A 126,225-nucleotide genomic window follows, 5' to 3' on the forward strand; every position below is an offset into this window, starting at 1 on the left:
CTGCTCAGGTGCTGCTTCCCCTGGAGTTCCAGGTGTGATCCTCTCCCCTGGGAGAGGGGAGCTCTTCCTGCTACCATTCTCCCAGATGTGCTCCAAGAGCTGGCAGCTGGAAGCTGGTTGTAAAACACATGTGCAATGTCTGTGACATGATCCTGATGCCGTGTAAGGCTGCACTGTAAGGCTTTGGCCAGCTGACCACCATGTAGACTGTAGTCTCTCCACAGCTCTGTTAAATGATGTGTTGGGCACAGTTGTGCTGAGCATCAGAGAGTGCTCTTAAAGCAGGTGTCATTCCGGATGAGCAACTTGTCCTTATCCCTCATCTGTCCCGAGGGGAGTCTCTCGGGATTGGAGGATCCTGGTTGCATTTGGTGATGGCCAAATGGGGAGGGGGTCTGCACCACCAAGAGGCATGTCCACTGTGGTTTTACTTGTACTGAGGGCTACCAGCTTGTACCAAGCACTGCCTGCTTTTCTCAGGACCTTGAGCACATGGTGCTCAGCACTTGCTGTCAGTACTGGCACTGGAGGCCACATGGTGCACCTGTACAACTTGGCCTTCATCTCCTGATGTCTGATCCTGCCTCTGTACAACTCTAGATATTGGTCAGAGTCTACCCGAGCAGCTCAAGGTAGGAAGAAATAGCCTGGAGATTCTGAAACCTACGAGCTTTCAAAAATGTGTGCAAGGACCATTCTGATCATTTCACACCTCAAAGCCCTTGAAAAGGCAAGAGAAGATATGTCAAAGGAGGGTTGAAAGATGGGAGCTACCACGGGGGCTGACTACCATCTCCCCTCCACCTCCTTGACCACTACAGCAGTCCTTGGTTCAGGCACCTGTCACTTCTTCCTCCCTTCTCTGCTTTGCATCCTCTTACTTACATGCCTCACCTTCTCTCTTCAGGAAGAGGCTTGCCTGCCCATGCCAGTTTTCTCTCCTCCTTAGCCCTGCTTTGCACCTATCAGCCCCGAATTGCTGGACAGACGTGCCTGTTGTGGGGCCAGGGGGTGGCCAGAGCAGGCAGTCTGGCAGGGAGGGGAGGGGCAGGCTCTGCACAGAGGCTGGGGCACTGGGCCCTTTCCTGCTCACGCAGTCACCCCTGTGCAGCTCCATGGCTCCTTCCTTCACCAGAGCTTCTCACTGTCTCTGCTGTCAGCGCTCCTTCCTGGCATGGGAATCCAGTGCTGTTTTATGGACATCTAACAGGGATGTCAGAGATTTTACCCCACCCGACTGACAGCCCTCCACAAATTCACAGGAGGCGAGTAACAAGGTACCAAGGGCACTGTGAAGGCAAAAGCCACAGTGCTGCACACTCCAAGCATTTTAAGATCTTTCCTCCACTTTCTATGTCTTTAATAGTATGTTAAAGTGGTGTTTCTCATCAGAGGTACAGGCAGGCGTTGAACCTGCTCAGAGCTGCATGGCGGCAGTGATGTTGCCACCCTGGGCCTTGGGGTTTGTTCTCCCCATCAGGAGCAACCCCCAGGACTGGTGTCCCCTCCTCCAGCGCATCAAGTGCCCTACCCAGCGTGTGTCCCTCTGTGTCCCCTCTTGTGCCCCAGGGGTGTGTGTCAGGAGGGCTTCCTGGGGGACTGTGTGGTGTTTCCCCTGGCTTTAGTGCTTGCCCTGGCACATCCCATGGGACTGAGACCCACGTGCAGCTGTTAACCACTGGATAAAGGGGTTTGAGCCACAGCACAATGCCCATGGGGGCGACCCAGGAGGTGGTCCTGGAGAGACCCTGGCAAGTGGCAGGGGGATGGGATGGCATCCCAGTGTCCCTATTGCAGCCCTGGCTGAGGCAGCACTGCCAAGGGCAGTGTGGGGCTCCTGCCAAGCTTGTGTCCATCATTCCTGTGATGCTGTCAGCTGGGAAGTGTCCGTGTCTGGAGATGCTCAGGAGAGGTTAGTGCTCGCCACGCCAATACCTGACAGCCGTGACACTGATGGAGATGCCTCCTGACAGCCTGGCATGATGCCGCTGTGCTGCCAAGAAAACAGCACCAGCATTCACTGGGATCTCAGAGACCAACCACGGGCTCTCATGGGGTTCCATGTGTCTCTAGCACAGCTCCTGGGAACCGGCGGCCCTCACCCCCACAGCTGCAGCTCTGTGAGGAGTGGCCATGGAGGGATTTATCCTGACCATACTCCTGACAGCACCACAGCTTTCTCCATGGGATGCTGGAGGGTTGAGGTTTCTGCTTCCAGATAAGAAAACCCAACTTATCAGGAAGGGACTTGTCTGAGTCACAGGTGTAATGATATGGGGAGGGGGCTGGCCTCAGAGAGTCCCAAAGCCAGAGCACAGGGGCAGGTAAATTGCTGAGTGGGCACTCCTGCTTGATCACTGCATCTCCCTCAAGTCCGGGGGGCCACAGGCAGAGCAGGGCATGGTGGCACAACTGAGTGTTTTTCTCCCTTTGAAAGCTACGTGGCTCAGAGGAGACTTTTGGCCAGTTTGCGTTACATTGTGCTGTTTGGGAAAATACAAATATCCCAGCAGTGAATCCCAGCAGTGACCCCATAAAGAAAAGCACCTCTCAGTTTTGTGCTGACGCTGCTGACCCAGATCAAGACAAAACCTCCCCAGATCTATCCAGATGTGAGGTTCAACAGTGTAAACTCATACCCTGACATCAGCCCAAAGAGCACTCCCTGCTGTTTGCTCAATGGCTCCAGGTCCCCTTACACAGCCTTGGAGGTACATCAGCCCCTGGGCTGGCCCCGCGGAGAGAGGCATGCATGTCTCAGCACACAGGCAGCGCTGGCTCCCGGCCCTGCTCTCTCCCTGTCCCCAAGGAGCCCACGTGCCTCTTGGTCACAGCTTTCTCCTGTCTGTGTGGCTGAGCCCAGCCTGCCACCCTCTTGCCTGTGCATCCCCCTCCAGCACATACCAGAGCTGACTGACGTGTCTTTAAAAATATCTCCTGTATGGGGAGAAGGACAAGAGATGGAGAGGGATGACTGCCCTTAGTTGGAGGGGGACAACATCCTCCTCCGCCTCTCCCTGCCTTCGTGATGCTGCTACCACGTCCTGGCCATACAGCCTCTCCGGGTCACAGCCTGCCCAGCCCTTGGCACAAATGCTCTGATGTGTTTTTGAAGCGCATTTGGTCCTGCAGGAGGAAGAGAGACGGTATCTCTGTCCCCTCTCTGCATTTACTGCAAATGAAGGGATTAGGAATTACAATCCAAGATTCTTATTTTAAAGCGGCTTTTCAGCTCTGTGAGGGGAACTTCAGCGTGATGCTCCTGTGGGAGGTGGTGACAGGGCAGCTGTCACAGGCCCACTCAGGGTGCTTGGGCAGTGGCAGACAAGGCTCAGTGGTGCTCTCCGGGCTCTGGGAGTGACTGCATGGAGTGACACTTCCACAGGGAGCGGGTGTGTGTATCCAGCAGGCTCTGCAAGCCCAGGGTAGAGGGAGTATCCCACAGCTGGGCACCTGCCTTGGCACCACAGAGTGCACTGGGCAGGTGCCATCATCAGGATGCACCGATGGATATTGAGGGGTTTCCAAATGTTTTGAGCTTTGAAAAGGAAGAGTGGGCTCTTCCTTTGGGGATGTAGGGTGAGTCTGTATTAGCCAGAACTGTTTAAATGGGAGATTTGAGGGGTGGGCAGCACAGCCACAGTGAACTATGTGTGGCAGCCCAGTCCCTATGACAGCATCCCAGCTACTGCCTCATGGGATGCCACGTGCACCCAACCCCATGGGGGCTGCCTTCATCCCTGGCAGCACCATGGACCCCAGGATGACCCTCCAGCTGTGGGGACTCCTCTGCAGGGCAGAACCTTGGGATCTGAGCATGATCAGATGCTGCCAATCCCTCGTGGCAGCATCTGCTTCTGGGATGCTGAGTGCCAAATTGCATCAGCCCAAAGCATCCTGCAGCCCTTGGGCTGTTCCACACCGCTGGCAGTGTCTGCCCCAGAGAAGCACCGTGACCTTTTCCTCTTTTGCATTTTTCTCCTCCTGCTCCTCCCCACTGCATTCATGGCAGACCTGTGAAAAACGTTAGCAAATTACTGTTGTTTTCACTGGCCTCTCTACCGCCTTTCCCTCTGCTAATTATTATAGCAGTGCCTCTTCTACGGCAAGTCGACAGATGGCCAGTTTTTTCATCTTCAAACAAGCTATTTAATAAGGGCTCCTGCTCTTCCCTTGCACATTTCTTTCCTGGCTGCATGTCCTGAGCTGCTGGATGGGTTGTCCTTTTCATTGGGGATGCCAGAAGTTGTGAGCTGAGGCTGAAGGCTGAGGTCAGATCCCAGGGGAGGTTTTTTCCTTTCCTTTCAGAAGGGCAGGATAATTCTGCCCAGGGTCATGCCGCCTTACAGAGCAACGCTCTCCCTGCTTACAAAAAGATATGATGGGGAAGCAGTCCTCACAAGGAGGTGAGAAGGGCTGTGTCAAATGCTGGGTCCTGTGGGGCAGATCCTAAGTACACAGAAAGCCAATGTAGATGCTGAAACCAGCACAGTCCCTGCTCACACCAGGTGAAATCCATCTCACAGGGGCTGCCCCGTGCTCTGGCTTACGCTGTCATCGTCTGCATGGCTTTGCTGTGGCCCACTGGGTGCAGAGGAGGTAATCCTTTCTGTAGGCAGAGGGTCACAGGATGTGACCGGGAACACAGGGAGAGCTAATGGTGCCTTGAATGCACCACAGAGCCATGAGTGGCATTTGCTGATGAATGTCTGCCTGGGACATTGTGCTTGAAAGCCACATGGTTGAAGTCTGAAATCTCAGAAGGCAATAATGTGTGCATTCTTGTGGACAGAGGCAGCTCCCAAGTGCTGGAATGCTGAGTGGGACAAGCAGCTTGTGCAATTGGCATGTGGATACAGGGAGGGCTCACTGCACCCTCCTGCCCTGGTGTGCCTGGTGGATGCAGCAGGTGTTTTTTAGAAGCTAAAGCTGACATTTCCCCAACTTGCTGTCTCCCTGATTCTAAAGGGGGTGTACAAGGAGCCAAACCCTTCTGGAACTGCTCCAGAAGAAAAGGGAAAGCTTCCCTTTGCATGAGGGAAACAGGAGGTGGCTTTGGGCACCAGCTGCTTTGTGGCAATGCCTCAGCAGAGACACCAGCACCAGGTCCTGCTTCAGCTGGGCTCACTTCAGTGACTAATTTCCCTGGCTTTTGCAAGCTTGCTCTGTGCCTGGTTTCTCTAAAGAGTTTTCAAAGCCAAGTGGCCTGAGGACCTGGTTACAGCATCAGGCTGTTGGGTGACACCTGCCCTAGTGAGAGGGTTACACAGATCTGGGCTCCCCATATGGCAGAGCTGTGGCACCGTTTGCTGCTTTGTTTTCCCCTACCTTTATTTCCCCCTTCCTGGGAAGCTCAAGACAGTTTTGGTGACTTCTCTTGCCTTTCACTTGGGGAGCTAGAGCATTTGTAACATCACCTGTCCCGGATCACTCCTGTTCCTGAAAGGGCTGCTTGTAATGGTGGGGAAAAGGCCCTGCTCCTAACATCCCAGGAGGACTGATGTCCAACTAGCTGTTGTCAAAGCCCTGCTAGCAGCTATCCATACTGTGCCTTGCCTGTCTGCACCAGGCTTAGCTGTTTCTGGCCTAGCTGGTGCCAGCACAGAGATGTCTGCTCAGAATATGTGGATTTGTGTTGTCCTCCTTCTCCTATGCTGCCCAAAACATAGGATCCCAGAATCATAGAACAGTTTGGGCTGGAAGGAACTTTAAATATCACCTAGTTCCAACTCCCCTGCCATGGGCAGGGACACCTTCCACTAGACCAGGTTGTTCAGAGCCCCATCCAACCTCGCCTTGAATGCTTGAACACAGGGATGGAGTATCCACAGCTTCTCTGAGCAATCTCTTCCAGTGTCTCACCACCCTCACAGTATAGCATTTCTTCATAATATCTAATCTAAACCTGCCCTCTTTCCATTTAAAGCCATCACCCCTTGTCCTGTCAGTCTCCGTCTGTCCTGTAGCCCCTTTAGGTACTGGAAGGTGCAATAAGGACTCCCTGCAACCTTCTCTTCCCCAGGCTGAACAATCCCAACTCAGTCAGCCTTTCCTCACAGCAAAGGTGCTCCAGTCCTCTGATGATCTTTGTGGCCTTCCCTGGACTTGGTCCAGCAGGTCCACGTCCTTCTTGTGATGGGAACCCCAGAGCTGGACACAGTGCTCCGGGGGGGGTGTGTGTGTTATGAAAATACTTTGCTCCAGGTTTTTTATTCAGTATACTTAATAGCCTGTTTCAAAAAAGTGGTGAGGGGAGGAAATGGGAAGCACTTTCCCTGTCACAGGCAGTGGTGGGAGGCAGGATGGTGCCGAGGCAGCTGCGGTGGGGCTGTTCCAGCAGTGAGACGATGGCTGTGGGAGCAGGGAGCATCCCCTGACCATACTAGTGCCTCATGCAGAGGAGCATCAGGGTACCCACGGCTGCTGCCATCAAGGAGACCTGCAAAGCTGTCAGCTTTCAGCATGTATAGCCCTGGACTGACCCAGCTCTGTCCCATCCAGCACACGGTGGCAATTTGAGGACACGGGTGGCTTTAGTGCCCTGTGGGTGGACACCAGTTTGCAGCAGGGTGTGGGAGGAGACTTGTCCCATTGTCTCTGATTTAGTATTAGGAAATTCATGAAAGCAGCAAAGAGGGGCCACCAGCTCAGGGGAATCCTGCATATGCAGCTGGGCAAGTGCAGGAGAGGGGCAATTTCTCCTGTTGCTGGCACTGTGTGGGTCCTGTTTGATCAACTAGTCAGCATGAGGCTTCTGAACATTTGACATATGTCCTGGTTTTGGCTGGGATGGAGTTCATTTTCTTCCTAGTAGCTGGCACAGTGCTGTGTTTTGGATTTAGGATGAGAATAATGTTGATAACACACTGATGTTTTAGTTGTTGCTGAGTAGTGTTCACCCTAAATCGAGGACTTTTCAGTGTCCCCTGCTCTGCCAGTGAGGAGAAGCACAAGAGGCTGGGAGGAAGCATGGCCAGGACAGCTGATCTGAACTGGCCAAATTTATATTCCATACCACAGAACATCAAACTCAATATATAAACTGGAGGGAGTTTGGCTGGGGGCTGCTGATCACTACTGGGGGACAGGTTGGGCATCGGTAAGTGGGTGGTGAACAATTGCACTGTGCATCACTTGTCAGTCTTGAGGTTTATTCCTCTCTCTCACTTTTGTCTTATTATTATCTTACTTCATTTCAATTATTTCAAAACTGTTTTTATCTCAGCTCACAAGTTTTACCTTTTTCTGATCTCATCCCCTTTCCACTGGGGTGCGGGAAGAGAGTGAGCAGCTGCGAGGTATTTAGTTGCTGGCTGGGATTAATCCACAAGATAAAGAGCTGAAATTCACTGAAAAGTCAAGCCTTTCATAACGGGAGGGAATAGGAAGGTATTCCTATGGAATAAGGTATTCCACATGGAACGTTGGGATGGGCATATATCACGTAAAGTGTTTTAACTGCTACAGTCTTAGTCCTACAGTCCTGTGGAAGAAGATATTTCCCTCTCCTCTTCCACTCCCTGTGTTCTGGGTTTTTTTTATGAACTCAGTATTGTTTTGAACACCCTTCCCTTCATGAGGAGGAAGGATTAGAAAGACAGGACTCTTGTATTCAAAAAAGTAACCGATGACTGTGCCACACTGTCAGAACCCAAGACTGGAGCATGGGTGCTGTGTAAAGTAAGATCTTGCCCTACATGCCTGAAAACATTCCCAGCTTGTGGATTTTATGGCTTAAGACAGAAAACAGAGCTCCTCAGCCAGCTTTTAACCTCAGTTGCATGCACTCATTAGCTGCAAGAAAGTTGCTTCAAGACCTACCAAGTGTGACAGAGCTCCTAAGCTGGTTAAATTCCACAGTGCTGCTAACTACGCATCATCATCCTTGAGGCACCTGCTTATTTCCAGACACCTTTCCTAGGTCAGGCAGGTGTATGTTCATGGCTCTAGGTTGTTGTATTCAGGATCTGGGCAGTGACTTTACAGAGGGGCACCTCTTCCCCAGCAGCTGGTGATGACAGGAAACCTGAATCTGTGGGGAATGGTGGAGCCTGATTCTGTGATCAGCTGTGCCAAGGCACCCCAGAGGCACCAGCACAATATTTCCAGAGTACCCCAGATGAAGTGGAAGGGGACTGATTGCAACCTGTACACAACAGTGACCCTGCAGGCACATGGCAGCTTTGGGTTTGTGGTGACCTTCCACTGCTCCAGGAGGACTCCACTCTTCGCGTTGGCTTTGGGGCATCTGACCCAAGGGGCAGCACCTTCAAAGCAGGAGGTAGCAGGCTGTGAAGTGCTGAGTTCAGTAGCAAGTCTGCATTTTGCTTGACAGGAGGTGGGTAGAAACCAGTTACAGCAAAGCATTTGAGGGATATGCTTAACTTAAAGTCCATCTGAAAAGTTCCAGAGAAAAACTGCATCTCAAAATTCTCTGTGGAAAAGAGCGATGTATTTTGATCAACTCCAACCACACTGTGTGTAAGTTATTGCCCATAATGGATGCTGTATAGATATAACAGGTTACAAATGCAACGTGACAGTGGTGGTATATGCTTTTTGGGTTGTAATCCTTTGTACCAGCACTACCTGTATGTGTCTACAAAGAATCCACCCCGAAGAGACTTGCCATCTTCTGATTAATAATAGTATCTGTACATTGGAGCAAGTTAGGAGTATTTCACATATAGACAATCTGGTTTTATTGCTTTCATCTTTACAGCCAGGTGTGTGACCTAAACATCAGGCAGAAACTTCAATAATCTTCTGTTTCAAAACATCTTAGAAAATGACTGTTTGGAGTGGGCTGATTTATAATATATCCGTGGCACACAAAAACATAAATGGAAGCCTCTGAATCCCTGGGAAATTCCCTGTCTGTTTCTTAGAGAGATTTCTGTCCTCCCAAGTGTTTCACGGTGGGCCGGGGGATCTAAGGGATTCTTTGAAGCCAGCAAAGAATTTGCAACCTACAGACAAGAGTTTTTTAGCAGGAGCAATCTGAATCCAGCATCTATTCGACTCAGCTGCAAAGATGTATCTTGCCTTCCCCCACCCATTGCAGAGGAGAGCTTGCTTTGGGTGCACGTGTTTGATTCTCCCTCAAAGGTCAGTTTCATTAACCTTGGGGTTATGCTTTGTGTAAATATGCACGTCACTGGGATTTGCATGGGAAATGTCATTTTCCTTACGTGTCTCCCATCCAAATGTTAACCAAGCCTGAGCCTACGTAGCCTGTGAGATGTGCTGCAATGGTAACTGCAGCCAGCACAGCTGTCCTGCTCAGGCAGTACATGGCTGCACATGCCCAAAATTTTTGCACAGCAGACTCTGCTCCGTGGACAGCAGAGATGCCTACACGTTATCTGCCGTAGAGTCCTACGTGTTGGCAGATGGTGTGTGCATTAACACACAGTGTGTGCTGCTGTCTCTTGGTGCACAGGTTGCTGTGTGGCCAGCTGGCACATGTGAAGCTGCTCTCCTGCCACAGCAGCGTGAGCCCTGCAAGGGTGTGTGGGCCTCCTCCCCAGAGGTGCAGAGTGCACAGCCATGAGCATCCAGCAAGATGGGAAGGAAGGAGCTGCAGCACAGGAGGACTCTGCCTCCCTCCCCCCCACACTGTTTTCCTCTCTGCCTCACTGCAGGGGTGAATTTCACATTAAGTTGCTGTCTCTTGAACAAGTTTATTTCTTCCTGGTTTCCTCTGGATCTGATCCTCAGAGGGTCTGAGCACTGAGCTGGCTCCTGCTGCTTTCGATGAAAAATCAGCAGTAGCCACAGCAGGCTGCCCCCGAGGCCAGCAGGAGGCCAGGATGCCCAGCACTCCACGGGAGCACACCCTTGGTGTGTGTGGCCGTGCGCCAGCGCAGGCCGCTGGAGCCCAGGGACACCGGAGGGGGGCTGAGGCAAAGAAGACATTAGCGCACAAGTGACATATCTCAATATAATTTCTAAAACTCTATTAGTTGAACAGATAAAATACCTCTGATCTATTTTTGTTGTTTTGTTACAAAATGTTAGCCATTTGGACTCTTTGCTAGGTGTGACCACACCACTTTTCCCAAAGGAAGCTTTTCTTGGTGGTATTTACAGCAGGAGACAGGTACAGACAGACAGGTGCTTTCAAAAGCCTACGCACAGGTAACACTTCTGTTGTTAGATTTTAAAAAGACACATTCAGATGGGGCTGTGACTAGTGTTGAAGAGCTGGGTGACTTCAAAGCTGCTGTCCAAGGCATGGCTGCAAAAGAGAGGGCAGAACAAGGACAGCTCTAGCTCACAAAACACTGCCGGCAATCCCTGGAGCCTGCACTAGCACAGTGAGGCAGCTGGTGGAGTGGGAGATGGGGGAGCTTGCTCAGCAACTTGCATTTCAAAGCAGAGACTCCGCCAAGCAGCAGCGTCCTTGATTTAGGGCTCAGATTTGTTTTGGAAACCTCACAAACATGTGCAGATAGTTGCAGGTTGAGCCTCCTGAAAAACGTAACAAAACTCAAACCCTTACAGCTCAGGGGCCCTCAAATACCTCCAAATCTGGTGGTACCTTTTGTGAGGAAGTATGAATATTGACAAAATTCTGGTTGTGGACCATACTCACACCTTTTATCTACAGGAAAGAGAGAAAACGTGAACAGTGGGATGCTTTGAAAGCCTCGTGAAAGCACTAAGTGTTGCTACCCCAGTGGGCCAGACTATGGCGTAAAAAAGTACCACAGCAGACGACAAACACTGCATTAAACCCAAATTGTTTGCAAAGCTTGATTCTCCTGTTGCGTTTTTCCATCTCTTTGCTACTGGTGCAAACAGATGAATTTCACTGGGCCTGCACCAGCATGAGAAAGCATGAGGACGGAGCCTGACAGATTGTGTAACACAGCTCTGCAAACCTCAGTAACACCTTGTTCTCTCCTACTGTCCGGCAAAGCCACCTTCTCATTTGGCCACTGACTATCCAACAGTCACTGCAGAGTACTTTTCACTGGGTTTCTCTTTTCTCTCTCCTCCCTGTCTCCTTTTTTAATATAAAAGGACATGAATTTGGCAGCAAAAAGACATTCATTTGGGTTGAGCTAATCTCTGCAGCAGCTTCCTGCCTGACCCTTCCACCTGAAAGATTGTGCTAGGTTCATGATCAGAATCACTGCTGTCAATAGCTGGTGATTTTTCTTCGGGCTGATCCCTCTGGGTGAGCTGTGTTACACATTTTGTCCTTCATTAGGTTGTCACTGACACGCTCCTTCTAGCCTGCACTCCATCAGTCTGTGTGCAAGGGTGTCTACTCACAGCACTACAGCTACACTGAGTCTGTGTCTCGCTGGCGTGTGGGAGGGCTGTGGGAGCAGACAATACAATAGATCAGATGAGGTGCAGATATGTTTTAAAGTGCTTGTCATCCTTCGAGACCAACCTCCAAAGGAAAAAAAAAAAATCTGTATTTTGAAGTGAAGTCCGAAGGGCTCAGCTACACAGTAGAATTTAGATCAACCTGCTCCATGACAACCTGGAATAGAGTAGTTTTGTGTCTCTCCAGCCAAACACAACAGAAGATGTGGTAGCCAGCAGGCTAGAAGACAGCAAGGTTTATCTCCATTTTCTTCTCTATCCAAGGCTTAAGGCCAGCAGTAGCCTTTGTAAGGTCAGGGAAACGGAGCCAACTTGCCCTGAGAGAATACTGTGCCTCAGGTACCTCGGCACTTCAGTTAACTCACTTCCACCCTTCATCCAGCATGAAGAAGGGAGTCTCATGGAAGCTTCCTTATTCCTTCTTTAAATTCTTGTAGCTCTCCCAATCAATTATTAAAGCAGCAAACATCTCTTGTAGGAACTTCACAGACATTGTTATAAATATTTTATCTAAAAAAAATTATTTCCTCAAGTACCTTAAGGTTTTTTGCTGTTGTCACTTTGTGTTAAATGTCAAGTAAAATCTAATTTATTTATTTTAACACACACAGAGCTTTGTTGGCTCACTGCACTCTGGGAAAAAAACTGAACAAGTACTGCCATTCCTCTCAGACAGCAAAGTAACTGCTGGGAAGGGAGGGCAGTGCCACTGCCTCCTGGATGCCACCATTTCTGTTGCAGCAGTGAGTAAAAATTAACCAGCAGCCACACACTGACTTACACTGGCTGGACAATGGCAGAAGCCACACATCTTTCTCAGGAAGCTACAGGCATCTCCGATGAGATCCTGGCTGCAGTGAGGTGTCAGGGTGTCACCCTGGAGGGAGTAAGCAGCAGATCAGACCAGCTATGCCTCACAGCTGGCTGGAGGGTGAGGGGCAGAGCCCTGGCTGGGGGTGAGGACCTCTCCCTGTGTCTGGCTTTGCAATGTGGAGCATCCAAACTGCCCCGAGGGGCTGGCTAGAAGAAACCTTCTCTGGTCTGGAGGGAGACTTGGCTTCTGTTCAGTTTTCTTACAGTCTTCTCTGTCATCTGCTTCTGCAGCCCTCCCTGAGGCTTGCTTGTCAGCTCCTGGTCAGTACATTTGTTACTGGGTATAAAAGCAGCAGCCTAGTGCTCTGCTCCAGACAGCCAAGCAAACAACCCAGACCTCTTGGCACACCTGAGTCCAGGAGTCGCCTCAGACATAAGGGGATCTGGAAGTGAGCAGGCTCCTGCCCTGGAGGGCTGGCCAAGCACAGGAGACCCTTCACTCCAGCCCTTGTCCGCTTCCCTAACCCCAGATGGGCTTAAGCCCAGGTCACATGTGAACATTTCAGCACAGGCAGCACCACCACACAGGCATCCAGAGAGCACCGAGGGGAGCCAAGCCAGTCCCTGATGCACTGTGGTTTTTGTCACTGGCAATAACCCCAAATATGAGCATTCTGGCACAATCCCTAAGGAAATTTCCATGTGGCTTTTACCCCACAAGGTAAAAAAGAGTTTCCTGCATCTGCCTTCGCCGTCCCTCTTTCCCTGATACTTTGCACATCCCCACCACTGCTGACAACTCCTGCTATTCCTCACCCAACTGTTGCATCATCAGCACCCAGTGCTCATGTCTCAGCCTTGCATGGGAAGGAAGAGCATTTCTGTCTTTCCCTCATAAAATAAAATAAAAATAAAGGCCCTAAAAGGCATTCTGTCCTATTTTAAAATCCTAAAGTTGATCTTCTTAAGCCTCGAAGGGAGATAGAATGAGTGAGCGAGAGCAAAGCCTTTAAGCTAATTAATACCTTCCCCTCCCTACTGCTCAAAGAGATTTTTTTTTTCTAAAAATACATCCATAGCCCATTTTTAATGCCGTCTTCCTTCACATCAATGTCCCTGATAAAGCAGAGGAGCTGAGCTGTCATCTCTATCTCGAGATCTGCCCCTCCCCTCACTTTGAAGCTGGGACAGAGAGGGAGAGAGGAGAAGAGGCCTTGGAGTTTGGTATCTGGGCAGCTTTCCTATAGGAAGGGCTGATGGATGCAAGAGTACAGCCAGGCAAGAGATACAGATGGAACCTCACATGAGTGGTCTGCAAAAAGCCCCTTCCCTCTAACACAGGTGGAAGAGCCCAAGTGAAGGGAAGAACATCCACCCCAGAAGGTGAATGTAACACTTGGCTTTGCTTTCAGAATATAAAAATGCAGGTGGGCAGGAAACACAAAATCAGCTAGAAGGAGGAAAGCAGAGGTGGGTCTGTTTTAGAGAAGACAATCGTGTGTGTGTGTGTGTGTGTGTGTGTGTGTGTGTGTGTTGAGGTGGGAGGGCACCTCGTGGTGCCATCTCTTTGGAAAAGTACACATCCATTCCAGGAAAATCCCTGGACTGAATCCCTCCCTTCTGCTCCCTCAGAACTGCTTGGTGTTTCCTTTAGTAAGCATGCGCCATACATACGCTACCATACAGGTGTATTTACATGTGGTGAGGTCTGCTAGGTCTCAGCAGAGGTCTCTGGTACAATGATCCAACATAACAACAGAAACAGTTCTGGTGTTCAGTGAGGCCATCTTTGCGTTGTACTGCAGCTCAGGACAGTCTCTCCTCCTCTCAAACTCTCTTTCCCTCGCGCACTCCTTCGCTTGGAGCCGGCTGCTGCAAGGAGATAATACTTGAAGGGTGATGAGGAGAAAGCATGGCAAGTGGTACAAGTTCTCAGCTCCAGCTTTGCAGGCGGCAGCAGTGGTGGCAGGGAGAACTCTACCCCCGGGAGTGCCCCAAGGTTGGTCCTTGGCATGGGTGAGTCCATTTCTCTCCAAGGCTGGCAAAATTTTAGGATGGGTACAAATCTGTGGCCAGGTAAATGCAAGGCAGGAAAGGAAGTCGAGGAGTAGGAAACGGAAGACACAGTGCCTAGAAAGCAGCAGGTCATCAAGCCTCTCAGGAACAGGGCAGCAAAGTGCTACATGGGGACGGCACGAGCACAGAGGCCAGCCAGGCTGGCAGGGTGTGAGGATGTGTGAGCATGTAGGTTGGCAGGTTCTACAGATGGCTCCTCACAATTAGCATCATCTTGAGGGGAGACAGGGTAAGAGTTAGGTCAATTGGCTTTTTTTTTTCTTTTTTTTCTTCTTTTACTAAAAAATACATCACAAACTAGATCTCTGTAGGCAGAAAGGGTCCGTGGGAGGCGGTGGGGAGGGGAAGCGGGGTAGTCTGTGCTGTTTTGGTGCTGGTGGTGTGGCTACACGAGGCTGCGTGAGCCACTGGAGTACCTGCGCCTCTGAAGCAGGGAGCTGGGGGGGCAATACTGGTGGGGGTGGTTGTAGGGAGGTGGTGGAGGGGGCAGGGGAGGCTGATGGACCAGCTTCATGGGGGTCCCAGGGAGCCCACTGCCCATACCACGCCAGGGGGTGGAGGTGCAGGAGTCGGAGGTGACATAGCGTGTCAGAGTCTGGTTGAGGGCCGGCTCCATCCGAGCGAGGCACGGCTTGTCCAAGACAATGACTTTTACAATCTGCTGGCACTGTACAAGTGTCCCCGCCGAGGCGGGGTGCGCGGGCACCAGTGCTGTCTCCAGCCGCTCCCGTGGCATGTTAAGACGCATGCTGGGCTGCATTCCACTCTCGGGCCCCAGGGCGGAGTTGTGCTGGTACGTTTGAAGCCTGTTGTGAATTGACACCTAGTTTAGAAACAGCCAAAGAAGCATTAAATGTTACAAGACTTTTCCCATCTGCTGCTACTGGCTGCCCTGAATCCCCACCACCGGTCGGGCCTCACATGCATTCAGCCCTCCCCTCCCTCAAAAAACCAGAATAGGTACAACCCCCGGCTGCACAGCCCCTCGATAGCCCCATCGCCCCCATCTAGGCCTAAGTGCCCCTGTCCTTTCCATCACATCAAAGGCAGCAGAGCCGGCGTTCCCAAATGCCGTGCAACTTTGATTAATCCAAACGGCACAGGGAACACAAATCGACTCTAGGAGTGGAGGCGTCCGTGAATTCTCATGGTAATGAACAGACCTTTGTCCCCACCCACAAAAAGGAGAGGGGAACCAGACCGAGAGGTTACAGACAATCGAGGTTTGTACGTTTCAGCGAAATGACGGCAGCTGAATCTGAGATAGAGAGCGACAGAGAAACTCAAGCCTTTCCCAGCTCCCTGCCTTTCTGAGTAGGTAGGTACACCACATGACTGGCTAATCTGTTTACAAAGGAAAAAGCAGAAATCTGACATAGTCTAGCAAAAGGCAGCTCCCTCTGATCCATTTGATGGTTTGTCAGCGAAAGGAAATGATTTTCAAAAAAAAAAAAGAAAAAAGAAAGAAAAATGCCCATCTAGCTCATACAATGATAAAAGAAATTCATGATGAAATGGCAGCAGATTAGATAATCTCAGAGAAATGGAAATGCTCCTCTGCTGGCAGAGTATTACTTGATCAGCTGAAAGGGGGTAGGGAAGCAGGAGGTCATCAGGGTCTCCACAGCGAGATGCTGATAATAGAGTCAAATAAGGGAGCTCACTGAAACCAGTTTGAAAAGGAGGAGCTGGTCTGGACTGGAGGTCCCTAGCAGGGAAAGTGCAGCAGGAAAATGATGCTTCCCACACGATGGATGAAGTTATAGTTCCTCCTGACAAGGACATGGGCTGATGGAGACTCCAAACCAGAACAAAGTTGTTGGCTCAAAACAGAATGCCAGTCAAGTGACAAACCCTGGGTAGGAAACAAGTGCTTGCAGGTTGGCATGGCACTTCCAGCTAGGCAGGGATACAGATAGGCAGACGGGACAGTGGGGGTGCCCTGATGTCTGGCATGGTGGGCAGCAGCGCCAGCAACTGGGACAGAGAAGCTGTGGAGTGACCAAGCTTCCCACCATGCTGGAACAAGGATGAGCTGTCTGTCCCTAGCCAAGCGTGGAGGTTTCTCTGACCCACTGCACAGCAGGACTTGATATTGTGTCTATATTTATTCAGGTGGAACATCCCACAGGAAAAATTGGTTGCTGGGCCATGAAGTGCCAATGACATTAGCACATTCTCCACAAGGAAATACTCCTCCCAACAGAAATAGGAAATAGGAAACCGGCTGGCAGAGGCACCCTCCCCAGGAAGGGGGTATCTGCAGGGAAATACGGTGTTCTTCAGGGAAAAGAAGCAGCACCCACTCCCCACAGAGAAGCTGAATTCTTCAATTAAATATACTTTGACAAGAGAGGAAAGAACTACTCTGGAAAAGGGCAAGTTCAGGATAATGGAGATATTCCAGACAGGGAGAAAGTAGGAAGTAGTAGATAAGATTTTCAGTGGGAAGATTGCATTTTCCTGTTTCCTCACAGGCAGTGGGAGTATGGGTGTCTGTGAAGAAACAGGCAACCCACTGGATGTTATATCCCTGCAAAGATAGATGTACACAGTACAGCCAAGCTCCCTACTTAGGGAGGTAAAGCTCTAGGGAAAGTCTGATATACAAAGGCCATGCTTAATCCCATCCAAGGGGGGATGGAGAGACAGAGCTGCAGAGACTGTGCAGGAAAGCTGGGCTGCAGGGAATTTGCATGTGATGCTGCATGGAGTTAGCATGTCAGGGAAGTCTATAGTGGGGTTCTCAGTCTCCCCATAAGCAGTGGGGTGGGTTAGTCTACAGCGTTTGGGAGCTTGGTCCATGAAGGATGTTACAGTTATAAAAACGGATTGAAAATGCTTTGAAGTTTAGTTTGGATTTGAAAGTTGTATTACCCGTCCTAGCAGTAACTTTTAATTGTATCTCTGGAAATTGGTAAAATTGTCAGTCTGGCTGGGGAGGCATTGATTAAAACCTGAGAAAAGAAACAACAGAGAATGTGAGAAGAGCTGAAGTGAGAGGGAATTACTTACCTCAGCTACTCTGCACTCTACTTACCTCCACTGTGCTGTCCGAGACCTTCTCCCCCAAATCCTTCTTGCCTTTGAAATAAAACAAAATATCTCACTCATGAGGTCTGTGCCTCTAGTCAAGAGCTGGCCCTCATACTGTGGACTGGAAAGTTAAAGGGAGAGGTGCAGGGCCAAACAAAAACAAATCCAGACCCTCTTGCAACCTGATAGTTGCTTAGTGGGGTAAGAGGAGACCTCTTTGGGGTCCTGTCCTTAGGTCCTGATCTCAGTGCCATTCTAGTGAGTTGGTAGCAACTCACCTCTGCACTTGATGTTTGCTGGCATACAAGCCTAGGCACGGACAGACACAAAGCCTTTGATACAAAGAGGCTGGTCCAAAGTGTTAGTGAAGATGCTGGAGGAAGTTAATTGTACTGAGACTGTGTTTCACCAGTTCAGGGAAGAATTCAGAAGTCACCCATGCTCCATCAGTAACACCTCTTTACTAGATGTTACAGCTACAGACTGGGTAATGAGACTTCAGCATTTTTTCTAGGACATTTGAAGAATCCATATGCTCTCATATTTCCACTATTTGCCCAAGGCTAAAGGATACAAAACTGAATGCTTCTTTTTGCAGTTATGCTCACAGGAACCAATGATAACACACTTGCAAAGGCAGCACTGCTTGACCAAGAAAAGTTGGGTGTCCGCTTACCTGTTGGAGAGCCTTGCTTAGACTGCAATTCCATCTGGGCTCCATTGGTCCTTAATGAGAGGGTCTTTGTCCCTTGCTGTTTCTCCAGTTCCCCTAAAAGACAGACATGTGGAAATCAATGAGGAGAGGGATAGAGGGAAGGACACCAGCATATTGAAGGAGCAAAAGGAGAAGTAATGCAAGAAAATCACAAGAGAGTGTCAAGAAGGGAGAGAGGAACAGACAAGAGAAAAACAGAACCTGGAGAGGACTTGACATGGGGAGGAATTATATATCTCCACATGACCTTCTATGTATGACCTGCATTTATACAGAATAGGTTAGTGCTGCACAGGAGGGGACCACTGATATTGAGCTGCTTTGGCTCATCAGTTTATGCACAGAAGAGCCTTTAAAGGCTATATGGACATCTCATCTGTATAAGACAGGCCATGGAGTGACACAGACTGCTTGCCCACTAGACATTCCTGAAGTGAAAGGGTACCAACCTGTCCCAGCTATCTACAAATCATATTTACATAGTCAAAGGAGTATTAGAGAAAGAAGAGTCTTCTGAGTCTGACAGTCTAAGCTTCACTATTCCAGGCCACTGTATCATACACCCTGTTCCATAAGCATTGTAAGTAGTTAAGTTCTTCCATTTCTCCTGCTGGCCAGTGGTCAGGGTGTCTGACTGCTTTTTCATCTTTTCAGTGAACCCAAGAACAATCCTGTGCAGACTTGTGCTACTCATCCTCTTTCCTGCTGTTCCTGAAGAACTCATTTCCTTTACCCTTTTTCCCTTGTAGTCACATGCAGTGTGATGGCATTGGATTGTGAATTGTATTAGAGACCCTTACACTCAATTCGTATCTGTTCCAGTTCTGTCACTTCTGCTATTGATTCTTTCAGATCTTCTACAAACTTCTGCATTTCTTCAGCACCCAGAGCACAGAAGTGTAGTACCTGTTTCTTCTCTGAGCCTGAAACTGGAGTCACCAGTGTAATGCCATGGGGGTAATCTGTAAAGAAGATATAAATAAAGAGACGTTAGACATTCTTGCTGGAGTAGTTGCCTGCTTTGGTATCTCTCAAGAACAAAGAGTTTTCAGCATGAGTCCAAAGGAATGGCACACCCAGAATTTGTCACACTGCAAACTGTGGAAATCTGCAGCATTCCAGCCCTATAAGAGAACAGAATGGCCAAGCTGCAGCAGCAAAGCAAGTGCCATCAGCACCACAGTGCTACCAAACCCAGAAAATTCTAGCTCCTAGTTACACTTAGTGCGATGCTGGGAACCTGAGCAGACAGGTAGGACTGTAAAGCCCTTCTGAATCCATGAAAGAGTAAACAGCGTATATGAGGCCAACACCACTCTCTCCTGTGGGAGATGCATCAGGAGAGGTTATCTGCTGGTGTCAAAGCCAGAACAGCCACTAACATGCACAGTGGCAGGACTTCTCCCCAGTCTATACTTTGATCTTCAGAGAACATGGCAGGGGTGTTGGCACAGCATTGGTGGGGGCGCTCAGTGTGCTGTGTGGGGAGAATGGCAAAGAGAAAGGTGTGGGTTTGTAGGTCTCTGTTTAGTACTCTCCACAGGCAAAACACACAGGAACGTAAATGAAGGGACATGCCCAAAGAGTGAAAATATCGCAGCAAAATTCCTTATGTTTTAAAGATCAGATTGGGTGCAGGTGGTGACTGGAAATTCAGCCAACACAAGCAAAAGAATGAGAGTGTACAAAGAACTTAACACACTTTTGACTGGACTTCCTCTACCTTTTGCTCAATGGCCAGTGGTTTCATTCCCTTTTCTCCTTCCTTTCACATTTCTCTAAATTTAATTTTTCTGTTCCCTTCTCCTACTTTCACTTCTCCTCCACTGTTCCTACATCTGCCCGCCTTCCACTGGCAGCCTTATATATGAGCCTTCCCATATCAGTCTTTACCAAACAAGCCAAAGAACTAACTTTTTATTTGCTGCCAGCCCTCAGCTCCCCCTGTTTGTGTGCCAGGCCCCTTTCCCCACCCTGTGTCTCTCTCATCTGTTCAGATCACAAGCTCTTTAGGACATCTGCTTTTCTGTCTCTGCAGGGAATACACAATAGGATGCCCTTGCCAGAAGATCTCTGGGCCCTACCAGGATAGTCACGCCAACCCTGAAAGCTGATTCCAGCTCTGATGGTGCCTCCTGGGGATGCTCAGTTATGAATGACCCTTTTGTTCATACAGGGATGTGAGAGCTTCTGCATGTTGCAGAGGGTAGAGTGTTGAGGGAGTGACTCATGCTGCCAATAGAGTAGAGAAGGGATGTAAAAAACTTAATATAGCCACAGCCTGCCTTTCTTGCAGCATGTTCTGCACGTGCTCATGAAACCCCAGTGGGCATCAGCCATGCTTGCCTGGGATTGCTGTGCTGCCCCTCTGCCTGTGCCAGCAGGAAGCCTGCCTGTGTCTGGAACTCCTCCACTGCACAACCAGCCTCAATCATGACACATCATGGCTCTATTCCCAGACCATCAAGGTCAGGCTGACTAGGGCTGGCCCCTCGCCATGCTTTGGTGGGTGCTGTTCCAAGGGCTCTGCTTCTGTCTTGGGAAGCTTTCAGCACAGCACAGCATGGCACTGTGCAGGGAGGCGGCGGCAGCACCTGAGCCTCTGCCAATGTCAAAGGCAGTGGTGGGAGCTGTGACTTTGGGCATGAGGGGACAGGGGCTAAAGCTGGCAGCAGCAGTTTCATCAACAGGATTCTTCACCTACAGTTGGCTCCTGAGAGCTCAGTAGGATGTATATGAGGACTGATTCCCTCTTTCCTCACCACCAGTGTTCTCCCTGACACCATGACAAGACAGAGCCCTCAGTGAGTCCCCTCTGCAGGTGCTCAGACCTAGGAGAGGTACCAGGAGCTTCTCATCACACTGTCCCTAAACAGTGATCTCCTCAGCACCAAGCCTCAGTTTTCTCCCCTCCGCTTTTAACTCTGATAGACCCTCTCTCCTGATGCAAACTCACACTGGGTGACACAGTCCCCTCCCTCCTTCTCCTTTTCCCTGGCGAACCCCTCCAGGCAACCAAGGAGCAATAGACTTACATTCATTCTCAAAGAGATGGAACTGCATCCCTAGCAGGCCGACTGACTTGCAAAATGTGTACGTTGAGGAGCTTTTCTTCTTCGGGCAAAGCTTGAGGATCTGTTGGAGGGAGAGATGCATCACTGGGCAGGGTCTTGGGAAACAGTGAGGCAAGAACAATGAAAACTGCTCAAAGTAAAAAGCTTTTAGCAAGCTCTGTTAAGTGTAGATGGGAGCAGAGCTTGGTGACTGACAGGCTCTTTGCCCAGAAAGCTGCCTGGCATGCTGCACTTGTAACAACACTTCTGAAATTCTGTAGGCATCACCCTGGGGGTCACTCAGCTCTCTGTCTCCCAGGGGTCCTGGCTTTTCGATTACCACATTTCTGACTTTGCAAGGGTAATTCTCTTCACCAAGGGTCAGATAAAAAGGCAAAGGGAAGCCTGTCATAAATACCTTAGAGCTGGGGAAAAGAGCATAACTGAATGCTGTGCTGCCTTCGTTCCTCAGCAGTAGTTCTTATGGATCCTTGGAGTAGAGGGATAGCAAAGAGCAGACCCTCTCCCCAGATTCACAGCTGTACAAATGGATGCAGAGGAATAGTGGTACAGGTCTCTTATCCTCTGCTTCTACAAAAGGGTTTGGTTTTAGCCTTACATTTGCAAAAAACACAGTTTCACTTTGCCATTAAATTCAGCAGGGCTTCCATTCTGTTCATCCTCCTCTCAGTCCCAGTGTACCTGTGCTCTCCTGTACCTGCCCGAATTCATTTCAAGGTTGCTGGGGCAGGACACTTTCAAAAGTACTATACACATTTGGGGGTCTGGCAAGTACTATATAGTCTGCTACAACCTTTTCCATGTTAGAAGGCAGTGGTTTTAATGTGTCTGGCAGGAAAGATTTAAAGTGCATGAGAGGGCTCTGTCTACTACAGTACAAACAGACAAAGAAACGAACCTCTCTTTCATGAAATGAACCTCCCTGCTGGCAAAGGCATGAGAGAGAGCAATGACATTGCTTGGATGGCTCTGGGATGTGACAGTTTGTTTTTCCAAGGGTTAGTAGAGTTTTAGATTTAGTAGGTTTTTAACAGTGAAGGATTCAGAACGACATCTTACAATGGTGATGAACCAAGAGATGGTCTGTCCTTAGGAGACAGGGGGAAAATGCATATTGTGGACTGGTTTTAGATTTCTGTTCAGAAATAAGGGCGAGTTTTATTACTGCAGTGCCTAATTGTTAGAGCACACTCACCACCAGCAGGTCATTGAAGAGGAAAACTTCCCTTTGGTGAGCTGCCTGCTTCTGCACTTTGTTCACGTCGGTCACCTCGTACAGGCGGCTGCAGCAGACCAGCCGGCGATGGGGAACGGACAGAACCTGCAGGGAACCCACAAAGGATGCAGAGGCTGAGGGAGGTGCCACTGGTGTCTCTCCCACCCTCGGCCTGTACAACCCTCCCCAGTGACAATAGCTCAAGCCAATTCTGCCCATTTTGCCCACTCAAATCATCTCCTCACCACCACTCCTCGCCGTCACTTTTCCTGCTGGTGCAATAGCAGAGAAAGCTGTGCCTTTGTGATCCAGATAAATCAGGGGGCAGGCTATAGGCAACCCTCTTGTTTACACCCCCTGCCTTTATGTACCTCTCTCTTCCAATCCCTGGGTGACTGCTCATCCTCTCTCACCCTGCTGGACACCTGCAGGTTTCCTGGGCTTTGAGAAATTATTCTGCTCCTTTTGGGTAAACAGTACATGTGGTCTTGCATTACAGATTGGTTACTGCTAAAGAAGCTGTCTATACATTTGGGGATCTCTTAACCCCAGCAATCTTTAGGGAACTCATTAGAGACAGATGGCTAAAATTGTTTTCTATCACTTTGCCTTCCAATTCCTACACCCTTAGGAGGCCTGAAAGTTTGAAACACTGCAGAGCTATCAGTGGAGCCCTGGCAGGCAGGATCTGCAGCAAAATTCTTGGGCAAATAATTACTGCCCTAGATACTGCAAATTCTGGCCAAGGAGATCCACCAAAATTAGAAGAGAATGAGATAGCAGGGAGAAAAGTGTTTGGAGAAAAAGGAGTAAATTCATCAAGACAAATAAAGTATTACATAGGAGGAGGAAGGGCATAGAGGAAAAACACAGAAAAGAGGGCACCGAGGGAGGTAGGGGGCAGAGGGTTGTGAGCCAGCAGGGTTATGGGTGCTCACCGTTTTCATTCCAACTATGGACTTCTCCACTTTGGTGACATAAGTCACATGGTCCTCATTGGACTTTAGCTCTTTCTGCTGGATCCTCTCATAGATTCCCACCACCAGGTCCCGTGGGATGTCAGCACCGTCGTCCACCCCTGCCAAACACAGATAATGTATCATCCCTGGCAAGCCACTACTGCCTCTGCACTGTGCAGTGCTGGGAAGGCTGAAGGGGAATAGCAATACTTCACTTTAAGCTGTCTTATTTCTTGCTGTAACACATCTAATGCACCAGCAGGAGAGACTGACAACTCTAAGGCCAATGCAGAAAATTTCATTATTCCACTGCTCTGCATGGTGGCTCCTTTCCATGTGTTCCCTAAGGTTTTATAGCCACAATTTCACATTGATATATCTTGGGCCATTCAGCAGCAACCCCTGCATTGATTTCATATCATCAGAAGTGCTAGATGGGGAGAAGACCTATGATGGGATTCAGCAGCTCTTGCTGCCAATGCAAGCATCAGCTCTCCTTGTCTGCTTGGTGACCTCCACCATTTTCCTTCTGTGTTGTCTCCTAGGAGTAATTTCCTGCTATTCAGTCTGTGATATCTCTGTCTTGATCCTGCCCCTTTCCTCTTTTACATCTCCTCGGGTAATTCTCCAAATTTTGCTGTCTGACCCTTCAGAACCTGGTAGAAAAGTTTTCTTTTACCCTTCCCTGAGGCAAACAGTGCAAATCAAACTACCAGTTCTTTCTCCAAACTGAATTCCTTCAGTCATTCTATATTGATTTTCTCTGCTTTCCCTCCAGCAACCTGGTCTGAGATGTACTACCCTGAGTGAAGCAGGTGAGCAACTGCTGAGGAATGGAGAGGCATTGTCATCTCCTGGCTCCCTCCTCCATGTCCTTGCAAATTCATCCTGAACACCTTGTCTTTTTTCAAACACAGGCTGGTGAAGATACTGACCTGAGCATTGGCCTGCAGGTGAGTCTGCTATGAGCTGTCTCCCCTTGTCTGTAATGGGGTGACATTCACTCTCTCGAGCGAGTGAGCTGTGGTGTGTTACACACTGGAGGTGAGGGACCCTCATGTTGGCTTAATTCATTGTGATGTTAACTGGCAGATTTTCAAGCAACTCTATAAAGAGTAAGTTAACAATTGAAAAAAAAAAAACACCTTTTGAGTTAGTGCTTTCAGCTGTAATACTAAGGGGGATGATGGCAGGTAGCATTCCCATTCAGTATCTCTAGAATTAACTTGAAAAGGGACCTCAGTGTCATATTATGCCAGTCTGAAGCAGATGACAAATTGTGGAAGGTGTGGGAGGCTCAGACGACAGTTTCTGAACAGCAATCAGGACAAAGAAACAAGTCAAAGGAACCCACAGAAATACAAAATCTTCAAAAAAATACCTGAGTTTACACTGGAAAAACTTTGAGGGAGCGTCATCTGAATTGCAGATGTGCAGTAAGAGAAACTTGGAAGATGGCTGAGCTAAGATGACCTAGGACTGAATATGGCTGGGAAATTAGACAAGAATTTGCCTAGACATGGTGTCAAAAAGGCCAAATAATACTAAGCTGCATTAGCAGATCTGAAAATAAGGACGAGGCAGTGGCTCTATATATATGAGTATGTTGTGACCACATCTGAAAAAGTGCTTTTAGCAACCTATTACCAAGATGGGAAGGACTGACCTTGAAAATAGAAGAAAATTGATTTGGGGAACTGATGTATCAGAAATTGCAAAGAGGTAATATATGCATGAACTCTGTCACGCCTACAGTTACTATAAGTAATTGCAGGCAATTAAGAAGGGGAAGATTTAGTCTGAATAGAAGGAAAATGTGTTCATATATTCAAACCAGCAAGCAGGGGAAGGGCTTGTTTAGCACAATCCAGCAGGGTCTAAGAAGGATAGAGCTGAACAATAGGAAAATTTAATACAATGAACTGCTTCCAAGCAATGAGATCTATTAAAAGATAAAACCATCTCTCAAGGAAAATGGCTGGTTTCAGAGAAGGCTGGACAGCTTTCTGCAGAAGAAAAAGCTAATTAGATTTTTCCCTTCCCCAGCACCCTAGAAGGGACCTCAAAGGGCTTCCCATGTCTGGCTCATAGGGAGCAGCAGCAGCCCTGGAGAAAGACAGTTCCCCTAGATTTTTGCTGCCTTCACCTAGGCAGAATTGAGAGCAGCAAGATGGCAAAAAAAAAAAATCAAAGCAGGACCCTCACCTCTGAGATTGCGAATGAAGTCCTCCAGCATCATCTTCCTGTCAGGCTTGATGTTGGGGCTGTACATGTCCGTGTTGAGTAGGATAATTGCAAAGGCCAAGATGAAGATGGTGTCCGGGTTGTGAAACTGCTGGACCACATCTGGGTTACACATGCAGTACCTCTGGCTGCAGCAGGAGGGATGCACACACTTAACATGGAACATGGGAGCCCTCTGCTCCAGGTTGGCAATGGCTTTATCACATGTAGTATAAATTGCTCCTTTCAATCCACCTCTCATACAAACGAGAAGGAACTGACTGCTCTCTGAAGGCAAATTTCCCCACCAATGGCTGAAGTAGGCCACTGAAACTTCAGCCTTCTTGTCCTCAGGAACCAAAAAAGCAAGTGAGAGGTGTCACTGTATAAGGGTAATACAGCAGGTGACTGCTCCAGCCTGCCTTGCTAGAGACAAAGCACTCCTCTGGATGCACCAAGGGAGCAACCCAGCATCCCTGCAAGCCCCACTGCTGCTCTTCCTTTGAACACACCAATGAACAGGGAACCCCTTGCTGGCAGACACGTCAGCACTGGCCTCCCTCTGGCCCTTTGTGTCCTTCATGCCACTGTACATCTGACAAGGACATGGCTCATATGCAGCAGTGGCACAGAGGACTCCACAGAGGACTCCACACTTCAGTGGCACAGAGGGCCCCTCCATGGCCACCCTCCTTGGAAGGGAAATCCTCAGTCATTCTCTCCATGACTGTTTTTTTGCCTTGGGTGCGTTCTCTGCTTCCACCTGGTTGCAGCAGTGGGACTGCAGGGCTCATTCTCTTACCTGAAAGCCTCAATTAGCCGCTCCACCTTTTGTGCCTCCCCCTGCACGCGGATGTGGGCCTGGAATTTCCGCAGGGCTTCATCCAGCTCCATGCCTGAGAAGTCCATCTCGTCCACCACGCAGCTGTGAGAGGGGGACAGCCTTCATCAGAACATCCTCCCGTGGATAACACCAGGCAGGCTCCTTCACTGCAGTGCCAAGGCTCAGTCCCCCAGGGAAATACCATAGGAAATGTCCTGAGACATAATACAGCTGCCCAGGTCATGCTTACAGTAGGCAGTAATTTCAGAGAAGTGATTTCTGTATTCTACAGCTGGTGAGCAATTCTTGTGCCTAAATACATATATATATATATATATATGTTTGTGTGTGTATGTGCACATACACCATGATATATACAAACCATACCACATACAATTTACACATGCATATACAGAGAAAGTATATATATATATGAATTGATATTTACCTGCATCTATATAGATATCTAGACATCTATATTGACACAGATATTTAGACACCTATATCAAGACCAATATCAATACAGAGGTAGATCCATCTATTTCTGACTTTCCTATCATCTGGTAATCCTTCACACATCGTTCATTCCTCCGTCCCTGTCAGCACATGCACTTGTTCACTACCTGCTTATCCATCCTTCTGTTATCTCAGTTCACTGGCCTGTTCTCACCCTCCATTCTGCCCAGTATCCATCCCCATTTCCAACCCATATCTTCTTCACCACTCTTCACTCCCTTCTCAACCACTGCAGCAACAGCATTCATTAGGTCTTCTAAGACCAGAGCCAGCTCAGGGAAAATAGGAAATGGAAGCTGTTGTACAGAAGTAACATTGCAACACCACCTTCTCGTCTGGTATCACTTTTCATTTCAAAGTGATGCACTGCCCACTTGTAATTCATGGCCAACTTAGATACTCCAAGAAGGGGATGCTACCTCTTGTACTTCCCAGTAAAGCACTGTCATCTTATAAAGGTCCTGCTGTTAGTCTCCAAAACCTACTAGTACAGTTCTTGATGTCTGTATTAGTCAAATAATCTACTTGTTCTTATTCTTACAGCATGATATTTCAGTCACTTGTAAAGACAACATCTTCCCCATGTGGCTTCAGCACATTCTGTTAGCTATTCCTACCTCTTGTGCTCAGGTCATTACTGCAAGCATTAATCAAAAGACTAGACTCAGAAAAGTCTGTTCATAACCTCCCTTAGGCCCAACTTCCCATTTCAGCAGAGCATGTAGGCACTAATATCTGCATCAGCCAATTCTCTCCCCTCTTTATGATTCCTCTGCTAATTTCTCTCTCTTCAACTCTCCACTAAATATTTCTCATGTCTAATGCTTTGCTGAAGTCTAGAATTACCTTCTATATGTCCTTTGTCTAGAAAACTAGTTATTTTAACAAAGACAGATATCGTATACTGTCTATTGGCTTTTGTATGTTGCATTTACCTTCCTCTCTCTCATTATTCTTTCCTACAAATAAATTTTCAAAGCTGACATTCTGTCTGACAGACCAAGAAATTCACAGCTGCCAAAATCCTATTTTCTTTAAGCCTTCCTTAAATACAAAGTTACTAATTTGCTAATGGCATCAACTTGACATAAGAAATGTATTAAAAATTCGAGAACTTCATATTTTCTGCATCTATAGACCTTGGATACTAGTTCTATCTACCTCTCTCCACCCTTTTTTTTCATTCTTTGTATTGTGTTTGGATTGCTTTCTCATGTTGTAAAGGATAAATTAACCCCAACTTTAAGGTTAGGAGGAAATTTTCCCCAAGACAGGTTGTCTGGGACTCTATGAGGAGCGGTACAGGGAAAATAGAGGAGGAAGGGATTAGCTGTCTTCTAGATCCTTCCATTTCCTAGGAGTACTGGAAATTATGCCAAACAGACCTCTTCCAATAAAGGGATGTGCTGTTACCAGTTTTTTCTTCTTCTTCCTTTCTGTGATAAACTGGAGATGTGTCTGTTGGTCTTTTCTACAGTGCTGCAGTTTGCTGTGGGCTTGTTGGGAAGTGGTTTGTGAAATAGGCTGTTGAGTGCCATGTGCAGCCTTACCAGAATAAAAATCTGTTGTACAATGCCTCAAATGCGTGAGGGACAGGGTTCAAATGCTCAGAGACATCTCTCCATTCTTCCATTGCCTTATTGATTCAAAGCTGAGATATCATCATTTAACTGGGGTGACACCCACAGAATAACTTACCAAGAGCTCTGAATGAGCATAAAGTGCTTTGTATCTTCTAAAGCTGGAGTTGTTACAGTCTCAGCTAGGAAATGTGGGCTCTTTCCCTGCACAAACTCCATACAATCGAAATTTAGGAACAATTGATGAGGAGCAAGGGAAGAGAATCAAAGTGACTGCTCTCCCAGAAAACCTTCCATGAAACATTTTTTTCTCTCTCCAAGAGGTGGACTGCAGAAATACTCACAAATGGTTTCTGGCAATAGGAATAACTTCCTCCACTGCCTCTTCCCTTTGTTATTTTTATTTTTCTCATACTTATACTCACTCCCTTGGGTTGACATCAAGGCATTCTGCTTCTTGGAATTTATCTTTGATACTAAGAACAGTTTTTCTCTGGTTAGTCATTATTGTGTTCACAGCTGCAACCACCTCTGCACTTGGACTTTCATTGTTATTTTTTTAATCCTTTCCAAAGTGTGATGTTTCTCAGCACTGACCCCAATGATTTTGCTGCTATTGTCTGCTTCCAAATATGTGAAAGCGGAGTCCTTGCACACACCAGGGAGACCTGCTGAGGTCACCCAATCCACCAGCATTAAATCATCTATCTTTTGCTCCCTCCTTCCTTTGATCAGTTTTTCCCCTTTCACACAGGCTGCTCTAATATGTCCTCCCATTTAGAAATCTCAAGTAATAAAGTCAATGCCCTTGATACAGAAAGCATCAAACCTTTGTTAGGACAAGTAGGACAAGACAGCTGCTCATAGCTCTTTTCAGGCTCAAACAGGCATTGCTACATAAGTTATGCTCAGCTTCTCCTTTGAGAGCTTCTCTCATGGATACAGGTTTACTTTGTAAATTTTAAGAACTCCTAGGAGTCTCTTCCATTTGTTCCTAAGCCCAAAGAAGGGTGTCCTGCTTCCTGAGAAAAGCTGACCAGGCAGAAAAGACAGGTCAGGAAGAATGTTTGACTCAAGTGAAGTCAGCCTGTGCTTGGATTTTATTTATCTGACAAAGCCTGTGCCAAGGGTCTGAGGAATAGCTCCTAGAGGAGCCATCAGGTAGGCTGCTACTTTCTGCTGCTAGACAGACAGAAAGAACGGTGGTTCATAGCTGTCTGATACTTTTTGTGAGCAATTTGACACAGGAAAGTTCATTCAAAGAAGAGCCCTGTGCTATGGGGCTGCCATATTCCTGCTCCTCTGCTACATGGCTGCAAGTTTTGCTGCTTTGCCTGACTTCAGATTCCTGTGCTGACTCCCGTTACCTTCCCGAATGCACTGTGCTGCCTTTGTTGGAGCTCCCCTGAAATGTAATGCAACTTTTCTTTATGAAGCCAGAGCAAGGACTTTTCTTTCCAAGGCAGAGACCCTGGAAGGTGACATAGGATATGAGAGTGGGCAGCTCTCTGCATCCAAGAAATAAACCAACAGCTTATGTGCACATGCCAAAACCAGTGCCAGGTTCATTTTTTTCCACAGACATCTGTGAGATGGCTATTCCAAGACCTCCAGAAGGCCTCAAGGATAACGAAGCAGGGGCACAGTAATCACCTTATAAAATCTCCTCCTGTTTCAACTCCTTCATGCCCACGAACTTGCAACAGGCCACACAAATTGAGCTTACAGTGCATCCAGAAACTCATTTAGCCCTGTATTTGCAGGGATATGACTTTGGATGTTTGGATCATGTTGCTGAAGTGTGTACAAAAAGTGCTGACACCCTGCCTCATAAACAAAGTAGTGGGGTTTGAGGTCTCTTGTGCCACCTGTATCCATGGGGAGCTTTACGTGCCCTGGGACACCCAACAGACAGGCACCTCACAACTGCAGAGCGTTCCACGCCAGCTGCCAGGACCAAAGATGGATTCTAGATGGATTATTTTGCCCAGCTATTATCTCTGTGGTAGCCATGCTGCCTCCTAGGCTACAGGGCATTCCCCCCAAAGGGGGTGGACATAATGGCTTCAGAGCTGTGAGGACTTAGCACAGGGCTAAGCATGGCAAAAAAGCCTGTGGCAAAAGGGTTCAGTGAAGGCAGGAAGCAGCTGTATCATGTGGGGCTGGGATCTGCTCACCCAAGTGTAATGACCTATTTTCCAGCTTTTCCGCTCAGGTGACAATGCAGCAGGAGCTGGGATGCAACTAAAAGTGTCTGTAATGAACCTACAGCCTACACTCAGGGAGGGAGCAATGGGGGAGGCAGCCAGGTGGAAAGTTTAAAATCACAAGGCACAAAGATATTAATAAAAAATCATCCCTTTTCTCAGCTTCCCTAATTCTAGAGCCTTCCTGCAGGTGAACCAGGATTTGAGTGAATTGTAGAGGAAGGGCTCAGCTCCATGTGAGGAGGCTGCCCTGCATGTGCTAACTGAACAAAAACTTAGCAGTACTCACTGATTCCTTGCACCAGTGGGCACAGGCATGTGTCCCAATCCTGCCCTCTGTGCCCTCTTGTGCAAGGATAGTCTCTACAATGAAGACCATGGCCTACACCAGTCTTCTCTTTCAGGGGGATGCTACATGACACGTATTGCCTGCTTTTTTCTGGGGTTGATTCATGCCCACTTGCCCTCCCATGGTTGTTGGTGTCTCACATGGCTACTTGGGCACCTACTCCTTCCTAAGCAAGGAATTGCCTAGTGTACCATGCCTTGCACCAAAGCTGCCTTACAAGTACAGAGCTGTTCCCACACCAGACATGTTGACCATGCAGGGGAGGGTTCTGCCCAGCCTACACCTTCCCCTCCAAGGGACATTGGGAACATTCCCTTGGGGAACAAAGGAAACTACTGTTTTCCTGTGGACCTAGGCAGGTTCAAGCTGCACCTTCAGCCTTCACAAGCCTGACGTGGGAAAGCAGTTCTTGCTTATGTTTGATCTGTGCTACAGCTCTGCTTGCAGCAGGAGGCCAGAACTGCCTAACACATTCTTCCCTCTGTCCTGTTTCCATCACATCATTATCTATTGCTCCACAGCACAAGCTGCAACACCGTGCTGCTCAAACCCTCCTGTGACGCACGCTCCTTATTGATCCTCTGCAATGTCCTCAGTGAGAAGGGGAAAGAAGCCTAGTTTGGGCTAACCTGACAAGTTCATTATGCCAGTCCAAGAGGAATTTAACACTTCTTTGAGAGACAGTCTCTTTGCTGGGCTCCCAGCTCTGCACTTACAGTCCTAAGAGCAGCTTTGCTGTCCCTGACTTTTCCACGAGAGAAAGAAAAGACAATACAGTCTTGATAGACAGGAAAGCTGCTCACCCACACAGGGAACGTCCCCAACAGCAACTCACAGTCTAACATCAACCAGCCCCCAACTCAGCACAAGTCTCCTCTGCTTGAGTCTCTGCCCATTTTGTCCTCTTGTTCATGAATAAACAAGAATGGATAAAAGGAAGCAATTCCTGAGCCAGAAACAGGTGGAGGGGAAGAATGAACTAAAGCGAAGGGAAGTATGAATGAAGGACAACAAAAGCAACAGATAAACAGAGAATGAATAAAGGATACAAGAATGATGATGTGTCTCATATTAAAAATATGTTTTAATGCCTCAGGATTGACTTTTTTAAAGTAACAAAGTTATTTCTCTGCAGTACTTGCCAAATAGATTTGATTGAAACTGCTCACTGCCACATAGGTGCTTTAATGACCTGGTCTACCTCTTTCCAGCTGTATTTCCTGGACTGCTAGACATTGAAACCCTGAGATAGGTCCCCAGCGACTCCTCCCAGCTGGCTGCAGGACAGGTTGTGGAAGCAGATTCCCAAAAGAAGAGGCTGGATCCTTCTGTGGGATGCTGATTGCAGTGAGTGGTTGTTCAGTGGGATGCTTAAAATAGGTTACAGATGGGATTTATGCCCTGTAGCACAAAATGCCTAAAAGCTAGATGTCCAGCTTAAACCAGCACATTGAGAAGAACAACACTCTTGAGGGATCCATGCCTCTTTGATGAAAGGAATTCGTAAATTGATAGAAAACACTAAATTTGTTGGTGGCCAACAACACTTGAGAGAAATCCTTATTTTAAAGATTGAAGCCTTTTCTACAAGAGAAAATTACATAGTGCATCTTCCTAAAGAGACAAACCTCAGCAGGTTAGTGTTATCAAAGTGTATGTGTCAATGATAGTCAGAAACTGTTGAAAATCCCCTGCCCTCTCCCTTGATCCTCTGGCTAGTGTGTATAATTACTTGTGAGTTATCCAGACACCTTTTCTGACTTCCAAGAAAATCAGTTAAAGGTTGAAAGATAAGAGTGGGAAGATGGAAGGGAGACTATAATTTCAGGGTATTTAGACAGTGGGCATGAAGGTGTGGGAAGGCAAAACAGCCTACCAAAGCACTCCAAACCTCATAAAACACTTATCATTGCCTCAACCCTGCCCATGTACGTAAAAGGCTTTGCATCCAGCATGGCTCTTCTCTGGAGCTTTGCATTTACTAGGTGGGCAGTAAAGTGGGATCATCTTCACAGTGCCAAATGCCACTCTGCACTCCTGAGCTCTGTTGTGACAGGAAGAACAGACAGAGGTTGGCTTGTCTGTCAGCCAGCCCAGCTTCAATATCTGTGGGAGTCAAGAGAACTTTGCAGAGTACAGACTTATGGCTGGGCTTTACAGCTGAGTCTGGAGTTTGTAACCTGGGCAGCTCTGCCCTGCCTCCAAATGCACAAGGGAGTCTGACACTTTTGCAGATGTTTTAAAAGTTGTCCTATTATTTATTCATGCAGCTGGGTTAATTTAACCTGGCTGCAATAGAAACATTGCTTACAATACACAATTGCAACATAAGTTTTCACATCAAGCGAAAGCTAAACTAACACAGCAAGTGGCATCAATAATTGAAATTGCTTTGGGGAGGAAGAGGAGGATCCAGGGTCAGGTTTGGGATGTGAAAGAGCACAGATATCCCTGACTGCATGCAAGCTTGCTCATGCAGGTGGTCAAGCCTGTCCAAGAACTGCTGTGTGCTCATGGCCACCCTGCCTGGACATCTGACCTTGCCAGGACTAACAGTGCCTGTTCTTCTTCCACCAATTTGAGACACAACAATGGCTGTGCTATTGGGCAGATTGTGCAAAAACTACTGTAGGGGGTATTGTTGCTTCAACATGGTCTCCAAAGAATGCCACATACCTTAACATTGGCTTTCTAAGTGTGGGTAGATGCAAGGACTGCAAGACAGCCCTTGCAGAGACTATTCTCTCAACTTGAGTCAGCGTTCCTGAGCTACTTTGATGGAGTTGGATGGGGAATGAGAACCAGACTAGGTCTTAGACAGTTCTAAGATGCCAAAAGGTCTTTGATCTCTTGTTCCCATAGAAACAGCTCAGAAGTTGTGACCAGACCTTGAGCTTTAGCACACTGCAAATGCCAGCACACTATACTACACTGCCAGCCCTCTTCTTCCTGCAGCACGGACAGGGAAAATATCCAGGATGATAATCCCGAGCCAGAATTTCTCCTGTCAATACTTTCTCAACTGTTTCCATGCATGTCACACTCTTAGGTGTACAGCGATTGCCCAGTCAGCCCTCACAAGCAGCTGAGGAAAATTTGCTTGCAAAAACCACAAACATTGCTCCCTCAAGCTTAGAACTGACACAGGAAGAGAGTGAAAGTACCTTCAAACAGCACAGCCACAACCAGCTGAATGTGCGTGTTCTTTCTTTCCTGTTTTAGAAGTTCTGTGTATATTTTAAGTCTACTTTTATCTTTGCCTTTAAGGAAGACGAATCAGCCATTTATTATGAAGAGGGGCTGGCAGCACAGACTGTTAGTGCAAGTATATCATCCGTTGCCTGGAGAGATCAGACACGGGTTTGAACCCTGAATTCAGACTCAGTTTCTTGATATACATTCAGACACACACAGTCCATGTCCAAGATATGTCCACAGCCTCAATAGCTCAGTCCCCATCTTTGAGCCTTGCTTTCTACAAAGGATGGCAAGGTAAAAAGGATGGCAAGGTCACTCTTTCATAAACGTTTGCAGTGGTACAATGAGAGGTGCAGTGGAAGCTCAGGTTAATGAGCATGATGGAGTAGGGCCCCTGGCTTCAGTGGTCCCCCCACTATACGGAGAAACAAGACAGGCAACCACGACACAGCAGCTCCCGGGCTTTGGGGCTGGGAGGCAGATACCAAGCTTTGCAATAGGGACTGTTCTCAGGAGCTGCTGACACAGAGTTCGTAGTCCCATGTGAGGCAGAAGAACCTGGTCATTTGCAGGGATGATGCCAAATTTAGGACTACAAGCTAGCAACAGCATATTGCTATTGCAATATTTCCCTGTCTCTGCAGAGGCTGGGTTTGGACTTCAGCAGATTATCTGTCAGGGGAAGCAGTCCACACATTGCTTGCTGGAGAAAAAGAGGCAATTACTTTTAATTGTGGCTCTCAGCATGAAGAGACTGGAGAGAACATGTGTCTTGTTGCTGGCCAAATCAATACCCATACAGTATATTAAAAAAGAGATGAACTAAAGGTCAGGTACCTGGAGCAATAAGCAACAACAATTGCAGTGGGACTGAATTTTGAAATTTGGACCTAGATTTGGCTCTTGAACTTTGTCATCCTCCAGCCTTTTTCTGGAATAGAAGTTGTGTGTGCATTGGATTTGGGGCTTCTGTATGGTTTGGTTCAAGAGAAACCACTGCAAAATTCAAATGAGAGAACATTTTGGAGAATAGGGGAATATAATGAAGGACTCAATGCAAAGGATTTCCCACCTAAGAACTCTGCTTCTGCATAATAAAAGAAAAGACCCAGCTGAGTTCTGGTCATCCCTTGAAGTGTGTCTCTGAATGAGCTAGACTTGAAGGGAGAGAAGTGGTTGAGAGACACAGGGTTTGTGTGACCAGGGGAGAATTGAAGGTAACAATCCAGCAAAGACAGGACTGAACAGAAGCAGGGGGGAAATCTGAGATCTTGTTCTGAAAAAGGACAGTTCAGCTCATTGGAGATTTTGGAGTGGGGATGTTCCTCAGTGCTCTGTGACTGCAATGCCTCCTCATGCAGGCCTTCTCAACACACTTCTAATTATCCCTGTAATGCAATTGGACAAACTCATCTCCAACCTGGACACTCATCTCCAACCTGGACACTCATCTCCAACCTGGACAGAAAGAGAACCAGTTGTGTAGCCAGCATTCACTTCTCCCTGCTGGTCAAGGAGCAGACATTTTTCCTCCTCTGCCTCTCTTAGTTCTTCCCAGAAAGCATCAGAGGTGCTTTATTTGGATGGGGTGAGACACCAGCCACAGTTTCCCAGACCCAAAACCTCCCAGCATCACTAGTCCTAACCCCTGACAGTGCTGAGCTTCTGCTAGATGATCACAGGCCTTCTGAGGAGAGACTGAAACGAAAGGGCTGATGATACTAAACACAACACTGGGAAATGTGTTGAGGAGTGCCAGTTAGGGAGCAGGAATGGGGAGGTTCCTGCAGAGTGGAAACGGAGGGGCATGGAGGACAATGGAGTGCTTGTTGATGCAACTGGGAGCACAGTGGGCTGGCAACTCCTCTAAAGTGCAGGAAGGAGGGGAATAGGTTTCCACACTTACTCCAGGACATCTCTGTTGAACTGCTTCTTGCTGTTTCCCAGGAATTCCCCAATCATCTGGCGGCTGAGGCCCTTCCGCTGGAGCAGAAAGTGTGCCACCCCAATGGGGGTGTCCGGGATGAAGCCTCGGGAGATCAGGAACTGGATCCCCTTGTCTGGGTTTCTGAAAGGGAAGGACAGACACATGGTGAGTTTGCATGATCTCTTTGAGGCATTATTGCCTCTGGCTCCCCTCATGGCTTGCAGCAATGCAGCCCTTGGTATTTGCCTGGGCTCCTATGAGTTCATTCCTGCCTGTGGCAGGAATGGGACTGGCTGGGATGAAGAAAAGTGACTTGCAGTGTCCTACCCACTTGATGCTGAGGACAAAATGATGGCATAGGACCTGCTGTGTCACTTACAGCACCTGCAGTCAGCTGGTAATCACAAGTGCCATCTCAATGCCACAAAGGATCCTGCTGCATTATACCATGCCTCATCAGTGACTCTCTTCTGCCATCCATCTGCTCCAGAGTCAAAGGCTCTTGTATCATCCCCGTCCCACTGTGTCCCACACAGACAACTCAGGAAGTGTCACCACATTCAGTTATTCCAAATGTAACCCACAGAGAGATGTCCCCAAGGACCAGAGGTGAGAGCTGGGCATGTCACCCTTTGCTTTAGGGGAGCTGGGGTTGCACCTTCTGTAAGGCAGACAAAGGCAAAGATAAAAATGTGTCTGTGAAGAAACTTAGGAGATATTTTTGCCATAGTCTCTGGGCAAATGAGGATCAAGACTCAAAGGGGGATAATGAAAGGTGGGCATTTTTTCTGTTAAAAAAATAATTCTCTTTTTCATACATTTTCAGTGCTCAGGGTTGAGTGACACTTTCTACCTTTCTCACCTGAGCTTGGTGCTGGTTGCCTGAACAAAAATCCCATACTCAGATTTGCTTCTCTTCCTCCACTTTCCTCACCCTTAGCTGTTCTTTCCTTTATTGATTCACCCTCAGGCAGAAATCTCTGTGTGTGAGAGAAGGCATCAGGAGAACACTTTGTCATAGATGGGAGGGAGCTTTGTGCAGCTCCCAGACAGAGGGTTTCTCTCCCTCTGTAGTTGTGAGTGCCTCTCTGAGAACAAGTCTAGTGTTGAGTGGGCCCAATCGCCTGGTTGTGGGAGTGATTTTCTGCTTGATAGTGCTAGATACAGAAATATAGAATGGTTTGGGTTAGAAGGGACCTTTAAAGGCCATCCAGTCCAATCATCCTGCAGTCAGTAGGGACATTTACAACTAGATCAGGTTGCTCAGAGCTCCCTCCAACCTGATCTTGAATGTCTCCAGGGGTAGGGCCTCTACCACCTCTCTGGGCAACCTGTTTCAGTGTTTTGCCACCCTCATTGTAAAAAACTTTTCCCTAATATCTAATCTAAATTGACCCTCCTTCAGCTTAAAACCATTACCCTTTGTTCTATTGCCATAGGCCCTGCTAAAACATCTGTCCCCATCTTTCTTACAAGCCCCCTTCAAGTACTGACTGGACACAATAAAGTCTTGTCCTGGAGAACAAAAGTCTTCCTTCTTTTGTCCAGGCTGAACAACCCCAACTCTCTTAGCCTTTCCTCATAGGAGAGGTGCTCCAGCCCTTTGATCATCATTGTGCCCTCCTCTGTACTCACTCCTACAGGTCCATGTCCTTCTGGGGACCCCAGAGCTGGATGCAGCACTCCAGGTAGGGTCTTACAAGAGTGGAGTAAAGGGACAGAATCTCCTCTCTCAGCCTGCCCACACTGCTTTTGATACAGCCCAGGATACAACTGGCTTTCTGGGCCGCGAGAGAACATTACCAGCTCGTGTCCAGCCTCTCATCCACCAGCACCCCCATGTCCTTCTCAACAGGGCTGCTCTGAGTCCATTCATCCCCCAGCCTGTATCAATACCAGGGGTTGCCCTTCCCCCTTGGGGGGTAGTGCGTGTCTCAACAAGCACACATTTGTGTGTATGTATGACCTGTACCTGCAGATTTCTTTTGCACCCTACATGTTTGTCAGAGCCTGTGTGTCTACGTATTTTGGCTTGCTCCTCATGCCTCCTATAAGCACATGTGCTTCTATGTATCCTGGGAGTGGCTGTGAGCCTATGTGGTGCCTGTCCCACAGGACAGACAAGAACGAATTGTACATGTGTGTTGTGCAGGAGGTTTTCTTATATTTCAGTCTGCCACGCTGAAGGGTCTCTGTCAAGGTGCACTCGTGCTGAGGTGAATGAGTGCAATGCCAGGAAGATCGTCACATTCCTTGGGTTCTCTGAGCTGGTGAGTGGGGAGAGGTAAGAGTGTGACTTCATGAAAGGATGCCATACTTCCATCATTAACCCAAATTCAGGGTTCTTTGTCAAGGCTCAAGGAGTGAGTTTGCTCAGGCTGTTTCCTGGGGTGGGGAAAGGATAGGATGAGATTTCGGAGCACGTGAATGCATGATATGCACAGGCACAGACTGTGACACTGTCAGGTGGTGAAGTATGTGGGTGAGCAACATATGTCTAGCTATAAGGGGATCAGCATTCAGCAGAATGGCCTGCTCCTTGCAGAAGCCTCATGGGCAGACAAAAAGTGGATGAGCTTGAAATAGTTCTGCTTACTGTGTCATGTCAAAAGAAAATATCCTGGGCAGTGTGGCATCCCTGGGGAGAGTGGCTGTGAGAACAATCAACCCACTAAATGTATGAATGGGAGAGCTGCAAGATCTGATACCGAAAAACCCAGGCCTTCTTCACAGAAAAGCAACAGTACAGCTTCTTCATTATCACACAGACCTCCTGGTTCACCTTTGAAGAGCACAGGTAAAGTTCCCTGCTAAGAGCAGAGGTGATATGGTCAGGACAAGAGTCAAGCTAAGCAACAGGGATTCATAAAACGCACATCCACCTGCACACTTTGGTATTTGGCAAGGGACAATACAGTGTTCACAAATGAGGATGAACTCAGCTACACCAGTGTGACTGACTAGCCACTAGACTGACTTTGGATTTACTCCATAGGAGCTGGGAGCTGAATATGGCCAGAAAAATGTAGCTCATGTACTGGTATGTGCAGATTTCAGTAGAGATGGCACACACAACGCAGAGGATGCAGAATAAAACAGTCCAACTATGACAGTCCCCCTGCACTGCCTAGACTATAACTCGGATACACTTGCACACACTACTCTCAGTAACAGCAGTCTTTCATCACTTCATCCTGGGATTCAATTTGTTCCTCACAAAATCCTGATAGCAATACAACATCTCCGCCACTGAACACCTGCAGATATATCCCATGTACTGCAGTATGCAGCTTTTACCCAGATGTGTAGCAAACAACTCCACTTCCATCTCTCCTGAGCCTGGTCTCTGCTATTCTTTTTACTGTTGCAGGGGTGTTAAGCACAGCCAGCAAATGCTGCGGGATTCCTCACGTCCTGCTGGCTTTCCCTCTGCCCACGCAGCCAGCTGCCCACACACACTGAGCTATTACAGCAGTGCTGCAGAATGAAGCACTCTCCGTTCCGGGGATTTCACCCCCTCACTGTGCAGTGGGGACAGGGAAAGTGCCACCGCAGCACAGCATCGATGTGTTCCCAGGGGCTGCTCCAAGCCAGAGTGCTGCTTCCCAAAAACGCAGCACAAGGCCAGGTAGACTATGCTGCTGGCAACTGCAGGCTTCCAGCTGCTGGTCCAGGATGTCCACGCACACAACCTTAACTCCATGCCCCGTGGGTCAGTGCCCACATTGCAAACTCCACAAGGGTAAACTGGCTCCTTCCTAGACACTGACAGGGAAATCAACAACCAAATGTCTGCAGAGAGCCCAACAGCCTTCCCAGCCCCTTGGGTGGAGGTGAACTACGGTGTCACAAGGGGAGCCATGTGTCCACTCGGACACCGATCAGAGAATAAAAAAACCTGCACTCCCCAGAGCTAACAGGTCAGTTTCCTCACTCCTGTCCTCGAACCTGATCTCATAACTAGTAATACATCATCCTCAGTTCTGTAAGAGTCCCAGATCTGTCTGATCTAACATCACTTCAGTTCTGGATGGGCTCTGAACACAGCCCTAAAAATCTCTCTTGGTTCCTGCCTCATGGATTTCACAGCCTTCATACTACATGTATATAAATGCTGTGCACTGCCCCTTCATCTGTGCAAAACTTCTGCCTAGGACTGCATAATCATCAGTCCCCACTCTGACCGAAAGGTCCATGCTAATGTGTGGTAAAACATTCTTTTAGTATGGGTACATTACATCCTCACCATTAGGTGACTCAAATGGAAACCAAGACAGCATAAGATAAGAGTGTGATGATGAAGCAAAACCCTGTATTTCTCATAGCTTTCTTAGATGAGAAAAGTCTCATCTAAAAGCAACAAGCAAATCTAAAGGTTGTTATAGGAACTCAGCTGCATTCTGCCAATCCACAATAGGCTACATGTGACCCCATGAGTTAACCTCTTCTCGTGGTAACCTCTGGGCTGCTCTACTTTTGCTTTCGCACCTACAGCCTTCTCATAGGATATCAAACTCCAAGGTGTAAGAGGCTGAGATGAATAAACCTGGTCTGTAAGGTGAAAATCTACCCAGATATCTGAAGGTAAATGACAGCCAGAGATGTAATTTTGTCATCATGACTCACGCTGGGCTAGCTAAGCTCAGCTCTACTTCTCTCTCTCTTTATTTGTAATTGCCCCATGTTAAGGAACCAGGGCTGGGTTTACCATGCCAGCTATGTTTGTTCCTTTCCACATAGTGGAGCAGGAACCTAGATCCCAGGCTCAGCTGGTGGATGCCAAATGGATGGCAACTGGGACTGAAGGTACAGTAAATTCTGAGAGCATGGGCACTAGTCATGGAGCAGTGGGCTTGTTCCTCTGTTAGACAGAAGATCAGGACAGCACTTGTGAGAGTACAGGGAGGAAATTTCTGGGCAGCCAAGCTGTGTCCTTCATTGCATACCCAGATGGCCATGCCCTTGAATATGAAAGAACTTCCCCAGAGATGGATCTAGACCAAGAGTCTGCCATCACCTGCTCCTGTGAGGCCTGAAATAGGCTGGGAAACATGACAGAGGAAGAGTCACTTACATATTGAAGAGGTTCAGTCCAATGCGGTAGAGGCGCTTCCTCATGGTGTCTGTGGAGAGCGTGGGGGACTTGCAGCTCGCGGGGTTCTCGCAGTGGTACCTGGGGAGGCTGAGGATCATGGCCTGCAGTGCTTCTTTCGAGGACACCTCAGAGGCTGACTTGGCTGAAGTGGAGGTGCTGCTGCTGCTCAGCTGCTCTGAGTTATCTGCATTTTCAGACTCAGAGCCTTTGCTTTGCCCCGCCTCATTGCCAGCATCAAATTGGAGCTTCTGCACTGCCATCTGATCAGTCTCAGCACTGCTGTCTCCCGTGCCATTAGTACTGACATCCACCTCGGTGAAAGTGTGGCTGTTCTGGAGAGCTCTGGACTCAGGTAAGCTCTCTGGGGCAGCTGGTGGCTCACTGGCTTCTCCCTCCCCTTCTCCTGGGCTTTCTTCAGCTTTGATAGCTTGAGAGAGCCCAGCCTGGTCATTGCTGCTGAGGCAGTTTGCCATGGACACCGAGGTAGATGACGAGACAGAGATGTTCTTGTTGTCAATCTGGACTGTGACATCTCGAAAAGCCATCATGAGAGTGCTGCTGCTTTTGGGTAGAGTATCTGGTAGGAGACCTTCCTCCTTCTCCTTGTCCTGCAACTCAGCTTCTAAGTCTTGGTTTGGCTGCATTGAGCTAGCACTGAAGGTCTCCCGTATCTGGTATGAGCCCCCATCTTGCAGGGAGCACATGGTCTTCAGGCTCCAGTTGCTGAGGGCATCATCAATAGACTTGGCCAGGGACTGAACTTGTTCTGTGAAGGAGTCCTCCAGCTCAGTCAGGGCCCCACTGATGGTGGCGGGCAAGGACGGGGACCTCACCAGTGGGATGCCGACGAAGTTGTATCCCTCCACCAGGGCTTTCTCCGCGGAGAAGCTCTCCGAGTTCTGGACGCGGACTTTCCTCAGGGAGATGCGGCGCGGCATGCGGCTCTCCAGCAGCGAGTTGCGGATCTTCTCAAAGTTCTTGCTGAGCTGGTACTGCCGGAAGGCGGTTTGGATGGTGCAAGCTGCCCTGCGAGACACCAGGTGACCGCCGTATTTGTGCTCTAGCATTTCGATCTGAAAGACACAGAAACGAGATGGCATTTTTTGTTAATTGACTTCTGGTGGCTTTTTGTTACCCCTATTCCTATACTGGTTAAGGTTAATGACTGTCAAAGGAACTTCTAACACTGAATTAGCCGAATTGCTTTCAGGGCAATGCCGTGCCCATGATTTCAACAGAAGGTTCCCCGTCGGGCATGGATGGCTAAAACACCAGCACTAGGAACCTCCTCACAGCTGTAACATGATTGTATCTCTTTTCTGAGTGCCAGTCATATGAGCTGGAGCCTGCAGGTGCCCTTCCCTTGCAGACCCACTTTTGATGGCCTTTAGGGCAAGCTCATCTCTGCAAATACAATAACCCAGCAATGTGTGTTCCTACTTTCCTGATCAGCACTGCTCTCTTAATGTCAAGCATTTATCTCTTGTCTCAGAACGCTATTAATGCTTCTCCCCTCCTTAGTCACCTTAGGAAATACTCCTAGGGAAAGGATAAATCATTCAGAAAAAGGGAAGAAAATTTAATTTTTAAATGCAGAAAATGGTGGCTTGATCATAGCAGCTAGTGAGAAACAACAGCTTCCATATAAGTTAGTGGAGGCTGGGTTTGTTCTGAGTTGTGTCTTTTAAAAAGCACTCTGAATCCCAAAGTGCATTTTCTTCTGATATCTGAGTTTTTCAGGTATCAGCCAGTTTTGAAAGGTAAAAAAATCTGAATTTTAAATGTTGAGACAAGATATTAAGAAGCAGGAGGGTTTACCTGAGCTGGCAACAACAAACCCACATGTAAATACATAAATACATACACACAGCTGAAGTGCCATCTCAACTGGCTTCAGCAAAGCAGGTATGTATGGCCATTTCTCTGCTGTAGTCCAGAACATATACTTTCTGGTAATCCCCTCACTCTTCCTCTGCAGCTGGGCTTTCACTAATGTGCTGCAGGAGAATGTTAGATGACGTGGTTGCAGCGAGTGACTGACAGAGGACAAGAGGGATAGTGTGAAGATGATCATGGAAGATGGGATTGAAGAAAAAGAAGGATGAACTCCAACTACACTCACTGATGTTTTGGCTGTACTATGAGCTAAACTCTACATTGCTGGCACTTCACAAGGCAAAGGGCAGGTGCAGACCGTAGTGTTTATATGTGTGTGCACACGTGGAAAAGCCAAAAAAGGTGAAGTGCTGGTTAAGTCAGGCCTGAATTTACAGAGGATTCACTGCATCATTCATGTGGGGAGTATGAGCTCATTAGCAGAACTGAAGGATGAGTTTACTGACTGCATCCTCATCCCCAGCCAGATACCACTTGCCCCTCAGCATGCCTTGTTGGCTCAGTACACACAGGATGAAGGACTGAGCTCACACAAGATCTGAGTTTAAGTGCAAATTGATTTTGTAGTCAAAGGGAGACTGAGGCATGAGCCTCAGCTCACAGAGTCATGTCATATTGTCTGCTTTCTTCTTCCTTTTTTGTAACATTACATAATTTACAGGGAGTGATCCAGGTAAAAGTGAAGGCCTGGTCTGACAGATGTGAGAAGTGTAAATCACCTCTGGAATCTTTCCAATACCAACTCCTCTGGAATTAGGGGAAGTTAATATGACCTTGGGAGAAGTTAGGAAGAGAGGAACATGACCCTGGCTGCAGCAACAGGTCTAGGGATCCTGCTGCACTGGATGTGAGGCTGCCATTTATGGAATGGAGCAGGGAGGGGAGCACATCCTTTCGTATTTCCCACTCTGGACATGAAGTAGGGAATCTTTGCCTTCTGCTCAAACATAAGGTAGGATTCTGTTTTCTGTTTGCCTTGCCCTCAAGCTTTATGGATAACCAAGGACTCTCCTTATCCTCAGTGTTTGTTACGGCAGGAAAGAGGAATACAGGGACAAAAAGAGATTCTGGGTAGTAAGCAGAAGTGTTTTGCTTGGGTTCTTTGTCTTGCTTTTCAAAATGACCATCTCAAGGCCCACCACAAAACCAGACACATATCTTTGTCTCCTGCCACATATTCTTAAAGCTGCTCTGCCTGGAAAGAGATTGAGCCATCCCTTGGCCCTTCCCTTCAGGAGGAAGGCTCATGCAGATAAATGCAAATTAAACCAGTAACCTGCAAAGGCCCAACCCAGACAGTTAGTACTGACAACTGACCGTGAGCATTTCCTATAATGATCTTGTTAATGAAAATGTAGAGCTAATTGTGTTGGGAGGGAAAGAGGAACAAATGGGAGGGGCAGGCACAGCTATCTGAGGGACAGAATAATAGTAAAATGCAAAATAAAGCAGAAGCGAGAGCCTTACAATTATCTGAGGTTTCCAAGGAGGTGACAGCCATTCTGAAAACATGATATTCATATGCTCTGATCTTATTAGAGGCCAAGACAAGATGTCATTGCTGATCTGAAGTAAAAGGCCAGTTTATCTCATGCAAGGACAGTTCCCCAAAAGACAGACTTTAATAACTACTGAGAAGACATCCTTCTGAAAGTCTAAAGGAACAGTGCAAGCTATCAGTACCTTGATAAAAAACATCAGCAGCTTTTTGCAGTCCATAATCTCAGTCCTCCAAAAGGGCTAAAGCATTAAGAAGCAGAACAAGATCTAAAATGAGAGGACTCCCAAACTAGTCTGTTTTCCAGCTCATTCCAGGGGTGTAAGGATGGATTCTGCATGTGGTCCACTGCCATCTGGCCCTGTTAAAAGCGAGGGGAATCCTACAATATCCTGCACCTGAGATAACAGGGACAGGGACTGTATCAAAGGATGCCTGAAAAGACTGGCAAAGCCAGATGCAGCACCCCCACAGAGAAGTGTGCTCCCCACCCTTGCTTTGTAGGAGCAGGTCTCTCTTTCTGTCTCCTTGATGTAGTCCAGCCATTTACTGTTTACTGATGCCTGAGATGTACACATTTGCTATCAGGTCGAGCTAACCGACAGTCCAAAGGAATTAAGGATTTCACACAGCTGTGGCCTGTGTTCCTCCTCTCGAGAGGAGGAAAGGACATCCATTAGCACCACAGCAGTCATAGATAATGGAGATGTATGTCTGGCTGGCCAGAGGAACCTTCTCTTCCCATTTGAGAGGTGAGAAAGGCCAGACATGATTGGCCTTCTCTCACTCCTAATAAACCCTATGAATCTCAAGTAATTGCCTACTTAAAGCTACTCTTCTCTGGGGAATGATCCGACAGCCAGCGCCAAAGGAAGGGAAAGGCAGGAGAGGGATCGGGGTGGATTTCAAAGAATAATTAGCTTAACACATTTCTGGGCCTCAAAATGAACACTCATTCTGAGCAATTCAGGCCTTGTGGCTGAATTAGAAGTGGCTGGGAAATATCCATTGCTGTGAGGGATTGTACATGAAGGGAGCTTTAACAAGGTCAGCCTAAGGCAAGACGAAGTGCCAGGCCTGGATATGGCCAAACATCTGAGGTGCACGCCCCTTGGCTTTGTTGCCCATAGGCATAAATTCATAAATCTGCCGGGAGAAAATGGGCCTGATCTTATTCTCAGTCAGCACTGGTTTTCCACCAAGGTTGCCACTTAGCATGGCGATGTGCCACCATGTTAGCAAGAAGAGAGTCAGGCTCAGGGACAGAATCTGAGTGACTCCAGGCAACGCATGCATTGCAAAAAAAATTAAAAAAAAAAAAGACATACAGAGCATACATGTTCTCTATCACCCTTTCTTAATGCTTCTCCCTCCCTCCAGCCTTTCACAATGGAAGAACATTGCTATAAGGGGCATGTGTTAATGGGATATTTTCCTTCATGCCTGGGACATCTGCCACCCTTCAGCACAACCCAAGAGTGTGTATGACAGAAAGCACACTCCTCTCTCCCGATATCCTCCATTTTCCCAACATTCAATATAGTCTAAGCATAGGGGAACTCTAGCACTTTAGTCTCCATTCCAACCTCCCAGTGTAGTGTAATTCTGCTCTGTGCACTGTCAGCAATCTCTGTTTCATGGGATAGAAAGTAAGGAGAGCCATGAAGCCACTCACCAACCCGGCAGTATGATGCTGAGGGGCAATGACTGGTCCAAGCCTTGCAGAGGAGGCTGTACTCTACCCTCCTACCCTCCTAACTAACACTCAGTCCTCTCCCAAAAAGTAAATGTGACTTCAACTGTGCTTTGAAACTAAAAATGTCTCCTTTCACCTATTTTTCTTATCGTAAGTTCTGTTAATGTATTACAATTTGAGCTATGACTAGGGTTCTACTGGGACAGTGCTATGCAGGTCCTATCACTCTTATTCTCATTTAACAGAACTACCTGACAAAAAAATTGATAGGAATACCTATAAAAACACATACTAGAGTGCAAGAATTGAAGAATTAATACTCTTCACTGCCTGAAAATCTCCCCTTCCAGAGCTGGAGGCAATTCACTGAGGACAACCATCAGGCTGGAGAGGCACACATACTGTAAGCCCCCTTTGCTGTGGGAAAAGTGGTTTCACCTACAAGATAGGCTAGGTCCGTGCAAGGTCAGTCCTGCAAGGCACCAGAAATTAATGAACAATCAGCTAACATGTCTCTCTCTCACACATGCATCCAGGGCAGGTTTGGCCTCTGCTGCAAGAACAATGATAGGGCAATGTGACCTTAAAGCTAAAATAACACAGGACAGATGCCCCAGGACAAACCAGAGCAGCTCTAGGACATCGAGGAGGCTAAGCCCATATATAGCAGTCAAGATCTGGCCCACCCCAAGGATATGTCACATCAGTTTGTTAAGCCAGTTAATTAGTGTCTGTTGTTTTTTTTCCTGGTGTGAAGCAAGAATTATTTCAGAGTTGAGTACACAGTATTTCGAGAAAGACAGAGCTAAAGAGCCAAGGTCTCTCTTTTGCTCAGAAATTTATTGAGCCATTGATCTGACATGTATGTTTAGGGACAGCAGCAATGCTTTAAGAGAAGTGGCAAAGAGATGTCCTAGAAGTAGCAATTCTTCTGTGGAAACCTCATTAGGTGATACCCTTCAGCTGCAGTGGCATACCTCCCACTGAATTCTCCCACTGAACGTAATCTGGACACTGTCACTAGTGTTTGCTTGTCATCCTCACCTCGCATACTGCAGGGTCTGCATGTCCAACAGCCTCTGTTTGAGCTGCCATACCAGGGAAAAGACAAAAACTATTATTTAGGTTCTGTTTTGCACAACAGCTCTCCTGGACTGTAATCTGCAGAGGCACGGAGTGGGGGGGCATGTTCCACCTCATTACCTTTGAAGGAGGAGCCCAGTGGGACAGTCCCTGTCCCACTGTCCCCTGCTCGGAGTCCATCAGGAGATGCAGCTAGAGATGGGCACGCTTGTGCTCTGGAGCTAGGCTGTAGCCTCAGGCACAGAAGGCAAGGCTTGCAACTTCTGGAACTGAATAATTTCCTCTCAGCCTGGTTAACCTGCCTGTCTTTTCAACATCCACTGCTGCATTGAAGGCAGTCATGGCAGCAATACACAAACAGCGTGGTAGATGCTGTGTAGGACAGTCATTGAATGAAACCCTCGTGCTAATGCAGAAGTGCACTGGGGACCCACCCTGCGTGATCCAAGATGGCAAGATGGTTCTTGGAGATCTCTCCCATGAGGGACATCATTTGAGACAACCAGTTGCTAGAACCCTACAGGCACTGCACACTTGTGAGCAAGGCAGTATCTCTGGATGCTGCAGCTCTCTTCTGCCTGCAACCCGTCTCTAAGCCTACACTCACAACTGGGTTTCTAGGTCCACTTTGGACCACAGAATCCAGGCAATGAGGACCAGAGACCAGCAGGTTTCAGTGAAAGGGTGATGCAGTCAGAGGTGGGGAAGCTACTTCCTCCATCAGCCCCACGTAGCCAAAGGGCCAGCTCAGGCAGGGCAAAAGCTCAAGGCGAACAAAAGGCTGAAGTATTTGCTGAAAGACGTCCCACCACAGTGTGAATGCAGTCCCACCCACCCCATCCCCTTCTCCCACAGCCTGAGGAGGAAGCCTTGGTACCTGTTTATTCTTTAGGTCAAGGGAGAGCTCATAATCGGAGGCAGCCGCATGGGAACACGAGGCCGCCCCTTTGCTGCGCTGCACTCTCACTGGGGAGCCCGTGTGGTGGAGGCTCGCCTTCTGCACCAGAGGGGAACACCCCGCTGCCTGCTCTTCGTGGAGCTCCGCATGCTGGGCTTTTAGCGTCAGGGTGTCGGACCTGCCTTCCTGGCCACTCTGTCTGCCGGCCTCCTTCGGATCCTCCGTTTCACACCCGGCTTTCTTGCTTGTGGAACCGCTGGGATCGTCACTGTGAAAGAAATGCAACGTTTCGCTTTTTTTATTTGTTTTTATTATATTTGATTTATGATCATGTTTATTATTCTTCACTATACTCATTCTCTGAGCTGCATTTTAAATGTCTGGGAAGCCTGGGCTGGTCTCTCTCAGTGATGGATCAGGACTGTGGGTTGATGCGGCCAAAGCTCTGATCCCTCCCTCCCTAAGAGGAGGCACCCTTGTATGAACCAGTCCTATGATTCCTGGAGCTGCCTGGCTGCCTCTGTTCCAGGTGCTGCAGCTGGAGGAGGTGGGGAACCAAGGAGGGTCTCATGGCCTATGGACACCTCTCCTGCCCTCTGGAGCAGCTAGCAGCTGGCAATCACTCCTGTGCCCTTCCTGCCTATTGATCAGCCTCTCTTTGCACATCTCAAGTCCCATCTGGCACTGAGCCAGGACCCCAAGGACCCTGTTTTCCCTTGTAGTTTCTAAGGGCATGTGGAAGATGGGCAGAGGAATGTTGCAGAGTTTCCAGAGGAACTCTTGGAGAGCTGAGAGTATAAAGAGCCAGCACTTAAGAGCCAGCCAGCACTTAAGCACTTAAGAGCCAGCCAGCTCTGAGATCCTGACTCTCTAAAGTATGTCTGCAATACAGGCATAGCAGCCTGCAGAGCTTCCATGAAAGAAGCCTTCTCTTTATGACCCACAAATTGCTGTGCCACTGAGATCTTGTGGAGAAAGGAAAACACTCTTTTCTCCTGTCAGCCACAGCAGCAATTGTGTGAAACCAGGGCCTGACAACAGTGCACTCTAAGAGAGATGACATCTTGCTCCAGGCAGGATGGGATTAGCATATGTCTGATCCATTGAAGTGCTGAGGAAATCTATAGTTAACCCTTCTTGCCAAGTATATTCCAAAATCATCTGATTTCAAACAAGGGTTTGGTATTCTGGGAGACTGTTTCAACCATTAGTGTGTTTGTTCATCATTACATTAGCCTCCTTCCAGTGGCTACAGAGGAATAATTTATGATTTCCAAGAGTGTGCAACCCTGCATGGACTCTGGCTTCCACTGCACCATGTCCATCAGACACATTGGTTTCCAAGGAATGACTATTTAGCTGAGAGCAACATGTAGTTTGGAAATAATTTCTACAGAACCAATGCATTTAATTCCACTGAAATCAAGGATATGTACTGCCTCCCATATTTAAACACCATTAAATTATTCAACTCACATCTGAATCATATTTATTTCTCTTGGATTTGCTCCACATACAACTAGTTCTGCTATTATCTATATAATAAATCATTTTATGATTGATGTTGATGTCAGAGCAAAAAGAGGAAAATCAGATATGATTTTCTGTAGTGCCCAAATTACCTAGAAGCATTTAAGTCTTATTTTCAAAAGTGGTGCAAGCACTTAAGAGCCCAAGTCTTCTAACTGTAAATAGACTTTGCCTCCTGAGCTTCAGAGTACTTCTGCACACTTACTAGTATTTTAGGAAGTATATTCTCTCCAGTGGCAGCTCTTCTGTTCAATAGATTTAACAATCAAATTTAGAAATATTCCCACATTTTCTAAGGGGGTTCCACATCTGATGAAGCAAAGACAGTACCACAACTTCAGAATTATGAAAGATGAAAGATTTCAAGGTAGAAAGCTTCTTCTTTTATACACGTGCATGTAGTCACCAGTTAGATTTACAAAATGTATTCCCAGAAGAAGCCAGTCTCTTACATAAATGCTATATAACCAACTTTGTCAAAGCATATTAAAATGATGTCTTTGCATACTCATCAATCAGGAAATACCACCATTAAAATGAGGCATAAAACTATTCTTTTAGGTTGTACACCTTATAAAAGTTTTCACTATTCTATTCCTGATACTACACTTTTTTCTACACTTAAAGATACACTCCTAAAGTATGTAGCCATTTTTAACTCCTTCTGTTCTACGTCCATCCACATTGCAGGAAACCTTTACAAAAGACTTTTCCCTTACAGCTCTCACTGCATTGGCAGCCCCTGTTCTATACATTCTCATTTTAACCAGCAGAGCAGCAATTTTTATCCTGAGCTCAAGGGGTGACCAGGTGACATAGATTTGATCACGTTTTCGTTGAAGTGCGTGCCGAAATCCTCACAAGTATTTCAGTGGGAACTGGACTGTGCCCTATAAAGCAATTTCTGTTAGACACATAAGCTCTGATTCAGCAAGACACACATCCCAAATTGCTCTGCTGAGTCAAGGCCTCAGTGCACAGTGTACTACGCAGACCTTCTTCAGGGTAGATCAGGGCCCGAGGCAGTAGGCTAGAGAGCCAGTTGACTCCCCTTGGAGCATGAATGGTCTCTAAATGCCAGCAAATATTCTCTGACATGATGGTCCTCTAAACGCTCACACATATGCTTAGCTTTGTTTTTCTGAGGACCTTTGCTGGCTGCTCATGGCAGAACATGAAGTGTGTGAGCAAGAGCTTGCAGCCTTTGGTCCCGTTGCCCTGTAAGGAGTACATCACCTCTGGTGGGTGCACACTATCTGTCTGGTTTTCTGTCACACACAGTTTAGAGCCTGAGTGTCACATTCACAGTGACAGCACACCCTGCATGCACTGCTAGTACAGAAGTAAAACCGGTAGGGTCTGTAGTATCACAGAATAATCTAGGCTGGAAGGAAGGCTGGAGGTCTCTATTCCAACCGCCTGTTCAAAGCAGGGCCATTTTCAAAGACAGATGGGCCTTCTCCAGGCAACTCTTGAATATCTCCATACACAAAGATTCCTCAGGTTCTATGAAAAGCCTTGTCACCTAAAGCCTGACCAGTCTCACCTGGGAGTCCCACAAATATCCCCTGCATAGCTGCCCCTTTTCAGCCAAGCCCAGAGCCATCAATCCCTGCCCCAGCCACACTGTAGGAACACTGGTCTCCAGCCCTGCCACAGCTTTCCCCATTATGTGGCCACAAACCCACTTGATCAGACCCCAAAGACTGACTCCCCAGCTTGACCTTGGATCTGCCTCATCACCATGGACCTACCCACTGATGACTGGGCTGTGTCTGATGGTGGGTACCCTCACCAGACCTGATTCTGATCTTGGCCAATGGGGCAGAGGACATTGGACCAATCCAGAATGGTTGGAAACCCCCTTTAACCTCACTGGACATTTAGTTTATTCCTCGAGACACGGGAGGGCCCTAAGACTGCAAGCACTAAGTGCACACACTCAGTCACCGATGTGTAAGAAGCACCGTCAGCCTCAGCGCCGCCCTTGTGGGGCGTAACTGAAGCCCCTGCAGACACAGTGCTGGGATAAGGACACAAGCTCCTCACACATACACATCAACCTCGCCTTCCTCCCCCGTGCGTGCTCTGAGCCCCGTGAATACACCCATACAGAATGGATTGTGCTTAAGCGTGGAATTTTCTGCGGGTCAAAATTCGGTCAGATCAAAATCAGATTGCACTGAAGCACTCAAAGGCATTTTTCAGCTAGATGTTTTTATGCTAAATATAAACTTTTTAACCCCATGCTGGTTTGGCTCTTGTGCTGTTCAGAACACAATAGCAAACACTTGCTGAAGTGGGAATAGTTTCTACATGTTCTGTTGTGGAAAGAAAAGATAATAAAAAATGGCTGAACCAGTTTTACTTAGTGTGAAAAAATCTGGAAAAAATACCTACTTCACCTTTGGGCAAACCTGGGAAATTTCATTTTCAGCTGGTATACTTCAGTGACTTATAAGCAGTGGAAAAAATGAGTTTGCTTAGCAGTCTGAATGTTATCATTACAGCCCCATGGTTTCACTTACCACCTGTATTCCTCCCAGTTTTATTCCCATCTTGAACCTGTTTCTGAGGAAGTGTTTTGGGGAGGCTTTTTTTTTGTTGTCCAGTAGCAGCAACTGATGAAGCCCCCAATAAGAAATAAAATACACTGCTAAAGATCAAAACCAATCCTGCAGTGAAATACAGGCTAAAAACTTAACAATCCTGATTTTTTTCCCTCTATCCTGAATGACAGAGTTGATTTGCATTGGTAGAACACAGGTTTTGTTAAAAAATGAAGGCTCAGGAGATATTATAATCACAATAACCAAAAAAAAAAACCAAACAAACCCACCAACAGTAAGGAAAGTAAGTAGGGCAAGAATAGGCACTGTAGCATGGAAGATCTCGGGGAAAAAAAATGTTATTAAACAAATTACAGGGACCCACTTGTTTTCCCTTGGTAAATAAGCAATCAGCCTCCCTGGCTGTGAGATGAAGAAGGGGAATGGATCTATTGCACATTCTGTTTCTTGGATGAGAAAATTTGTCTAACCACTTGCAATAATTAAAAGTCCCATGCAGAGTCTAAGGTGTGAATCCCAAAGTCCCGGCCCAACTCCAACTAGGTTAATTTAGTTCTGTATCCCAGCATCACCCCTGCAGTTACAACTGTAATCGGTGTTCTTTACTTGCTGTCCTAAGGTATCATCTACCACCATTTTTCACAGCTTTTACAGCTGCTCTTGCATGATAAATTCAACAATTTTCTGCCAGTCATACAATCAACTAGGGAAGGTTTGTAATTTCTTTGAATTCTGTTTGATTGAAAGTTGTAATATTAATGTAAATCACTTGCAATCAGAATAAAAGAAAAGGTAAGACTAAAAAATCAGCTGTTCTCTTCTTCCTAGATGTTCCTATCTGACTTTTATGACCCGTAGCAACTAGCTTAGTCATTATTACAAATAGATTTCACCTGCTGTAAAAAAATATCTCTCATGTTTCAGGTATCTCCTGTACTTTTGCACTGCTGACTTGTTCATGCCTGCTGCAGACAGCAAGCAGGTTTGTTAACAAAATCGGTGACTACAGACAACCTGACTCGGGGCTTATATAAAATACTTTCACCAGTCTAGCATTTCAAAACAGGGATATCAGGGTTTTGAGCTGAATCCTAGTGTTTGTTTCAAGAAAGCAGGATAGTGAAAAAGCTCTTGCTGAGACAATTCAGCTGGTGCTCATAAATGTTTTTATTTAGCACAAGTAAATAAGATTTCTGATACTTAGCTTTTATGTGCAGGTTTCTCAGGAAGATTTTATATAAGGATTAGAGCAAGGGAAGGATGTAGGGAGATGATAGAGGAGAAATGGTATTATGTAGACAATTTTTTATGACTCTCTCTTTTCTCCCTTCCTGCTACTTTGGAAATGTAAAGACCAAATCAGTGATACTAAATTATCAAGCCAGAGAAGCCCATATACCCATTCCTAGTAGTATCAGCTCTCCATGTCTGTACAGAGCTGTTGCATCACTGTCTGTCCTGGGAGAGATTTGACTACTTGTCATCTGCTAAAGCATGAGGATGGTGCCCTTCCTTGCATACTCCTCATCACCTCCTTGCTTCTAGAAATACATATTTCCAGCTTGGCAAAGATCTGTGCTTCTAACTGACAGCTGTGGAAACGAACCATGGTTATCTGTTGGATCTTGACTGTCAGGGTTAAACATTCCCATACTTGATGACTTGAGTAACAACATGCAGCCCCTTCCCCACAAATCTTTAATGACAATTTCAAGCTAGACCTGCAGGCAGAAACACACAAGTTGGGTGCTCCAGACACTACATTCCATTGCACCACTGTCAAAAATCAGAATCAGTTCAAGTCTAAAACTAATTTTCAGAGCTCTCACAAAAGTGTTTACAGAGCAGCTGACTTGTACATGACTAAACAGGGCTCAAGGGCCAGAAGGGCTATTCTTCTCAGGGACAGTAATGTTAGTGCTGTAAGAAATTAAACCTGACCTTTCTCACTGATCATTCTAGAGCTAAAGAGCTCCCATGTGGTCATGACACAAAACTCATCTCTTTGCTCCTCTCTCCTCCAAGAAGAAAAATTTTTTTCAGATAAATAAGAGCAATAACAGAGGAACAAAAAATGGCAATGGCACCTCTGGATTTGGTGAGTGGTTTGAGAAACCAGTCACCCAAGAAGAGGATGTTCAGATGCACTGTTGCCAGGTATAATGGTTATGCAAAAAAGTCTAGCTAATTGTACGGAAGGCTGTGAGGTGTTACAAAAGTACTACAGAGGCGAAGACCACATTGCTGTTTCCCATGTATAACTTACCAAACACCTTCATCATGGTATTCAAGGTCAGTGAGCAGGATTGTGACCCATAACAGAGGCAAAGACTACATGGCCTAGTTGTGAAAGACCACAAAAATTTATTAATACATTTCACAGAGCTCGGTATGAGGATCCGTTGGTTATTGTATATATACTACTCTCAAATTGCCATAAGTGATTAATATTATCATGGCCTGAGAGTCATATGAGACTTCGAAGCTTCACAGATGTCAGAATAAAAAACCCTTACAAAGTGCCCTATAGAGAATTAGAAAAAGAGGTCACCAGCTAATGTCAGTAGAATGGAGTCCAGACCCCAAGTCTGCAAGAACCTGTGCTCACTCTGTCTTTCCTGAGCTTAACTATTCAGGAAAAAAAATAAATCAACTGCTGACTTAGCAGGGTCCAAAGTGCCTTTTCAGTTTATACCATTTCAGTGTTCCCTGAGGACACCCACGACATATGGGTGAACGGGTTCATCAGAATTCAATGAAAAAAAAATGGCTGAGACAGGTTTGGTAATATATTATGGGATCTTTTCAAGGTTCAGAGATTTCTGACGTGCAGGGTGTCTGAGTGCAAAAGAATTGCTTCTGATTTGCTTTTAAGTTCAGGTTTTAGAGTGACTTGAAGGCAATGCTCCCTGGGAGCATGCTGAAACTGATGGAAGGCAAAAGTCTCTCCTGCCAGAGAGGCAGGGAACTTGGAATTTGATCTTGGCAAATCATCCCCTGCCAGCCGAGCTGCAGCTTTCTCAGACAGTCTCCTCCAACAAAGACAAATATAGGAACAAGATTCTGATTTTGTCTACGTTCACATAACACCTTGCAAAGCAGTGGCATCAAGCCATCTTCTCACACTAGTTTTACCCAAGAGGATTTAATGATAATTAGCTGAGCTCATTACCTACCTCAGAATATATAATCTGTTTCATAAAAAGGCTAGCGCACACACCTGTAAAATAGATTTGACAGTAGGGTACAGTAAATACATTGGAAATCAATTAAATTTAACATCCTTTAGCACAGACTGAACCAGGCAACATCTTTTCAACATTGCTTAAAGTGGTTTTGGTGAGATGTACATTAGGCAGACAGATAATGTAATAATACTATCAAATGCCTCCTGTCCCACAGGGACCAACCTGCCAAAGTCAGGGCCTTCATTTCAGATTTCGTATTTAAACTTGATCCCCATGTGCTGTTGTAATTCCCACATTGTTGTGTTGCTGTGCCTTTTGGTACAGAACAGCACTATAGGAATTAAATTTTTCTGAAGCACCCCATACCCTCATGGCGCAAAGATGATTGTCCAGGTGTCAGACTGGGCTGGCTGCTTGTTGAGGGCCTGGCTCTCCACGAGGGACTTCAGCCACCAGAGGACTAGGATCTCTCTTTTTCATGGGGAAAGACAGGCTCTTCCAGGGGGTAACTTGGAACAGCTAAGGCAGCTCTCACTAAATGAAAAGTGGTGTTCATGGTGCAAGGCTGGCTGTGCTGTGTGGTGTGGTTGTCACAGCTTTTTTCTTATAGTTCCTGTGTGTGTCTGGGTGACATCTCATAATGGCACTTTGGCCACCCCTCTGGCATATCCCTCTTTCCTCTTCCCTTCCTAGCCACAACTCCTGTTTCTCCAGCTGTAGGAGCACAGGGTTCAGCTTAGGAAGTAGAGCCCCTTTCTGAGCTGCCTGTCACATCTCGGGGCTTGACACCCCAGGCTGGTTCTGTGCTGTCTCTGCAGGTTAGACAAGGAGGTCCCACAGCCTGTCACTGCAGAGAGGGTTACCTGTGGCTGCTTCAAACGGGGCACCTGTGCTTATCACTGAGGTGTGAAAAGCACCAAGTGGATACTGAAGGCATGGGAGGCCCTGCTCTCAGGGTTTAATTACTTTTACTTTAACCCTGGACCTCTCTTGCCTCTCCAATGTTTGGTAAACACGACCTTTTAGAGAAGGAAAAAACAGATGGCATCCTACATTAGTGTAACTGCCCGCTCAGCACCCCGGGAAAGAGAAACTTGGCTTCTCAGCAGCAGTCTTTCTGCCACTTCAACTCAGATCTCTTGGCTCCTCATCCCCGAGGCAGGTTTGAACATCACCAAATTCGCTGACAAAAGCCTGCCAGTGCAATCATGCAGAAGATAGAATTTCACTGCTAAAATGAGATGAATTCAGGGCTGGGAGGCAGCAGAGTCTACAAGGAAAGGAAACCTTGCATGTCCCCTCAGCCCATTGCTCTCCTAATTCAGCTGCCTATGAGCTGGGTGAGGGACATAGCTCTTGGCATTTATAAACCAAGGCAAGGCTTCTGTGGTCTTCTTTTTCCACCTGTTGTGATGGACCCTACGTTGGACTGCACCTCTGGGTTCCCTCCTAAGGGATCAGGGTAATTGATTTCTGAAGGCAGTTGAGTGAGCCATTTCACAGGAAGATCTTCTTGTGACTCAGAAAAATTTTATTTCTATTCTCAAGTATCTTGGATGTTTCATCTCTTGCAATCACTGCAGCCCAGTAGAAGGACACTGCTTGTGCCAAACCAAGCAGAAGGAAACCTGGTTCTCCTCAACAGAAAGAGTAACACAGCTTCAAATCACCATCCTGCTCAATACAGACAGTGCAAACACCATTTACCAGCTTTAGGAAATCGGATATGATCCAGGTTTTAACTTTACCACTGTGTTCAGATCTAGGGGTTTGTGTTGGCCTTTGGCTGAAGACCAAAATAGAAACAGCGAGGCTAGCATTTCTTCCTCCTTTTCCCAATCCAGTGACCACCCCCACAGCCTTACGCAGTAGGCACAAAGCTCTACTTTTCCAGGTTTTAACCTATTTTGTCACTGCTGCTTCGCTCACGCTCTGATCCACTTCATGTCACTTCTCTTCCCCTAGGCTTCATTCCTTTTTCCATCTTTCCTCACTCCCATTTGGAAAACAGAATGACTTAGCAGCTTACATATTTGGTCATGCAAGCTCATATTCCCCTATGGCACTTAAAATTCACTTACCTATGAGGAATGAAAATTATTCCCACCTTTATTCTCCATACTCAGACATGGGACTTTTGGAGCAAGATCATTAAGAAAAACTGGAGTTTTCCTAGACGAAACCAATCCTACTGTGTGGTTGAGCAGTACTCTGGCTGGTGCTAAATGGCTTTATGCCAGTGGATTGCACCAAAGTCAGTGAAGGATCCAGCCCAATATGCTCTATTTTAAGGCAATCTGTAACATCCTTATCAGATCCAGTTGTGCTGTAACAGCACAGCAAGACTTCTCACAACATCATTCTATGTCATCCAGTTTTGTGCATCTTGACCCACCACTCTCACATTAGTGTATTTATGAAACTACAGGCATCTGTTATATTTTGCAGTCACCCTGAAAGACATGCAAAAGAGTACCAGCAGTGTGTACATAGGGTAGCCTATCCTCATCTTCCCTCTTTCTCCAAAAGATGGAATGAAAGAGATTGCAGTCAACCTAGGCAATAATAACAGCATCATGACCTGTTCAGAGGAAAGCAGCAACATATCAGTTTGGGGTATCACAAAGGTGACATACAGCTCTAATCACTACACAAATACAATTCCCAGTGGGATGATGGGACAATCTATGTGTTGACAAACTAAGGTGCCAGCCAGAGATGGTTAAAAATTACTAGAACACACTTCCAAGTGGCGTGGCCAGAGTTAGGCTCTTCAGTCTCAAAAGAAAAATCTCACTGAACTCAGGTCCTGTTTATGCCTTGAACAAGCAAGGTGACAGTTCCAAAAATGTCCCAACTTTTTTACACCCACTCCCTCACCTATCTAGATGTTTTCAGAACCCAAACAGAGTGGCTTGAGCAGCTGTACAGTGTGCTCCACTTCAGCATCTCAGGTTCTTCAGTTCTTCCTGAAACGTGTGAAAGCCTGCCAGGGCCACATGCAGAAGAAGAAATTCTGGTGCAGAGATGATTTTTCAAAAGGAGAGCTTATTGTATTTGAGAACAGAGCCTGTCCCATGGGGGTGGTCAGAAGATGAACCTTCATAGGAGTGAGTTAGTGTTGCAGAGCACAAAAGAGACAAAAGGCCTTTGGATTGAGATCACACTACAAGAAAATGTGTAATAAAAGGCCACAGCCTCATTGCTGTCACTGCCAAAGAATGCTGGCATGAACAGGACTATTCCAGCCAAGGGACCTGCTCATTTATCTTCTGCTCATATGCTCTTGTTCCCTCCAGTTTCTTCTTTCATTTACACTATTTTTTATCTTCCTGCTTTTCCTGCTCCTTCTCTCCTGTCATTCTTCTCTGTATAGCATGTTTGCCATTCATTTTTCTTACAGTAGCACTGTTACATTTGTTGGGATGAGTCTGTCTCCCTTTCTTTCTCATTGGCTCCTTTTTTTCATCTCTTTGCCCTATCTGCCTCTGCCTTACAAGCCATTAATAAGCCTGTGGACAGAGGGTCTACAAAAACCACCTGTCAAGTTCCACAGAACCACACCACAGTGTACAAAAGGTCTGGAATGGCTCAATTTTGGGGGTGGGTACGTCTTGACTGATGCAGATCAGGTCAGATGATATTAGTAGAGGATTAGGATGAATGGTGTGAGCTCCACCACAGTCCATCTGCTATTATTTTATCAACCGTCTGTGCCTGCTTTTCAGTGCTAGATACAGGAATATTTCCAAGGCTGGCATAGCCTCTTCTCTTGCATCTCTGTGGCATTAGCACACAGAAAACACAGGATATAGCAGGCATTTATGTTGCATTCCCCCAGTACCAAAAAGTTGCCATGTTACAGGCAAGGAATTCTCCACAGTATAGGGGAGAGAGAACATGAGGATCATCTGCAAGCCAAGAATGAATTGTCTGGTATTAATGCAACTAACTGATTAACTGATCTCAACAACTGTTGAAAGTGGCTTCCACAACTGTAAGGTTGGCTATGATTGATCCTCTTTCACAGATATTACCATGGCCCAAGAAATAGCAAGCACTGTCACATGTGGGAGAAGAGTACTTGAATCCAAGTCCAAATTCCTCTAGGGCAGGACTCAGGTAAGCAACAGAAGCAACTGGGGAAAAGGAAGGACTGGAAGAACCTGTGGCTAGGCAATGGCTGTATACAGCTTCAGGCTCTCAGAAAACATGTGTCTGATGGGCACCTTTGCAGTTTCAACATAAGATACTTCAAATATGGGTTTTTTTGGCCTCTCTCTCCTGGCATCTTCCACTTTCCTGAAGAAAGGTGTTGATAGGGGCAAACAAAGAAACCAACATGAAAGGGAGACTCCAGATTCCACCAGAAATATTTTTTTCCTGTTGAAGAGCCCATCTATTCCTTACTTTACTTCCCCACCCTCATGTTCTCCACACTTGCCTGAGAGTGGCTGCACCAGCTGTTGGAGAGGAGCTGAGAAATGTCTGTGTGGAAGATAGTGCCAAAATGTCCTGGTGGATCTCCTTTACGGGACTGAGACGCTGCATCTGAAACTGACCTCCTGTTTCTTTGGATGCTTCCAGAAAGAGCCATTCCTCCCAGGTCATAGTACCAGAAGAATTGCCAACTATACCTCCCTGCAAGAGATTCCCAAGGTTGTTGGTAACTATGATGTTAAGGATGTTCTCTAAAATATTTTTTGCTTATAATTCTAAGTGTTTCCATATTTGCCCTAAATCTACATTCACTAAACATCTTTGTGATTCTGGACCTAGGCTCCTGCAAAGCAATTAAAGTTGCCAGTCCTCACTGTACAAAACACCCATAAAAAGTAAGGAATCTACTCACTCCCTAGCTTAGGAAGAGTTCAAATCTGGGTCTAGACATTACTCCTCGCCCACGTCTTTGTGTCAGACTAAAATCCAAACTCTGAAAACTGTGAGCCGGGGGAATATTTATGTGAACTTTGCTGACCCATCCCTGCCTGTCTGCAGCATCCCTGCAACCTCCAATCGTACTCTCTGGAACAGGATTATTAAGTCTACAGGGAGGGAAGAATAAGAAGTAGATGAGCTGTTAAGAAGCAGAAAAAAAATCTTCTCTTCATGACTGTGACCTCAATAAGGAAAAGAAATGAGAAGCACAAACAGGATGTGCTAGCAAAGCAGAAATGTTGCTCAAACTTCTGTGTGTTTTCAAAACCAGTGGTGTGGAGGACTTTGGCAGGAATGCAAGAAGTCAGACTGAAGAGCTTTGTGTACTGTCATTTGTCCTCAGAGGACACAAGATATAGACCATGGGTGTGGAGGCTTGCTTTGCACTGGCATGTCCACGTCCTGTTAAGATTGACCTGGAGTGTTGTCCGTTAAGAATCAGAGAACTCAGTCTCCATTGTCCACTAATTGTAGGAGCATCCACTTGACACTGCCAGCTGGGGGCCAATTAGGCAGAGTTGTTATGCTTTTTTAAGTGGAAGCTTATAGATCTGAATTGATATAGACTAGAATCATCATCATGTTTCACACCTGAGACAGAGCCACTAAGTAGCTCTGAGATGAAAGGAAGCACTGACCTCCCGATTTTATATCCAACATCCTGCCAGTGATCCTAAGTCAGAAATGCTAATTTCCCATTTCATGAGCTGGATTTGCATTCTTTCTGTGAGGCAATCTTTTACAAGTTCAGACATTTTGAGTAGCTCAGTTGTTTTACTGTAATGCTTAAAGAGTGATGGATACTGGTGGAAAACCATCATTCCCCACTGTTTATCAAGGTGCTTCAGTAGTGTCCAGAAGGAGAATTCACTTGGTGAGTGGTTCAGTTCTCAACAACTTCATGGGCTTCAGCCTTAAGGGACATCTCATTCACAACCCAAACAAAGTCTTGGGGATTTCTCAGGAGGATCTAACTGTTAGAGGACGTAGAGTGATCCAAGGGCAAAGTGAGAGCTGTGCTGGGAGGAGAGATGCTCCTGGGCTACAGCAGTGGGGAGCCAAAGAAGGACATGATGTTGTGACTGTGCAGTGGATAATATTCATGGCTCTTTTGTGCCAACGCCTTCCAACATGACTTCATAGGACAAAGAACAAATGCATGTTCAATGGAAACAGAGTTCAGGTAAAGAAATGGGAAGAATCAGAGAGAGCAGATCTCCAGAGGTAAATGAAATCAGATTTTGGTTTTTAAATATGTGCTGCTTAAGGGGTAGCATACTCCTATGCAGCTCAGAGAGCTGGGAAGAAAGATGTTTGATGGTTTGATTTGAAAGAACCATCCAAAATCTGCCAAAATCAGCCTCCCACATATACAAATGGAGCAACAAGCACAAAAGACCTCTTCCAGCAAGAACCTGCATTTTCATTTCAGTACTTTGGTAAGTCACAAGTGAGGCAAGAAGGAATTTCACCAGAACTGCAAGGAAGGCTGGCTTGGAGATGTAGCTGATGGTTCACAGGTCTCCTTACCACTACCTGGTGCTGTGATGCCAGGAAGCAAACAACCTGCTACAAAGACTAATCCAGCAGGCACTTTAGAAATGAGCCCACAGCTGTCTGAAGTCTCAACTATATTGAGCTACAATTTCATTGGTCTGTAATCATGAAGTAAACACTTCACCAGTTGCACTAATCATGTTTTAACCCTGATCTAAGCAGCAGTCTCCCTACTCAAAAGTGTGGAAATATTACAGGAAAGTATGAACAGAGCTTGCCCAACTTTTCCATAGATGTTTCAGACCCTAGCCCTTCTGCTCGGTACACCTTCAAGCCCTTCTAGAAGACTGGTCCCTCTTCCTGGAAGGACTCTGGTTCCTTTACCTTAAAAGCAGGTCAGGCCTCATCTGCACTTCTTACAGATAGTAAGGACTTTCCCACAAATGCAGTGGAACATCCTCTCTTCCTGAAGATTTATTTTGGGATTTGATCCTGCCCTTTACAGAAATGTACCCAGATCCCATCCAGTCTCCCTTGTGACATGATGCTTCAGCACTCCAGTGCTATCCCCATGTCCATTGCCGAAGTGGACCTGCCCCATGAGCTTAAAGTTTTGTGTAGAACTTTTCCCATTGCTGGAAGAGAGGTGATTTTCTGATGATTTCCTATTCAGCACCACAGGGGAGCCAGAGGCAGGCTCCAAAAAGCCTGTGAAAGGCAACTGAATGAATATACTGTTCCCTCCAATTGTGACTCCATCATTTCCTCTCATTACTCTAATAGAAACAAATCTTTCTCATCTCAGCCCTATTACCTCACACAAAGGAAAATGGTATGTAATCCTGTTAGAGCTGGGCTGCTGCTGGACACATTTTAAGGTCATTGTTCTGGGATGCCAGTCTCTACTGTGTGAGACTGGGAGAGGTTGGAAATGCAATTACTAGGCTATTCAAATCCCCAGAATGAAACCCCACTGTTAACAGGCAGAAGCCAGCAAGAAAAAGAGCAGTTGCTTTATGAAATTACAGGGTTTGGCTAAATCAGAGTCTGATCAGCACCTCAGTAAAGGAGCAGAGTTAGCTCCTACTGCCATCCATGGAGTTTCTTCCTGTCACTAAACCTGATCTTTGGCATACTCAATGGAAACCCAACCTGCAAGATGGCTTATGGTCATGAAGCCAGTAGTGTACAAGTCCATTGGAGACAATGGTGGTCCATATACAGGATTTATACTGCACTTTGAAATGGGAAAGCCCTTACAGTTCAGCAACAGGAATCTGCCTTCTGCTGCCATCACCTCATCTTGTACTTTGGCTCTGAGCTTCTTGGCAGAATCTGGGATCAAATCTATCTCTTAATATTCATGGCCTACAGCACCAGTCTTGCTAATTGCTGGTGCAACCCAGCTAAGCAGCCAGGTGGGAAATTTGCATTGCTAAACTCATGGAGCTGTTACTTCCCCACAAGGAATTCACATGCTGCAGGAGAGAAGGGGGCTAGCTCTGCTTGTGGCAATCAGCGAAGCAAAGCAGAACAATATGAGTGGGAATAATCCCAATCACCTCATTGAGCTCGCTTCTGTTGAGTGGTTAGACACTGACATGTTCCTAATCATTCCCATCCATGTGAAGCCAAGGCATTTTTAGCTAGATTGGTAGCAAAGAAAGAGTCAGAAACCTTGCAGACACACATTAGGGAAGACCACACAAGAACAACAGTGACCATCACAAACTACAAGCAGAGACAAATTTTTGTCCCAGATTGTTCCTGGCAGCCAACCTCCTACTGTCATTCCCTGCATTTTCTTCCTCTTCTGCCCCTCACTTGAGCTGCATGGCTGCTCTTGCTGGTCTCTCCTGCAGTCAGGCACTCACTCGTCTTACTGCTTTGATGTCCCTTTTTATCTTCACCTTGCCTTCACCTTGCTGTGCCACCCTCCTGCTGGCCATGTTCCCTCAGCCTCCCAAAGGATTCCTGTCCCACAAGACGAGGCTGGGTTCCTACTGAAAGCAGGACCATTCTTGCAGGTCCCAGAAGGACGGGATGTGGGCTGAGGTAGAGGAGGAGAAAGCAGCCGATCACTGCTGGAGCCTCCAAGTCCCTTGAAGAGATGAGAGTCACTTCCCTGTTTATGCTCTTTATTAGTCCCTATTCTCTTTAATCGGCTTAGACTGATGAGCCGAGGCAGCGGCAGGGATCAGCCGGGCTGTTTAATTAAAGGATTGCAGCTCAGCCTTGCAGTTTGGGGGTTTGTGTAAATGAGCTGCAAGTACATTATTTAATCTGCTGCGCAGAGAGGAGTTGGGGCATTAATGAAGCAAACTCTAATTAAAACTAGATGGTTGATGGTTATTAGTGGCATCAGTTTTGACAGGATTTATCTCATTTAGGGAAACTATCATGGAAGGGGGAAAGAATAAACCCAAGCTGGTTTATCAAAATTCACCACAGCACCACTTGTGACTGGCTGTCCATTCAGTGGGACACAGAAAAGCTGCACAGGGAGCCCCTATGTACCAGGTTTTCCCATCAGGAGACCTGATGAGCTTATTTAGGGATATGCTTGGCTCACCCAGGAACTGATTGCCTATTCAGGCTGTCTGACCCACATATTTCAGTCTTGATTGACTTTTGTTCTGCCTTGGTTCCATGGGGAGCTTGTTCATGATGTGAGCAGGGTGGCAGGCTCTGTAAATAATCTGATGAGCTTCTCCAAGCAGCATAGTGAGCCATTTCAGAACACCACATGGACATCAGCTCCACAGTGATCCTGAGTTTTTCCCTCCCTGCCATTCTTTTGCCTTCCTCACTGCAGTGTATATGTAACTTCAGACGTGAAAGAAGCCCATGGCTGACTGCAGGACCTGGCAGAGACTAGAAGATGTTTTCTGGCCAGCATAAAGCTGACTGGTGAGTTTAACAGTGCTGCATGCGCTCTGCTTTTCTTCTGGCACAGTGTGGGAAGTAGTGATGCTCTTCTCTCCTGAGATGGTCAGGCAGGGAGATCACACATAAAAGCTGCTCTGTTTCAAAGAGCAAAAAATTCTGTGTGTCTGTTTTTCACTTTCAAATAGCCATGGTGGTTTCAATCTTTTTTATGTCTGCACGGCGTATTGTGTCACACACAAACAAATTCAGGACTGCTATTGGAGTCTGGAGGCATTAGAAATGGAGAGGACACAAGAAAGTCCTGGGAAAAAAGTAAGGAAAGCATGAGGCCTGCAGAGTGGGACAAGTTACAAAAGGCATAAAATGGACAGGCATAGACCAGTAGGAGAAGCCCCTTAACTGGAAGCCCAGATGCAACAAGCAGTTGAGGTCATTGTCATTCACCCACACTTCAGAATTTCCTGGCTCAGACTCATCTTTGGATGCAACTTGCCAAATTTGTTAAATTACTGAAACAAATGGTTGCTTCTTCTTCAATTTACCTGTCAAATCCCAGCAGTAGGAGGGCAGACAAACTCAGGCTCAAGGGATGGGCAGGGCCTTTGAGAGTCACCGGGATGAAAGGAAGGCCTGACCAAGAACTTGACAAAAACAATCCTAGAGCCAAAGACTGTAAGAATGTCAGCCTTGTAGAACAAGAAAATACTAGAAACAAAAGGAACTGATCAGAAGTAAGATGGAGTCTGCAACAAGAATGGGGCAGGGTCAAGGACGAGTGTATGAAGACAGAACACCATGACAAAATTGAGGTTTGATTCAGACAAAATAGAACACTTAACCAAAACTGTCTCACTCCAGAAATGCAAGGGAGAGGTTGCTGACCACAGAAATATCTGTAGTCTCCTCCTCTGCTGTCTCCTTCTCTTCCTTGCCAGCATCCCCCATCTGCCATGGAGGTGCACAGGCTGTCATGCAAACTTTACCAACGCTTGAGAGCCCTTAACACAGACGTCATGGGGGTTACCCCTTCCATTTTCATACACAGATGGGCAGGAGGGGTTCTGCTTCTTTACCCTGTCTCCAAGCATGGCTGAACTCTACTTTCAAAGATACACACCCACCCGCTCACCCCTGTTCTTTTCACAGTTGTCCAGCACTTATATTTTTTTCTTGGAAGGAAATCAGAAACTACAGTCTGCTCCAGTGAGCAGAACAAATCAGAGGAATATAATTTTAAAAATGCTGTAGCCTCACTAATGCAATTCAGTTGCCCAGTTCAGAGCCCTCCCTAGTAACTCAGGCTTCTTACCAAAGGTCAGATGTAAAAGTCTAGCAGTGTGATGAGAGAAATCTTTAAAGAGAAAACTCTTTGCTGTTGACAGAATGGTGATGAGGCCTGAGAAAAAGGAGATGATCTGTAAGATGGAAGTGTGGGAAGTTGTGAGAAGAGAAGGACATGGCAAGAACAGAAGGACAAGGCCAAGCACAGAAGCTATATGCAGTACATGCATCTCAAGTACTTTTGAAGCTCCTTGGCCCCCTTGCTCTTGGCACTGACGTCTCTCACTGATGGGGGAGGGCTACGAGAATTGCTGGTGTCCCCACACCTGGCTGGACTGGATACAAGTTGGTGATAGTTAATAGTACCTGTCTATAATTGTTCTCTGCTGGTAAGCTCAGACCATTTCAACACATGTAAAACTGCTCCCCCTACCCTGTCTCAGGGTGAGAGACAGAACCCTGAGTTTGGTGACTTTTGCTGTAGCTTAGAGGTTATGGATCAATACTGTGTCCAGGAACCTTATAGTGTGGGGTAGCTAATTTGAAGGAGAAGAGTGAAGCATGTGTATGTCAGTGTCACCGTGACACAGAAGGGTAAGAAAAGGTACAAGTGTGAATGTGGATTGATGGAAGCAAATGTTTGAAGAGAGGCTGAAAATACCTTTTTGGAAGTGAATGGGTGTGTGAGAGTGGAGGCCAGAGAGGGTTTGCAAGCAATTACACAACAGTACAAACAGTAATCTCTGGGAGTGAAAAGAGACAGACAGCAGTGCTGGGGACATGGGACGTAAGGGATGATGGTGAAGGATTGGCATGTATAATATGTGAGCTTTGTCTGGGGCAAGAAGATTAGTAATGGATGACAAGGAAGTAGGAAAAATAAAGGTCTGGCTGGCAGCAATTTCCCACCTTGGTGAGGAGTCTGGAGATGAAGGCTTCTGCTCCGCGTCAGCTGCTGGGCAACAGAACTGGTGTAAAACAGTTTCATTCCTGTAAGAAAAAACAAACCATAGTAGGTCAGTGTTCAGTTCATTTAGCAGAAAAATCAAGGGAGAATGTCTTTTTCAGAGCTGTTCCAAGGGGACAGCGAACCCCAGTGATGCTGAAAGAGTAATCTAATTATTACATGAATATTTTGTACTCCAAGGTGGTGGGGAGCAGGGAGAAGGCGGCTGGTTGGAAATTCTATTTCCATCTATCTTCACCTCCCTTACCTTACCTGTCCTGCTGTTGATGTCAAGCCATAGAGAATGGGACAAAAGTGCCCAAATAAAAAGTTTTCCTTCTACCAGTATCTGTCTCATGATCCCATACACCTCATGAAAAATGGTTTTATCTGTCTCTAACTTTTATTTCTTTTGCAACAGAAATATGCTCTTAGATATGTTTCCTATACATTGTAATGCAAAGTAGTTGATTTTTACTTGAGAGTGGCTAAATTACCTCTGCAGATAATTTTCCTGAAACCTCCCTAGAGCAGAGAAATTGCCTTAGCACATCATCACTGGACATTACCAGGAACAGCAGTGGAAAACTGACAGGACAAGCACAAGTAGAGGGGCTCAGACCATGACAAGGGGAAGAGACCATAGCAGAGACAAGCAAAACCATAAGAAGTGGCAAACTTAAGCAAAACAGGAAAACAGAAGACTAAAAATGGGTTTACTGGATAAGAAAGACAAAGGAATTCATCCAAAGTAAGAAATCCTAGTGCTACAGAAATTTTTGACACTAGGCTATCAACTCCATTAGGTAGGTTTATTGGAAGAGGTCAGTTATGGTATTTGATAGCTCGTGCTTGGTGTCTCAAAAGAGGGCCCCCAAGCAAAGAAATCCCTGAACAATGATACCCTTACAACCTAAACTCCCCATCCCTCATGTGACAGTCTGGACCAACAGCATCATTAGAGTCTGGGTTTTTCACACCCTTCATTGGTTTGGTATTTTGTTGCCAAGTGGTTGTCTTGTGCTCATCTTCATTTCCTCCTTACATCAGTTTCAGTGGGGGTTTTGGTCAGTTCTGTAGTCAATATAATATGTTTTCTACAGTTCATATATCCATGACCTATGGGCTGTCCACTCCATCTATTAATTTTTAAGTAATATTTAAGCTACAGCTGTGTCTATTCTAACTATTATTAATGTTCAGACTGTTAGCTTCAAGTTTCCCTACAATCTCTCCTTGACTTACACAATGCAGCCATATAGTTCAGATAAAATTCAACTTGCAGCTCAACAATTCTGAGTACTTATGTCAAGCAAGTACTTGGCTACCTTCAAATAATATAAAATTTTCAACACCTAGACCAAACTTCCAAAACTGCTCACTAATCTCGAATGACTTTTCTTGGGGTCTGTTACCTGAAAGCATTTGTAAGCAGCCTGGTTTTCCTGGGTGTTGGGCACTTATCATGGCATTGGAACCAGTAAGAGCTGCTCATCACCTCCAAAAATTAGATCCTTTGAAGAGAGCTCCAGGGAGGCCCTTCAGCATATATCATCAGCCAATTTTGAACATGCTGACCTTCACCCATGAAAAGGAGTCACTAAAAAGAGTCTCAGTGCTAAGGGGGGAAAGTACTAGGGGAATGGAAAAGAAAATGAAAAAAGAAGAAGAAAAGCAGGGGAGACAAAGCAGGCTGAATCCTCAAGTGGCATAAAAGCACCCTGTCTCAAAATCAGTGGAACACCATTAAGAGCTCTCTTCTCAGTGCTACTGTGGAGACCCAGGGCTCAAATGCAGTCATCTTCTTTTAAAAATATTTTTGCAGCTTCTAACCCAGACAAAAGCAGTACAGCTAAGTCTCCTGGCTTGTCTTGGGGGTCTCAGATTCTTCCAAAGGCCCTGCCACACTTTCCATCACTTTGAAATGTGAATCTTATCACCTTTGTCTTTTTCAAAATCTGATAGACATAGCCACAAAGATACCTAAATTACAGACAAGGATGATACTTTTCCCAGCTCATTTAATAAAACAAACTGCTTAATTCTTCCACTTCCTTGGCTCCCAATGGCTTCTCGAAAGGAATCTTTCCTTAGAAACAACAGGACTGTCAGGAGCAGCACAGCAAGGGGAAGACAAAAGCATTAGCTTTACCTCACTGACCTCTAACCATGCCCTCAGTCTCTGTGACATATAACCTGCCGGAAAAGAGAGGACATGTTTGTGTGATGTGTCAACTTCATCTCCTTGGCCTTCCACTTCTGAAACTACCCAGCTCACATCCCTTCCCTCCGGCCAGTCTGGTTATTGTTGGTTCTCACTACGTTCTTTCCAATTTAAACTTCTCAGGTGGCATGCAGCTATCTGACTGATGTGCCCAAAAATTACTTGTGTTGTCTTTTCACTGAAGCAAGTGGGCGAATCACATTTGAGTCTATGTTCAAGTAGGCTCACACAAGTACTCCAGCTCCTACATCCTGTCACACTGCTTCCAGCTAGAATCTGTCAGGACTTTTCTGATAAAATTTTGGTTTCGTATAAAAATACTGATTCATCAAATTTAAACTAACTGGTGAAAACCTCTAGGGTTTAAAAAAGATTCTTCAAATTTACAGGGGTTCGCCTGGACTTTCTGGCAAGCTGCTGGAGGGCCGTGCCTCCACCTCTCGCATCTCTAGTGCAGCTATGCCATACGAGTAGCCTCTTGGAGAGGGGCTACCAGGTTTTCCACCCTGCCCAGATCCCAAAGCAGCAAAGCTGGGAGTTGGCTAGTCCATGCAGTGTGGAGCACCTGTGCCAAGGCAGTCAGCTCCTAAAAGCAGCCCTGGAGTCACAGACATCGTCAGCCGCAGTGTGGCAATGCATGAGGCTCTCAGCTGATTCAGCAACAGCTGGTATCCATTCTGAGGTGAATTCTTCATTTCAAAAGTATTATATGTTGGCATTTCCTACTCTCATCTATACAAGATCTGACAGGGATAAGAAAAGGGGCCTATTTCCAGAAAAAAGTAACAATGTACTTTTAAATCACAGAATCATAGAATCATTTACGTTGAAAAAGACGCTTAAGATCATTGAGTCCAACCATTATCCCAGCACTGCCAAGGCCACCGCCAAACCACATCCCTAAGCACCACATCTACATGTCTTTCAATTACCTCCTGGTATGGTCACTGCACCACTTCCCTGGGTAGCTCATTCCAATGCCTGACCACCTTTTCAATGAAGAAATTTTTCTTAATATCCAATCTCAACCTTCCCTGGGCAACTTGAGGCCATTTCCTCTTGTCTTATTGCTTGTTACTTAGGAGGAGAGACCAACATCCACTTGGCTACAACCTCCTTTCAGGTAGTTGCAAAGAGGAATAAGGTTCCCCTTGAGCCTCCTTTTCCTCAGGCTAAAAACTTCCAGCTCCTGTAGTCGCTCCTCATAAAACCTGTGCTCTAGACCCCTCACCAGCTACCAAATGGAATCTTCCAGAAAACAAACACCCCAAATTTCAGCCATTTCTAATCTAAACATTTCCCTAACTTTACACTGTTCTCTGCTTTTATTCGAACAGCAGATGCACCACTTCAATTCCTAATTACACATGAAGAAAGCAAACAAGAGGGCGGGAAAACATAGGGGATAAGAGGAAGGAATAAGGATATACAAAAAAATGCAAAATAGAAGCCTGTATATAGATGAAATGCCTTGCTAGTTAATTATCATGGTAGAAACACAAAGCAAAGTAAAGTGGAAACAGTGAAAGGAAGAGTGGGGTGAAGTTTCAGGACTTTAGGCTCAGTCTCCTGTGGGTGTTTTAAGAAAAAAACATCTCACAAAATCTCTTCAGAGAATCAGCATGTTCTGAGCACTGCAGCTGCACAGTCAGTTGTTGATTCTGGTTCTCATGTGTCCTTAACACCAGCCATGGGTATTTTCTGCCCAGAACAGAGTCATCTTGAACCTCTGAAATCTCAAGATCTCTGAAGTAATTGTGCCCTTTACATGCCACTACCAGATGTTGATCATGCTCACAGGCAGAAATCTGTCTCCAGGCCATTTGGGATCCTTGTGTCCCCCTCTGGGGGCCAGGACTCCCATGGAGGAGCCACCAGGGAGGTGGTGAGGAGCAGATACTGCCTGATGGAAGTAAATATATGAGGTGTAAATGGGTATTCCAAAACTGTGCTGAAAGCTCTTCCCCTGACTGGGTGCAGGGAAGGAGATTTCTTTATTCCTATTAAATCCAAGTTCCCCAAATGCCTAAGAGCAGTTGGGAGCTCTGGGGCTGTTTAAATTCTTCTTTTACAGCCTGCTTCTCCTTCTCTTTTGTGCAACCCAGACATGCACCACAGGGAATGGGTTTCACCTTGAAGACTACCCTTGTTCATTTTTCTCCTTTCCATCTCTTGATCCTGCATGTATCTGATATTTTGCAAATCCATGACCTCGCTTTTGCAGCACAGCACCCATACAGGAGCAGGGTTAACTTGGTATGGAAGAAGTGGACTTATTCCCACCCTGAAGAGTCTGTATTAATTGGTAGAACAAACAGCTCTCATCTGGGTGCAAAAGGCAAGTGTCCTAGGGCCTTACTACCACTTCTAAGCCTCAAGTAAGTGCCCCAGGAAAGCAATTGTCTTCTTAACACTATGAAGTCTTCAGGTAAGGTGTTGGTTTTGTTGATGTGATTCAAGAGGGCCTGTCAGGGTTGTAATGGCTGGTGGCTACCTGGATTTCATTCCCCTGTGGTATCATCAACCTTTGCAGATTTAAAGTGAATCTTGAGATATTTAGTATCTGTCAGAAGTCAGTGTAAGACTTTTCGTGGTGGGTTGTTTTTTTTTCCTTTCTGTGTTTTCTTTTCATTTTGTTTTTAAACAAATCTTACTTCATAAGTCAGAAAGGCTACATAAAACTTGAATATGAGGCCCCTGAGGAGTTCAACACTAGAAAGCATAAGGCTTGTTCTTGCCTTTGAAAAACGGGGAGGAAGGCAATGTGACTTCAGTAACACTAGATTCAGACTCATTACTTTGGGGTGCTGATCCATAATTTTGTTTCTTTTAAAATGTTTCAGGTAGGTGGCAATGGTCTCTACTGATTAAAAGGGTAGGTCCAGGGCTTGCTTTTTTTGCCTGTTTCTTCCTCTATGTCCTCTGCCTTGCCTTCCTCAGACTTGCAAACCCTTGCAGATATGGAAATTAAACAAACACTATCATAGGCAGATCAGGCAGGTAATTGTGGAGACAGTTTCTCCCCATCTGTCAGGATACTGCTGAACTGTTCCGTTTCCAATTTATTGCTTTAGAAATAAACAAATTACTATGCCTTGGACTGGACTCTGATGAAAGCTTGGAAGGGAAAACCAGCAAGAAGAAAAGGTGTTCTGGGTGGGTGGAGCTGGGTGGTACAAAAGAGGAAGAGGCTAGCAGAGAGGAGGAGGCATGCTGAGGTACATCTTGCCAGCACTATGAGACCAGTGTGTGGAGGAGCAGCAGAGGACAAGGGCAAGCGTAGATGCAAAAGAAGGACTGGGAACAGCCTGAGCCTGTCAGTGCTTTGCTCCATCTAGCTGGGACGCACGCTCCGGAGGCAAGGATTTGACAGTCCAGACCTATCTCAAATGCAGAGAAAGCTTGGCCCATGCTGTCAATTGAAACATTAGCCCCCTCTCCTCAGAGAGAAAACAGCTGACTGAATTTTATTCAGTTGTCCTCAACATTGCTCCTGACAAGAGGTATCCTCCAGCCAGCTGCCTGCAGCCTCAATAGGGGTATCTGTGAATTAACTGTCCAGCCACAGCAATTCCTGCTGTGATGAACTTTAGAGAGCCTTGTGCCAAACCTCCTGGCTAGCACAAGCTGTCTAGTCAGCTCAGAAGTTAGCTCTACCTTTCCGCCTTAGAAAGTTGGACCGTGCTGCAAAGGGGCCCCCTGACTAATGCTGCTTTTTACAGCCGTGGATCCCATGGGGTTAAGCTTCTCTTTTCTTAAAAACAGGTGTTGTAGAGGGAACAAGAGTTGAGCTGCAAAAGTTGAAAGTGTCTGTAGCTACCTAGCTTGCACATCACAGGGCCAAAGGAGAGCAAACTTCCCTAAAATTGCCTTAGTGCTGTATCTTCCCTTTGGACAAGTACCATAAAGTGGGGCTTTATGATCTGCATTGCCCACCCAAAGCATCAGTGCCCACTAGTTTAGCACTGATGATATCTGTCTTGAAATAGAGATGCCTGCCTGCTGAGAGCTGCACTATGGTAAACAAGTCTAACCTGTTTTTCTTCCCCTGCACCCCCACAAAAGCAAACCCCCAACCCAGACACCATATGGAAAACGGTGGTGCTCCCTGCTCTCCAGCAGTCAGCTTTAATTAAACAAATACCCTGTGTGGCCTGTTCCCAAAGATAAAGAGCAGCTATGTGTTTTTCTGCATGAATGATTTTAGACTACAAGAAATGCCAAAACAAGACAGAATGAAAATTGCTCTCACTACGGGTACACAGCGCGTGTTTCTCTCTGTCATGCCGCAACACCCGTGCATCCCACTGTGACTGCCGCCCTGGTCAGCTCTGCAGGATTGCTGGCATGAACCCTAAATGAAGATCACTGGCTTTCCCAACTGCCAGTACTTAACTAACCCCTGTATCCTGGTCCTTGAGCCCTACTGGCCTGTGTGTTCTGTAGCCTTGCCCTTGGCCCAAGCACACAGCAAGTTCTTAGAAATCTGACAATGCTAAAAGGTGATCCCTCAAGCAATGTTCTATCAGTAAATAAATAGTCCAACTCACACAGCCTTCCCTTTAAAACTCCACTTTTTGAAGAAAAGCTAGAGGCTTTGATCAAAAGTCATTGTTTGTAGCCCTGGATATCTCAGCTTTCCTGGAGTCTTTTGCTACTTGTCTCTATCTTGCGTTTTTTTGGATAGCTGCCAAGAGAACAGATGGAGTCACAGAAAATCATGGCCTAGTAGGGGAAGATTAAAGGCAGAAAGAGTCAAAGGAGAACTGAACTCATCTCAGATTAAGTTTTACTGGCTGTTATCTTTCTTAAAATGAGTACTGGAGAACCACAAACAGGAACTATTCAGCAATGAGAAATTTATGAAAGGCCAGTTGCACCGTCTTCTGACTCCCCCAAAATTACAGTTTAATGTTACCTCTGCCAAGCTAATGTGACACAACCTAGCTAAGGTTAGCTGCAGACCTTACTCCTTCTATCATCCCCCTTCTGTGATAGATCTATTTTTGACTCCAGTCAACCTGGAACTGAGAGTTGGAGTAAGATCTCAAAGAGGCAGTGTTTCCAAAAGAGTACCTTCTAGCAACTAGCTGTTTCTCCCCTGGTTCTTCACTCTTCACTCCAAAATACCTCCAATAAAACTTTCTATTGCTCATCTCAATTGAAGGGCTGTTTTGGAGGCAGTTGAGTATGGGCAGAGTTTATATTGCAAAGAAGCCATACATGATTAAAAATAAATTCAAGGTAATTTCTGTAATTCAAGTTCTTTAACTCCTTGTAAGTCTGATGGCCTCCTCGCTGTTATGGGATACTGCTGAGGGAAAGAATTTGACAAGATTCAGAGAGGAACTGAACACTTTAAAGATTATCCTGTTACAATAGTTAATGCCATGTCTTCCTGAACAGTTGGTTTCTCAGTTTACTTTAGTCCATATAAATGGCAAGCATTTCTCTTGTACTCTTACTTTTACTCACTCTTACCTTGAAGAAATTCTTTGGAGAAAAGTCAGTGTATAGGACTCAAACTTATCAGCATTAGAAAGTAGTTTTTATGGGTGTCCTATAGCTGTCTACTGTGACTGTTTTTTACTCTTCCCTCTTGAACATCTGATGTTGGCTATCTCTGAAGAACAGCTATACAAACCAGATTCACAAATGTGACTGACTGAGATCTCCTGTGTTAAGGGGCAAGAGGCTTATTAGCCAAGATACTGAAGTGTAGGAGTGCAAAGAGACTGAAAATGTCATGTTATTTTACATTTCCAGTAACTACTACAATCCCAACCTGAGTTACCTGCCAGAAATGAAAAATCAAATATATTTGGTAGCCAGGAACTTGGCTTGCCTTGAACATCTCATGAGTGTTGGAGAGAATGTCTTCTGCCATGATGTTTCTCTATAAATTTGATTATCAAAAGATCAGCGCTCATCCTCTAAAACCTACTTAGTGCCTGCTTAATCATCATCTTGTTTCTTGGTACAAATTCATTTTAAGTCATACATCCTTCATATAGCATTACTATAAATTCCTTTTTTTAGTGCTAGGGGATGGGATGAAGATGGAATTCCCATTGACAGAGTATTTACATTTTTTCACTGGAATATGTTAATTTTAGAGCTCCTATAAAATATCTTAAGACAAATTGCCCTTGCTAGTATAAAATACCATATGCATACACTACTGTTGGGAAAGTGAAAATCCAATGTGACACACTGACGCAAATGTGTGTCTTTGAGCTACTGCGTGTTCTTCAGAACAGCACAGCTTGGAAGAATAAGCACAAGGCACCGTGCTGGGGAAATGGAATTTCCTGTGTTGGAGGAAGAAGATCTGGGCCAATGCTGCTGTGATCTGATCTTTTTTTGGTTAGCTCGTTGGGCGACTATAACAGATATGTCAAATATGCCATTCATTTATCACCATCTGCTTCTAGGGATGGAGATATTAATGCCATATCTTCCTGAACAGTTGGTTTCTCAGCTTACTTTAGTCCATAAAAGTGGCAGGCATTTCTCCTGTACATCTTCTCTCTCACCTTGAAGAAATTCTCGGGGGAAGTGTGGGCATGACTGGCAGATGAGTGCATGGATTTTGGAAAGAAATTGTGGTGTTTTGCACCAATTTCAGTACAAAGAACATGATCAGTAGAAAGATGAGTGTAGATGTGTCCTAAAGAAGGTCTGAGCACACAGTGATAGATTCTCTTTAATGTAAGGTGGCATTCTTTGGCTTAGGGTCAGAGTCAGCAATGTGTCTGGGAGATGGTGAAAATGAACCATGGCCTCTTGTGTTCTGGCTCAGCAGGATCTGCTCCTCTGCCACAGACTTAGACACGCTGTTTTCTCTTGGTGACAGGCTACTTGGCAGAAAGATGTCACCTGTGGATTCACCGTGTTCAGTGAAAATTGCTGCTGACAAGTCCATTTTGTTACCCAAAAGCATTTGAAGGAAATCTCATCCATTTATTAAGTCCACCAGGAGTGGTTGGGCTAACAGCCAGATTTTCCCTATGTGCTAGAAATGGGCAAGAATGGAAGAAGGAACGGGATATACTCAGGAATCAGCTGCAGGGGGAGAGTCCATACTGGGTCCAGTCTGACAGATATCTCCTTCTGACAGCTGAAAGCAAAGTCTCGGATCAGTTTTTGTACCCGCTTCCAGCCCTCCTCATGCTTAAGTGGGGCATTATTTTGTGCAATTTAATGGCTCTTGGTGCTTCACCTACAATGGGATGAAATAACTTACTTAAGGTAAACTAAGGATGATACACTCACTCTCACTTAGCTGTGGACTAACTTTATTACAGCCAGAGACAGTCTAAGTGACAGACACTGTACACAGGAGGAAACTTTAGATCAAGAATCTACTGTACAAAGAAAGTTGTATCCTTAAATTAGTAACCATAATGCATTGCATACACATGCAGTGCCTTCTTAAAAGGCAGCAGTCTGAAGGGATTTGGAAATAGTACCCAACTTGCATGGAACAAAACATTCCAATTTGAGCCATGTGGATGGCCTGGGAGAAGCTAGCATTGCCAAAAGCTTTCTGTAGAGGCATGCTTGTATCTCTGATGTTGTCATGTTGGTGTCTCTCATGGAATTACTAGTTGATGAAATACTCTTTGGGTTTATGGGGGTGCTTCTCATGCTCTCCTATGTGCCCAGTGGAAGTGATTCACTCTGAAGCTTCTCTTTTTGCTATTAATTTCTTTCCTAAGGCATAGTAGGAGCAGGGATGAGGGAGATGATTGTACTTGCTAATCAATTTCCAGGAAGAAACTTCCTGGGTGGAAGAGAGTTTGTCATTAGCTGCTAGAGGGGACCTGCCTCTCCTGAAATGTCTTTGAATCACAGGTCAACTGGGAGTCCATTTAAATTGAATCTCTCTATTCCAGAGAAGCATCAGCCACACAGAGCATGGCTGTCTGCTAATTGGATTGGTGCTTTGTAGGCACTCAGAGCAAGGAGGCAGAGTGGCCACAATGGAAGGAAACACTGTATATTGGACTGTGCAGCAGTTCAGTGTGCACCATCAGCCTTGTTTAGATCCTCTGTCAGTGGTGGAAACAGCTGATGACTTACTGTGCTAGACAAGTCACAACATCATTAGCTTTGACTTGCTAACAGGCTGAGTAGTGGCATTCAGAAGAAACAGCTACTGTATAAAAGAGCAATCTGATATTCTAAGTGTATGTGCACCTCTAGTCATGTGGAGGGGATCCTCTAGTGACACATGCAACACTCACTGGCAGTGAGCAGAGGTTTAATAAGTTGTAGCCAAAACTATACTTCAGATATCACAACTAGGAAGCTGCTATGTAAATCCAAAGCATGTGTGAGGGGGAGTTTGTGTAAGTTCCTGAAATAATTTCAGTTAAATAATTACCATAAACAGAAGCTGTATCAATTAATTACTTACTGGAAAGATGGTATATTAATACAAAACTATTTTTCCAAGATAATGTGTGACCTTTCCAGGACAGTATCCCTCTCTTCCAGCTATCTTCAATATCATCATTTCTTTTAAAGGTTATATATGTAATGGAATAATTACACGTCTGCAAATGTATGCTGATAGTGACCTTCTGTAGCTTTGAAACATCTTTCCGTACCTCTTCGTTTTGTACTATGAAAAGGCCCTTTCTTCTTTGTTCAAATAATAGATTTATAACTACCTAAAATGGAAATAACTGGCAAAAGCTCACTTTTAATTACAGTGATAAGCATTCTCCAAATCCCCTCCAGTACCTCATATAATAATTATAGTTTGTCAGCCTAATACCAATGAGCATGTGGTCCTCCTAAAGGGATCCAGAACTAGCACTCTTCCTGAATGCTCTGCTAGCATAGCAAACACCTTTTTTCTTCTCTCCTATTTTGGGCCAATACGTATGAACACTATAAAAAAGCTGAGGCTTGTGTTAGTGGAATTGGCAACCCCTTTCATAATTACTGTGACTGTGAGATATAAACGGAATTTAGGTCTCTTCCTCAGTAAGAATAAATTATTTTTATTTTTTGAATAAGTGTCAGAATTGGACTCGGTAAAAGGATTTTTGTTATGACTGAGTATTAAATCTTGTTTTAATCAGGCTTACACTTCTTACTGGCTTCTCACTCATGCAACTCACGTTTAACCCCTTAGTGCAGGAAGAAAGCCCTGGAATTTTCCAGAGGCTAAAATTCAAGTATCCCCCAGCACTGGAGAATGACACAAAGCTAAATGAAGGAGTGATGTTGAGTAATTCAGAATCCCATAAACATGCAAATTAGCTGTATAAACAGAAATGGCTCAGCCCTGAGCTCTTCATGCACCTTAGCAACCGTGTTCTGTAGACCTGTCCCTGCACAGCAATGCATGGCCAGATGTGCTGCTCATACCCCTGCAATTCTGGGCACTTGCAGGCAGCTCTGGATGCCAGCACATCATGACAGTGAATTGCACCAGTTTCTAAACACAAGCTCAAAAGCTCGTTCCTACCACGCTGGGCTGATGCACTCAGTGTAAGCTGTGGTTTTATTCTGCATACTCACCAAAGATTACTGAGATGGTCTGTGGGGTAGATCCAGCTGCCTAGTGCTGAGCTGCTCTGGCTCTGCTGTTGAGGCTTGACATAAAACAGTCTAACACGAGGAGTGCAGTTGAATACAGTGAGGAAGATCATGGCTTGGCTTGCAGAAGGCGGCTTCAGGCTCTGGGTTTGGGGCCTTGGCTGTGGAAAACCAGTTACTACCACACCTGTAGGTGCTTGGGGCTGTTGCATCAATGACACCCACAACTGAAAGTGGAGGGGTTTCCTAACAGGCAAGGACACAAGGGAAATCAGGAACGCAGAACTGGATGTAGGCTGCTTGGTGGCATACACAAGGCTAACTTTGCTATTCCCTGGTACTTCAGAGCCGAGCTGCTTCTGCTGTGGGAAGGAGAGCAGAAGAAAAGTGCAGAACCAGTTGCAGAGTTGACTCTAATGCCTCAAGGGACAGATAGCAATAGTCACCACTTTCAGGGGAAGTTTAATTTCCCCATTTCCCTTCCACACACCCCCATGTGCTTCCACCAGGGCCTTGACATATGGAAAGCAGGAAGTGTTCAAGGCTGCTTGTGGACACAGCAGCTGGCTGACACCAAGAGCAGTTAAATTTGCATATCTAATTGTCCTGGAAGGAAAGTACCATTGGGCACCAATGCAAAGGGGGAGAGGATGCAACTTGAATGCTCGGCACATGACCATCACAGATATTTGGTTTTGAGTTAAGAAGAGATTTCACAGTTTCTTGAGGCTTCATAAACTTCTGACCTTGCCAAAGTTGCAGAAGAACAGGTGGAATTAATGAGGTATTCTAAGATTTGGAAAATCTGTGAAAGTTGTTCCCTTTCCCCATTTGAACTGTTCAATAATTCCTGAGATTTATAACTAGTAGAACATACAATGTACTGTCAAATCAATTTATCAAGAGGATGACAGCTTAGATTAGTCTTAGACCCAGGAGCTGGATTATTTTATACTCTGTCTGGTGCAGCAGCACTGGGAAAAAAATCACCTCAAAAATGGAGAAGGCATCACTTCTCAACCTCATGTCTTTCATACACTAATTGGTCATCTACATCCTGTCTCAGAACTGAGATAGAAATGTCAGCTAACACTCATATATGTACTTGGCCAAAAGAGCAGTGCTTCAGTCAGTGATGACTATCGAACCTATACAGCCTGCACCTGCAGCCATTTGTACAGCTCTTCTGGAATTAAATCAGCTACTTATGTCTGTCTCGAATACTGGATCTCTCTGTAGGGCCTTATTCCAGCTTAGCTTGTGCCTTTTGGGGATTCTTAACTTGCTAAAGCATCTGACTTACAAACCCACTACTGTTCTCTACTTAATAAAGCTTTGAGCTTCCCACCATGTGCTGGAGTCCTTTGTTTCATTTCTTTGGAGAAAAGAAATGTATATAATGTGTGGTTGTGGAAACATAAACATAAGAGATTTTCCTGTATTACAGGAGCCCGATTTCTGCAGAGATATTTCAGGAAAGTTTCACAAACAATTATTAGAAATCAGAGTGAGGAGTTGTGGGACCGATTATGTTTTTGCTCCTGAAACAAGAATGGCTGATGCAGACCTTCTGAACTTTGTGCTACTTACAGCTGGGCAATCTCCTCTAACAAATGAGAGTTAACAAGTTTGCTTCAGTACCCTTGTGCCAACAGGGCTGTAGCATAAGCTGACACCATGAGGCTCAGCATAAGCTGGCAGTGCTATTTGTGCTTTCACACTTTGGCTGTGAAGCTACAGCAGGGATGGTTTCAGACCCCAGATGCTGGGATGTGACAATACTTCCCATTTTGGGAAGAGGCAGCAGCGATGGCAGTATCTGCATCTGTGGTTACTTTAGCACTAGGAGCTGTTGAAATCTCTGTTCTTGTGGTGAACACATTCTGCCTAGACTCTAGTTTAGCCTTGGAAGCTGTGTGATGGGGGATATTCCACTCTTGGCAGCAGCTGTTCTGTATAAAAGTGTGTAGTGCATGAAGAGATCCCAGAGCTGTAGAAAAGGTGTTGTGAAGAGACATGAAGCTTCTTACGTGAAAAACAACCTCATAAAAATAAGGTTTTAGTGAAAAATAAACTGGGCACACTGCTGGCTCATGTTCAGATGGCACTCCCAGGTCCTTTTCCACTGGGCAGCTTTCCAGCCACTCTGACCTCAGCGTGTAGCACTGCCTGGGGTTGTTGTGACACAAGTGCAGGACCCAGCACTTCACCTTGTTGAACTTCATACCACTGGCTTGGCCCATCGATCCAGCCTGTTCAGATCCCTCTGCAGAGCCTTCCTACCCTCCAGCAGAGCAACACTCCTGCCCATCTTGGTGTTATGGGGCTTTGCACCTTTGTGCAGAACAACTGAATCCTCCCGCCTTTTTAGGCATGTTGAAGATCACCATCTCTTTTTTTTTCAAAGTAGTTTACCAGCATAACTGTAATACATAAGAAGTTTCAGGCCCATTTCCATGTCCTCAGCTACTAGGCACTTTAATTCCTGTACCTCTAGGAACAGCCACTACCTTAACAATTTTCCCACTTGTATCTACACTATACAGTCTTAAGACTGCAGATCATATTGCTAGTTTTGACCCAGCACAGACAAGGCTCAAAGGAAGAGTATGTTGGGATGTTCCAGCAGGATGCTATTTTGGAACCTGCAAGGTCTTAGAATAGCAATATTTTTCCTTGCCAAAGTAATGCTCTTGAAATAACGTAAGTGGAAGAGCCTGTCTTTCTCATTAGGTCTTATGATAGCAGGATTTGGATTCTATTCCCACATTCACTTCCAGTCACCCATTCTTAGTTGGCTGGAAACATAACTTCCCATCTTGTAAAACAGGTTGCATTACAGATTGGAGTCTCATGGTTAGGCTGCACTTGAATGGGCCATGCTTTTTTAGCATTTATTGAGATTTCGTAGTGATTACTGCCATAGGACAGCTCAAGCCCCTTTGCAAAACAGTGCTGAATTGTATAAAATCATCAATAGAGAAAAAAATAGGAGGTTTTTTGCTGCTTCAGCCATAGGATGTAACTGTTGGCCAGGACTCCATTGCATGTTTCAGGTCGTTGAGGTGCCGTCTGGAGCAATTGGCTTTCACCGTTTACGGAGCTGAAAATGCCTTGCTGGTCTGTGTGTTTTCAAGACATAAAGCTATTTAAAAAATATTCAGTAGTCAAACCCAGGGTGAATTTTTGTCATAGCGAAATTGAAGTACCAAGGGGAGACGGGATTTTGTGGAAAAGAATCATTTAAAAAGACACTTAAAGCAAAATACAACCCTACTCTAAATTTATTGGCATCAATAGCATTTCCATAGCCTATGGATGGATCTGGTTTAGAGACTTGTAGCTCCTATCTAAACAACAAATTCAATGGGAATGTCAGCCTTTGATATCAGGAGAAGCAGGATTCTGTTCTTATACAATTGTCAGGCAAATGACATGAATTTTATAATTTAGTTTTTTTTCACTCTGTAGCTATGTGATTAAAATGAAAATAAATTAATGATATATTCAATGAACTTTGTGAGATTTCTTACTCTAGAATCAGTTTGTCAGCTCCATTGGAGAATTGCATGGGTGCCATGGCAATGTTTCCATGCAATCCCCTTATCAACAGTTCTGAGACATGATCAGAGGTTCTAGCAAAGGTTAACCATATTAGAAGTTATCCCACAGATAAACAAAAGCAAAAACACATGTACTAGGAGATTCCATATAAGCAAAAAAACTGGAAGGATTCCAGAAGATTGAAAGGTTTCCAATGATGTACACGGAGACCTCTGCATAGAGTCTGAGGTACAGAATATAAGGGAGGAGTTTGGAGGCCTCTGTGGAATTCTTAACCTTTTCAGATGAAACATATAATAACTTCTATCAATATGCTAGCCAGAAAAGAGTAAATAAAGCTTGTAATGTCTTTGACCACCTACTTGCTTGTGTAGGCATCAGTTCTACATCTAATCATCCTTTGTCCTTTAAGTTTTCTCAAGGCAGAACGGGTTTGACTGAAACAGAATGTACCCTGGCTGGCTACACACAGTCCTTTAGCATCACTCTCCTGAATGCCAAACACTGGTCTTACTAAACTGTTAGCACTTCTGTACAGTGAGAAGGCCAGAGAATGCCCTAGAACTGCAATAAGGCACCACATGAATACTGTTTCCAAACTTTTTAATGTTTCCCAGCACATACAAAAGAGACAGCTGTCCAAGAGCAAGGGTTGAAATGGCATCTGATTGTTATTCATCTGGGATCTCCTCCAACTCCCACTAAAACAGTATTTCAACTGAGTTTGTATATAATCTGATTTCAAGTCCCATGCAGTGAATCCTAGCCAATTCAGCTCTTAAGGGTTGTCCTGACTCAAATGCTATCTGCATCCAAATGAAGGCTCTTCCTACTTATGAACAGATCTTATTCTTCTGCCTGTAGCATAAGAAATGTCATTTATTGCCATTTCAAGTGGGAGAATCAGTAAACAATATGGCTTCTCACACAGCAGCCTCCCCTAGCAATGCCTGTGTTGTCCTCCCTGTCTTCAATCTTTTTACACTTGTAACTAAACATTTTCAAATGTGAATATTCTATTGTGGGTGGCAGAATCAACAGCCTGATCTTAAGAGCCTCTAATGATTCCATCTTGAATACTTCTTGAACATGGGTTTAGAGAAAGACTATGGGTGCAAGGCATACAGTTCTGAAAAATCCACAGCTCACATATAATCCACAACACGTGATCCAGCACAAGCCACAAAAATACTGAAGCAACAGCAAGTGAGGTGTGGACTGCCCCACTTTGTATAGAGTCTGTGTGCCAGTATTACAAAGTTCTACATGACTTACTGTGTTGCACTAAGTTGATGCTGAGAGCAGGCACAGCTTGCAGTAGAAGGAGGTGCGTGCTTCACCTTTAGGAAAAAAAAAGCAGTAGTTCTTAGCTGCCCCATCTCCTCACTGAGATCAGTGAACCTCTTGTGGGTGGTAGGAACATTATTCAGCAACGTCTGGAAAGACCTTTGATCCTTGGGCTGAAGACACTTGGGAAGAGCAAAGTGGTGGTGGATGAAAAAACACTCCCCTGTGCTCCTGCTGCACGTCCCTTGGGGTGAGGGGTGATGATGATTCACTGAGGCACTCCAAGGAAGCATGAACTACTATGGCCTGTGCTGTGCTTGTTTTCTGAGGTAAACAGGAAATCTCAGACCTTGGTAATGTCAACTCTAAACTTCTCAGTAGGGCTAAATTCCGTTTGAAAGGAAAAGAGCAGCAGGAATGATCTCTATGTTTAGTTATCTCATGTCTTGTCTTACATCATCCTCTCACGAGTGTGCCAGAAGGCCAAAAGGAGACCTCTGATTATCGTATAAATGACCTGCATAACAGGCTTTTCCAATTGTTGATATGGCATGTGGAAGACTGAGTGCACTGTGTTCCTCTTCTACCTAACTCTGAGTGACTGAAGAAGAAAATCTTTGTTCTAAATCTGTGGGAACTTGAACTTATGCTTCTCTATCTTCCCAAATGAGCTCTGAATCCAAAGAACTTTCCTGCAAAAATGCTAAGCTGGATCTGAATTTCAGCCTCCAAATTGATTTCTTAATATTCTCACTGGCAAATTGTGCCATTACTTTTGGAATGTCACATACATCTACAGATCTCATCATCAAAACATATTTATATACCAAAATTTTTATCAATCTTTGTCAGAGACAAGCAGAACACCCTCTCTGGTTTTGTTTTCCTTGAGCTTTCCCATACAAGTCTTACTTCTTTTTAAGGTCCATCTTCCACCTGCTGGGATAGGAAGTTGTTTTGTCACCCATATGTCTTACTTTGAGCCACTGGAAAAATACAAATGTGGGTAAGAAATTTAAAACTGCCCCCCTGAGAGCTCTCTCACCAAATAGTGTTTGTAACTCAAACTGCTCCACCTAAACTGACTCAAAGAGAAAATGGAGTTGTTAAGCATAGTATGTGATTCTCTCCATCTGAGGCTCTCAAGTTCCAAATCTCAGTGCTGGCTTTGGGACAGCACTAGGAATGTTCCAGTAGGGCTGCCTGATTCAGCCCTACTCTACCTTTTGAAGTTGTGGGACCTTGTATTGTGTCTAAATTAAAATATGCTCTTGCATTAAAATAATACACTGAATTCAGCTTCAAAAGCTGTCTCAGAAACTGTCTCCCCTTTGTGACAAATGCACAGTCCCACTCATTTCTTTGCTCCAAAGTGCTGTCAAACATGTCCAGTCATCCGGCGCTCGCTGCAGCAAAACTGTTCATCTCTCAAAGGCAGTGTTCTCAAAGCCCTTCACAAACCCCACTGGCAGACACCTCCTGCTACCCCCTGCAAGGGAAATGAGTAACACTCATCTAGTCACACAGAGGGAGGTGAAGTAAAACGAGGCAATACAATTTGCCCACTGTCACACAGCAGGCTTGTCTGTAGTGTGAAGCTCCTACCATTCTAACACCTCAGTCCTGGTTTCTAAGCAATAACCCAAGCTTCCTCTCTATTCACCGGCTCAAACTACTGCAAAGGATTAAGTAGGCACTTAACATCATATTGAACAGGAGCCAAAAGAATTAATTTCACAGGAGAGAAAGAAACCCGCACAAAGAATTCAACAAGTTGGGGGGTGAAGAGCCTGTGTACTGATTAAAAGACAGAAACACTTAACTGTTAAAGCTTGTAGTTGTCAAATCTAGCCCTCCCATACTCCTTCCTCTGCCCTGATTTGTGATACTTCAAAGAGCAAAAAGCCTCTCTACATGAGAGAGAAACTTTCTAGAGAACACAGTGCAAGTCACTTTTGCCCAGTGGTTCACCTCTCCAGGTGCTCTCCTAAAGGAAGTTCTTTTACTGGACAGCAGCCACAGGGAACTGGGCACCTCTCCTTGAGAAAGATGACGTCTGAATCCTGATGCTCTACTACATAGCCTAAACTCTGGTCCCAGAAGAGTAAGTCTGTCTCAGAAGCACTATGCTGTGCCTGAATTAAGTATTACCCTTGCTCTGCCAGGACTGCAGATGCCATGTAACCTGTCACTGGAATAGCAAATGAGCTCACATTAAAAGGCCTTGAACCTGAGCAGCGTAAACTTGGTCCTTACAGGCTGAGCAAACCAAGCCATTCATTACAAGTAGCAAAGGTGACATGAAGTGAACTGGAATGAAATGGTTCACAGCACTAATAAACCACAGGAACAGGAATTAACCTGACCTGTAGTGCTCAGCTGTTACTCTTAAACCAGCTTTACACATATTTTAACCAGTCTCCTCCTTTCCAGAAGAGAACAAAGAACCTCAATAAGACAGTGAGAATCTGAGAATCTCTAGTTATTCAGCAGCACACCAAATAAGCAATACCTTTCTGTTGAAACCACCACTTAAGCTCATCAAAGTGTTGCAACAGCAAAAAAATGGGCACAGCGGCACAAAAATGGGCACAGCAGCACGTGGTTAATCATCTGCTTTTATGTTGAGAGTAGAGAAATAGAGCCCCTGATGTCTTCTTATGGAGAAAGAACCTTTTCCTGATTGAGCTAAAAGAAGATCTCTGTGAGAATGCGTAGGTGTCCTTAGGATTATTTCCTCCAGTCTCCAGCCTTTCTTAAGCCAAACATTCTCCATCTCTTCTACTACACTGCAAAAAGCAGATGGCACATATGCTTCAAGAAAACTAGAGATAAATGGTATGTCTAGAACTTGGGTCTATTTCATGGGATCATTAAAAATGTTCACTTTCCCAAGGCACACATTAAGAATTTACTCGAGTCCTCACACCTTGCCTGCTTCCATTCGGGCGGAAAGTATATCAAGAAGTGGAAAGTGAAGCATAAGCAAGATACTTATTTTGGCTTGATATAATGAAATGATCAGATTGAAAAGTTGCAACATGCCCCAACAGGCAACATTAGTCTCTTTTACTATCTGATCATCACTAATAGCTACTGCAAGCAAAGGGGAAAATAAAATGGAGAGCCAGCAAAATCAAAATTTCAGTCAGCCAACAGGAACAAATACCAACAAACTTCCATATAAGCATTTGAGATGTTCTCTCCTTATCACTCAACACAGACAAACAAAATAAAGACCTCACATAATGGAGTTTATCCTCTTTTATGATTGATCCTAACACATATTCCTTTATGTGGATCTTACAGTATGAGGAAAGAACAAGAAAGCAATGGGTCATACCATGCACACAGAATGGAAAGCAGCCTTTTCCCCTCTTCCATGTTGTCCTAGAATTGTACCTTGTCTTTGGTTTTAGGTTTGTGGAGGGGTTAGCTTTTGCAGATTCCCACAGGTGGAAATTCTTCTGCTGAGCCTGCCAGTAGAAAGGCCACCTTGCTATAACCGTGCTTGCTCATATGGAATAGCTAGGAACTTTCATTCCATTGCAACTTATGTCATCAATCCTGAGCACCACATCACTGTTGTGCAGGCTCCCTCCTCCTGCAGATTAATCTTGCTGCTTGGCATCAATGGAAGAGCTTTCAGAGTTGAGGAGTACTGGCACACTTGAATATTCAGTTAATCCTCTTTCAAAAGGCATTGTTGCTATTCTTGGAATAATGACTAGGAAGTTTCCTTGCTCTGTTAATGGGTCCAATTAGAGGCAAAATTATTGAGTTGTTTTCTTACAGCTTGCTCCAAAGATGCCATGACCCACATCACTTCTGGTTGAAGGAAAAGAAGTCAAAGCATTCAAGTTTTTGACTGAATGGCAATTCATTAAACAACAACTTAGTCAAAAATTGCTAGAGTCCAAACATTCTCCTGACAAGAAGTGGGGGTTTGGCCCAGAAGGAACACTAAGAGGTTTTTAAATGTTGCTTAACTTTTTTTAATGACCTTCCAATGGAAAATCTAGGAATAAAAAACAGACTGCTGACTCTTAAGCATCACATTTTATTGAAAGATACAGGTTCTCATGAGACTTTATCATACATTGAAAATGTGTGGGTGGTTTCTTAGCCAGTTTTAGTGTTCATAAATATTCTCAAATGGTGCCAGAGGAAGATTACAAGAACTCCTTATGCTTGTGCTCAGTGGAAAGGGATTCTGAATTCTAACTTATCTTCTTGGAGACTAGCCACATCTCCTGTTATTCTGGTAGCACAATTCCATCATCGTGGACTGAGTGCAGTGTTTTCTCCCTCATTGAGTAGCATGATCCATCTTGGTTTAAGGTGGCTGAACTTCACCTGAGAAGTTCACTTCCCTGTAAAAGGGTGTTAGAACAGCTCAAAACTACCTGTGCAGACAACACTCTCCTCCTTTCCCTCACCCACCGCATTCTGATGTCTGAGGTATTCCATGCCACAGCTGTGGGAAAGACACTGCAGTACTATTCCCTGACTTGGGGCACATCGTGGTCTTTCTCATCCCATAGTGGTGACCATGGAGGCACATGTGACTGCATTTGTATTGGGGAGGGGGAAATATTAGAAACCTGACTGCTGTAGAAGATGTGGAAGAGATAAAAATTAATGCCTGGATGCTAAACCTCTGTGTCTTGAGTCCCCAGCCTGTGTGAGTGGCATAGTTGGGCAAAGAAGACAGTGAAGCTACCTTGCCCTCTGTGGCACTACTGATATATTTTGTAAAATTAAGGTAGGGCAGTTGTTCGGAATAAGAACAATAGGCAATTTTTTAAATACTTCCATTAAACCCCCAAGTGCTTTATAAGGCAGGTAGTGGGGAGAGGTAAACAGAGGGAGTACCATCCCTTAGGTGGGATCTGGCAGTCAGTATGCTGCAGAGCTGAGTATGGAGGAGCTTTGAGCCAGTGATATCCAAATACTTTTCTTTGGAAAATATACTGGAAGATTATTTAAGGATTTAAGTTATTCTGGGAGGATCAAACTGCTCTTTTTCTGTGAGTGTTAATGCGAACCAAGCACCTGAAATGTCCTGGTGACTTTGGAAGACGCAGCCTTTTAAAGTCAGTCAGAGCAGATGGGAACACTGCTGTTCAGATTCCAAATCTGAGATGTGCTGCTGCACCATGAGCTCCTGAGAAGACAGTTTCTTTGCCTTTGAACTGAACTCCCTCTGAAAATAAATGCTCAGGTCAGTAAGCCATTTTGGATAGGAACTAAGAGCTGCCCTGCCTGACTATAGATGGTAGGTAAAGACCCCACACATGACTGCAGCGTGTCCTCAAAAACCAACATTTCTTTAAAGATGTATGGTTTCCTTCATATTACTTTGCTGTCCTAAAGCAAGTGTAAATGCTGGATTATGTGAGCTCCAAAAAAAGTATGTCATTCTACTGCTTTTAGACCATCCATAAGCTTCCGTATGATTCTTCGTCATTTTGCACTAGTCTTCCTGCACTTCTGACTAAATTGTTGTGGTTGGTTGGATTACAAAAAGGGAAATTACCCTTTCATTTGTGTTTGATAGCTTAGTTTCCTTTCACACGTAGAAATTGTAGCATGAGGAGCCTTTATACAAGAAAAAAATGTGAAAACAGGCGCAGGTGGGGGCTCATCTAGTTCAAGACTGGAAGTCAGCAATGTTTTAAGAATAAGATTGGGCATTACTTGTATTCTTGCCACCTGCAAAGGTATGCTTCTCTCCTTTGAAAAAACCTGGAGTGACATTCTTGTGTTTGACAAAATTCATAGCAAGGCCATATTCAGGGTGACTCCAGAGCAGATAGACTGTGACAAGTTTTCACTGCAGTTGCTAGACCTCCTTCACTGAGTTGGAAAGTTCTGTTTTGCAGCATGCAATGGCCCACAGGTAAAGCTTCCTCGGCTGTTACAGGCAAAGTGAGTCACTGTAGGCACGCAGCTGGATTGAACACTTCCAACAGAAACTGCAAGGGGTGCTGCAGTAAGTGGTAGCCTTCCTTCTGAGTCATCACTGCACCCGTGCCATGGCGTGGTGCTGTAAGGTTCAGTGCCCCCAGCAAGATGGGATGCTGAAATCACTCGAACTCTCAGAAAGACTAAATGGATTTTTGTTGTTGTTATTGTTGCTCCATGCTTGCATGTCTAAACCTGGAGTCTTCTGTCAAGCTCTATTTGGTTAACAAAAATCACTGGGGCCCCAGCTAACAGCCTGGTCTCGGTCAGCCCAACACCTGCACAACAGATTTTGTGGAATAAATGGCAATTCTGATTACAGGGAACTGCTGCTTTCTGTCCCAGAGGCAGCTGTGTCTCAGCAGCAGGTAATGGTCAGTTTGAGTGCTCAGAAAGAAAAAGGATTCTGCAAATGGAAATTAATATTCTTCTGGTTTGGAAAAAAAAGTACAATGTCCCTCAGGGCAAGAAGGGAATTCCAGTCTACAGCCATTATTTGATGGAACTGTTTCCAATTACATATTCTCTGAACTCCTTAATTCACAAACTCTTTTTTTTCTAAGGGGAATAGTGCTTCTGAAAAGCCTTGTTAAAGCTGTGTATAGAGGGAGAGAATTTCTTAACTGCCTCAGCTAGTGCTTCAGCGCAACGTGTGAATGCCAAGAGTCCTCTGATAAAGTTCACACAATTATTGGAAACTAATGGCAATTTCATTGCACTGCTGTGTAAGAGCCCCTGTGAAGTGCACACCAAAGCCTCTGTCAGGCCATAGAACTGGGATCATAGAGCAAGAGATGTGGAATCCACTGGAATGGTCACAGGCACCTTGAGAGCACGTTTGGAGTTGGTGGTGTTGCCCGATTGTGTCAAAGGGACGCTCTGTGGGTGACCTGTGGGGCTGGGCACTGCTGAGGGCCACGTGCAGAAAGGAAATGCATGAGAGACTTCCCTTAGAAAAATTAATTAGCAAAGAGATGGAGGGGTGAGGTGAACTTCCACATGTATGTACAGCTCCATGTTAAACTGTTTCAGGAAAACTAACAGTGGGCACCTGGAATGGATAAGATACAAGAGGTTGAAAGGATGTTCTTCACTCAACAGTTCAGTGTCATAGCCTTACATTTTCCTTCATGATCCTTAAAATGGAAAAGACAATTATTTAGGGCCTTCCCTATCACCCACTTCTCCATAACCCAGAGCTGAACTCTTAAACCTCTGAAGGCATGTCTGTAACTAGATTGACTCCTCAGCCTTTAGAAGCTAAATCACAGCTGAGGCCAGGAGGTACTAATGAGATATTAGCAAGCAGAGGAGTGATGGTGTTTTGAATCTCTACAGAGTTGGGGTTTTTCTCCTTTATATAGTACCCCAAATTTCATAGTCTCTATGCAGACATGTAAGATGCAGGCTATCTTAGTCCAGCTCAGTAGGCTGGTCTTTTCATGTGCTAAGTGCTCTGAACAAAATTCTGTGAATGCCTAGGAACACACAGGTTCCTTAATTGTGGGCTGCTGAGGTGTTATGATTGGAGGGAGGAGTTTGTGTGTATGTAAGTCTGTGCCTTTCTTTCTTTTCTTTTTTTCCTGGGAGATTCTAAACTCAAAGCATTTGTCGTATTTTTCCACATCATTTCTCAGCCTACAAGTATTTTCTAATCCTTCTTCTCTTCAGTGGACAGCTTGGCTTGCTTTCCGGGGTCATTGAGTTTGATTTATCACACTTTATTTCTACAATAATTAAGACTTGTGTAATAGTCTTGATTTCCTTTGCTCTCTTTCTGTGACATTTTCTAGTTCTGGCTTTTGTTCTTTTGGGCTTTTGCTAGAGGCTCCAAGTTTGTTGGAAAGTGTTTTGCTGCCTGCAATGCATACAGAATAAAAGTGCTGTGGATTTTTGTTACTAGATATCTACAGCATGGTTGCCCTTGTCTGCAAGGAACTAGAACCAGTGACTTTGTTACAGCTGGTACTGAGATCTCCAAGGGTCAGAGTGAAATTAGGAGATGCCAGTCCTTCATTCCCCTTCCTTTGCCTTTCTCCTGCTTCTAATGGCTCAGAAAGACTGTGGCAGCCTCCACATGCCAAAAAAGATCAAGGGAATGGCACTTACATTTATTGTTTGACCTCAGACAAAATAACAACCCTCTGTCTTTCTGGCTATGTGATATTTTTGACCAATAGGAGATTCACAGGAAGAAAAATCTTCAAAACAAAAAAAGGAAAGGAACAACGTGATGGAAGAATAAGAGGTGGACAGGGTGTGTTATAATGGGTTTTAAGCATCCTAATTCTGCCTTGGCAACTGATAAGATAGGGCTTTTACATCAATCCAAAGAATGTTCCAATGAAAGATAAATTGCTAATAATGAAAGGAAATGGAGGCTACAGACAGGAAGAAAGGAAAAAAGGGAATTGTACAACCTTACAGAATTGAAATTCAAATGCATCTGGAGGTTGGTCCTTAAAGATGAATCTGGAGGCTCCTGTAGTGATCGGCTCCATATGAAATACCAGGAGCTGTGAGGTAACTGTGAACCTCTGGGAACAAGCAATACTAGCACATTTGAGAATGGGAAACATGCCACAATGACCCATAGCTCTCCACAAAACAACAGTGCTGCATCTGAGAATGGACTGTTTGACATGCAGTAGCAGTACAGCATCTGACCCAGGAGCAGAAACTCTGGGTGACTAAATGCCATCTTGCAGGATGTGCTGAAGCTTTGTGACTTCGGATGGCACACGCCTCTGAAATGTAGTTGAGACCATTAGCTACTATCTCATCTTCTCCTTCCAGCTGTTTGTTGTTTTGCTTTGCTTTGCTTTGTTTAATTAATCCAGCCTTCTGGAGGAGAGGGCCATGCAGCAGTCACTTCAGTGTTTAACTTACTTCATAAAAACAACTGCTGTCAGGCAGCGTTGGGGCTGGAGTGATTACAAGAATCTTTACATAAATCTCTCTCCTGAAACTCATTTTTATTAACAAGTTCTTGTATCAATGTTCTCTTTATTATCTCTCCTTGGGAAGGCTTGCAGTCTGTCTCAAGACCCTCAGTCTGTTAAAGGAGGAGGCAAAACAGAGGCAACTTAGTAAGTACACTTGTATTACAGCAGACTTCACTGTTGCTCTCATGTGCCTCTATAAAGACTTTCCAGGCAAAATAAAGTGTTCTGCTTTTTGCCTCTTTAGCATTTATAAAGGATGCCTTCATACGACACTGTATTTTTAATTTCATACCTCCTTTCCTCTCACAGTTTTTATTGAAACTTACCTCTTTTTCTTCTGTGTCAGATCCTTACTGAAAGGAATCTGGGGCTTTTGGCCTCAACAGTGTGTGTCAGGAAAGAAGCAGGGGATCAGGGATAAAGGTAGGGTAACTCATATTCCATTTTGTGAGGGTCTTGATGACGACCATGATTTTCTTTGAGTTTTTTCTTTATTTAAATACTGGAGTGTGGTAGGAAAGAAGTGTGTTGGCTTCATGTGACTTTCCCATTTTTGATTCTGCAATATCCTTTACTGAATTAAACAAAAAGGAGGAAATAGGGTGAGAAAGACTTCATACTCCCAGAGTTTAGAAAATAAAGGTCTGTTGGGGCTCAAAACAACCAGCAAAAAGAAAAAAAGGTTTGGAGAAGCATCTTTGTCTCTCTTGTGATAAAACCAGGATGGGCATGAACTCTGAGATATGCAGCAGTGCACAGAACAGCTGCTGTGGCATTGGGACCCATGCCACGTCCATTACTACAGCCAATTGTTCTCCCACAGACAACAGGCACTACTGACTACAGTGCTACCCTCCTCATTTGCTTATTCAAGATATTTTTTTAGTTAGGATTGCAGTTTGTACTTCTACCATGGCTGAAATAGCTTTTGCTATTAACTGCTCAACCCAGCTACTAAAAGTTTAAATAAATATGCATCTGTTGCCTGCAGGTCCACTAGAATACCAAGGGCCTCTGCTCTCTCCTCACTTATGCCTCTTCATGGCTGTAGACTTCCAGTGGATTGGCTCCATTGCCTTTGATGGTTGCTCTCCATTTGTGTCAAGGTAACCAGAACAGGAATGTTACACTAAGTGTCTAGAAGACACTGGGAACAGACAAAATATGTGAGCAATTTTCTTCTTTAGATCTATAGTTCATTCTGTGAAAAATCTTTTTCAGAGACTGGTTTGAATGCTGTTTGGGAGATGGCTTGATCTATCTTTTCTTGAAAACCTATTCTTATGTAATTAATAATTAAAACAACAACATCAAAAGACTGATCGAGAAAATTGGTTTAGATTCTTCATAGTCAAATCCCCAAACAGTCACACACACTCACAGAGAAGTCCTGCACATGGAAATTCAGCAAGCCTTTCTACCCAGGAGATTTTCAGCTATCTATGGAATTGTTATGCTCTCTCTACCACTATAATTACAGCTCAGTGAGCGACGTGGGGCATCACAAGTTCTCAGGGGTGCACAGTGTGTGTGCAACATGCAGCTACACAAATGGGTGCAAGCATTCCCTCTCGTGTGCCAGCATTGTGCCACTGAAACAGCATTCCTGTCTCGCAAAGCAGGCCAGAAATATCCTCAGTGGATGGATTTGCTATTATTAACTAGCATACCTATTAGCAAATGAGGCAATTTCTGGCTTGGTGCTAGTGGAAATCATAAGGCTGTAAGGACAAAGAACAGCCTGAACTGTTCAGTGGAAAGGAGTCCCTGAGAAATGGAACTTTATAAAGGACAAGGGAAAGGGAAAGGTCAGTAGGAAGTAATCAACCAATGTTTGCACTCATCATCGTGATGGGCAGGATAGAATTGAGATGTCACTTTTCCAGATTCCTATCAAGTTCTCTTTTATCTACGTTCATAAATATGAAGCTAAAGAGCTTTTCCTGCTACATTTGAGGAACCTCTTTTTTTTTACTTCATAATTTATATGAATATCAGTGCTTTGGGAAGTGAAAGATTAATGACAACTGTCTGGTGCCAAGCAGAGCACAGGCAGGCTTCCTTTGTGTAGCTCTGCAGTTTCTTCTCACCTGCAGCACCTGCATGAGCACCTGTGCTGCTGCCAGTACACCCAAAACCTGCTAGCCCAGACCTATGCATCCACATAGCTCTGCTGCTGACGCAGAAAGATGTTTATGTTATTGCTCGTTATTCCAGTGTGGATTGTCCATGCAGCTCTGCTGATGCATTAGAATCCTGTCTTACTCTTTCTCATGCTAGTCCAGTCTTTCTCCTTCACCTATCTCGCCACATGCAGCATCTGCTAGTCCTTTGCACAGCGCTCTGACTGAGTTCTGCAGGATCACTTCCTCCAGTTCTCCATGTCCCTTCCTTAAAATGCAGACCTCTCACATTCGTCTCAGTTCTGCCCAGTAACTCCAACCTCACAAATGCAGTTCTGGATTTGCGCAGCAGCTCTGCTGAGCAAACTCGCATTTGTCACCTGCAGAAATACCCACATAAAGGGTAGACAAACATCACTAAGCTCACTCTAGTTTATCTTAATCCAAACACATGGGAGCCTACTGGGACTGGGACAAGAGCCACTCTACAGTCACACTGCCATGAGAGATCCCCCCAGCTAGCAGAGGGTAGTGGTAGTAGACAAAATCTACTATTTCAGTTTAAATAGGAGCATCCCCAGTTGTGGAGTTAGTATCAATAAATACATCTCTAAAGTCTGTGTCAAAACAAAGCTGTGGCTGCTGCTGATCTTATTGCACCTGCCACACTACCTGCTACAACAGCTCAGAAATGGAGCGGCAAAAAAGGTTGATGTGTCTCTTAGCTCCACGGACTGTGGCGTGAGGATTGATACTGAGGAAGGCTATGCTTGATTTTAGTATCATATGTAACTGTGGCTCTTTGTTTTCAGTGTAGAGCAGGAACTGGGCAATAAGCAGATAGCTTTTTGCTTGCCTACTGAGCACTTCCACCAAGTGTTTTTTATACACTTTCAAAAATTTCCCAGATTTTAGTTCCTCTTGTTTAGAAGGCTCTACTTAGTTCCTTCCTTCTTAAAGCATGACTTCTTTTTTGCTTACTCAGAGCTTCTTCTAAGCTATCTCTGGGGCATTCTTAGCCCCATGTTCAGAATGTGCTCACTCTTTGAAGCAGAAAACACAGGTCAAAAGAGCTGACTTTTTTTCTGCAGTCATCACTGCACCACTAAACAAAACAATTAAATTTGAAGTTCCTTTAAAAAACTATTGCCAAATATTCCCTTCTGTCATTCCTTATTGATGATTTTGTTAATTCAGTGGGTTTCTGAAACCCGTGTAAGTCACCAGCCATAAAAACTGGATGTATGTGACATAAAGCACATCTCACTTAAACAGTTCACCCAGACAGCTGTGTGCCTATATATAATGTTTTTATACCTTTGAATCCCTCATTCCTTCAGACTTCACTTCTCTACTAGAGATGTATATCTAGAGGGAAAGGAAGACATTCTCATGGAGATGCAGGTGTGTCATTCACATGCTACTTCATCCTACCTATTCACTGTTCAGTACACGCAGGCATGCCATGCTCCTTGTCCTCCCAACAGCTTTCTGGGAATCCAGTAGCAGAAAGCTTCCTCACAGCCTTGTTCTCAGCAGTGCTGCATTCACATGCAGCCATTGAGGTGTAGCTCTCACCTACGCTGCTCTCACAGCAGAGCTGTAGAATGGAGGGTTTGGGGGAAAGAGAAGTTAAAATTGCAAGTGAGAAAGAAGAACAAGAGTGAACTAAGCAAGGACAAACAGGAGGTGCTGTCTGGAAAGAGCCAGTGAAGTTTGAAGAGGAGCTCCAAGCTCTTTTTCTGGAGGCCAGTTTAATTTTTGCTAGTATCTTTCCAAATGCCACTCTGCCATCAGGAACCACTCAGGTCCTCACTTTTCTTTGTTACTTTAGTGAAAGGCTTAGTAATAGAGAAATGTCGTGAAATAGGTCATATTTTAACTAATTTTTGTGACATATCTCCAACTAGTGCCATACTGGATCCCCAGGGAACAGTTACTAATTGTGCCTCTGGTTAGTGTTCACCTCAGGGAATTCAAAACAGCAGCAAATAACACCAGAATGGAGAAATAAAAAAATGGAGCTGGAAGATAAGAAGTGAGAGTGAGGTCCTGATACTCCAAGGTCCTAAGTCCTTTCAAATTGAGGAAATCAGTATACTCCTACAGTACAAGATGAGGGGGAAAACTAACCAACACAAACAGCTCCTTGCTGGTAAGAGAAAGAAATTCCAGAAACATCCAAGGCACACTCACATCCTGAAGGCATTCCTTGTTCCAGATCTCCCTTGCTAAATCTGTCGTTAACAAATGCAGCCTAGGTCTATACTGAATGCACCCCTTGACTGTGGTACAAGTTCTGTAGGAACTCCCAGAGTGTTCCCCCTCTCAAACGTGCACCAGAGTGTGTCAAAGAGTACTTGGGTCTGTAAACCACAGGGGCCTGCCTCAATACGAAATAAAAACCAGCCAGGATGGCAAATCCATATCAAACTGATGTCCCCAGGTAACAGCTAATCAGGATAAGCTAATGAAACTTGTTACTATCAAGCCCTGTACCACAACCAGGAAGGACGGGGGAATACAAATGCTCTTCTCATTACTGGAAATTAAAATGCAGCCCAGAATCCAATTAAGCCACACATATCTGTCATGCAAGAGCTCTCCTTAGGTGAGGCAGGAAAGATCTGAGAGAGCAAGACTTTGAAACTGCCTGCATGACTTGGTGATTGCATGTACTGCTGTGATTGTGTCAGGGGAGGAGGGGATGGAGGCTGCAGCCCCCACTATGGCTCTGTATTTAACAGAAGAGCAGGGGGAAGGGATATATAGCTGTGGGAAGAAGAAACTGGGTCTTGTTAGGCAGTGTTTTTTGAAGCAGGTACTCTGTCAACTTATTCACATGCACTTCTGTATGTGATAATTACTTTCCACTTCCCTACGTTGCACGCAGTGCCTGCCTCTGTAGGAGGCTTTTCCTTTGGCTCCCACGAGAGGAGTATTTCTGGTGTCTTCCATGTGCTTCCCGAGCTTTTTCCCATCAAAGCAGACTGAAACAGCAGACTATAGACTCTTAGCCTACCTTCTCTCACTACCCCTCACCATTCTGTGCAACTCACAGCTGGTTCATTGCTGCAAGAAGCAAAACGCCTCCAGCATGCGTACGTGGCTTCTTGCACTGTTTTACACTGACACATTTTCTTGCTGGTCTAGCTGCTTTTGCAAACCTTGCTGGGCTTGAATGCAATACACTTTCACAGCCTTGCCAGCCTAAAACCATATGTCTCAATTCCTCCCCAAATTCAATATTCCATTGTATCTCCAGCCTCCACTGCTCATTCTTTCTAGTATACGTAACAGATACCAATCATGAAAAGCTGTTAAGGATTTTTGGCCAAGTTATAGATCTTTAATTGGCCAAAACTTTTTCTGATATCAAGCTGTCCAGGGAGTGAATCAGATTGCAGGATTTAGAGCTATGTTATGTATGCTATAGAAGTGACCTCATAACATTTAACACTTCTTGTCCTGTTTGTCTCCTCCTTTCAAGGCACTGCATCCTACTTGACAGATCAGAGCCCTGGGACACAGGTTTTACTCTCAGCTTTCACTAGTTGGGTGAACTCAAGCAAAACATTTTCCATGTCTTCATTCTCTCCTGTCAAATGAGAACTACCTTTGTAAGAACTGCTAAAGAGTAATGTAGAAAATATTATTATTATTATTATTATTGTTGCCTACATTCCCATTGTATTTCTATCATTCATCCTGCAGCAAGATCTTGCCATAGTTAAAGGTGTACTAGAGCTTACATACTTGCTACTTCCTGCACTTTTAGATATTGCTAGGGACATCCAATAGCAATATTTCCCCTGGGAATAAGTGCATTACTTCCTAAAGCACTTAAAAATGTAACATTAATGTGTATATGTGTTCAACTCTTAAATACAGGTGTTTCTGGTGTTAGATCTGAGAGCTGGCCATAGCAGACTGCAATGAAGCCTTGTAAAAACTGCAGCAAAAGAATGGCTCTGATTCCTTATATTTTATATTATCACTTGTGCTTGAAGCAGCAGGATGTAAATCGCTTAGTGAGGATTTGCCAGCATCTCAAACCTGTGTCACACAAAAGAAAACAACTTCCCAAGAAGAAGACAAGGAACAATGAGGCCTGTTGTCAATTAGGCAAAACCAGTGAGAGGAATGTGAGGACACATTTACTCCAGGATGTGAACAGAGATAACACCTTTGCTTTCTGTATGTATATCAGGTGGTCTGTATGTATGTCACAGGTGGTCAAGTTTCCCAACAATTAATCTGAAAAACAGAGGTGTTAATAGCGGGCAGAGATATCCTGAAAATTATGCTACCTGTGGACATACTCCGCTGTCCTCTGCTGGCACTCGAGGTATTTCTTGGAGATCTCCCAAACACTGCCCAGCCAGGTTAAACTGCATTGCTTTATGAGAATAGATAAACCTCCCACCCCACAGTGATGAGAACTAGTCACATATGCTCTGGGCATACAGTAGTGGGCTCCTTCCTTAAGCCCAGGAGTTGCCTACTGGGCTTCAGCCAGTCAGTATCTGTTAAGGATACTGTTCAGTGTGTGCTGTTTATTATCAATTTCTCCTAAGTAAGAGGCTTCATAAAAATAGAACATAAACCCCTGTCATTCTTTCCCTCCCTCAGCTACACCAAAGAATCATTACAGTCGCACATGTAAATGAACCACGCATTCAAAAACTTCACAGCCACTGCAGGATAAGGATATGGAGCTCCTGGCCCTCCTGCATTCTACAGTTTCCACTGGCCCTCTCCCCTTCTCCTTGTAACTTCTCCCCACTGCTGTCCACTCTTCCACTACCTTGCACCTCCCTGCACAGACAACCTTTGCTGAACCCCAAATTATGGCATATCCTCTCTTACGGCTGTAGCAGGAGCTTCAGAGAGCATGCAGAGGTGCACATTGCTGGGATGTACTCCTGAGGCAACACTCCAGCCATACTTTCAGGCTTGGGATTTGAAGAGTAGGTTAATATAGACTTAAAACCAGCCTGAGGGCTGCCCTTAGCAGAGAATAGAAACACACTATAGATGCTTCTCATCCTCTTCTGCCCCTCTTCCCATTACCAGTGCTTTCTTTCTTCTGCCTACATGTAAAATAACTTGCTGAAAGCAAATGGAGTTTGGCAGAAGTCTGATCCCTATCTCAAAAACTAGTAGAATCTTTCCTCCACTTTTGGGAGGCCAGATACCTTTAAATATCTGAGACTCAGACTCTTTGCCAACACTTTTTATCCACCAAGGATACAATCTGGTATTCCCTATCTACTTGGCTGTGTAAAAGCCATGGTAAATGAGGTGATAAAGGTGGCATAATAGCTCCAGTCAGAGCATGTCTAGTGAAGAAAATATTTCTGTATTCAGCTTGACAAAGATGAGAAACTCACTCTTTTCTCAGCAGAAACAAGGGACCAGCAGTGGATGTTGCTGCGGCTTAACATGGAGATCAGTAATTTCCCAAATGAATAATAAAGAATTCTTGGGGGAAGCATTACAGCAGTTGGCTGTGCCATCCCAAATGACTGTCACGGCAAGTATGCACAGAATCTAACAGGCTAATAGGCTAATAGCTAACTCTAACTACCTCCAGTGGTGGGACAGAAGTCAGTTCAAGAAGATCTGTAACATCAGATGTTATCTCATGTCTCTCAAATTTGAAGCCACCTGATTAAGTGAGCCACTCAGATTTACAGTTATGTGGGAACAAAATCTGGCTCTCAGACCTACCTCGATTGTGAAGCAGTGCAAATTACTGATCAGAGCTGTGCAGTCTGTCTGCTTCAGGAGTTTGACTGGATATAGATTTATTAGCACAAAACATTATAGAAGAAAATTACTTGAAGAGAGGTCTTTGGCACGGGAACCAGCAAACGCTCAGAGCGAAGGCAGGAGATTCCTCAGATTCCTAGTTCACATGAAGGTTAGTTGTCCAGTGAGCATGGATATCAGCATGGGTTCTCAGGACAAATCCAGACACTCAGTTACTATGGTGAAGGGGGCCATGCGAGTACCTAGGCAGACACAGGCAATTTACTGGTGTCCTACTGGGAATGGATTTGCAAATTAAAAACAGCAAATTAAAGACAAGGACATTTGTGAGAATTCTGAACTGACTGCAGAGCTGAAACTTCTCCTGGAACTGCCCAAAAGAAGCAGAAACAGTATGATTCACAGAGGGGAAAAAGCAAGGAAAGATATGTCAAAGTTTGGTTCCATGACTGAAGTAAAAATAAAGGTAATAATCTCTATAAATCTGGAGACATACCGTCTCCTTTCAAAAATGCTGTCACTTATAAATTCTGTGAAGAACCTTAGGGCCAAAATCATATTGATTCAGGAGGCAGATCCAGGGATGCTCCATTGAGGCAGGGTCCATCCAGGCACTGCAACACTAAGATTCTGGATGCTGAGACAGGGGCAACAGTATCAGAGCAGCTCTCACACTGGAGCAGGATAGGGGGAAGCACTTCAGAGGACTGGCTGGAAATCAGCATCATAGAGACAAATAGACTGGCAGCAAGGTCCTGTATTTTAATAGAAAGGTTAGAATTTGAAGAAACATCCAAACTACAGCAAAACCTGAAGAAAATCCCAAGCCTCCTCAAGATCTATAGTAATTTCAGTGTCAATTTTCTGCTACTCTTGAGAATGACATAGAGGTTTCAGTGTGTTTTAGGAAATAAAAACTAAGCTCTCTAGCAGTAACTGCCTTAGCAGCAGCCCAGGCTCATGCAAATGCTGGCAGGTGGATTGAGATGATCCACCAACTTCATATGCAAAGCCAGGAGGAGCAACAGACTCCATTTGCCAGTGGTAAGCGTCCACCTGTGTGTCACTGGAATTTCTACAGTAATTAACCAATTCTTTATAACTTTAATATTCCAAGACTTTTAAGAGACTATTACAAACAGAACACCTGTTCCAAGAAAGGGTCACAGATTTAGACTGGACTGTTGAGGCATTCTGATGTACCGGTGCATTAATTCAGAAAACTATCTAGGACTTTGTCTTTATTGCCTGGGTTCCTAAGCAAAATGTGTTCTTTGTGACCATATAATATTTTCCTTTTTTCCTTCTATGCATCTGTGTCTCTTTCTTTCTCTATGTGTATGTGTGTCTGTGTTGGTTCCTACTCTGTAACTGCAGATCCCATGGAGAGTTTCAACCAAGTTTAACTGAGTTACAGTGATTTCAGAGATACTAACCTCTGACTGAAGTTCCATGGAAACAGCTGGTAGAGTGTAACAGAGAGAACTTTGTAGGTTCTCCAATGAGAAAAAGGCTGCTGAGTTAACTGAAACCATTTCTCCACAGAGAAGTCTCCATGGTAGAGATGGATGTTATAAAAGCCTTGACACCAGGAGAAGCTTAGATCAGAACTCACATCTTGCATCAGATGTAACTGTGACACAAATCTTCTGGAAGCCAAGCTTCATTAGTTCTGCAGATCACAGATCCCCTTGTTTTCAGCTAGAAGAGGGCAGGAAGGACAAGGTTTTCCATTTCTTATTTCTTACTCAAAATCACTTGAATTTCATCAAAATGTCCCCTCTTAGATGCAACTAATCATGAAAAATATTGATCCCCTTCTATCGCCCTCAGAAAGTGCAACTTCAGATCACATGAACATAATGGCTGATCAGTGAGCATAATCTTAGCAAAAACAATAAAAATAATACAATAATACCTGTGTGAGAAGCAGACTGTGCATGCACAGCACAGAGAAAAGGAAAAAAACATTATCAAACAGAGCAAATGTATCTTTATAACCCTGCAGCAACAAAACTCCTACCACCTTATATTAAAATACCATAAGAAAACATTACAAACATATTACACAAGGAATCAGAATGTTGCTTAATGGTTTTCTCATTGCTCGCTGTTATCTCTATGAATTGCTATCCATTGCTATCATCAACACTCATTTACATCAGTGGATGGATGTGTATCTGCGTGTGAGGACAGATCTACAAAATCTGGTACAGATCCTCAGGTGATGTAAATTGTCATGGCTGTACTGACGTCAGTAAAGATGCACTGATTTCCTCCAGCAGATGATTTGCTTGTCTGTATGTAAAAAGCACAGAAACTGGGTGCTGCTTCAACTTGGCTCTGAGACACTTACTGTAGACAAAAGCTCATGCAAATATATTCTCTTTTCTGTGTGCAAATATACATATTGCCTTGCTGTACTCACTGGAAGCAAGGACAGGAGCTTTAGGCTGCTTCCTATGCTGGAATTTAGAAAAAGGATCGTTCCTGGTCTACCTTGCCCACTCCTGTCTGTAACAATAGATCTCCAACTGCTTTGCTACAGATCTTAAAATACACAGAGATGAAAAGGTCTGTCCAGCATCACAAGTCTGTTAAAAATAAATTTAGGAGGAATTAAAGCCTTATCTTAGGACTTTTAGTTCAATGCTCTAACTGAGATCCTAAACAGAGCCATTGGGCAGAACAAATCCAGTAGTCAAGACTCTCATTTTCTCACCTAGGGCTTAACTAAATGAAATTACAAAATCCAGAATACAAGAATATACAGTATATAAGAATAATACTAGGTTTTTTTCAAGATACACTTCTTTGAAGGAAAAAAGGTTTATATTATTTTTCAAAAACTATGAAAAGAAAGGGAAAATGGTCACATTTCAGGCTCTGCCTTCATAAATGACTCTTCTCTTTTTTCCCTTTTGTTCTTACATGGTTCAATAGAATGTGGACCAAGTAACAAGCACAGGCTACAGGTAATTTTATAACAAATGAAATATTTTCCATCTGTTAAACAGAGAATTATTTCTGGCTTTCCATAATGTTTTCCTAAGGGACAAACAACAAAAGGTTTCATAACCGAGAATGGAAAAAAGAGAAATAAACCACGGCTGACCTAGGAAAGAAAGAAGAAAATAAGCAACCTAACATGGCATTTATAAGGAAAATAACAGGAAAGCAGAAGATGAATTAACCCGTCATACAGAAAGACTACAGTGTAGAGACAGTAGCTGTTTTTTACTGTTTCAACGTGCATTCCAAGGCAGAAGAAAAAAAAGATAAAACTGAGAAATTTCTACAGTCTAATATATAGGTTTGTCTAGAGCTATTTTTGCTTGCAGAAATAATTTTATTATGTGAACTTTTTTTTTTTTTTTATGAGTAGGTAGACACCACAATTAATAGAATACCCAACTTCTAGCTGACAGGATCTGGTCTGGAACTAAGGACTAGACGAGTATCCCAAGGCGAGATTTCTCTGACTCTGACTAAAAGTGCAAATAATTTCCAGTATGGCATAGGTGGGAATGTGTACAGTCTACCTCATGTAAGTAGCCACCTTCTGCACCCATAAGTTGTATGAACCATGCCTAGACTGTATATTCCTGTGCACAGCATTTAATGAAGGACACGGAAGTAGCAGTCGCTTGCTGCAATCTCAGAACAACGGGCTTCTTTTCCCACTGCTTGTGCTCCAAAGAATGGGACAGCCAGCCCAGGAGTCACCTGGCACTGAAGCCCTGGCAGGAATTCTCAAGGGCATTATTAACACCTACCCATTTGGGACATTTTCCTATAAATACCTCTTCCAAACAGCCATGTGAGAATTCTTTCGCACGCTAACAGTGTTGCCATGTGAGTCCATTGCTCCTAAAGTCTTCTTACAGAGCCTTACCTTGGATCTGCCTGGGAAGTGACACCAAATGGGTCAATACAGAGCATATGGAAGCAAGGTACCCTTGCCACCACAGAAGAGCAGCCTGGTTGCAACAGAACATATAGCTGAGTGACATAAAAATGTCACCATTTTTCATTAAAAGAAGTAAAAATAATGCATTTGCATCCCTTCTTATTTAAGCATTTTAAAATTCACCTTTTTTGCTGTTACTTTCAGCCCTTGGCTTCCCTTGTTAAATGTTTGCTATGAGTCTTCGTTATTCCGAGTACTGCTCTAATGGGTTCAGGACACAGAAACACAGGAGGTGTCTGTCCAAAGCACTACCAGGCATCGTTTCACACAGATTCCTTCCCTGTTCTTACTTCCTGATGCTCCCATCCTGTCAGTGAGATTTCCCACACTAGTGATTTCAGCCTTGACACTTTGTTGCTTTGGCTGGGACTTTATACAGCATCATACAGAAGTACTATCCCTGTGGTTGGAAGTCCTCAAGCCGCCCTTACTCAGCAATTTTATACCTAGAACTCATCCTGAACCCTTGCTAAGCCGAGCCCTTTTCCTTCTCTCACTTCATCTGTTATTCTTTAACTATTGTTGTGAATAAATATCTCCATATTTCTCTGCCTGGGATTTTGCAGGCCCTGATGTAAATAAGATGCAGGTGTGTTCGTGTTATAAAGTATGTCTTAGCTGATTACAACGTGAATGGAACCAGCATGGACATACCTTTAAGTGGGATATAGTCACAGAGAGTCTACTTTCTGTTTTCCTCTCATTATGCTCTTTATTTCAAAATCATCTAAGCAGGACTTTAACATCTGAGTAGCTATGCCAAAGCAGACCTCTGTCATTTGAAACCCGCTTACGGCACTCGACTCCAATAACTTCTGCTGCTGAGACAGTACATTGCTAGCAGGGATTTGCAGAACCCAGGGCAGCACCAATGCAACTATTTCTGGTGTGTGAACGCTCAGGGGAGTTAAACCCTGAAATATGCTGGAGGAAATCTGAAAAAATGAAAGCAGAGGGCAAAAGTAGCATTCCTTGTGCGCTCGTAGTGAAAGGAATAGATATCTGGGGTACATGAGCCATTCAGAGCTGTTCTGGTCTTTTTTTTTTTTTAATTGTTGGAGGGGTTTTTGTGCTGGTGCAATGCGCAATTATAGCAAAATATGTTAATGGAAAACATAATATTTACAGTTATTGTTAGTATCCATTGAAATCAGTGGGATTTTTTCTAATGCCTTTACCCTGGAGATAATCCATAGAATAGAACATCAATGCATAGTTAAAAAGAAAAATTATGGTAAACAGCACCTTTGCATATGCAATATCTTCATTTTAAAGTTACATAATTGAGTTTTTGAAATTAAAAAAAAAAAATAAGCAAACAGTCTCAGACCACAACGGCAACTAAGTGACTTTTACATTGTCTTTTAAAACTTGTCTCTTTACTATGGTAAAAAATTCTGTCCTAGACCAATATGAAATAAAATAAAACAGTTTTCAACCCAATGCAAATCCAAAATGAGCTTTAAGACCTCTGGGAAAACGTGATTTTAGCAAAATTCTTCCAAGAGCTCTAAGAATTTGTTTCGCATGAGGGGATACCTTGCAGAGCAAACACGGGCTGATAATTTAAAGGCAGTACTTGGATTCATTATGTCATGCCAGACAAATACTGTTTCTATGTCTTATTTTCACTGTTGGTGACACGGTTTAAAGAGGACTTTAATGCCACTTTAATACAGAATGTTTGTAAATTGCACCCATGTCTTTTGATGAAGGGAACTATAATGGATTATTACCTATTATTCTAATTGTATTTATCGGAGCGAGTTTTCCCACTAATGCCTGGGCTCAGAACCTGAAGTCCCTCCATACACAGAGCTCCTACTGAGAGTTTCACCGATAAAAACCAGCAGGATTTGGGTCATTTAGATGTAATCTGCTAAATTCAACCCTGTGGCATTTCCCTGATACTCAGTGAAGGGTACTGGGGATTGGCAAAGAAGGTGGTATTCTGATAAAGAAGGGAAGGAAAATTTACACTCACAGGATTTGCCGACACTTCAGGATGGTCCCTTAAGACAAGAGGCTGCCTAGTAAGGGTGATCTGAGCTATGCTAATTTGGCAACCTGTATTTTTGAAGCAAAACATTCCATGACGAATGACCTTATTTTTTTGTTTTTAAAGCTGTGAGGTGCTTATGCAATAGCTTCCTAAGGTAGAAAGAGACAGATGCCGTGGAATAATAATCAGCCTAATTCTTGCTGAAAATCTCTGCAAGAATCTTCTGACTTTTTCTCTGCTCCTTTCATAGGCAAGCTCAGTACTACGTTTCTCACACAAAGACATGCAGCAACAATTAGAGGCCTCTGCATAACTCAGGAATTCTTCCATTTTTAGAGATGGGCTCGGGTTTGTCCCCTTTTAAAATGTAGGGGTTTTTTTCTTAAGGCTTTAAAGAAAGAAAAGTTGTCAGTTTAAAAAGAAAAAAAAAAAAGAAAAAAAAAAAAGAAGACTGAAGTTTTCTTTAAAATAAGAGAGATGCTTCAGTTGGTTTTCCTTACGAATCCCTTGTGGAAGACTGCCCCAGCCGACATGAATGAGTCACATGTGTCCAAAAGCTCAGGTCTTCATTTCTTTCCAGAGCTTGAGGTGAGCTGGGCTGCAAAAAACCCTCAAACTTGACTCAAAATGAGTAAAATCCCTGGGCTGTGTCTGAGGTGAGAAGGGGCAGCGCAAGTACACTTAAATGTGCTGCCTCAACCTCCCGTTTTGTGAGAGGCAGAGGAAATTCCATTACTGGCACTGCCTGGGTGCTGCTTTAACCCCTGCTTTCAGCCACTGCTTCCCGACATGCTAAAATATCCTTTCTGTTCTGTTTAGAGTGGCCATTTTCTGTAGTGAACAGTCAGTCCTGTACTCTTGGTTAAGTGAAAAAAAAAAATAGATAATGTTGAATTTCAGGGTTTATAACAGAGGGAAAGGCATGTTTAGATGAGGGGAGGAAGGAAGAGAGTGCAGGCACCTGGTCTGTGCAGGTATTAACATATATGTCCCCTGCTGTCAAACAAAAGCAAAAATACAACTCTCAGGTCGGCCAGCTGAATCATAAGGCATATTGGGCATCCTGTCAATAGGTGGTGAAAGACTCCTCACCCTCCATCCAAGTTGCCTGTAAGTTAGATTCTGCAGTCTCTTTGATTTTCTTCTAACAGACAAAAGAGAGGATGAAACCCAGCATATACAATCAATGGGGGGGGGGGGAAAGAACCTGCTGGAGTGAGAAATGTTTGGCCTCTCTCACATTTCCTTTTCTATACAAAGATTTTGGTTTGCCTAAGCTATAGAAGGAAACACAAGTAGTCTATTTTAATCTTCCTGAGCGAAGAACGCTGCAGGGATTGCTCTGTTATCCCCAGCAGCAGCCCTGACTTTCCACAAAAAGGCTCCATCCATCCCTCTATCTATCTGTCTATCTATCTGAAATATAAAGATTATCATATGATATACCAGCAATCAGCTGTGTTCTTAATGCACTTCTCTTTGTGCATTTTGGTATGAAGTAAAAAATTTACAGTTCTTCCCCCAGTCAAACCCTACTGCAAAAAGAGCTCAGATAAGAAGGAAGTATTTAGGCTTATGCACAGAAATTGATTCTTCAGCCTGTGTAATGACGTATGTTAAAAACTCTGCTCAGAAGCAAGGAAAGCCCTTGCTGAGACGATGTTTCTAACAGAGCCCTCACTGCAGGGAGTCACTCTTGAAAAAACAATGAGGTTGATTATGCATTTTTATATGGGTTTCTTACTGGTTTGACTTCAGGGACTTAAAGCATGGTATTGTGGATTTACACCAATCTTCATGAGTTCAGCATCTGGCCCTACTTCTTTTTTTAAACTCCAGCTCTTGCATGATGAATAGGAGCCAGATCCTGTAAATGCTTACTACCTTTATTAATACTTGAGTAGCCCACTCACTTCCTTTAAGTTGTGATTGCAAAATTGAGTCTTACAGTGCAGTATTTTAGAAGTAGGGATCTGCCTTTTGGGATTCAAGCATGCCTTGACTGTATTTATTCCTTTAATGGTGTTTCTTTCGATAGTAGTATCTTCACTGATTTTCATAAAATCAAGATAGATGCTTAGCTGTTATGAAGTGGTGTAACTCCACTTACACCAGCCGAAAATCCAGCTTCACGTTGTAGCTCTGCTTGTGTGTTCAAAACAAACATAAGAGAGAAGGGTCCCTTTTATTTAAATTGTCAAAGAGACAAGGAAGACGTTTTGGGCTATACAGTGTGCTGTGTACTTCATTTGTTTGGACATTACTATAACCAAAACAATAGAGATCATTCTACAAAAGACATTTCTATCTAGTTTTACTACTTATATCAGATTTTTTCTTACATAAAAGAAGCCACAGCAGAAACTATGCTCCTTCTCCTAACTTCCCTAACCCTGGCTTTCAACCAGAAAGCATTCCCCTGCTTTCAAAGTGCCTAAACAAAGGAAATTACAATACTGACTGCAGTTGCAATTACCAGCTGGTGAACTGATGGTATATACTGAATACATAATCCAACAGAATGTTGCTCTTCAGTAGTAGCCTCTTCCACCACCTATAGTGCTGGAATGCTCATCCTTGTTTACTATACATGCATGCACACAGATCATTACCAGTATTCAGTACTATTAGTCAAGCTTACTTCACTGAAGAGCAAAGACCAACAAAAAAATACTTTGTCCTTTTGAAGAGCTGGATCGGTGTCAGGTGCCACTCACAGAAAAACTAAAATAAAATAAAATTAAATTGAAAAAAAAAAGACAACCCACACACATTTAGGGCAGTAAGTACCCTAAATGTCAAAGCTGTGTACAGTATCTGTATCTCTATGAACATACACACATCACGTGCAATACAATGCACCCCTTACATCAGCGCGGGCAGGAAAACCCCAGTTCACTCCAGGGATGACGGGTTTTTCTGACAGATACCAGCGACTTAAGGCAAAGAGAAGCGACCACAACGCCGCTGCTCTTTGCGAGGCTTCTCCCTGCCTGGGCTAAACCGCACTCACTCCTCGTCGATACAGGACTCGTTCATTTCTGACAGACAACGAAGGCACGATGCCGCGTGTGAGCACCGCGGGCGAGTAGCCCGAGGGGCTTCCCACGGGCCACGGACACTTGTCCACGGAAAAGAGCGCGGCGAACCGGGAGGCTGATGCCTCTTGGAAGCAGCATCCTGGCTCCTCGTTGCACTCTGCCTGCTCTCCCCGAGAACGCATCGAGGGAGGGATTCCCCCACCCACCCACACACTGCCTCTCTCCCCGTGCGAGGCTGCAGGGGGGTATAACCCAGTTCCCTCTTGGAGCCGGGCCCGGAACGGCTCCCGCTGCCCCCGCCGCCCCTGCCCGCCCCCTTCCCCCTTCGCACTCACTCCGCTCTCCGGCTCAGGACGCCTTTGCCGATGGCCTGGGGGGTCTTGTGCTGGAGCAGCGCGGCGCAGCAGCCCTTCTCCCGGCCGTCCTTGTCCGAGGGGTGCTGGTGTGGCTGCGGCGGGGGATGCTGGTGCCCGGCCGCCCGCCCGGGCCCCGCCGGCGCCGCTTTGCCCGCGGGCGGCGGCGGCTGAGCCGGGAGCTGTTGGTGGTGCTGAAGCGGGTCGGGCTGGCCCGGCGGCGGCGGGGGCTGCTCGGGCGGGGGGCCCTGGGGCGGCTCGGCGGGGGCCGCCGGAGGCTCGGCGGGGGCCGGCGGCGGCTGCTGCTGCTGCTGCCCGCGGAGGCTGCGGTTCTCGGTGCTCAGCTCGTCCAGCCGCCGCTCCAGCTCGTCGATGCGCTGGCGCTGGGTGTGGATGAGGCTCTGCTGGTTCTGCACGATGGCGGTGAGCTCCTTCAGGTAGAGCACGGCGCGCACCGGGTTCTCCAGCAGGCTCTCCATGCCCCGGCCGCCGGCGCGGGCCCCGCCGCCCGCCCGCCCGCCCGCCGGCGCTCCGGCGAGAGCGGCGCGGGACGCGGGCACGCGCCTCGCCTCTCGCCGCCCCGGGTGCGCGCACGGGCACGCGCGTCCCGCGCCGCCGGCGGCCGCGCGCGCTCCCGCGGGAGGGGAAGGGGCGGGGGCGGAGGGGAGGGGAGGGGCCCCCGCGCGGGCCCGCCCCGGAGCGCGCCGCGCACGCGCGGGAGGGGCCGCGGCAGCGGGGGGAAGCCCACGGTGTTGCGGGGGTCTCGTCGGTCCCGGGGGTCCTGTCCCGGTGCTCCCCCTGGGAAGCCGCCCCGTCGTCGCCCTCCGCCCGCCCGGCCGCGTCTGCGTGGGTGGTGGTGCCGCCGCCTCGCCGGTGCCGGGGGGAGCCCCCTGAGGAGCCCCTCGCGGCCCCCACAGCGCCCGGTTCGCTCTCCTCCCCGAGTGGCGTCTCTGGGTGTTACTGGGCTTTCCTTATCCAGGGTGACTTAGTCGTTTCTTTTTGGGGTGTTTTTTTCAAAGTGACTTGAATAATGGTGCTAGTTTTGGCTGCCCCGTTGATAACGGCCCTATTTTTAGCTTACCTGGTTAGAAACGCGGTTGGAAAAGCCCTCTGAGTTCATCAAGTCCAACCTTTGCCTGAACAGCACCGTGCCCGCTAAACCATAGCACTGAGTGCCATGTCGGCTTGTATTTGTGCCTCCCACGCTTCCCTGAGCAGCCTGTCCCAAGCTTGCCCACTCTTTCAGTGAAGAAACTTTTCCTAATAGCCAGCCTAAAGCTCCCCTGGCACAGCTTGAGGCCATTTCCCCTTACCCTGTCGCTGGTTGCCTGGGCAAAGAGACTGATCGTCACCCTGCTACAACCTCCTGTCAGGTAGTTGTAGAGAGCAATTGGGTGTCCCCTGAACCTCCTTTTCTCCAGGCTAAACAACCCCAGCTCCCTCAGTCACTCCTCATCAGACTTTAGCTCCAGAACCTCCACAGGCTTCATTACCCTTCCCTGAACTCAGCAATGTCCTTCTTGTAGTGGGCAGGTGAATGGAAGGTTAAATCTGAACTCAACAGAAGGAGTTTCTGAGGAAAATGGATGTTAAAGAAACCCCCCGCTTCCTTGCAAGTTTGTTGCTCCTTGGAGTCTTTAGTGTCCTTTAGATTCTTAGGAGGAAAGCTAAAGGCTTATTGTGGAGCTTTTCTGGGGCATGTAGGGACTGTGGGTTGTGCTAGCAGAGAACTGACAGGCAGGGCCTTTTCTGTTAGACTCTCTGCAGGCTTTTTTCATTTGTTATTGCCCTTCCTTATTCACAGCCAGAAGAGTTTGCAAACTTGCAACTTGGAGTCTGAGAAACTGTCTGTGTGCTTTCTATTACATTCATCAATAAATAACCTGACTAAGGGTAATAAACTTACTTTCAGGAACTCCTGTTTAGGTCCGTGAACAATTTTGATGATTTCCATAATGGGTAAAAAGGCAGTAGCCTTTCCAATCACTGTGGGTGCTGAAGATCCAGAAGGCGTAATGAGCAGTCAGGTTTTAGACAAGCATGTCAGTAGACTTGACTGATCATACAAAAAAGTGGAAGGCCACAGAACAAAAAGCAACTGGGTTTAAGTGATTTTGGGCGTAGAGCTCATTTTGCCTTTTCAGATCAGCAAAACCTGCACTGTAGCAAGGATTTCCTGAAGTTGGGAAACAAGCAGTGTAAAAGAGAATCTCTGTTTCAGATGAGATGAAAGGTGTATTTCCAGTCTTTTCTGTTCACAGATAGCCCTGGAAATGTAAACTGATGCAAACAGGATCACCAGGATTAGAAGCTGTTCACAGACTCCTCCTAAAACAGAACTGCTATTCACAGTTCTCTAAGCAAGCACTTAGAGATGGCTTTGGGGGATCATGAAATGTTGCCATATGGCCCTTGTGTGTTGGGGGAAGATCCCAGAGTGAACTCTAGGGAGTATGAGCATTCAAATCCCACACACTTATGATTTTATTGGAAAAGTTTAGGGGAAACCTTCCTCCCTCTCATTGCCTAGCATGTCATTAATGTTTTGTGACAGGAGATTGAGCAGGAACTGGCACTGTTTAACAATAGGAGACATGGTTATAGGGGAATGTGAAAAAAGGCACATGCAGAAAGACAGGGGATGTGAAAACACCTAATCTGTATTTGGAGAAGAGTGGAAGTGATCATTTGGGAAACTGTGCTGGCATGCTGTCTCCTTTCAAAGACGCTACTGAACAGCATCATTTCAGTCTTGCCTCACAGGAACAGAGTCCAGGGACAGCAGTGGAAGTAACGTGCTCTTGGCATTAATACATTCTGGGAAACAAAGAGGGGTGGCTATATGTACACTCACATATGTATGTACACGCACACACACGCACATAGAGCTACCTTGTCCTTGTTAGGAGAGACTTCGGGCACAGATTGCTTATCTGGCAGAACAGAGGAGGCTGCTTTCGCTCTTGAGGCAAGTCCTGTGCAGAGGTCTGTGTTTGCAGTGGACATCATATTTCTTTGCAGCTCAGCTGAATATAAGAGATGAAGAGATAAGGGTCATAGACATCATACTGGCCAATCCAGGTTGAAGTCAGCCAGGTCGTGGCACGTGTTCTTAAGGAAATATTAACTAAAACTAAAAAATAATCCTGATTTGGATGACTGGGGACGGGGCAAAACTGCTTGGAATTCTTGCGTCATGGTGCTTCAATGCCTATCAGAAGATGTGACTTTTACTGCGAAGAGTGGACCTTATGTATTCAATCACTGTTTCTGCACCTTTAATTTGCTTGACCAGCCTCATTAGCCTAATTTGTACTAATAATCTTTGTCATAAATTAAACAGAGACCTACAGCTGTGTATTGGTAAGCTAAGAACAAGCAGGAGAATCAGAAAGAAACCTCTTTTCTGTGCAGGTGTGGTGACTGGTGGACAAAAATGGTAAGACCAGTCCTGACCTTCCAGGTTTTGACAGAGAGCATATGCCAAAGGAAAATGCAGCAGAGTGCTTTTGTGCCTAACATGAGGGACTATGTGGGGACCTCCTTACAAAACTTCAGGAGTTAATAGAGTTGCATAATCCTCTGTAATAAGAAAATTCAGTGAAGACGGGGTATTGAGGACGAATCTGCCAGGATATCAAAAGAAACTGAATGTCTTCTTTTTCTTGGTAACCAAGAATTCTGCATAGCTGGAAAACGCCTCCTCTTTTATCCAGCCATCACTGTGCCCCTTTGATTATGCTGCCACAATACCTAGCATACATCATTTGCAAGGCTCTGCATATTAGTGAAGTACTGTTCTGTAGAAGGTGAATTGTAGGGCTGTAGCCATCACAAAAAGGGAAATATGGACACAGAGTGGTTAAATGATATATCCAAGGCCAAATCCAGCAGGAAGCTGGAGGGGAAGGATGCAAGGTGAGGGGAGGAGAGGGATGGGGCACTTGATGACACCACGAACGCACACAGCATGACAGATCTCTGATTTCAAACATCTTTGGCATTTAGCCCAATCTTCAGGTCATTAAATGCTGCTGCTTTGCTCTTTAGGAGTGATGTTATCTGGAGGGAAACAATGGTGAAGATAAGGAAAACCTGAATTCTGTTAAAATTATTTTTGCCATAGATAATTTGATGGTAATGTATTTTTCAAAGTCCTGATTCTTTTCAGTCCATTCCAGAAAAAATAATAATGAATAATAATGGATTAATTATGTTCTTATAGAATAAAGTGCTTCCCTTATCCACTTAGCAAGGTGCTTGGGCATTGCACAGACAATTACAAATAAAGTGCATCAGTAGTAATTAAAATAAGCATGCATTATAAAACCAAAACAAAATGCAAATGAGTCAAGCCCCAGGATTTAATGGAAAGGTCTAATACTACATGATTTAATTTTTTATTTATTTAGCTATTTAATTCAGTCAGAGTAGAGTGAATCCACAAATAAGGGTATACTAATAAGCATACATGATAGGGAAAGTAGTAACAGCTTTAGGTGTTTCATCTGCAGAAAAAAAAATTCACTGCAGTGTTCTTGTAACATTTTCTGAGAGGTCCCAATCCCACTTTAATTTGCAACAGCTCACTGAAACTTGATGCAAACAAATCATTCCAGCCTTTCCACAGGTAGAGACTTCACGTGGTTTTCCATTTGAAATTCTCTTTGAGGCATTCCCTTCCTCTCCATTACACTCTAATTCCTCCTGGACAGGAGGTCATCACAGCAAATCCAGGCAATCTTCTCATTTCTTGCATTTGACCCTGTTCTCCTCCCCCTTCCATGCCCCAGCCTTGCAAGGTAACAACTTACCCCTTGTAATTTAGCATCAAAAGTGCTACTGGTAGGAGATGCAGGGCATATAGCTTAGGTTTCCACTTATGATTTTGTGGCCTCATTATAAACTTATGAGCTTATGGTAAGTTTTTTTTATACTTCTATAAGACCTGTATTTCTCTTGTTTGGGTTTGTTTGGTTTTGGGGTTTTTTTGAGAAGGAGAATTTAGGAAGGTGTGTACAAGCACACCTTAGTACAACAAAGATTATTGGTGTTTAAGGTCAAGTCCTTGGTACTCAAAGAAAGGCACATTTAATGTTGGCCATCCCACCCTAATTAACCTAGTGTTTTCTCCTCTTCCTCCTATGTCTCAAAACCACGTGAGAAATTCGAGTGAAATTCCCACAGCCAGATCTATTCTCATCCAGTTATTAAGGAGTATGCCTAAGGAAGCATAACACATATCATATAAAACTCCACAGAATTAGGGTAAAAGACAGGAGGTAAGAGATGCAAGAATCATGGTTCTATGTTGCCGTCCTCCATTCTGATTTCTGGGGAAGACGAGGCCTTTTCAGCCCCACCTGGAAGTCAGCAGCTGCTTGAGTAGAGATTCTCAGAACTGCTTGCAAACAGCCTGCAGACCAAAAAAATTCTGCAGGAATTAGATGAATGATTTCAAAACAGAGGATAGAATCAAGACAATCACAATGTACTCATGCATAATTCATGGTGGAGGGGTAAAAAAAGTGCATCTCCCGAATGCTTCTTTCACTCAGCCTTCTTTCACTTGAGGCCTCATCCAAAACTATTCAGAGCAATGAGAGATGTTTCACCATCTCGAGCCTAAGCCAAGTCACTGTCTGCTTACACCTGTTAAACAGATGGATAAGATGAAGCTAACACGAGTGAAGCGTGTTGCCCACAATTACACAAGACACCACAATGGGTGAGCACTGAGTAAAGGTCCTATGGCACCTTCTTCCTCAGTTCAGCACCTAAAAGCCAAGTGTTATGGTCTGCAGCCCTGATATATGCAACAAGGTAAAATCTGTCTCTCATGCTGGGGCTTTTGAATTGTTAATTCATACTGATACCATAAAACCAGAAGCAACTGGAAAACACCTCGGTTCATAAATCAAACATAAAGAGCAAAACATAAGGACAAATACTTCAGTTTCTTTCAATTTTTGTTGTTTTTCTTTTCAGCTGAGTACAGCTGAGCTGCCATATAAATATTTAAAACAGCTGCTCATCAGGAAGAAGGTACAAAATCTGTATTGTAGCCTTAGCTGAGATGTGTGGTTCTGACACATTTTAAAGTCTTGACTGTATTTGAACTGTGCTATTGCAGCCTTGTGTTATTTACTGCAAATTAAAAGGAATCAAGATCCCTCTTCAGAATGCTCTTCCCCTTTTCACGTTGCTAAATGTTGCATTGCCTCCTGTCTTTTCCATGAAATTAAGCTTTGACCACTTAATTGATTAATTCTAGAGAGCAAAAGCTACATAGAGACATTTTCTTCAGAGTCAATCAGGTTTTTGTTTGAGCTGACAGTTGTTCAGTCTTTTGTAAATACTGCAGTTAAATGAAAAAAAAACCCTGAATATGAGCTTGTTTCTCCAAATATTATCTGACTGGCTCTTCTGAATTACATGGAGATTTTCAGATGGGACAAGTTTGTGTGATTTGACCTTGCATAAGATACACTGGAAAAAAATAAGAAGAAATGGAATAATGTTAAATCTAAACTCATACTCCTACTAGAAGCCTTTTCTGCAATGCCAGAAATCAAATACTGTCAAGAAAACTAAAAACATGCACGAACAGTATACATTTCAGCTCGGGATACAATACAGCACTTTTCTGATGAGCTGCTGTTTAAAATATTTATATGTCAGCTTAGCTGTGTTCCCTTGAAAAGAAAAAAAGACCATTGACAGAATAGGAAGCATTTGTCCTTACCACATCTCAGTTTTTTATGTTTGATATATAGAACAAGATATTTTCCCTTTGCTTCTAATTTTGTGCTATGAGTAAGTATAAATTAACAATTCAACAGTCCCAACACAAGCAAGAAAATTCACCTTGTTGCAGAATTCATTTTAAAGAAGTTTAAAGACTGCAGACCATAACACCTGGCTTTTAAGTGTAGGACTAAGGATGAAAGTACCAGAGGACTCCTCCTGCCTTCCCACAGTCCTCATCTGAAGCTGAGAGAGCACCTTCTGATTACAGACCCTCAGTGGTGTCCTGCTTCACCTTGACAGTGTGGCTTGTTTGGTCTCTGCTCCTGTTTCATAACAGGGGTAAGCAGATGCTGACTTCTCAGGGAAATTAAAGCCAGGACAAATCAATAAAGCATCTGGCCTGATGTGCTACATACTGTATAATCTCATGCAACTTGGAATATGAGTTTAAGAAAAATGTATCTCCAGAAGTGCCTCTGGTACCATTGGGAAGATAGGAAAAAGCAGAGAACTTGTCTCATTTCTTGATATTTTGTCATCGTAGTTAATCTGTGTCATGGTTGACAAGTTGGGATATTTTCCTTATATGAATTTATCCCTTTTACTTTCCAGACATGAGTGTTTATGGTGTTCTCCACCCAGGTAAAGAGCTCCTTAGTCCTAAAGCTTTTCTCTGCTTGAAGGTGACTGATCGGATCACCTGATGATAATATTTTTAGCAAGCTAAACAGACCAAACTTTTAAACAATGTAGTTTTCTAAAAGCTTCATTTTTTTTTTGGCTTTTGAGGTAATCTTTAAGACTTGCTGATACACAGCATGGTCCAACTAGAAGCAGGCCAAATATTTGCTGAAGAGGTCGCTGCTGAGATATGCTCCTCTCTCATGTTGCTCATTATTTATGGGGTCAGGCTTCTGCTCAGGTCAACCTTTGTCTTCAAATCTGCTTACAGACAGGATCCTTTCTGCTCAGACACAGTGACTTGTGAAAAATATTTCTGTGTTCTATTTTGGTGTCTGAAACAATTTCAAGGAGCAAATGAAGAGACAAAAAGGATCCTGCGACTCAAGACCAACAGAACTTGCTCCAGACTTTTCTTTGAGGGACACAGCAGAATTGTTTCACACAGCCACCACCATCAATGTCGCTGCAACTGACTCCACACAGTAGAATCTCTGTTTACACAGCCTCTTGCAAAGAACACAAAAGACCCCTCTGTTTTGGGAGGCCCAGATGTAAAGAGCAGAATATAAGTGAAATGGTGGCAAATCACAGGTCTAGTTTTTGTGTTGCATGCATTAGCTTAACATAAGGTTAAGCTCTGGGTGCAAGCCATTCTGTCTTCTAAATTTCTTCACAACTGATGGGATTTTGGCAATGGTTGAAGCCAATCTGGTGACAAGGCAAGCAGCTGAAAGCTTACATTGGCCAGAGAGAAATTCCCCACTGACTGCTGGCTACCTTATTTCCCCATCTCCCAAGTAAAAGCAGCCTAGCAGACCTTTTCAGATAGTGAGCAGAAGTATCTTCCCAATCAACACTACACTCATTTTTAAAAGAGAGAAAAAGGAAAAAAAAAAATCCCAACAGCTCACAGCAGCACTGCTTTGTTGTTCCATCCCTTGCAGAGATAACGTTCAGTTCTTCGTTCCCTCTGCAGCACTGTCTGCAGTGCTCACCTTGGGAAGGTGGAGAGAGAGGGAGGGAGAGAGAGAGAGAGAGAGAGAGAGAGAGGCTTCGAGAGATCGAGCTGAGATGCGAGATGGAGAGATAAGCGAGAGAGAGAGAGAGAGAGAGAGAGAGAGCAAAGGATAAGGGGTCTTGTCCTGGAGAGAGGGAGGGCTTAGGAGCCAGAAGCAGTAACAGTGGCTGGATGGTGGGGAGTGAAAACCGATGTGAATTGGGAAGCATAAGGCACAGGGAGACCGGTGAGAAGTGACAGAGGGCAGGGGACTGAGGATGCACAGGTGGTTGGTTGCTGGGGTGGGCAGAACTGAGGCAGGGGGAGGGCTGATGTTTGGTCTGCAGGCAAGGCTGGTGTGGAAGTTGTGGGAGAGAAAGGAATGTGCAGAAGGAGGCAGAAAAGTATCTGAAAAATGCTCTCAGCAAACTGAAAAGAATGGCTGAGTATTTGTTATACAGACATGCTCTAAGTGTGGTCAAAAGGAAGACTCAAAACTTGAAAGTTAGGTTGAAATCTACTTTGTAGGACTTAAGGAGCATATAAATAACAACAATAAGATGCATAGGAAAGAAAATTACACTGGAAGCAGCACAAAATTATACTTTCCCCAAATATGCTTCCAACCAGACTTCCTGAGCCAGAGGTGATACCCTTGCATTAAAACAAAAACCCTCAGTAGTTTTCTATCAGTTTGTCTGGTCTCATCTTGAATCTATCTGAATTTTTAACATTTACATCATCTGGTAACAAGGAGCATGAGATCTTTGCTCCAGCTGTACTTAGCTACTACCTTACTCTCTCTGAGGAGCAAGGGCAGCATCACGTACCTGAACAAGGGGTCAAGGCCACATGAGCAAACATCTCTCCAAAGATGTCACTGTGCAGGGGCACACAGGTACCTGGGATTTGGTCGAAGGACACCAGCAGTCTTTCCATTGACTGTCTTAGTTTCAGGTCTCCATCCTTAAAGGAGCCAGAGCTATTTGCTGATGTCTTAAGTTATGATTTGTTTAAAAGCTTCCCATCTGTTCAGGCTCGTACTCTGTTTCACATTGAAATTACTGCTGGATGGATGTTGTAGAGTGATGATTTTGGAAACATTCTCATTGAGTTTTAATTTCTTATGTGATGTTTTGTGATTTTTTTTACAGATATCAGCACAAAAAGGCAAAGCAAAACCAACTGTGACAGAACATATAAAACAGCGTGAGCTGCCTACAGATAAATAAAAACTGTCCAAAGTAATAGAGACCAATATGAATCATGACCAATAAGCATATTTGTAATAATAAACATGTCATCTGTGTCAGATAAACAAATCACAAATATTAAAGATAACAAACAGATTATAAATAGAGAGACATCTCAAATTAGGATCATGTTTCTCAGTCCTAGTAGATATGAATTAGCAGCCATATCTGCCAAAATAAATCTGGCAGTCTCTCAGAGGTCATCATATCTAAAAAAAAAATTAAAAATACTAATAAAAAAATAAAAAGAAGGAGGGTAAAGAGAAGGAGAGGGCAGACAACCATTATTTTTTTTTTTACTTCCACTAGTATGACATAGTTTAGAGAGATCAGGCTGCATTAGTGCTACTAAAGATGATATAAGCATGACAATGATAAGAAAAAACTGGAGGCAGAGTTGAAGGAGAGGCTTCCCCTGGTGGCTGCAGTTCTAACCCCAAAACTATAAGCTGCTGAGGCCTCATTTTGAAATCAGTGAGTTCAAGCCAAGCACAAAAATCTGTCTAGCAGGAGCATCAGCTGGCAGTTTGCATTTACCTCCTTCTGCCAATCTTTCAGATGCAGATAACACTTTATTGATATGGCATGATTTTTGATGTCACGAAAAAAACGTGATAGAGTTTTTATTCTTTGATTCTGATGGTCGTAGAATGAAGCCAGTCAGTTTAAAAAGTGAACTAAAGTTAATTTTCAGGAGGAGATTAATAAAACGAGCTGTTCTTAATGTAAGCCTGGCACTAGTTTGTCATGCACAGTGGATGTACTATCCTGAGCCTCTGGAAAGGGAGAGGCTGAGGTATTGCAGCAAGAGGAATTCTTCTATAACATGTATTCTGTGTTTCACAGCATAAATTTCAGGACATAAAGAGTATTATGCCAAACTGAACAAAACAGGCCCATAAAATACCAAATGTGACTGAAACAATACTGGGTTTGGCATTAATTTTTTGTATTTCCTTCCCTTCTGTGAAGGTAATGGTACATACTCAAGGCCAAGATCCTGCTGCCTATATTCAAAGAGGGAATTGGAGGAACTCATAATGTGATAGTCTTCCTGTCCTGGCTGAGTCTCCAAAGAGGAGAAGGAGCAAAAACTACCTCATCAGTGCTAGTGCTGGTTCAGATAGACTCAGGGAATTACTGTGAGGGGAGCCCAGGTGGAGATGTTCTGGCATCTGCTGGCATTTTTACCAGCCAACATGCTAATTAAACCTCTTCATCCTTGCTGGCACTTCCAGTGGTGTCACTGCTGCTTCAGGTGAACTGGTAGCTAGCCCTGATTGGAACTTGTCCTGCTTAAACAGCTGTGCTGTAGCCAGCAGACTGTTTGTTCAGTGGGCTCCTGAAAGATGAAAACACTCTTTTATGGCTGAGGGTCAATCTGTATGGAGCTAAAGGCAAGGGTTCACTGCATGGTTTCAAAGTCAGAGAGTGAATTCAGCTGCAGCAAAGACTTCACCCTGCATGATGTCTACAATACTCTTCTAGTGGTTCTAAGTGAATATGCAGTACTTTGCAGTGATAGAGACAAGGTGGAATGTCGTGCCATAGTTTGCATGACTATCAGGAATATTGTCAAGAGGATGGGGCCAGACTGTCTTTGGTTGTTCCCAGCAACAGGACAAGGGGCACCAGGCACAAACTGAAAAACAGAAAGTTCTATCTGAATGTGAGGAAAAATTTATTTACTTTGAGGTGACAGAGAACCAGAACAGGATCCCCAGAAAGGCTGTGAAGTCTCTGAGATACTAAAAACCCATCTGGATGCGATCCTGTGCAATCTGCTCTAAGTGAACCTGCTTTATCAGTGGGGCTGGGCTAGATGATATCCAGAGGTCATCAACTCCAACCATTCTGTGACTCTGTGAATAAAGCCCAAAATAAAGTCAGGAGCTCTCAACTGTAAATACCAGACAGCATAATAAGAGGTAGGTTTTAACCTACTCTCCACTGGAGCTACTGCCATCACAGTTTGAATTTTAAGGGATATTCTTGTAGCTGGTTTATATTTTCATTTGCCTTCTGATAAGCCCTACATACTCATTTTGAGATACACCCAAAAATCCTTCTCTTCCTTTATGTTTATATATTTGGATCCTTTCAGATATTTTTTCCCACATGCAACAGTTGTTCTGTGAAGGTCCTGAGTCCTTTGACTCTCTTCCTTACAAGCCAGTTTCTTCTTCCTAATGCTGTTGGACTTACCTGTCCTGGTCATCTCTGTGTTTAGCCTATTCCCCTGCATGCTAGAAAGGTCAAGTCCCCCATTTTAAAGGCAGAAGTACCCCAAGGCTTTGCAGGCAGAGGACACCGGTGCCGTCTCACCATTCCGAGCAGGAGGCAGCTTGTCTTCAGCAATCCAGCTCAGCACCTCTGCCTTGCAGCAAAACACTTGGACAAAAATAGACAGAGGCCTCCTCAAACAAACTTACAGGATTTCTGAGCTCAACCCTGATTCTCTGCACTCAACGGAAAATTCAAGGTCATATTCATGTTCTGTGTAGTTCTGAGAACACATCTTTTGTTGCTGATTGAACAAAGCCTCTCAGCCTGAGCTGAGCTGAGAGGTTCAGAGCTTGGCTGTGGTCCTGTCTTCCTTCCTGATGAAAATCCTTGGTTCCTGGCTCATGTTAGTGGATGAAGTCCCCATTGAAATGGATGTAGTGACTTTTTTGTCACAAATCGGTTATTTGCCAAAATAAACATTTAGTCAATGCAAAATTATTTGTGAATTTGAGATGAACTCACTGAACATTTTGGAGGTTTAAAACAATGAGGACAACATTATAGGAATGACAAAGTGCTTCTTTTTGAGGCATTTTTGTTTGCATGTCCTAGATGAACTCATGAGATGGTGGGAACAGAGTGGAATCCTACACCATCGGGTGTCTTTCTGTCTTTCTGCTAAACAGTCCCTGGTCAGGATGCTCTCATGGACCATGACAGAATGATGTCATATGTTGTCCTCATTATAACCCATTTCTCAGGGAAGAGGCTTTCCATTGGTACACAAGGCACATCCCTTTCCTGCTCCCCAGTTTGCATGAAACTTCCCAGACTTGTGAGGTTTGAGGGTGGGGTTTGTGTTTGGTTTTGTTTTTTTTTTCCCCCTAAGCCCTTTGTCTTCTCCCAGGAACAGAAAAAAAATTAAGCCTAGAGTACTTACCTATAGATGCTTAACCTCACTATTTTTTTAAAAATTAGCTATGCAGTTTAACTAGCATGTAGAAGTACTGATAGAAGTATTTAATAAATAAATGCATAGGTTTTATTATAAAACAATGACAAAGATGCTGTTAAAATAGATGCTGTGTTGCAAACCGTATTATTTTGGCCTGTTCACATCTCTCTAAAATGGAGGGGGAATTAAAGGCTAAAGTAGAAGGTATATATCCTACTGCTTTGTAAATGAAAAGAAAGATTATATCTGTAAGTCTTAGAAATAGAATTAAGTAGGGACCTGATGTTTAATACAGACGCAAAATAAATTCATGTTTCTAGAGAAAAATGTAGTGAAATTAGCATGGCACCTCGGCATAGAGCTATTACAAGGCAGTTAATATGGCATAATTTTAAGGACCACCAGGAAATTTGGCCTGCAGCACAGAGGAATTATAATAGCCTGCTATAGTAAGCTTTGAAGTGAAATTGCTTCATGTGAATACTGCAGAGCATTAGCAAGCATCTGAAGGATTGAAATGCAGAGGTAATAGCTTCACTGGAAATGTTTAACATGTATTTTACTGCTCATTCAGAAAGAAAATATTGCAGGTAGGAATTTCAAGTTTTCACTAAATTTTGATTTGAGTAGAAACTGGGAAAAAAAAAATCTCTGAAGGTAATGCTTAGGCTCTTCTATGTATCTAGTCCTTTGCTTTTATTGCACATACTTGGAAAAAAAATTACAGAACTAAAGTTAGTTCCAACCAAACAAATAGCAAATAATTTACCCTAAAACTATGGAGTTTTTATTATTCACCAAATACACTAAAAACAGTGTTTTGGGGGTGACTTTGCAAAAATAGCAGAGTTTAATTTTTTGGTTCAACAACTGAATCAAATAATGAATTATTCATACAAACCATTTGAATACCCACTTAAATCCATTGACAGCAAAGAGTTTGGATGAACTTCTCACAGGGGTGAGCCTTATTCCCAGGGACTATTGATTTCTATTATTTAGTTTTTATGTTTGAAAAGATGAAAAATTGTTTCCAGCTTAAAACTAACTCTGCAGGAACAAGCTTTTATTAAAGTGCAAATTTCATTTAAGTGCAAATGTTTCTTTACCACATATTACTTCATTTTCTGAAATATGTTTCTAGGAGGCAATGTCAAAAGTACAATTAAATGGTGCAGGACTGAGTCCTAATTGATGGTGACAATAATGAAAATGAATTATTTCATGAAAGCTTTTTTCTTTTTTCCCCTGCTTGCTTTCACCTCTCATTATTCTGTTTGGAAGCAGAGTGTCCTAAAATGTATTGAGTGTCCTGCTGTCACTATTTTACACAAGCATTTGTCAGTAGGTTCTTAATACACACTAATATTTTCAGTAGGCTTTTAATAGAACATCTTTCTCTCTCTCTCCAGTTATATTTAATTCTAATCTTTAATGTAGGGTCTTGCGTCTCTTTTCATGCTTCTCTTTTTATTAACTTTCCAAATATATTCATAAATCCCCTAATTTGTATCCAGCAATGACTTATGTCTTGAAGCATTAACATGTACATTTAAAAACATTGAAGCTAATGTAGGAAACTGATAAAATACTAATAAAGTTCCTGGTTTAAATGTACGTGATTTGAAAAATATTAATTTTTAAAAGAGCTATTTTTACAAAAAGGAAGAAATGTTCTTACAAATTCCATATTTTTTTCTTCTTCTTTTAGGAGTTAAAAGACCAGAAGAATTAAAAAAAAACAAGTCATGTCCAAAGCTGGATAGGGAGTGAAGTGAATTTTCAACAGAATGTTGCCACTTATTTGAGCTTTTCAGAATGGCAAAAAAAAAAAATTAATCTTCAGGTTTTTTGGAAAAAACATCTAATATTTAACACCCACACTGTGCTAAAGGAACTTAACAGATGTGGTCAGAATCAGAAGAATGACATTCATGATGACTCACTAACATAGTAGCAGGGAGTTGTAGCTGGCTACCTCCTCCCTGGGTTAGTGTTCACGTGGCAGAGGGGAATTAGTTCATGGCAACTTCCAACTTCGTTATAGCAAAAAAAGAATGGCCAGCAATGGGGTTCGTGGCTGCAATAAAGGGGAGAAGGTTTGGATAGCTGGGCTTTAGTTTAAATATGAAACAGTAACTGAGATTGCATGGCAAATGCAATGGGTGTCTTAGGATGTTTCTGTGAGTCTCGTGTGTGTTGACTTTAAAGTTAAATAAGTGATTTGGGCCTGTTGGGAGCATGGATAAGTGGTCCTTAGAATACTTGTTGCTTTTCTCTTACGGCCATGGCTGTTCTTAATATTTCTCCCTTTCATTTTTTTTTTTTTTAAAGGCCTGGTATGGGAGGTTTGATCTCTTGCCAGGTAGCCTAGCGGGAATACTCTGTTCAGTTATGCAAGAAGCATGGATTTGATCCCTAACTCCCGTTACCATGCTCTTAGGGATACACGGTTACGAAAATAAAAGCATTAGCCTGCAGCCATCCTGCTGTGTGCTGTGCTCTCGTCAGATCTCACGTGTTCAGTGAGGTCAGCCCTGCTCAGGACTCTTGGAGTTGGGGATGCTGTAGAAGCGTGGAAAGGAGACACACAGTAAAAAAGAATGTGCATGAAACACTGTCCTCATCTGTGCTTCTCTCCATGGACTTTCTACTCTTTGTTTTCTATTTTTTGTTACCTTTTTTCCGTAACATGTACCATTATTTCATAAACATGCTTTTTTCTTTTTTTTTTTATTTTTTTATTTTTGTTTGTTTGTTTGTTTGTTTGTTTGTTTTTAAGTCTACAAAGGCAATTACTATGAGTATGCAAAATTGTGTGGATGCAAGATTAAGAATGGCATTTGGGAATTCATAGCTAAGTGACACTCAGGACGGAGACCTTTGCTATCCAGCCTTGCCCTACTGACCAGTTCAAGGTGCAGCAATGTGAGACACTAGTTCAGTGCAGCTGCACAAAGAGGTACCATTTTAGCCTATGACAGTAATACAAGAATCATTTTGATACTCATGTGTGCACCGAAGAAGTTGTATTTTTATTGTTTATCGTGGGTGGGTGTTTCCAGCACTGCCTGAGAGCTGCAGCCTGAGCCCTCTGTGAAACACTGCAGCACACTGTGCCCTGGAGAACTTACAGTTTGATGGGCAGTGCAGGCACAAGGGGTCAGAAGGGCTCTGGCACTCATGAAGAATAAGTAATGTGATGTTGGCAAGTGATGTTTAAAGCTGTGATTCCAAGCCTGAGGAGGCTTGGATGATAGGGAAGAAAGTATAGAAGCAGAAAGGCTTGAGCCTGACAGAGTTCAAGAAGAATTTGGACAGTACTTTTGGGCACATGGTGCGGCTCTTGGGGAGGATCTTGTGCAGGGCCAGGAGTTGGGTTTGATGATCCTAATGGGTCCCTTCTACAGAATCATATTCTATGATTCTGTGACTTTGACAAGAATGGCAGAGAAGGAAAAGGGGGACAGATATGGTGCTTCTATCAACTTCAG

The 126,225-nt window shown here is 44.8% G+C and overlaps 1 protein-coding gene across 5 annotated transcripts; it reads right to left on the minus strand.

The window, feature by feature from the left end:
• Window positions 1–8,678: 8,678 nt before the first annotated feature.
• Window positions 8,679–110,397, minus strand: IQSEC3 (IQ motif and Sec7 domain ArfGEF 3). Of its 5 annotated transcripts, none has more exons than XM_027726629.2 (15): window positions 109,849–110,397; window positions 67,024–67,104; window positions 48,201–48,489; window positions 41,130–42,223; window positions 36,035–36,196; window positions 26,258–26,380; window positions 25,438–25,604; window positions 23,212–23,351; window positions 22,253–22,378; window positions 21,019–21,118; window positions 18,784–18,945; window positions 17,945–18,037; window positions 17,273–17,316; window positions 17,110–17,189; window positions 14,953–15,038 (listed from the first exon to the last, which is right to left on the minus strand). In XM_027726629.2, the coding sequence occupies exons 1-14, from the start codon at window positions 110,343–110,345 to the stop codon at window positions 17,115–17,117; spliced, it is 3,153 nt and encodes a 1,050-aa protein (XP_027582430.1). In that variant the 5' UTR covers window positions 110,346–110,397; the 3' UTR covers window positions 14,953–15,038; window positions 17,110–17,114. The 5 variants fall into 5 exon arrangements, with proteins under 5 accessions (XP_027582428.1, XP_027582432.1, XP_027582431.1 ...); XM_027726628.2 differs by having other exon boundaries at window positions 14,969–15,055; XM_027726627.2 differs by lacking the exon at window positions 17,110–17,189 and having other exon boundaries at window positions 8,679–15,055.
• Between the last annotated feature and the right edge of the window lie 15,828 nt (window positions 110,398–126,225).

Source organism: Pipra filicauda, unplaced genomic scaffold (assembly GCF_003945595.2).
Source record: "Pipra filicauda isolate LSUMZ 115617 unplaced genomic scaffold, ASM394559v2 scaffold2_size9829703_pilon, whole genome shotgun sequence".
In the NCBI taxonomy this organism is placed as follows: Eukaryota; Metazoa; Chordata; class Aves; order Passeriformes; family Pipridae; genus Pipra; species Pipra filicauda.

Coding starts and splice junctions, on each gene's coding strand:
- IQSEC3 (XM_027726627.2), bottom strand. CDS start 110,345: ATGGAGAGCCTGCTGGAGAACCCGGTGCGCGCCGTGCTCTACCTGAAG. Junction 26,381..36,034: donor TTCAACAGAGATGTCCTGGA/GTAAGTGTGGAA, acceptor CCCCTCTCACAG/CTGCGTGGTGGACGAGATGG. Junction 23,352..25,437: donor CTTCATTCGCAATCTCAGAG/GTGAGGGTCCTG, acceptor TGTGTTTGGCAG/GGGTGGACGACGGTGCTGAC.